The 143,775-nt window shown below is 37.1% G+C and overlaps 10 protein-coding genes, 4 long non-coding RNA genes and 1 other non-coding gene across 21 annotated transcripts in view; 5 read left to right on the top strand and 10 right to left on the bottom strand.

Annotated features, from left to right (window-relative positions):
• LOC139196900 (uncharacterized) overlaps positions 1-509 on the bottom strand; it is a 1,202-nt gene extending 693 nt beyond the window's left edge. The window contains exons 1-2 of the mRNA XM_070823253.1: positions 375-509; positions 1-237 (exon numbers count right to left, since the gene is read on the bottom strand). The exon at positions 1-237 is cut by the window's left edge and continues 10 nt beyond it. Coding sequence (XP_070679354.1) covers positions 1-237; positions 375-509 — 372 coding nt within the window. The remainder of the gene's footprint in view (positions 238-374) is intronic.
• Positions 510-2,243: 1,734 nt separating this feature from the next.
• Positions 2,244-10,564, bottom strand: LOC103428268 (uncharacterized). Of its 3 annotated transcripts, none has more exons than XM_070823633.1 (5): positions 10,123-10,564; positions 9,938-10,036; positions 8,877-9,075; positions 8,527-8,737; positions 2,244-7,156 (listed from the first exon to the last, which is right to left on the bottom strand). In XM_070823633.1, the coding sequence occupies exons 3-5, from the start codon at positions 9,036-9,038 to the stop codon at positions 2,403-2,405; spliced, it is 5,127 nt and encodes a 1,708-aa protein (XP_070679734.1). In that variant the 5' UTR covers positions 9,039-9,075; positions 9,938-10,036; positions 10,123-10,564; the 3' UTR covers positions 2,244-2,402. The 3 variants fall into 3 exon arrangements, with proteins under 3 accessions (XP_070679734.1, XP_028959635.2, XP_070679733.1); XM_029103802.2 differs by having other exon boundaries at positions 9,938-10,043; positions 10,123-10,491; XM_070823632.1 differs by lacking the exons at positions 9,938-10,036; positions 10,123-10,564 and having other exon boundaries at positions 8,877-9,383.
• A 37,442-nt stretch (positions 10,565-48,006) lies between these two features.
• Positions 48,007-48,876, top strand: LOC114825351 (uncharacterized). Its single transcript, XR_003774002.2, has 2 exons — positions 48,007-48,451; positions 48,557-48,876. It is a non-coding gene; the product is annotated as an uncharacterized lncRNA (long non-coding RNA).
• A 359-nt stretch (positions 48,877-49,235) lies between these two features.
• LOC103428263 (probable serine/threonine-protein kinase At1g54610) lies at positions 49,236-54,162 on the bottom strand. Of its 2 annotated transcripts, XM_029103803.2 has the most exons (7): positions 53,340-54,162; positions 52,945-53,229; positions 51,718-52,035; positions 51,189-51,416; positions 50,758-50,858; positions 50,550-50,673; positions 49,236-49,844 (listed from the first exon to the last, which is right to left on the bottom strand). In XM_029103803.2, the coding sequence occupies exons 1-7, from the start codon at positions 53,658-53,660 to the stop codon at positions 49,518-49,520; spliced, it is 1,704 nt and encodes a 567-aa protein (XP_028959636.2). In that variant the 5' UTR covers positions 53,661-54,162; the 3' UTR covers positions 49,236-49,517. The 2 variants fall into 2 exon arrangements, with proteins under 2 accessions (XP_028959636.2, XP_028959637.2); XM_029103804.2 differs by lacking the exon at positions 52,945-53,229 and having other exon boundaries at positions 53,340-54,093.
• A 13,916-nt stretch (positions 54,163-68,078) lies between these two features.
• On the bottom strand, positions 68,079-71,076 carry LOC103428259 (ubiquitin-conjugating enzyme E2 27-like). Its single transcript, XM_008366355.4, has 5 exons — positions 70,601-71,076; positions 70,062-70,110; positions 68,937-69,096; positions 68,632-68,721; positions 68,079-68,454 (listed from the first exon to the last, which is right to left on the bottom strand). Exons 1-5 carry the CDS (start codon positions 70,779-70,781, stop codon positions 68,347-68,349), a joined length of 588 nt encoding a protein of 195 aa, XP_008364577.1. The 5' UTR covers positions 70,782-71,076; the 3' UTR covers positions 68,079-68,346.
• A 1,757-nt stretch (positions 71,077-72,833) lies between these two features.
• Positions 72,834-74,121, bottom strand: LOC103428261 (early light-induced protein 1, chloroplastic-like). The gene is made up of 3 exons (XM_008366356.4): positions 73,848-74,121; positions 73,668-73,757; positions 72,834-73,360 (listed from the first exon to the last, which is right to left on the bottom strand). The coding sequence occupies exons 1-3, from the start codon at positions 73,995-73,997 to the stop codon at positions 73,013-73,015; spliced, it is 588 nt and encodes a 195-aa protein (XP_008364578.1). The 5' UTR covers positions 73,998-74,121; the 3' UTR covers positions 72,834-73,012.
• Positions 74,122-82,884: 8,763 nt separating this feature from the next.
• LOC103428262 (uncharacterized) lies at positions 82,885-88,747 on the top strand. Of its 2 annotated transcripts, none has more exons than XM_008366357.4 (6): positions 82,885-83,368; positions 84,081-85,758; positions 85,869-86,120; positions 86,688-86,768; positions 87,718-88,251; positions 88,506-88,747. In XM_008366357.4, exons 2-6 carry the CDS (start codon positions 84,553-84,555, stop codon positions 88,560-88,562), a joined length of 2,130 nt encoding a protein of 709 aa, XP_008364579.2. In that variant the 5' UTR covers positions 82,885-83,368; positions 84,081-84,552; the 3' UTR covers positions 88,563-88,747. The 2 variants fall into 2 exon arrangements, with proteins under 2 accessions (XP_008364579.2, XP_017185849.2); XM_017330360.3 differs by having other exon boundaries at positions 82,894-83,368; positions 84,081-85,767.
• Positions 88,748-94,047: 5,300 nt separating this feature from the next.
• Positions 94,048-95,381, top strand: LOC103437495 (CASP-like protein 1F2). The gene is made up of 3 exons (XM_008375970.4): positions 94,048-94,465; positions 94,572-94,695; positions 94,978-95,381. Exons 1-3 carry the CDS (start codon positions 94,266-94,268, stop codon positions 95,197-95,199), a joined length of 546 nt encoding a protein of 181 aa, XP_008374192.1. The 5' UTR covers positions 94,048-94,265; the 3' UTR covers positions 95,200-95,381.
• Positions 95,382-95,868: 487 nt separating this feature from the next.
• On the top strand, positions 95,869-95,971 carry LOC114825688 (U6 spliceosomal RNA). Its single transcript, XR_003774520.1, has one exon. It is a non-coding gene; the product is annotated as a U6 spliceosomal RNA (small nuclear RNA).
• An 863-nt stretch (positions 95,972-96,834) lies between these two features.
• LOC114825350 (uncharacterized) lies at positions 96,835-98,729 on the bottom strand. Its single transcript, XR_003774001.2, has 4 exons — positions 98,596-98,729; positions 98,340-98,460; positions 97,849-97,915; positions 96,835-97,046 (listed from the first exon to the last, which is right to left on the bottom strand). It is a non-coding gene; the product is annotated as an uncharacterized lncRNA (long non-coding RNA).
• Positions 98,730-101,235: 2,506 nt separating this feature from the next.
• On the bottom strand, positions 101,236-103,539 carry LOC103437494 (U-box domain-containing protein 11). Its single transcript, XM_008375969.4, has one exon. The coding sequence runs from the start codon at positions 103,169-103,171 to the stop codon at positions 101,507-101,509; it is 1,665 nt and encodes a 554-aa protein (XP_008374191.2). The 5' UTR covers positions 103,172-103,539; the 3' UTR covers positions 101,236-101,506.
• A 15,595-nt stretch (positions 103,540-119,134) lies between these two features.
• Positions 119,135-124,647, bottom strand: LOC114825349 (uncharacterized). Of its 3 annotated transcripts, none has more exons than XM_070823630.1 (3): positions 123,316-124,641; positions 121,803-121,838; positions 119,135-119,582 (listed from the first exon to the last, which is right to left on the bottom strand). In XM_070823630.1, exon 1 carries the CDS (start codon positions 124,317-124,319, stop codon positions 123,387-123,389), a length of 933 nt encoding a protein of 310 aa, XP_070679731.1. In that variant the 5' UTR covers positions 124,320-124,641; the 3' UTR covers positions 119,135-119,582; positions 121,803-121,838; positions 123,316-123,386. The 3 variants fall into 3 exon arrangements, with proteins under 3 accessions (XP_070679731.1, XP_070679732.1, XP_028959634.2); XM_070823631.1 differs by lacking the exon at positions 119,135-119,582 and adding an exon at positions 119,713-120,380; XM_029103801.2 differs by lacking the exon at positions 119,135-119,582 and having other exon boundaries at positions 121,605-121,838; positions 123,316-124,647.
• A 1,230-nt stretch (positions 124,648-125,877) lies between these two features.
• LOC114825541 (uncharacterized) lies at positions 125,878-126,351 on the top strand. The gene is made up of 2 exons (XR_003774296.2): positions 125,878-126,000; positions 126,118-126,351. It is a non-coding gene; the product is annotated as an uncharacterized lncRNA (long non-coding RNA).
• Positions 126,352-135,985: 9,634 nt separating this feature from the next.
• LOC103428258 (sialyltransferase-like protein 2) lies at positions 135,986-140,248 on the bottom strand. Its single transcript, XM_008366354.4, has 12 exons — positions 139,707-140,248; positions 139,528-139,601; positions 139,203-139,292; positions 138,857-138,934; positions 138,579-138,679; positions 138,302-138,494; positions 138,127-138,217; positions 137,987-138,051; positions 137,699-137,853; positions 137,513-137,594; positions 137,135-137,244; positions 135,986-136,655 (listed from the first exon to the last, which is right to left on the bottom strand). Exons 1-12 carry the CDS (start codon positions 139,792-139,794, stop codon positions 136,469-136,471), a joined length of 1,314 nt encoding a protein of 437 aa, XP_008364576.1. The 5' UTR covers positions 139,795-140,248; the 3' UTR covers positions 135,986-136,468.
• Positions 140,249-143,209: 2,961 nt separating this feature from the next.
• LOC103417100 (uncharacterized) lies at positions 143,210-143,747 on the bottom strand. The gene is made up of 3 exons (XR_526495.4): positions 143,696-143,747; positions 143,531-143,604; positions 143,210-143,437 (listed from the first exon to the last, which is right to left on the bottom strand). It is a non-coding gene; the product is annotated as an uncharacterized lncRNA (long non-coding RNA).
• Between the last annotated feature and the right edge of the window lie 28 nt (positions 143,748-143,775).

The following is a 143,775-nucleotide window of genomic DNA, read 5'->3' as shown; positions in this document are numbered from 1 at the left end:
GGCCTTCTTCAGAAGCCTTTCCAAGTCCATGTGAGTAGGTTTCCGGAGGTACTCTGCGGTGTAGATAGATTCGATTGCTCCACAAAACCTCATCAGGGACTCAAGAATGGTTGATTTCTCCATCCTCGCTATCTCATCCACTTGGTCTGCAGATGCTCCATACGCAAGCATCTGCAGCGCAGCAGTAATTTTTTGCTCAGGAATGAGACCCATAGCACCACAAGCATCTTTCTTTTGCTGAAAGTAAGAATCATGGTTGCAAACAACAATCATGATTTTGTTGAACAAATGTCATTCCATTCTAAAACGACGTCTGAAGTACGTATCAGGAAATACACTATTATGGACAAAATAATCGTCCAACAGCTCATCACCTCGTAGTTGCCTGCTTCTATCAAGGTTTCTGGAACGGGTGGGCTTGCATATCTGACCCACAGCTTGGATGACTCGACGGGAATGTGAGTCTCTGGCCATTCTTGCTTCATCATCTCTCCTTCTCCGCTCTTCATCCTCTTCCTTCTCATTTTGGGCTATATGGAGATTGAACATTCCTTCAGATTGGTTAAACAATTCTTCCTCTTCTTGATCGATTTCCCACATCATGCTTGAAGAAGAAGACATTATAAGTAGAAACTATGAATAATGATACAGATTTTGATTTGGTGAAGAAGGAAGCAGAAACTATGAATAATGATAGAGATATTGAGAAAATTGGTGTGAGATTTAACATGATGGATGATGGATTATATGGAGGATTCTGAAATGATTAGGTTGTAGATAGTGCCACGTGGTATGCCGTTATTCGTTAAAAATCTCATCGAAATCTATCCTAAAAGATTATGAAAAGATAACGACACGTGGCACGACGGCATTGGATAAAAATCTTATCGAAATCCATCACCAATAATTATCTTTTCGGATAATGACACGTGCCGCAACGAGAACGATTTAAAATCTGATCGAAATCTATCCTCAAATATTCTGAAAAGATAATGACACGTGGCACGATGATACTGGATAAAAATCTTATCGAAATCTATGACCAATAATAGTCGTTTTGGGTAAATGACACGTGGCGCAACGAGAACGATTTAAAATATCTTATCCGAAATTACAAATAAATTTATTTAGTATTATTTTGTAAAAAAAAAAATTAATAATATTTTATTGCCTATTGCCAGGGCTATTCAAGTGCAAGGGTGGAGATGCAAAAGACAGGTACTGTTCATTAAGGCAGTTACTGGTCACAGGGTGGATTGAATAGTGAATTGCCTGGAGGGAGGGCTCCAAGGGTGGAGTTGCTCTAATACATATTTCAATTGTTGTAGTACCTTCATTAATATTTAAAAAATGACATTATTTGCCTTCCACACACATTTTATTCCTTAGAAAATAAAGTGACTGTTACAACCTACTACTACAAACACTAACCTTTCACTATCAACGTCGTTTGCCACCACCACAACCATAATCGCAACCGCATCATTGCTTTTCTTACTCACAACACTTTTAAAATACAATTAACTAAACGATCATCTGCTTTATTTTATAGATAATTATTCTTAGAGTACATCATAAACAGTATTTTAAAAAAAAGCACAACAATTTGGTAATTACATAGATTCTTAAGTAGACCCATTCATTTTTTAGTGCACAGCAATGTGGGGTTGAAGAAAATAAAAGTGGGTTCAATTTGTATGTGATCTAAGTTCTTCTTTTAGTGCACAAATGGTAATTGCAGAGATTCTCAAGTAGAACCATTTTTTTTTAACTAGTAATTTATTTGGCGTTTCTATAACATTAAGTTGATAATAAACAGCGTAGGGTAGCATATACCATAGCGGTTTGAGAATAAGACCGCAATCTACCTTAAGGGTATTGTAACTCAGTTGATTATGAATATTCACTCGAGTTCGACTCCGCCTCAGTTCCACGAGGAAGTGAACCTTCTTATAGCACAGAGTTCAGCAGACAGATTCTTAAACAACTTGGTGAAGTAACTCAAGCAAAGGGCTGGCTGGTTACATGAGTTGATTATATTTGATTAATTTCAATTTATGCATGGATTAACTTAATTAATTTAGTCTTTCTTCTTCCTTGAGAATCTGTTTAACTTATTTTCCTCCCTTTTCATCAGTTTCCAAAGGACTAAGTGGAAAACCAGCTGCTGACCAATCAGTTAACCGTCGAAGGTTACAAAAAAATTATAAAAATAAAATAAAATAAAAAATAAAAAAAACAGATGAGAAAATATGGTTCATAAATTCATATGATAAAAGAAGCAAATCCAGTTGTTCAGAATAACATGAGAATCCAACGATAAAAAAGCACACAACCAAAACAGCATACAATAGAGTTCAATTCATCCGCTTAGAGAGACTATTAATTATTGTTGAAAGAAACTAGTTAGAAGGGCAGGCAGAATTCAGAAACTCGACATCCTCAACGAAGATCTGCAAATTCTTCGACTTCATCAAGAAATCAACATCTTCCTCATTGAATTCTAGCACGAATGCCAACCTGATCAGCTCCGAAAGTGCAGGTATAAGTTCAGTGAACTCCCACAGAACACACTCAGATATTGCTTCGGCGAAATATGTAGCAAACTCAACGGTCTTCTTCTGCCGGCCAGATTTGTCCATCTGGATGAAGCATTTGGAATTCTTCCTGTCCCACCGTATCTTTCGTGTGCCTCTCACATTCAAAACTTCACCAGAAGATAGTGGCAGATCATAGCGTACAGCGATTGGTTCTGGTGTCTCCAATACAGCAACGTCTACAAGACCTCGGACAGCTTTCCGCCTCTTCTCCACTTCCATTTCAATGGGAGGACCAGCAAGAAATCCAAGAATCAGCCTCAGCAGTTCTTTTCCGAACAATCTTTCCCTTGGGATTATTTGTAATTCAGCATCATTTGCAAGAGATACTTCTTCCTTCTGCACAGATTCTGAAATAGTGCGAACACCAATTTTGTTGTACATTTCAAGCAGCTTAGTTCGAGGCAAGGAGGCCAAGCCTGGCTGAGGGTACCAAACAAATATTGACTGTGATGACTGTTCAAAAAGACACTGCAGCTGAAGGTCATCAGCAATGAAAACGTACTCCTTGTTGCACAACAAGATTTTACCTGAGCGAGAATAAACCGGTACCTTCACCACGGCATCAGCAAGACTTTTCTCCGTTTCTAAATTCCAGTGCTTCGAAACATAAAGCCAGAACATGCAGCATTGATCATGCAACAATTCGCTTTCAGAACTTTCCCAAACTTTCCAGAGATTCAAGTAATCATCAACAGAAGGATGGGATCTTATTCCAAAAGCAGAAGAGAAGAAACCAAACAACTTTTGATCATAGTGTTTCTCCAAAACAGTTAACTGCGAACCAAACAAACCATCCTTGTCATGCATAACACATTCATCTGCACTAACCCACTCACCATTTTTATTTTCTTTCGGAACCCAGATCCTTTGGGGAGCCTCTCCATCCGTCAGTGGAACCCACTTAGACTCACTCAAGTAACTATATACTCGAACAAATGTCGAAAACTCATCCTGTAGATCAAGGTGCCTAGCAATCAAGGCACATCCCTTTTTCACTTCGACAATCACTCCAATTGCAGCGAGCTCCTTTCTGTAGGTTGTAATTTTAGAGCCATAAAATTCTTCATCGATGAAAGGCCCATCATTATGCTTTAAATGTGTTTCCGAATCAAACAACAAGCACTGGTTAGGAGACCGGTAACCAGCATGAGTCTTCAACCATGCTTGAGAAAGTTTTCCCCTGAAAGCCTCCGGAAGGGAGTAGGCTTTCTCCTGCAATAAGATCTGTATACATTCAAGCAATGCTAATGCATTTTCTCGAGAAATGCAGGTCGGATCCTGGGGAAGATACAGACAAGATTCCACAAACTTGACTCCGTCCTTGAATTCCACAACCACCCCCAAGCTCTTCAGTTCGTTCTTAAATGCATGAATGTTCTTTCCATAATGATTTTCAGAATCATCAATGAATGGGAGAAGACATATGGAAGAGATGGAATCCCACTCGGGACCAGAGAGAATGCACTGTTTGGGAGATCTATAATCACCAAGGCGAGTACGCAGCCACTTCACCTCGCGAATGCAGCTCTTAAGATCTGCAGGAAATTTAAATGGAGTTACATTCAGTGTTCTGTAACACAAGAGAATTGATGCAACGTTTTCTTTTGAAATGGAAGTCGAAGATGCATGCTGCTTGAAATAACGGGCAAATACTTTTGCTGCATCCTCAAAATCAACCACCACCCCAGTTTTCTTCAACTCATTTCTGAAGGAAAATATTCTGTCTCCATAGAAATCGTGATCAATCAATGGGAGATCACTGAAGACCTGAAGAATGCAGCCCCAATCCTTGTCAAACAGGAGGCATTCCTCTGGACGTTTGTAACCAGCTTTTGTCTTTAGGCAATTCGATCCTTTCAAAGCACTGACAAGTTTTTCAGATGAGCTCGAAAGACACATGCATTTAAGCATCAATAGAAGAACCTCAGGTGTCCAGGAAGTCAAGCAAGAATGTGACTTCAGGTTGTCAATTATCAGTTGGTAGCATTTGCTGAATGAGACCGCCACCCCAAGCAACTCAAGTTCTGTTTTGAACTGACAGATTTCTTCTTTACCATAGAATGCCTCATCTATGAAGGGAATGTCACTAATTTGCGAAGCAACTGTCCACTCATCATCCGACAGGACAGATCCAACCGGAGACCTGAAGCCAAGGGAAGTTTTAAGCCACTGACCATCTTTAATACTGCTGATAAAATCGTCTGGTGGAAGAAGTTTCTCTCTCAAAAATCTGATGAAACGTAGTACAGAAAATACATTGCCACGGGTTAAAGAGGAAGCAGCAGCAAGAGACATGAGATGCTTCCCCATATATTCACACGCTTCTCCAAACTCAAACCTGACTCCAATTTTTTTCAGCTCCTCCTTGTAATCGTTAATCTTTCCATCATAATGACTTTGATCAATCAACGGTATATCAACAAAAACAGAGCTATTCTGCAAAAGGTTTCCCGATGATGACTTGAGAAGAAATGACTGCGATGGTGGCCTGAAACCAGGAGAACCATTCAAAGTAACTTTCAGCCAGCTACCTTCTTTCACACACATCAAGAACTTCTGAGGGATGCTAGCTTCACGCATGAGCTGGCGAATCCAGTCCAAAAGCAAGAATACATTTTGCTTATTGAGTGGTGCAGATAAAGATGATATACCATCGCTGGGAGCACAAACATTTGGGATATCTGAGGCTTTAGCATGATCTTTTAGAAACCCAAGGAGCTCCTTCTGTTGTGTAAAGCTACCAGCAAAATGACCGGAATCCAAATAGTCTTCGTTCAACTCAACATAGCCTTCTCTTCTCCACAGATTAGAGTCGGTCAGTCCTGCCCATTTGCTTCCTTTAGCTGGAACAAGAACTCCCTTCCTAGTGCTGGTGATGTTGCCATACTTATCCACCAATGGCATTAGTGCACACAAATTAACAGCTTCCCAAGATAAGATATATCCCTTGCGCAAAGACTGGTGTAAAAAGTGGGCGAATGCAATAGCAACCTTCCGCTCACAAAGTGACTTATCAAAGAGATTGACTGCATAGTCATATATACTTACAGAACCAACCTTGACTTGGTCCAAAAGCCACTTCTTCAACGTCTCCTTCCTAGAACACAATCTGAGAGCTTCCTGTGTGGTCCCTGGCATAAAGAGAACATTGGAAACAGATGCAAACTCCATGTTCCAGTCAATCAGCCATGAAATATGAGAAGAATCACTTGATACGCAAACTTTGCTTTCGCCTTTCTGGATTGCACTTATGCTGCACAGAGATTTGTTTCGATAACCCCCACATTTTATGAGCGGTATATTCTTGATGCTGGTGCTTGAAAATTTAGAACCCCAAAATTCAGAAATAAAAAGTAGAAGCTCCAAATAGACATCTTCTGGCACCCCAGTTATAAGATTAGATGTACCCCGGATGCATGTTGCATACCATTCATTGTTCACAGCTTCAACTCCCAAGAAATTCAGTATCTCGTTATACTCCACATCGTCAAAGGCATATGCCAGAACATATTTTCCATGAGACGACAGATTAACCAAGCTTACCCCTTGCTTCTTCGCTTTCTTCAAAATATTCCAAAAGGCAGGCATTAACCTACCAACCTCACGGGGTTTATAAAAGAACTTCTGCTCCTTGTGAGGCTCACTAGGTACAATGCTTTCTTCAACAAGTTTTGCCTTTATAGACTCCCTGACAACATTCAATCCTTCATAAGGAGAGCTCTGAACGGGCAGAAACTTGAACATACGAGTCAAGGTAGAAACTGGAGCATCTTCTTCAGATCTGACAAGTGAGATAAATGCATTCACAAATACAGTTGGAACGCAATCGAGAATCCCCTTATTCCATTGGCTGTCCAGAAGAATTGTTTCCCTTGATGAGGCAAGAAGAAAATCAGCTTGAATTATAAAGGGAAAGTTTGTCACCATCTCAGTGGGAAGGAATGCATAGACTCCAGGAGATGTGTTTGTTCCTCTACAAAGGCGCTCTCCAATTGGAAATGCAAGTGTGATCACCCATTCATCTACATCATTTCTCTTATCCACTCTGCACTCCCGGCTGACAGGAAACTTCTGCTTCCACATAGAATAGCCGCATTCTGTATCAAATTTGTAGCCATTTTCTTTTGCAGAAAGGTGGAGTGTGTAGGATTCAGCATCTATGTTCTTCCTGGTGACAAAATCAGTCTCGCTTGATATTGCTATCGCACTTACAGTGTTGTGCCTTGGATTCACATTGTCTTCCCTAACCGAGAGTCGCTTAATCTTTGATAAGAACAAGAGAATTTCCGGATGCATGCTAGAGAGTTGTTGCTTAACGGCTTCAACCTTGTCCGCCTTCAAAGGTAAGATCAGTGTTGTGGTTGGAAGGGCAGAACCAGAACCAGAACCATATATCTGTTTTATTTCTGAAAGAGTAGGGTTTGCATCAACCCATTCTGGGACTATGTAGCCAACATTGCAGTGCACACAGGGCTCTTCACTGAACCTTATTTGATATCCGTTACTGAAAATGTAAGGTCGTGCAGTAATGAGAAACACGCTTTTGAACCCAATACCTGTGGATTAACCAGGAATGTAGTTGAATTAGCAAAACGGAAAACTAACAAGACATTCAAACAGAGAACAAAAACTTACTTCAGAACGCATAATAAACATGAGATAGGCATGATACCATTATCAAAGCAGTATTACTATTACATGACTCCAATAACATTGATACTTAGTAGTCATAAAAGGACTGGCATGTAGAATATTGATACTTAGTGGTCATAAAAGGACTGGCATAAAAGGAAATAGGCTTTTTATTCAAAATAGTCCATGAGATTTGCATCATCTATAAGTTTGGTCCCTGAGATTTAAAATCAATAAAAGTAGTCTTGAGATTGTCCACCATCCATGATTTTGGTCGTTCCGTTGAAACTTTTGGCTGGAAGTTTGAGCAATTTTCAAAGTTTCGTAACGCAATCGTTTCTTAACCAAATTCGACCCGTAATATATCAAAATGAAGATAGGAAAGTATAGAATAAGATTATATCATTTGGAAGCCCAATGGTTGCCGGAGATGGTCAGAAAATAGCCTCAAAATTGACTGGTCCGAGGGAAAACTGGAAAACTCGCCGAAAACTGGGTAAACTTTAAACGTTCATAACTTCTTCAATACTCAACGAAATTAAGTGATTCAAAAACAAAAATCATACTACTCGACGAGAAGAAGAGAATGGTACTTTTTTCAACACTAAATCTCCATGGTTTGGCCGAAAAACGGTTCGAACGTTGCTGACTCGTTTTTCAACAGCTACTTTCGAGCCGTTTTTCGGCCAAACCACGGAGCGTTAGCCATTGAAAAAGGTATCATTCTATTCTTCTCGTTGAGAAGTATGATTTTTATTTTTGAATCACTTGATTTCATTGAGTATTGAAGAAGTTATGAATGTTTAAAGTTTACCCAGTTTTCGGCGAGTTTTCGGCAACTTTTCCAGTTTTCCCTCGGACCAGTCAACTTTGAGGCTATTTTCTGACCATCGCCGGCAATCATTGGGCTTCCTAATGGATATAATCTTTTTCTACACTTTCCTATCTTCATTTTGATATATTATGGGTCGAATTTGGTTGAAAATCAATTGAGTTACGAAGCTTTGAAAATTGCCCAAACTTCCGGTCAAAAGCTTCAGCAGAAATGACCAAAATCATGGATGGTGGACAATCTCAGGGACTACTCCTATTGATTTTAAATGTCAAGGACCAAACTTATGGATGATGCAAATCTCAGGAACCATTTTGAATAAAAAGCCAAGGAAATATTGATACTTAGTACATAATTCTTTGAAACAAATGACATTTCAAGATGGAAATATTGATACTTAGTAGTCATAAAAGGACTGGCATGCAGAATATATAGAAGCATCTCGTGTATATATACACATACCTTTCTCCCCAATGTAGCCGCGCTTCCTGTTGCCTTTCTTGGTGGAACGCCCAACACTGCAAATGGACTCGATGTTCTTTGGTGAAAACCCCTTCTCATTGTTGAAAACAATTAAAGTAGCAGGAGCCCCCGCGGCTGTTATATCCCGGGAAGTTATGACAAACTCAAGTGATGGATCAACCCCCTCTGGGTAATCATTATCTTCTGCATTCTGCAAAATAAGTAGTACATTGTGAACCATTGATTCATATATTCAAATAGCTACCGTCTAAGGTAAATACATAAACACGCATTAAAACACACAAGCACGCACATACCTATATATATTAAAAAAAAAAAAAAAAAAAAACCTGGATGAGTTCCATGAGGAAGTGAACATCCTTAGCGTAGAGTTCAGCAGAGAGATTCTTAACAGCCTGGTGAAGATCCTCGGTCAAAGGGTTTGCCTCTTCCCTTCCAATGGAGAACTTTGTCTTCCTTATCTCTTCCACGTGCGCTTTCGGAGTAGCCATTGACGTATCAATTGCCTCTTTTAGTTAAGCTTCAGTACTTCACAGACAATCAGAAGTTGTGACTTGAGAGAAATTGAGAATGATCAATGAGTTGTTTATATATGAGAACGAGAGAGAAAGTAGAAGTTAATGATATTGATAAACTTCATTGAATGCATGGATTAGCTTAATTAATTTTGTCTTTTCAACTTCCCATTAGAATCTGGGACGTTTTGTCTCCTTTTTTCAGTTTCCAAGGGGCACACAAATCAAAAATAGTTGTCACAAAACAGAAAACATTCTTTCAAAATTTCAATGACCACTTTTGAGGAGAGAAATTCGAACTTTGTCATAGGACAAGAGGGCGCCTAACCTTATTCTGAACTACTCTAATTTATACGTCCACAAAACATACTCTAATTTACAAAATGGAGTTTAAACTCGGGTGCGAAGGGGCATGCAAGCTACCCAGTCCAACTAGCCTAACCCGCATCTGCACCTTCCTTATTCCTTGAATCAAAGAAAGAAACTGAAATCATCACGAGGATCCGGACGCATTTGGATAGATTTCGTAGAGATTTTCGTATCCAAGAGAAAGAAAGATTTGGGTGCAACGCTATAGTTTGTCCACACCATGGAAGAAAATATCGATAATACCGGCGAAATATCGCCGATATTATCGGTTTTTCAGGTAATGGATATTTAAATAGGTATCCAAATGGTTTTCGGAAAAATATCGCGATATTATCGATATTTCCAAAAATATCGCGATATTTTAGAAATATCGCGATATTTTTTTAACTGTGCTACTCGGAGAAGAACGCCGGAGCTTCTACAGCTCCGGCCGACCACAAACAAGGGTTCTAGACACCGATCTAGGTATCAAACAAAAGCACGAGACGAGAGGAGTGCGTTTATACCTTCCATTTGCCGTGAAACGACCCGTGGTGGTCGGAAAACCTCTCGACACCCACGGTCTCGCCGGAGATGGGTGCGCCTATTCCCGGGCTGATTCCGTGCTAAATCCTTGGTAAAAAGGACAGAATAACCTCAATAATCACATCCAAGCAACAAACCAACACGGAAAGAGAGGTTCGAGGCTTACCTAACCATAACCCATGAAGAACTCGCCGGAGGTTCTTGGGGTTTCGTCGAGTTGCGCAGCGACGGGAGAGAGAGAAAGAGAGAGAGAGACGACGGCGTGTAGAAGGTGATGACGATGCCGTCGACGGAGTACCACGAAGGGTGTGCGTGGGTGCTCTCGGGTGTGGGTCAAAGGGTGAAAGAGAGAGGGTCTTCGAGAGAGGGAGAGTGAGTGCAGAGAAGAAAGAAGGAGAAAGAGGTCACGGGGTGGGGAGAGAGAGAGATACGTGAGGGTGCTAGGGTGCTGCCATGTGGTAGCTTGAGAGAATTTGGAAATCAAGATGAATGGTCCAGATTTGGTTAAGATAGGGGACTAAAACGATAATTTCATAATTATTTGGGGAACCACGAAAATATATAAAAATTTGGGGTTGGGTTGTTACAGTGTGTCTGTGCGTGTGTGTGTGTAGAAGTGGGGTGCACTTTGAAGTGTGTGTGTGTAGAAGTGGGGTGTGTGTGTGTGTTATCCGAGAGAAGAAAAAAAAATCCAAACCTGCTTTCAAAATATCCAGGCTATGTGTCAGTCTGTGTGTGTTATCTGAGAGAAAAAAAAATGCAATATATAAAGTGTAAAATATTGTACTAATTCATTATATATAATGATTGTGATGTCTTTAAACTTTTTTCATTAATTACTACATATTTTTTACACTCACAATGTTTGCCAGCTCGCTATATAATCAATTTAAATCAGTTAAATCCATCATGCAATGCATTTCCTTCCAATTTTTTTGTGATAAACTAATAGATAATTGACTAAATAAACATATTGCAAAGTTTCAATTAAAATTTCCAAGTTTTTCTTACAATTTCCGTGGTTTCCATGTAATTTTTATCGATATCGATATTTTACCGATATTTCCGTGTTTTCGGACTACCGATATTTCCGATATTATCGATATTTTCTTCCATGGTCCACACTAAAGAAGCTATCAAGTTAACAAAAGAATATTTTTGAATACCTTGAACAGATCGGGTGGCAAGTTAACAAAAGAAGCTATCAACGATCAACTGTCCACAAGCATAAGAGAATCACATTAACTAATACAGATTAAAGTTCACAGCATTTTTTGTTCTAGAGGGGTTAGGTTTCATGTCCCCCCCTCTTTTCTTTGTATCATTGTCATTTTTTGTTTCTAGAAGGGTAAGGTTTATGTCCCCCCTTCTTTCTAGTGTATTCCTTTTTGTTATCTCTGTTTTTTGGAGGGGTAAGGTTTATGTCCCCCCCTGACTAGGTGTACCTTGTTTTTTTGTTATCAATAAAATTACCCTCGTACCGTCGAGGTTTTCCAAAAAAAAAAAAAAAAAAAAAAAAAAAAAAAAAAAAAAGTTCACAGCATTTATATACTGACGGATTATCGGAAAATTACACTAATTATTTACATTGAAACCACACATTATATTAGTAAGACAGTACTTAAATTAAGGACACAAACTAGACCTTAAACAACAGCAAAACTACATATTAATAAAATATTGTTTGTCAATAAAAAACAAATATAATTACTACTCTACCTTTTGAATGCAATACTAAATGAAGATATTAGAAAAGAAAATAGGTGTGAGCATTAAAGTAATTTTGTACAAACAAATTTTTACTACTATTTTTCTAAAGCTCACAGCTATGTCACCTTATTACTACCCTCTCAACTCATTCACTTTCTTTCTCTTTCTCTCTCCTTCCTAACGGCCAACTCCTATTTTATTGGAATGTCTATCAATCTGTTAAAAACAAATAACTTCTCTCATTAAAATATTAAAATACAAATATTTAAAATATGCATTTCTCAACACACAGTGTGTGTGACCCTTGCTAGTATATATTAAGAAAAAGATGCCTTTAAAGGAAGAAATATCCATTTTTATAAAATAAATAAATGGAAATATGCCACACACACCACATTGAGCTTTAATGATCCAAATTAGCTAATTTTCAAGTTGCATCTCATAGATCATCTTTACAAAATATTAGCCCAATTGAAAATATTTAAGACAACTAATTGAGTTCAAAGAACTTAACGAACATTTTATTCTCTAAGAAACATTAAAATTTCATGATGATAGTTAAATAAGCAAATGGTTTCGGATTGAATTGAGTTGAATTTTTACAAGGATGATCTACGAATCAAGACTTACAAAATAGACAGCTTAAATCGTTGAAGTCTAATGTGAAGTCAATCCCACAATTAATTTCTATTTTTCGAAAAAAATGGATATTTTCTCTTAAAATGCCTGATTAAGAAAAATACTTCTATAAGATGTGAATAATTAGTTTGTCAAGAAAACGCACATTAATTATTTAATATTAATAATAGTTCTCTTATTTTTCTCTATCTCTATTAATTAATGAAACTCATTTTGTCAACCAAAAGAGAGTGAAAAGACAACTTAATCTTCTATCACACAAAAAAATGATGGGCAATAATGTAATTTCACAGGTCTAAATTTTACTGTTTTTTATTGAAGCATCACCTACAGGTGATGTTAAAATATCTCTAATATTTAAAATTTAAAAAAAATCAAAAAACAAAAATCTCTCACTCCCCCCCCCCCACGTTCTCTCTCTCTCTCTCTCTCCTTCCCTCCCTCTCTCCTTCTCATTTTCTAAAAAAAATGTGTTCATACACACAAATTGTGTAGGCAAATGCTAGTTTATTTATATATGAAGATGCAATTTTTTACTTTTTTTTTTTTGTGAAAATGAGAATATCAGAATATCTAATTTACTAAAATAGATAAATGAAACCTTCTTGAGGAAGTTCAATAATTCAATGCAAACAGAGGAAAGGTAAAACCGCTCGGTGAAGGAAAGCAAAGGAAAAGCGAACTTTGGAAAAGAAAAAAAAACATTATTGAAATTGTGAGTTGCTTTCGAATCTAAGCCACATGTCATTATAACGAAGAACGGAAGGACTACAACTTATATACAACGATTCCATAATTATATGATGTTCCAATCTATTAATATTGTTACAAGTAAGTTTTACGTAGTATTGTATTTCTTAGAATGAAACGTGTGATAGTAAACTCGTTCTATATAAATTACTCTTGAATTAAAGAGTTTTTTTGTACAATAACAATTGACGTTGAACGAATAACTCTTTGTATATGAGAGTGGTCCTTCGTGTAAGAGCTCTTCTTCTTGCAAGTGTATAGAGAGCGTCAAATTTTTTTTTTAGTACATTGATATTTTTACACTAAGAGGAGAGGAAGTTCGACTAAGTCACACAATGGGCAGCCTAATTTAGAGCACGTCAATTTAAACTCTTAATAAGGTTTAATGTTTATAGATGTCAAATACAATACAATAATAAATGGGGCGTGCTATCCACACACCCCTTTTTACTTCTCACACACCCCTTATTAATTCATGTTCGTTGATCTTCTTCAATTCATTCGATCCGACAGCCAAAAACAAAAAAGGTATGAGAAAAGTAAAAAGGGGTGTGTAGATATCACATCCCTAATAAATAAGGAAAACTAACGAAAAATCCAAAACAACTTCCCTTTTAATGAAAAGTTCTTTTTAAAAGTATAGTGAATAGTGACAGTTAAAAGTAAAAATGTGGTTTTTCGTTAAAAATGTACCGTACCGGAAATATTTTGTTAAAACTTCCTAATAAATATACATGAGGATCTTTAATTTGTTGGGCTCAAGATAATTAATGATCTTTTGTTAGCTGACACTGGTTCAAACATGAAAGAAAAAGAGGGGGCAAAGAAAAAGAAAAAGCAAAAAAGAGAATCCTTGTCCCCTTTATTCTAATTTGTTGTCGTATCTATAATTTTAATTTATGAGTATGCATGAGCTTTGTACGAAAAGCAAAGACTTTGCATTATTTCAATTGCTTATTAAATTGTGTTTCTTTTTCTTTTGAATTTTTTGTGAAATAAGAAAGTGAAAGGAAACGTGTAGTGGTGGGAATTGTATCCGAAAAGTAAGACTGATCGCATCACCTAGGACGCTGATTCGACCACTCAGTCACCACTCTCCTGAGTCTTAATCTTTTGAGGAATCTAAACACATTTCCACAACTTTTGTTTTGTTAAAGGACAATAATGAAAGACTCACTGTATCTTATGGTCTAGTTGAAGACTTGTAGCTTTCTTCGTTTATTCAGAAAGGTTTCAAGTTGGGTAAAATTCTTGTTAATCGTGTCAAGTTAACTATAAAACAAATTTAGTTTAAATTATAATTTCGTTTTAGGCTATCTAAGCTTGAATCCGAATAAAGTATACATGCATATCAGGTTTGCGTCAAAACACAACCCAACCATGCACAATAACCTTGGTTACCATGGTGGCATACGTATTTTGCGCGGTTGCTCGAATGGTATCAAACATGCAGCAATAATGTTAGAGTCGCTCATACGCATGTAAAATTTAGTAGAATTGTATCAATTTGATGACATATGACATGATGACAATGATAAAAATGAAAATGGAAATTCAATTAGGATCAGAGACGGATCCGGCTAACCCCAAACTCAGAAATTTTCCATCAAAGAACTGGGTGCTACCTATTAAAATTTTGAGATTGCCCTTAAAAATTGTCCTCTAACTGTTCGACGAACTACGAGTACTGGACATGGTAGCGGCTAGCCTCATGCCTATGTATGCTTTTCTATAGGCATCTTTCAATAGGATCACATCAACACGCTCCTATTGGCATGTGTCGACAAACTTGTAATATGACTTAGCAAATCATCTTAGGCCTACTAAGATTTGATAAAATGCCAATTTTCATGCTATACGATCTAAAAAAAATTCATACATTGTATGCTCTATTCTTATTAACTTCACATTTAATATTTTCTAGATCTGTCATTGATTAGCATGGTGTTACTAATTAGTGCGAGAAAACCAAAAGGCAGGAGATTGATGGTAATTACCAATCCTCATCCTCTTGACTTTTATCAGGCAGAAGAGACTTCATCAAGCAGATATTTTATTTACAGTCTAATTTAGACAAATGAACCTTCTTGAGGAAGATCAATGATTCGATGCAAACAGAGGAAAGGTAAAACCCCTCAATGAAGGAAAGAAAAAGTTAACATTAACAACAAAAACCAAAAAGCAAAACAAAACAAAATATTATTGAAACTAAGAACGGAAAGAAGGCAGCTTATTTTATCATCACGTGGAGGCCGGTCCACTGGCTCCACATAATATTGCATTATTAGACACTCATTTTTAACATAAACATATTATAATTTTTGCATTGAGATTGAGACAGAAAACCAAATGATGGTGTTAATCACACACTCATTTTTACCTCTCACACACGCCTCTCAAAGTCCAACCATCAGATCGAACAAATTGAAGAAGATGAGTAAATAAAAATTAACAAGAGCATGTGTAAAAGATTATAAAAAAAAATGGGTGAATAGCACTATCTAAATAAAAAAAACCTCAAACCGGCCACTTGTTTTAATTTAAGTACAAAAATTATCTATTCTAAAATCGAGGAGTCGATTGGCTGTAGCTTAGCTACAGTGAACTGTTTACCCCTTGATTTCACCTTATTTACAAGAAACCCATCAAATTTGGGCTGGTATTCAGACTGAGTTGTTTTGGGCCGCTCATGATGTTGTCCCTGGGATTTCTCATTTGTTGGTGTAAGACCTGCCCTTTGGTAGTCTTTGTCACGACGGTTGGGGATGGGATTCACTAAAAGCATTAAAATTACTCTTTTGCCTATTTTCAATCCAGATCGAACGGACCGAGCTACAGAACTTGGGGTTAATTTTGTAGTTGTGCATTTAAAGGATGTGATTGGTGTGATGAAATCGAAAGGATGGTTCTAAGAGGTTGATGATAAATTTTTCATTGTGACGGGAACATGGGTGGTACACCACGTGTTTTTATGTAAGTTGTGAGAAATTTTATATTTTAAGTTATTAACTTTTTAACACACATATCCCACTATTTGTATAATGATACGTGATGTACCATCAGTGTACCAATCACACTGAAAAATCTCTCAAGGTTGACGGGACGTGTTGCAGAGAGAGAGGGAGTAGGCATAGGTATTCCAGAGAGAGAAAGAGACAGGATTGCCTGAAATGACACATGCACCTCGGAGTTGATCAAACAAATCATCTATACGAGGCAATGGATAACGGTTCTTAATTGAAATCAATGTATAACCTCAAAGTTCCGTCTTTCTTCCTTACAAATAAAACTGGAGCCCCCCAAGGTGAAGTATTAGGTTGAATAAATCCCTTATCAACCAATTTCTGCAACTGAACTTTCACTTCCCTTAACTCAGCATGAGCCATTCTATACGGAGTCAAAGATATAGGATTCGTACCTGGAAGCAAATCAATAGCGAACTCCACATCTCTGTCTGGCAGCAATCCAGGCAAATAATCAGGGAACACATCCGGAAAATGCCTAACCACACGTACCTCTTCCACACTACTAGGAGCATTATCATTTAACACCACTTGAGCCAAATATCCCTGACAACCCTTTGACAACAATCTTTTGGCTTTCATGGCGGAAATAACACCATGCCTCACCCCACTAGGCTCTCCTACAAATGTAACTTCAGGTAATCCAGGATGATGGAAAGTAACTGTTTTTCCATAGCAATCTATCTTGGCACGATTGTAATGTAACCAATCAGTGCCCAAAATCACATCAAAATCAACAATGTCTAACGGAATAAGGTTAGCTAGCATAACAACATCCTCCACCATCACTGGACATCCTGGATATACCCGATCAACATAACATCTCTCCCCTCCAGGCATAGAAAACTCTAAATCATATCCTAGAGGTGTAGGATGAGGTTGTGTCACTTGAGCAAATGTATGAGAAACAACAGAATGCGTAGCACTACAATCAATCAATACTCTAATAAAATGACCAAGAATATTTAACGTACCCATGATTAAATCAGGATTGTTCTGAGCATCTTGCAGTGTCATGTTATGGATACGTCCATGATTCTGCTGTCGTCCACCACGACCTCTATTAGCATGAATACCACGTCCTTGTCTTGGCTTACCAGACTGCCTCGAAAATCCTGCATTACTAGTAGCAATCTCTACCTGCTGGGGCTGACATCCCTGGTACCACTGGGATTCACTTGCTGAATGTGGCTAATATGGCATAGAACCTCCCTGATACTGGGGGTAACCACCCGGATAAGGTGGGTCAAGTGAGTACTGATACTGCCCTGTAGTATAGGGAGCGGTGTCGCCCTAATAATGATAAGCACCACCACAACCACTAGGTCCTGAAGCTTGCTGGATCGGCGCAGGTGGTGGTAAGGAAGGTTGTTGGGGTCTCTACTGATTCTGAGGGTAATGAGCAGCCTTATGCCTCATCTGTCCACACATATAGCATGCACTACTGCCTCTCCTACACTCCCCAATATGCATATTATTACACCTGCAACATAAAGGAGCACCTGAACCACCAAAGTCCCTCTGACTCTGAAATCTCGGGCCTCCAGAAAATCTACCACCTCTCATCTACATATTAGAGCTCAAGCCTCCACTAGAAGAGCTGGAACTGACACCACTTTTCTTAAAACTCTGGGTCTTACGAGGTCCCTGAGATGATTGACCTTTACCTTTATCATCTCGCCTCTGGTTCCCGTTCTTTTCTTCTTCATCTTCACTTTTATTGGGCATGTTCTCTGAGTCCTCAATCCGCAGTAAAACCTTTTAAAACTCCTAGTAAGTGGCACAGGGAGTCGATGTCGCTATAGAACGCCATTTCTTCTTAGTACCCAACCTGAAACGACGGAGCATCTCAACCAGATTAGCAGCAACATTCGAATCATATCGAGACAAATCAGTGAACCTCCTGTAATATTCATTCGCCAACATCTTTCCTTGTTTCAGATGCGTAAATTCTTGTTTCTTGCGATCAACATACTCAGGGGGAATGAACCTTTTTCGAAACAACTATTTAAACACTTCCCAATCGGCTGCTACCTCTGGTGGCATCTGATAGGACTCCTGTCTCCACCAAAATGCAGGCTCCAGACCTAGAAACCAGGTAGTCGTCTCGACCCACCTATTAAGAGGAAGATTCATCTGACTCTGCATCACAAGGAAAGTCTTCTCGACATGATTAAGCCACTTCTCTACTCCCTCATGTCCTTCATTTCCATGAAATGATTCAGCTACAGATTATACACAGCCTCAAGAGATGTCCTTTGAAGAGGACGGAGCGAAGACTGAATGGAGCTATAGCTTCCCCTAATTAAGCAATATCAGGGAAACTAGGCTCAGCTGAGTGACGTGGTTGTCTACGATGCGACATAGTTCTGACAGAAGACATTATAATGATTAGATCATTTACAAGATATACATGACTGCTAAACCTAAGCTCTGATACCAAATTGTCACATCCCGGCCCGGGCCCCACCACATCCCGGGCTCAACTCTGCCGTAGCACGATATTATCCACTGTGGACCCCGACCACGCCCTCACGATTTTGTTTTTTAGAACTCACACGAGAACTTCCCAGTGGGTCACCCATCATGGGATTGCTCTCGTACGAACTCGCTTAACTTCAAAGTTCCTACGGAATCTGAAGCTAGTGAGCTCCCAAAAGGCCTCGTGCTAGGTATGGATGGGAATATACATATAAGGATCACTCCCCTGGGCGATGTAGGATGTTACAATCCACCCCCTTAGGGGCCCAACGTCCTCGTCGGCACACATCCGGCCAGGGATTAGCTCTAATACCAAACTGACACACCCCGACCAAAAACCAAGGTGTGTTGGCCGTCACGTGAGGGTGATGTAGCCATGTGCACAGTGCGGAAGCGATAAAGATAAGAAATATACGAATAAATAAAAACCGAAAGCTACTAATATGCATTAATAAGCAGAAAGTGCTAGGAATGAGATACAAGTGTATATACAACTAATTAGAGCATAGAAAGTCTAGGTGCAGTCCAATAGGACAAGTACTAGTTATACAATACCAGAAGATGTCCTACTAATATTATATTTTGTCAGAACCGTCAAGATCCTCAAATGCCACCAACAGTAAGTCTACCTAAAACCTAGAGGGGCGCAAAACAGAAAGTATGAGTCGGCAAAAACAAAGATTTTCAAAATCATTTCATTAACAATGCTCTAACCCCTCGCTGTAAAACATGTATAATTTTCCCAGAAATATAATATATATATATATATATATATATATATATATTCAAATCATGCTTCACCTATCCATAGTCATAAGTATGCCATGCCAAAATATAAAATAGAATATATAACTCAGGTGAAATTAAATTCATGGAAAATAACATATTAGCCGGAACCCCTGCAGAAGTATGTACGGCTGAATTCATAGCTCATTTGTCAATCTAGCTGGAGTCATTACAAGTGACCTATACAGCGCTACACTGCACACGAGTCAGAACCACTGGAAGGGTCTATACGACAAGACTAGGTGTAATATAGTTATGCTCAATGCTACGCTCTCATGATAGCTATGCGATAAATCGCTAGTCACCTACGAGTCGGAACCACCTATAATGGTCTGTACAACAAGACTGTGCACCTAAATTGGATCCAATGTGAGCATATGGTGCGGGAAGTGACATCATAAACAGGCATGAACCATATCTCTGGCTAAATCATTAACACTGGGGTGCAGGTTTATGAGCTCAATGTTTCTCAATTAATCACAACCGTTATTCACATTTATAATTCATAAACTCACGTGGGCTTGCCTGAGCGTCCACAGCACTACAATTATATATTATGCATCATATACTAATTCATATGCTGAATATAAATTTATATGCATGGCATTTCAAAACATACTTTCATTTAAACGCATTTTCTGGGAAAATATCAAGTATATAACTATATACTGAAAATCAAAAGCCCACTCACTGGTATGTCGAAGGATTGTAGCCCTTGAGTCGCCCTTGACTGCGTTCGTCCTCGGGATAGGTCTCACCTATATGCGAAATAACTGAATAAACGTTAATTTAAAGCACATAACCAATGTTGGCTAATAACTTCTCATACATGGCTCAAAAGAGGTATATAAATATATCATCGTGACCTACATAACTCCATGAACACGCCCAAATTTTTAAAATAATTTTTGGAGCCCTCACGAGTCGTCACGCACCGGCAAGGGCACGGCCCTATGCGCGGCCACGCGCAGGGACCCTAACGGAATCCCCTAACCCCATTAGGAATATTCCGTCAAAGTTGACGGAATATTCCGTCTTCCCCTACCTTCGAACTCCGGCGACTGTCGCCGTCGCCAGAAATCGAAAAGACTTTAAAACCTTGTATCTCAGTCATTTCTTAACCAAATTACCTCAAATTTGCCCCAAAATGAAGCATGCAACTAGAAGAACAAATTCTTACCAATTTCAAGGCTTGAAATCCACGGAATCTCGACGAAGAATACTCTATAATTCTGCAAAAACTTAAAACTCGTCGAACTCGATTTCCCGACGTCCAAATCGCTTGGTTTTTCTTCTCCAAGCTTCGTGAGGATGATTCAAATCTCCCTATGTCCTTAAAAACTCCTAAAAACCTCACATTAATTAGTGCATGAACAATGCATGAAATCTGGGGTTCGAGTTCACGGGGTTTTTGAAGGTTTTAAGTCCAGATAAAGGTATAAATCGACTTCGAGGCTTGTAAAGAGTTTGAATGTTACCTTTAAAGCCTCGATCCATGCCTGGAATGGAAGGTTTGGAGTTCGTCCATACAAGGTTAACGGGAACGAAAGAAAATCGAGAGGGATGAGAGAAAGAGAGAGGTCTATGTGTTTGTGTGGTGTGTACGTTCAGCATGTGTGTGTGTGGTCTAAATTTCAGCTACACACACACACAATCACCAAACATTTCCAAATTTTTCAATTGGTTCCAAAAGCTTAGGAAACCCAAATAGGATAAAAAAAAATCTAAGTACATACCACACACAACACAATTCAACGTCTAAGGGTAAAATAGTCATCTCACATCATCGATAAAATTTTATTCCGGGACGGGGTGTCACAACAGATTTCTTTAAATATTTAGAAAGAACAAGTAGAATTAGTGATATTAATTTATTAGATACTTATATGACAAAAATATTTAAAGAAAATATTTAGGAAGAACATGCAGAATTAGTGATATTAATTTATTAGATACTTATATGACAAAAATAAAATGACCAATAGGAGAAAATATTTGGAATGAATGGCAAAAGCATCCAAAGAAAAAAGATATTGCAATAGGACCTAGAATTCAACATGTATATGATATACTTAGACAAAAGTGTAGTCAAACAAAAGCTATGAGACAAATTAGAAAGAAATTTTACATCAGCTGTAAAAATATAGATTTACCACAACAGTATGGTTACCATAAGAAAAATAAGCATAAGAAAATATACAAAAAGAAATATAAGTCATATAAACCATACAAACATCATAAGAACTTTAGCATAAGACCTTAAAAAACATATAGGAAGAAAAAATACATTCCAAAACAATTTAGGAAAAGAAGTGGCAAACCTTGGATTAGAAAATATAAAGCACCAAAAGATAAAAATAGTTGTAAATGATATTCATGTAGAGAGACTAGACATATTGGACCTAAATGTCCAAAATTAGGAAAACAGCCCAGAGAAAAAGTACATTTAATGGAGTTGTTTAAGTTAGAAGAAGATGAAGATATACAGCCAATAAATAGCTTAGATGATTTAAGTGATAATGAGAGTATTTATAGTATAGAAAGTATAAATATGATGGATTCAGACTCGAAAGATTCAAGTAGCACAAATAGTGATTTAGAAGAATATATGAAGAAGAATATAAATACATTAATTTAGGTTGGCTAGAAAAATGTCATAAGTGTAGTAAATTAGTTGCAAATAAATACTATAATACATATTCAATATTATGTGAAAAGTGTTATAGTAATAGGTTATTAGAAGTTGATTCAGCAGAATCACAAGAAAGTACTGGAATATTAGGAAATATTGTTTATAGTATAGAAAAGCCAAAAAATAGTTCTTTAATTACCATCAATTGCAAAATAGAATTAGCAAAAGAACATAAGATACAAACAACAGCTATGATAGATACAGGGAATACAAAGGGTGTCATTAGAGAAGAGTTAGTACTAGAAAAATATAGAAAAAAATTATCAAAACCAGTGAGAATAACACAATTTGATGAGAGACTAGTTTACTTAACACATTGTATTAATAATGAGTCTATTAAAGTAGAAACAATTTAATTTACCATTAACATTTGTTTCACTAGTAGGATCATATCCATTCATTTTAGGTTTAATTTTTTTGAAAAGTTTGCAAGGTTTTTTATTCATGAATCCTAACATAACATTTTTCAAAAGAGGCATTACAACAACTGTTCAAAGTAATACTGTAGAAGCATACAAAAGCATAAGTATAGAAGAATCTAGTAGTCAAGATGGTTATTATTTAGAAAACTCAAAAGAAAATGATGAGCAAAATAATATAGAAGAGTTTGATGAAAAAATATTTGAACATGAGTATCCGAATTTTGAAGAAGGAACCCGTATAGAAATATTATAGTTAGATAAACCAAAGAGTTTAGAAGAATTATTACAATTAGCAGAACAAACTAGAATCATAGGAGAAAACCCACATTTACATTGGAGTAAAAATAAAATATTAGCAAAATTAGATATAATTAATCCAGATTTAACCATTAAGACAGCTAATATGCCTTGTAGTTTAATAGATAAACAGGAGTTTGAGCAGTAAATAAAAGAGTTGTTAAATTTAAAAGTAATTAGACCTTCTAAGTCTAGACATAGATCAGCATCATTTATAGTAAAAAAACATTCAGAACTAAAAAGGGGTAAGGCTAGAATAGTTTATAATTAAAAGAAATTAAATGATAATACATATGAAGATAGTTATAAGTTACCAAATAAAGATGAGCTTATAAATAAAATTCAAGAGAGTAAATATTTTAGTAAATTTGATTGTAAATCAGGATTTTGACAAATACAATTAGCAGAAGAATCAATTGAGTGGACAGCTTTTACTTGTCCAAAAGGACATTTTGAGTGGCTTGTTATACCATTTGGACTTAAAAATGCTCTATCGATCTTTCAAAGAAAGATGGACCAAATTTTCAAGAAATATGATAAATTTTGTAGTGTTTATGTCGATGATATTTTAGTACATAGTAAAAACATAAATGAACATAGGAAACACTTAGAGATAGTTTTACAAGAATTTATCAATAATGGAATTGTGATTAGCAAAAATAAAATAGCATTAAAAAAAGCAAGATATAGAATTTTTAGGAATGTATATCAAGTCAGGTACAATACAATTACAAGATCATATAGCTAAAAAGGTTTTAGAATTTCCAGATAAGTTAGAAGATAAAAAACAGTTACAAGCATTTTTAGGATTGTTAAATTATGCAAGAAATTTTATCCCTAATTTAGGAAGAAAAATAGCAGTTTTACATAGTAAACTAGCAAAACAGGACAAAAGTATTTTAATAGTGAATATATTAAATTAGTTCAAAATATAAAATAAGAAATTACTAAACTTAAGCCATTAACATTACCATTAGATGATAGTTACAAAATAGTTTGAAACAGATGCTTCATCATTAGGATGGGCATGTATATTATACCAGAAAAAGCATAAGGAATCTCCAAAATCTGACGAACAAGTTTGTAGATATTCATCAGGAAAATTTAGTGATGTACAATCAAGATTACCATCAACAGATTTAGAAATTTTAGGAATAATTAACTCACTTAAAGCATTCTCTTTATTTTTACATATTGAAGTATTTACGATTAGAACAGATTGTCAAAATATAGTTTCTCATTATAATAAGATACATGTTAATAAACAGGCAGCCCAAAGATGGGTTAATTTTGTTGATTCAATTACAGGAAATGGTTTTAAACCAATTTTTGAACATATAAAAGGTAATGACAATACATTAGTCGATATCTTATCAAGATTAATTTGTTGAACATGAATGGAATATCGTGGACCATCATCCTCAAATAGCACAAGATCACAAGACAGAAGAGCACATTTCAATAGTATAATGATGCATCATGGATCTCCACCATTCAATGAATTTCAAAATAGCATAAGCAGACTAGCATCACCACCAGTACCTACTTTCAACTTTATTGACAATATTGTTGAAGGAATCAGAAATCCAACACTGAGATATAGGCTAAGAGTATCAGAACTTTCTTATAGGTAGCAGGTTCTCTTAGATAATTTTTGGAATATCCAAATCAAACAACCAAGCATGAGGTTAGGTCATGAAAAATTACTTAGAGCCTTAGAACAAGAGTTTGATGGCTTTAACTTTAATTTTAATTCATTCTCTTGAGCACAAACTTTAAGTCATTTCTAGAAACCATGAATCATTACTTGGTAAGTTTACCAAAATGAACCAATAACTCCAATCTCTTAGAATGCAGCAAAAGGCAAGTGACACCTTGAAAAAAGAATTGAAAATAGTTTTGGAAACTGATCAGCATAAGAATAAAGGAAAAAATGTTATTGAACTCATAGAACAAGAGGCTAATAACCTCATAGAAGAAGTTAAGATTGAGCTCTTAGAAGAAGACATTGAAATGGAGCAGCATCAACACCTGAGTAACAAAGAAAAAAAAAATGATATGAAAGTTTTCTTAGGAATTTACCTTTAGACTTAATAATAGATGACATCCTATTAGAAGAAATATCAAAAGCAAAATTAAGAATAATGCCACCAGATATGCAAAATGAGATCTTGAGCAGAGCATCACAATCCATGAAAGAATTACAATTACAATGTGCTTTGTATCAGTCCATCTATGATCGAAAACCAGGGATGGATATTATTACAAAGATGTATCCACCATATTTTTTTGATAGTACAAAGAATTATATTTGTAAACCAGAGGTTAGCATAGCTGTGACCAGGATTAACATGAGAGATTTTAGACCATGGCATTTTAGTTATGAGCATCAAAAAAAGCATAATGTGGTAGAAGTTATGTCACAGCCCGTCCCGAGAATTAATTGTCATGGTTGTGAAAAGACGAATTTACCTTTAAGCGTTGGATGTGTGTTGTGTTTTAGACTAAGAAATTGGGTCAATTGGTTCTATTCCTAACTAATTGGACCCAATTAGAATTAAAAGATTAAAGAATTGTGATTGGTGTGCATGTTTGGACCACACACATCCATACTTTTCTCTCCTTCACTCCCCCGTGTTCTCTCTCTTCTCTCTCTCTCAGTTTCACTCTCTCTCTCTCTCGGCATTGTGTACGAACAACACCAAAACCTTTGCAAACGAGACGGATCGAAGTGGAAAATGGCACCATTGTGTTCGTGAAGCTCAGACGAAAACATCCATACCATTTTCAGGTAAGGACAACTTCGTTTTCACGTGAAAACCCTAACCCCGAATGAGGTACTGCTCATGCAAAAACTTATGGCTTGTTTTTATGGAATTTGAAGCTTATAGGAAGCTTTGTGAGGTCCCTAGGAGGCTAGGGATAGTTCGTTTGAGGATTTTGGACGTCGGAAAGTGAAGATCGACACATTTTAAATTTGGCCAGAAAGTCGAGGTAATTTCCGACGTGTTCTCATGAATTTCAAGGACCCAAATTGTTATATCATGTTTCTACTTGTCCTTAGCTTCATTTTGGTACCAATTGTATGAAAAATGGTTAAGAAACGAGTGAGAATAGTGGATTTAAAGTTTTACCAAGTTTTCCGGTGACCGGCGACTCGCCGGAAAAGATGACGGCATATTCTGTTAGTTTGGACGGAATATGCTGATGCCGTCAGTCAAATGTAACGGAATCTGTTAGGTTTAACGGAATATTCCCTAATGGTGGTTAGGGAATCGGTCAGGTTTGGGCTGTGCGTGGGGGCGCATTTTGCCGTGCCCTTGCTGGCGCGTGGGAGGTCCAAAAATAATTCTAAAAATTTGGGGATGATCCTGAGGTTGTGTAGATCACTATGGTATATTCATATACCTATTTTAAGCAATGTATGAGAAGTTATTGGCTAGTTTTGCCTATGTGCTTTAAAATAACGTTTTTATAATTAATTCGCATATAAGTGAGACTTATCCCGAGGACGAGCATATCCACAGGCGATTCGGGAGCGACGACCCTTCGACATATTAGTGAGTGGGCTTTTGTTTTCTGTATATATTTATATACTTGATATATTTCCCAAAAATGCATTTTTAGGAAAGTATGCTTTGAAATAATATGCCAAATGCTTCTATATTCTGAATATACATTGCATGGTGGCATATATATATAAATGTGGTGCTGTGGAGGCACAGGTGAGTTCAGGTAAGTTATGTTTGGTTGTGTGAATCATCGATGATGTGATATGTGATTAAGTAATGTTGAACTCATAAAACTGCACCTAGGGTGATTGTGAATTAGCCAGAGATATGAGATACATGTCTGTTTATTTACGTCACCTATCGCACTATATGCTCATATTGGATCCAACTTAAGTGCACAGTCTTGTCGTACAAACCTTATTCATGGTTCCGACTCGTAGGTGACTAGTGATTCATCGCCCGGCTATTATGAGAGAATAGAATTGAGCATAATTATACTTCACCCAATCTTTTCGTACAGACCCTCTTTAGTGGTTTTGACTTATGTGCAGTATATTACCGTATAGGTCATTGTAGTGACTCCGGCTAGATTGACTTTTGAACTATGAATTCAGCCGTACAGACTACCTCAGGGATTTCGGCTAACATATCACATTTCTATGAAATCATTCTTGCCTGGATTGTTTACTTTATTGTATTTTGGCATGGCATACATATGAACATGATTATGTGAAGCATGAACTGAATTTATATGATTTCAGATATATTCATTTATGTATATGCTTATATTTTGATTCTGAAAAAAATTATACATGTTTTACAGTGAGGGGTTAGTATATTGATAAATGAAATGAATTTGTAAAACATTTGTTTTTGCCCACTCACGTTTTCTGTTTTGCGCCCCTCCAGGTTTTAAGTAAGCTTGTTGTCGGTGGCTCGGGATCGTCGACAGTTCTGACCTATTTGAATAATAGTAGGACATTCCTGGTACTGTATAATTAGTACTTGTCCTACTGGACTGCACCTAGACTTTATGCTCTGATTAGGAGTGTTCACTGTTGTAACTAACTCCTATCACTTTCGTTTACTAGTGCACTCTAGTAATATGGTTTTTAATTATTCGTTTATTTGCTATCTTTATCACTTCCGCACTGTGCACATGGTTACGTCACTCTCACGTGACAGCCAACATGTCTTGACCTCGGTCAAGGTGTGTCAAGTTACCCCAGCCTTACTATTAGAGTTTGGCTATCTTGATAAAATATTCATTAACCATATTTCCCAACTAGAATCATTTCCTAAAAAATTTATAAAAGTAGCAAAAGATTATTTGGAAAGGTGGAAAGAAATTTGCATAAGTTTTATTAGTAGTCCTCCAGATTGGTATGTACATACGCATAAAGAGAAAGCTAGGCATATAGCCATGATTAATGAAAAGTCCTTTAGACTATCCCCTATCTCTTCACATAGGTGAACTCCTTCATACAAAAATATTCTAAAATTCTGAGAAATCCAAATGTTAGCTTTAGATGAGTTTGAAAATTTTAAGTATGATATGGTATTAGTAGCAGAAGAAGAAGAAATGTATATTTACAGTAAGACAAGGATCAGTCATCAGCCCTATTAGAAGCCTCAAAATTTCAAAGAAGAAACAGCATAAATGTATTACAAAGTAAAAGAAGATAGAGAAAGAGATGCAGAGCTAGTAGAAGACGATGAACAGTATTGGAACAATTTGACAGAAGAAGAACTGCATAACATCGGCAACATGGTGGAAGCATGAAGAGCTGGCAGTAAATTAGCATAAGTTGAATAACATCATGCAAACTAATGTATTTTGATCAGACAGAAATGTCAACATCATTGTGGACCCCGCTACAATAATGAAATAATGACATAAGAGTAAATAAAGAAAAGAACTTGATCCATTGTAGATTTTTTATATACAAAATATCATTTTGATTAAGAATGAATAGTGACAGGCCATTTTCGTTAAAATTCCCTATATAAAACTCTTTGCATTGAGATTTGATAAAGAAAACCAAAAACTTCAAACTAGAAAAAAAAAATTAAATATAAAAAATAGGTCTAAAATATATATCTAGCATTGAGAGTGCTTTAAATCACCAAAATTGGATGTTAGATCACCCACGTTAATTATACTCTGTCATTGTCACTGTAATTTTAATTAAAAGTAGAATTATCTTCCCTTCAATTTATCTTCCTTTCTTTTCCCTCCTCTCATACTTTCTACTTTGTCTTTCTTTTTTTATAAATTAAGAAGTCAATACAAAAAATTAACATAATTTAATTGTGACCGTTCAAATAAGAGCGAAAAAAAAAATCGGGAGAATGAGTACGCATGAGCTTTGTACGTAAAGCAAAGCCTGCATTATGTCAATTAACTTATTAAATTGTGTTTCTTTTTCTTTTCAAACTTTTGGAAAATAAGAAAGTGAAAGGAAACATGTAGTGGTGGGATTTGTACGAAGGCAAGACTGATTGCATCAGCGTGGACGCTGATTCGACCACTTAATCTACAGAGTCTTAAGTCTTTGAGGAATCTGAACACCTTCCCACAACTTTCATTTTCCAAAGGACAACAATGGAAGACTCACTGTATCTTATGGTCTTTTACTTTTTGGTCATGTATCTTATGGTCTAGCTGAAGACTCGTTGTTGTCTTCATTTATTGGCAAAGATTTCAATTTAGACGAAATTGTAAATTAAGTTGGGTGCGAATCGTTTCAAGTTAACCATACCTTGGGCCTTTTGCTCTTCTAAAGTAAGCTCCAAGGCTTCACACCAGTATGCATGAGCTTTAATTTGAATAAAGTATGCATTCATATTAGGTTTTGCAAGTTTCGGGGATTAGGTAATAAGATGAAACTCAATATTTTTATGTCATTTAGTTAATGTGTGTATCAAGTCGTTATCGAGTCAACACGTTAACCAATCGGGATCGTTATCTGGCATAAGATGTCAACACGTTAAAACTTTTTGTTGAAATTTTTCCCTTTGGTAAAAACTTTTCGTCGAGCAAATGGTAGTATTTGGAGAGAGATTTGAGGAAATACTTGTAAATTGGGTTTTGGTGGTTGTTGAATGAGAGAGATTTGAGAAAATTCATGTAAATCGCACTTTGGTGGTTGTTATAGTTTTCCCATTTGTGTCGATTTCTGTACGTAAAATTTGGTAAATTTGACTAAATTTTATATTATTTAGTTTACCGTCTATTTGGCAATATATACGTAAATTGACTAAAATGTAGTACAAAAAATAGTGCGGGGTTTTATTGATGTGGTAGATAAAGAATTTATTGACGTAGGGTTTTATTGATGTGGTAGATAAGAATTTATTGCCGTAGGGTTATATTGACTTACAGCTGATCTAAATGAGTACACACTTGGAATGCACCATGGGAGTTAGTCTAGATGGATTTTACATGGGTGGAACCGTGCAATGGGAAGACAAGTGTGACAGAGACGTTATCTCCTTATTTGACTTAAAATGTGAAATTCCGTCCTCAGAATTTCATTATTTAATTATGTACTTCGTATCTGTTAGATTTTATTAACTATGTTTTTGTTAATATTAGAATTTTAATTATTTAGTTACAAAGTTTGGTTTTTCATAATTAGTCAAAAAGAAAAGACTAGAATCTGCCAAATGGCAATGGGAGAGAGGGAGAAAAGGAGAGAAAGGAGGGAAAGAGAGGGACCAATCAGAAGGAGGGAAATGAGAGAAGGGGAGGAACCAGCCAAACCCAGACCTCCCTTCAACCCTCCGACTTGACCTGATCGTATCTCCCTATTCCCATTGACGATGGGACATGTGCCATAATGTTCCTCACTTCAAACCCAGTCTAGCCCTTACCTAAATTCCACCTATGGATTACTATATTTGACAAACGAAACACGAGAAACTCACGGCTCATTGGAAACCCTAGAGAAATTATCGCCTTTTTCGGCATCGATCACTGTGGCGCACCACCTGGGGTTAGTAGCCCTCCCTTGCAGGAGTAAAACTCGACAACAATCACTGTCATCGAACCTTTGACGGAGGAGCGGCGAGGCTCGATAATTTCATGCCACCCGGCCATTTCGAGGTGTTTTCAGGTGTTTCTCGGCCGAATTGGACTTCGGCCTAGGTATGAAAGTTATTCCCCTTATTATGTTTTACAATTCTGCAAATTTGGTAATTTTTGGAGTTAGTTAGAAAATTAGGTTTCCGTTCGCCGGAAACCACCGCATGTGGCAGCGCGTGGACAGTGGGCCAAATTTGTCTTTCTAGGCTAAATTCGATATTTTGAATCCAATTTTAACAGTTGTTTGATGTGATTTCGTTGTTTGAGCCTGGTTTCGTAGATTGCCGCCCCTTGATCTTTGTAGTAAACAATGAACCAACTGTTAGATCGTCACCAAATCTTAGTAAGGATTTGTACGTATTATTTGAGGACCTTAGCAACTTACGGATTGGAAATTGGGTGGGCGGATCTTCCTGATTGATTTACTAGGGTTGATTTTGATCAAAATGTTCGTATTCGTTCTTAAATACTAAAATTAGTATTACTAGAGACTATTTAGGGTTTAGTGTGCCTATATTGGTTAGTGAGTTCTCCCATATATTATATACCTTGGTTTACGTGTATGGGACGCTTTATTGTGATATTTATATATAAGTGTATTTATTTTCTTGATAATATGAATGATAGGTATGATAACTGTTATGACAATGTGAGCATAGAATCCTATTAGAAGTATTTTGTAGAACTTTTATGCTTGTGTGACATGTTAGTTAGTGGCCATGAGAAGTTCATAGTGCAGGTACCTACGTTGTAACTCATAGGGGTTGAGGTAGGGGTAGGTTGTGTGTTGAACTTACTACACCATGTAGTAGTGGTACATGGATGGTCCTGCTTGGTATTTTCACGATAGAGGACCATACGTATTACAGGGGTGATCATGCTTGGTATATCTGCGATGGGTGATCACCGCCTGCACAATTAAACTATGCTTATGGTTCTGCTTGGTATATTCGCAATGGGGGACCATACGCATTCTAGGAGTGATCATGCTTGGTATATCTGTGATGGGTGATCACTACCTGGAGCTATAGGATACAGTCTTACTTGGTATATCCGTGATGGGTGATCACTGCCTTCGTTATTAGACTATGCCTATGGTTTTGCTTGGTTTATCTACAATGGGGGACCATACACATTCTAGAGTGATCATGCTTGGTATATACGCAATAGGTGATCACTACATAGTGTAAGGATGTGGTCCTGCTTGGTATATCCGCGATGGGGGACCATACGTATTTCAGGGGTAACTGTCTGCATGCTTAGATTATGCCAGTGTTCTAAAAACGGCCTAGGCGCTGGGCGGAGGGTGGCCGAGGCGTTTTAGTTGAAAACATAGTGATTTATATGATTAATGGAATGGAAATCGTGAATATCAAGTGGGTTCATTATGTAGCCTGAATCAAATCATTCATGCTTGTCAAGTCCCAATAATTGATTGAGGAATGCTATGCATTTCTGTTAGAACGTACTTGGATAAACGTCAGAGTGTAGTGAATGGTGAACTATGAAAGACTTGATCCCTTCTTAGGGTACGTAGGCAATCTAACGCTAAAGTTAGATGCAACCATGAAATAAAAGAAAATGACCGTGTGGTTGAATCATTGATTGAGTTTTGGTTGTTTTGGAGGCAAGACATGATGGATAAATAGGAATGTGGTGACATTACATGTCGATCTTGGACGTATTTCAGGATCGAGGCATGACATAAAAGACTTGACAGAGCAACTTAGCTACAATATAGTCACAACCGAGTTTTGGTACAAGAAGAAACGAAAGGGTTGAGTTTCTATATTACCGAAGATGCTCACTAGTATGATTGTACTGGGATAGTATCTTCGAGAAAAATAGTTGTGCTCTACCTTCCTGAAAAATGTTCTGTTATTATGCATTAAGTTTAAATTATTTTTTGTTCACATGTCATAAGTTTATTGGTGGTTATAGATAACAAGAATTGATGATGAAAAAACTAAGTTGCTCTTGACAGAATCGGCAATGGGCTAGTTAGTTGATTTCAAATTGTTCAGGAAATTAATCTACCAAAAACATACTTCAGGGTGTCAATTTCAACTGAAGTAATACTTCAGAACTCAAACCACAGTTTACCGTATTATATATACATGTACGAGCGAACTGAAAATTAAAAGGGTTGTTACCTGGGAAAACCATGCAGCTCCATACAATTAGGATGGTAGTTAGTGCAAGAAAACCAAAAGGCAGGAGATCGATGTTTCTCCAGTAATCCTCATCCTCTTGACTTTTATCAGGCATGAAGTCTACTAATTATAATTATTATGTACCACCAGTACTCTGAAATTTCTAACCATCATTTTTTTTTTTTTGTGTACTGGGTCTCTCTTACCAGGTAGAAAACTTGGACTAATATCGCGGGTTAAAAATCATACATTAATTCCGATCTCCAAGTTTTCGATCTGGTGATTCATACATACATATTCTAGAGATTAGTTTTGACAATAATTAAGGTCTTTCCGTGGACACAAAGCAAAACCAAAACGGTACTCTCTTTGTTGTCGGTCCTGACTTTGGTTGGGATCGGCGGCAATCCCTTATATTAGGGTGATATACCCATTTACTGAGCTTGTGTCTCAGTTGTTCTAAGCGGGTGCCTCAGATTTGGGCGATATGCTCATTTTGTGGTTCATTCTAGTTTTTGTTTTTCTCCACCCTCTCTCGATCTGTCTCCCTTTCTCCTCCACCTCGTTCTCTCATCCTTACCATACCCACCCCACCTCCTTCTTCGAACCCCCTGTAGAGAAAGATAATATTCCAAACTCCAAAGTACAGTTAGTGTTGTTCATACTCTCATTTTTTGTGTAATTTCACTAGCAAAGAAATAAACTTAGGCCATCTCCAACCGAAGGGTCCAGAGGGCCAGAGGGCCGAAAATAGCCCTAAAACCGTCTCCAACCGAGGGCTAGGCCAGAGGGCTCTGGAATCTGGGAGGGCCCCACGGGATCGGAGAGGGCTGGTTGCTTTCGGCCAGCCAGCCAACCCCAGGGCTGGCTATTTTTTTTTTAATGTTTCCTATTGCTGTCGGTTAAAACTGACAGCATTAAAGAGCATTTTTTTTTTAAATAGTTCTACTATTAGTGTCGGTTATAACCGACACTAATAGTTTGAAATGTTTTTTAATGTAACGGCTAGTAGCCGTTGGATTATTAGGCCTCTTTTTTTTTTTTTTTTTAATGAATTTAAACTTCTTTTTTTTTTTAATGAATTTAAACTTCTTTTTTTCCCTTTTTTTTTCCTTTTCATATGAATCAAATTTTTTTTCATATTTTTTTTTCCTATAACTTCTATTTCACAAAATTTGTTTCATATTTTTTTTCAATTCTATTTTTTTCGTATAACTTCCTAGGCCATTTATACAACATTAAATTGTAGTTTTTAAATAATAAATTATGTTTGGCCCTCGGTTGGAGACGGTTTTTTGTGACAGGGCTAAAACGAGCCCTTTGGCCCTCTAGCCCTCGGTTGGAGACGGAGGCAAATATGGCCCTGTACTGTTTATTAAAATATTAATATCTTGGGAAATCTTGGAGGGCCAGAGGGCTCAAACGAGCCCTCTGGCCAGCCCTCGGTTGGAGATGGCCTTACAACACTCTCACCAAGAGTAGGAACAGTACAACCAAAAGGAAAGATGAAAAACTAACTCAAAAGATGAGCAGCAGCTAATTATCAATGCAATTGAGAACACCATTGTCTGGAAGGAAAACAAAGGGAACTATGGTTTATGTTCATTATATACCTAATTATTTGTCATGTGCCTTTTCAACTAACTTTAATTAACTTTTACATTAAATGTTAGTTTTTCAATCTTGTAAAATAATTAACAAAGGTTAAGTGAAATGACACATGACAAATGATTAGATGTTTGATGAATATACACCGAAGTTTATGGTGAGCAAAAATGCTCCCAAAAACAAGACATTAAGGGTGCCCCTACACCATGAAAAAGTGTGGGTACCCAAGCCAGCCACATGCCCACAATTAAGGAACTAATATACGTTGGGAAGTCATTCTAGAAAAAAACCACTTTAATTTTAACACCCCCAATACTCAGCTCTCCTTTAATCCTTGGCTCGCATGACCTAGATTTTTCGATTTATGCTCCCACTTTGCATGTCGTTGGTGTTCATTCACACCCAGTTCCACCGTGGGAAAGGTCCCCCCAGGCTATTCACTATTTAATCCATCCAGTGAACAGTAACTGCCCTTAATGAACAGTAACTGCCTTTTGCATCTCCACCCCTACACTGAATAGCCATGGCAATAAGCAATAAAGTATTTTTTTTTATTTATAAAATAATACAAAATAATTTAATTTGTAATTTCGGATAAGAGTTTTAATCATTCTCGTTGCGCCACATGTCATTATCCGAAAAGACAATTATTAGTGATGGATTTCAATAAGATTTTTATCCAATGTCGTCGTGCCACGTGTCTTTACCTTTTTAGAATCGTTGAGGATAGATTTCCGAAAAGATTTTTAACCAATCACATCGCGTCACATGTCACAATCTGTTTACAATCTTTGAGGATATATTTCGATCAGATTTTTAACGAATGATGACATGCCACGTGGCATTACCTACAACCTAATCTTTTCTTAATCCTCCATATAATCCACCATCCATCCTCAGAAATCTCACACCAATTTTCTGAAAATCTCTATCATTATTCATAGTTTCTGCTTCCTTCTTCACCAAAATCAAAATCTGTATCATTATTCATAGTTTATGCTTCCTTCTTACAATGTCTTCTTCTTCAAGGATGATGTGGGAAATCGATCAGCCAGAGGAAGAATTGTTTAACCAATCAAAAGGAATGTTCAATATCCAGGTGGCCCAAAATGAGAGGGAAGAGGATGAAGAGCGTAGAATGAGAGATGACGAAGCAAGAATGAGCAGAGCCTCACATTCTCGTCAAGTCATCCAAGTTGTGGTTCAAATCTGCAGGCCCAGCCGTTCCAGAAACCTTAATAGAAGCAGGCAACGGCGAGGTACAAAACTCTTGGATGATTATTTTGTTCGTAATAGTGCATTCCCTGATACGTAATTTAGACGTCGTTTTAGAATGGAAGGACATTTTTTCAACAAAATCATGATTGCTATTTGCAACCATGATTCTTACTTTGTGCAAAAAAATGATGTTTTTGGTGCTATGGGTCTTTTCCCTGAGGAAAAAATTATTACTGCCTTGCAGATACTTGCATATGAAGCATCTGCAGACCAAGTGGATGAGATAGTGAGGATGGGGAAATCAACCATTCTTGAGTCGCTGATGAGGTTTTGCGGAGCAATTAGATCTATCTACACCACATAGTACTTCCAGAGACCTACTAACATAAACTTGCAAAGGCTTCTGAAGAAGGGCGAGATGCGAGGTTTTCCTAGGATGATTGGAAGTATCAACTGTATGCACTGGACCTGGAAAAATTGTCCAAGTGCATGGCAAGGCACTTATGAGGACAGAAAATGAGCAAAAAGTATCATTTTAGAGGCGGTGGCATCTTTTGATACATGGATTTGGCACGCATTTTTTGGGGTTCCAGGAGCTCAAAATGACCTCAATGTTCTTACCCAATCCCCAGTGTTCAACGATGTCCTGCAAGGAAAGGCACCAAAAGTCACGTACTAGGTCAATGGACATAAGTATGACGGGCCATACTACCTAGCAGACGGCATTTACACAAGGTGGTCATCGTTTGTCAAAACAGTGCCACGTCCACGAAGTGCAAAGGAAAAACATTTTGCAAGCTGTCAAAAGGGGTGCAGGAAGGATGTAGAGCGTTGTTTTGGTATCCTCTAAGCTCGCTGAGCGATTGTCAGGGGTGCTGCCATAATGTTTGATGTAGAGTCGCTTCGATCCATCATGATGACGTGCATCATTCTTCACAACATGATTGTAGAAGATGAGTACGATTATGATGATGTTGATGAATATGAGCCAGACACGATGAACAATTCCAGAACACAAATATATTGTGTTCATGACGCCACCGAAGAACCCGTGCAACACGAGCCATTAGAAAGAGATGGACGTTACAATGAAAGGCTCATTCAACGATATACTGCACTTCAAAGGCCATATATGCACAATGCCTGACAAATTGACTTGATAGAGCACCAATGGGAATTGAAACAAGCTGAATATACTTAAGTTCATTTCATGTTTGTTTTTATTTGGTGTGTTTATTTAATTTTATTTGGTTTGTTTTTTTTTTAAGTTCATTTAGTGAGTTTTTTTATTATTTGGTATGTTTATGTAATTTTATTTGGTGTGTTTATGTCCTTTGAATAAAGATTCTCTTAGTATAAATAAATTTACTCTTACTTTAAATAAATAAAGTACTAAATTCAATAAATTGGAAACAACATAAGGTACTCAATTCAATAAATAATAAATTACAACCCAAAGTGATTGGAAAATTATGGGCTCCGATTACAAACAAGGTGATTGGAAAATTGTGGGCTCGTGAATGGCTCATCATCACCTAACCAATTTGTGGTGCTAGGATAATCTTCTCTTGTCGTGCTAGGGTCATCTCCTCTTAATTTCACTTCTCTTGCACGCCTCCTTCGCACCACGTCTGCTTTCTCCAACTTCCAAAAATATTTAGAATTCGGAGACTTCCCTCCTAAAGGTGTGTTCATAATGTCACAATCTTGTTGAGCCATTCTTTCTTCTCTAACATGTTCCTTTTCTTGCCTAAGTAGCTCTCTTTCTCTCTCATTAGCTTGAAATTCTCTCTCAACAGCTGTAGCTTTTGCCTCTTCTCTAGCCTTATCAGCCTCAAATTTAGCCAATTCCTGCGCCAAAGTCAATTCACCTTGGCAAGCAAGTTCTTACATATGCTTTGCATAATCATTCTTGGAAGCACTCTTTTTTCTCTTTGAAGCCTTCTTACCTTGAGGCCTAATTGGATAACGGGCCGACCTCGCCGCTTGTTCAGGGGGGGCGTTTTGGGCACTTCTTCTGTGTCATCTTCATGAACATGCGAGGCATGATCGGGTGTAGAGTGTAGAGGAGTGTTGTTCATGAAAACTTTTGGACCGATAGGCACAACTTTGAATTTATGACAGTCTTTGACAATATTCTAACATTCCCACTGGTTGAATGATTTGTTTTTCTTTTGGTTTTGGCATTATATCAAGCTTGTGCTTGAAGTTCCTACACAATGCGGGAGAAAAAATAATTATAATGAAAGTAGGTAACAAATAAATAATACAAACAAATGATTATAATGAAAGTAAGTGACAAATAAATAATTCAAACAAATAATTATAATGAAAGTAGGTAACAAATAAATAATACAAACAAATAATTATAATGAAAGTAGGTAACAAATAATTATAATCAAAGTAGCTAACAAATAAATAATACAAACAAACAATTATAATCAAAGTAGCTAACAAATAAATAATACAAACAAATAATTATAATGTAAATTTGGGTATGGTACAAACAAATAAATAATATATTGTTACCTAATCAGCTAAATTTTCCCCACTTCGAAGATTACTACTAGCTTGTGCCAAGGCGTCTCTCCACGTACTAAACGATTGGCTAAGTAATTTCCAACGACTAGACATCGATTCTTTGGTTCTTTTCCCACCAATTATCTCAAGAAAATTGGTATGAATAAGACTCCACATTTCTCGCAACTACATCTCATTACCCGTAATCGGATCATGAGTAACTTCATCCCAACTAGTCCATAACGCAACATCTTCTATAAGTGTCCAATTTGTACCTGCATCAGTAGTCATTTTGTTGGAAAAAAAATTGGATTGAAACTTTGAGCGAAAGATAGAAATATGGTTGAAAGTAGTTGAGAAAATATGAAATTGTGTTGTAAAGTAGAAGATAATGAGAAGGTATATATAGAAAAGTAAAATCAATTTTTTTTTTAATTTTTCAAATTTTTTTTCGGATTTTATTTAATTTTTTACATTTTTTTTAATTTTTTTATTCACCTAATTAATCTCTACTGTTGGATTTAAAAAAAAAATTGAATTCCAACACTCCAGATTGTGCCATGTGGCACAACGGTAAGATTTCTGATTTTTAAACTTTTTTTAATTTATAAAGGCGAATAACGTGGACCGTTGATCTCAGATCCAACAGCTGATATTAAATAAGGTTTTTTTTATTTTTTTTACCGTTGGAAATCCAATGGTCCATAAATTGTAGCCGTTGAAATCCAACGGACGTGGGGAAGCCATGTGGCCTCCCCAACGGTAACATTTCCGAGTGCGCCGCGGGCCCTAGGCCTAAAATTCTGTCGGATGACACGCGCCCACGCACGCTTGAAGCCCACGTGCCTGACGCAAAAAAATATAAAAAATGTGGCTGACGTCGTCCTGACGTCAACCCACGTCACATTGCCTTCGGGCGCTCGGGTCAGCGACTCATGTCGGGCCTCTCCCTCAGGCTCGCTCGCCAGCACACGTTAGGCTTCATCACTCGGGCTCTTTGGCCCTGTTCCTACACCTGTCCCTCAGGCTAGAGCACACGATGGAAGTGCTCTTACTGCACATGTGAACTTCGAGTCTACGGTGGTCGGTCGGGTGGATCAAAGGTCAATTTTGACCCTTACTTCTGATCGATTGAGAATGACGCAGGTTGGCTTGTGTACGAAATTTCAACCCCATCCTCTACAAATCTTTTGTCAAGCCTTGCTATTTGCCTCTTCCTAGGTTTTGATGGGGCGGTTCTTGCGGGAAGGAGTAGTTAGACTTAAGAGTTCCAAGTGTTTGTTCTATTTTGAGCCTAAACCTTTGTTTTGGGCTCTTTATTTTGTTGTTTGGTTGGTCACAGGTTCTGGGCTTTTTATTTTGTTGTTTGGTTGATCCATACGAAATGTGCTTCACTTTGTATTTGGTTTATGATAATGAATTATCATTTCCATAAAAAAAAAAATATCCAGCTATTTGATTATTAATTTAAATGAATCTTTAATGAAAATGACTACTCCAAACTTTTTCTTAACCAAAATCACCCTAATAACTTTATTTAACGGAAATGATACAAATTACATACAACAAGCCTAAATATTAAAGACCCATGGGCTGGAAAAAACGTCCAACACGCAGCCCTCCAATTTTTGTTTCCAGTCCTGCCCTAATAGACGTTAGCCCATATCCGTCAAACTATTGCCACTATTTCTAGAACTAGACACTACATTTTTTCTAGAACTGAACACAACCATTATTTCTATAACTGAACATTACCATTATTTCTTGAACTGAACGCTGCGACTAACACTATTTCTAGAACTAAACACTACGACTGCCACTATTTCTAGAATATAACACTGCCACTATTTCTAGAACTTAATATTGCCACTATTTCTAGAATTTAATACTTCCACTATTTCTAGAACTGAACACTGTCACTATTTCTAGAACAAAATAAGTAAGTACCAATTTTGAGAAAGCACTTACATGGAAAGGAAGCCCATGAGGAGAGGATTAAACTTCTCTCTTGGGTCGAGGACTGCTTCTGTCATGTTTGGTCAAAAATAGGCAAAAATGGCCGGAAAAACGTCATTTGGAGAGCTCGATTTCATTGAATATTGAGTTTTGACATGTGGGTCTTGTATTAGAAGAAAGAGCGAATCAGTACGAACTCGTAACCTCTGATCTTGGGTGATTTCGTTACCATCCGGGTGACTTATGAAGAATCTAAGATTGTAAAGAATAAAATGAGAGGGAGGAACACAACCACCATCAGCCGCTGTGTGTCTAGCGTGAACCAAATAAACAGCAAAAGTCTTGCCGTCAAGGGCAAAATAAAAGAACTAATTGTTTGGGCCAGTTTTATTAAGATAGTTTGATGTTGGATTTATCCTAATCATTACAACAACAACAAAGCCTTTTCCCACTAAGTGGGGTCGGCTATATGAATCCTAGAACGCCATTGCGCTCGGTTTTGTGTCATGTCCTCCGTTCGATCCAAGTACTCTAAGTCTTTTCTTAGAGTCTCTTCTAAAGTTTTCCTAGGTCTTCCTCTACCCCTTCGGCCCTGAACCTCTGTCCCGTAGTCACATCTTCGAACCGGAGCGTCAGTCGGCCTTCTTTGCCCATGTCCAAATCACCGGAACCGATTTTCTCTCATCTTTCCTTCAATTTCGGCTACTCCTACTTTACCTCGGATATCCTCATGCCCAATCTTATCCTTTCTCATGTGCCCACACATCCCACGAAGCATCCTCATCTCCGCTACACCCATTTTGTGTACGTGTTGATGCTTCACCGTCCAACATTCTGTGCCATACAACATCGTTGGCCTTATTGTCGTCCTATAAAAGTTTCCCTTGAGCTTCAGTGGCCTACGACGGTCACATAACACGCCGGATGCACTCTTACACTTCATCCGTCCAGGTCGTATTCTATGGTTGAGATCTCCATCTAATTCTCCGTTCTCTTGCAAGATAGATCCTAGGCAGCAAAAACGGTCGCTTTTTGTGATCTTCGCTAGCTTGCTCCGGTCATTAGTGTGGATAAGTATATAAATGAATAGAGATAGGAAAGCAAACACAAGATGTACGTGGTTCACCCAGATTGGCTACGTCCACGGAATAGAAGAGTTCTCATTAATTGTGAAGGGTTTACACAAGTACATAGGTTCAAGCTCTCCTTTAGTGAGTACAAGTGAATGATTTAGTACAAATGACATTAGGAAATATTGTGAGAGAATGATCTCGTAATCACGAAACTTCTAAGTATCGGAGTGTGGTATCGTCTTGACTTGCCTTATCTGTCTCATAGGTAGATGTGGCATCTTCTCTGGAAGTACTCTTCCTCCATCCAGGGGTCGTATCTTTAACTGGTGGAGATGCACAAGGTAATGTATCAATTTCACTTGAAGCTTACTTGTAGTTTCAGGCTTGGTCAAGCGCGATACAAACCATGTAGTAGCAGTCTCCCAAGTCGCCGAGCTAGGGGATCTGCTGAAAGAGGTGACAGACAAGGTAAGCAATCAGAGCTCCGGCTGATTGTTCACCTTCTCCCCATCTTGCAGCAGCATGAAGGATAAAGAGAAGAAAGATGAGAAGAGATGATATGGGATACTTTTGCTTTTGAAGAAGTAACTTTCCACAGGCTTATTCTTGAACTGAGCTGGAGGGTTTTCTGGTTTCCTCCAGAGCCGACTGAAGAATTTGAGGGTCAAAACAAGTCCATCAAATCTAGAGTACGTTCGACCCTGCTGATATGGGATACTTTTGCTTTTGACAGAGTAATGGATGTATCGGCACGTGTGCTGTTACGCTTGTCTCCACATGCTTCCTTGTATCCTTCGCACATGCCCTATCTGTTCCTCAAGCAGATGCGGTATCTTCCCTGGAAACATAAGATGTTGAAGATGAGTACTCGAGAGCAATGCCAGGTAAGTAATCAGGTAAGGGGTTCCAGGCAGTCAGTTCCTGGCTGGAAGCTTGATTCCAAGTGCTGACTGATTGCTCTCTTTCTCCTTGTCTTGCAGGTAACAACAAGGCCAAAGGAAAAGACAGGGAAAAAGCATGATATGGGATACTCTTGCTTTTAACCCTAATGATATGAGATATTCTTGCTCTAGTATAGCTTGTTTGCAAAGGTATTATCGGGGGGAAAGAAAGCTAAATATTTCGAAAGGCTTCGTTGGGAGTGCCCTCTCAAATATGAGGAAGGGTTGAACATTTTTGCAGGTCTGCCTGTCCGTTGGGGATGGAGGTCGACATATATAGGAGTCTCCCTAACAACAAGTAGTAATGCTATTCCTTTACCCTGCTTGGTCATAGCACGGTAGTGGGAGCTGCCAGCTTCACATGTTTTAACTCTGTCAGAGCACTTTGAAAAAGTGGTCTGTGCTCTCGAGAAGTCTTCGACAGAATGCCCATAATTTCCGCAAAGCTGAGTGTGCGTGTGACAGGTGCTGACAAGGCTAGAAAAGTAGGTGCCTCTTCGATTTCTGAGATCGGCCCTCGTGGTCTCTGAGCAGCCCAGCTTTTGAGAAAGCGAGCGTCTCTTCGATTGATTTGGAGAACGATGCATCTTCGATTTTTAAGAAAGCAATCATGATGGGGGTCTGGCTCTCGAGATTCGGGGAGCAGTGTCACTTCGATTTTTGAGAAAGTAATCATGTTGGGAGTCTGGCTCTCGAGATTCGGAGGGCGGTGCCTCTTCGATTTTGGAGCAAGCAATCTTGTTGGGAGTGTTTTCTCGAATGTGAGTAAAGGTTGGGCATGTTTGCTAGTCTACCTTGCCACGAAGCACAGAGGTTGACACACAGGGATTTTCCAATTATCCAGCAATGGTACTGTTCCTTTACCCTCTCTTCGATTTTTGAGAAAGTAGTCATGTTGGGAGTCTGGCTCTCGAGATTCGGAGGACGGTGCCTCTTCGATTTTGGAGCAAGCAATCTTATTGGTAGTGTTTTCTCGAGTGTGAGTAAAGGTTGGGCATGTTTGCTAGTCTACCTTGCCACGAAGCACAGAGGTTGACACACAGGGACTTTCCAATTATCCAGCAGTGGTACTGTTCCTTTACCCCTGTGGGTAATAATATGGTAGCTAGACCTTCAAAATTTATGGGTCTAAACTTTGTTAGTGCTGTTTCTTTGCTATTCTTTTACCTTTCTTGGTCAGAGCGATGTAGTGGGAGCTGCAAGCTTTACGTGCTCAATTTTGGCAGAGAACTTTGGCAAAGTTATCTGTGGTACCTATGAGCTATTGTTGCGTGTGGGAAGTGGGTGATTGAACAGTAAGATTCATGTGTTTTCTACTTCCTCAGAAGTCTTCGACAGAATGCCCATAATTTCCGCAAAGCTGAGTGTGCGTGTGACAGGTGCTGACAAGGCTGGAAAAGTAGGTGCCTCTTCGATTTCTGAGATCGGCCCTCGTGGTCTCTGAGGAGCCCAGCTTTTGAGAAAGCGAGCGCCTCTTCGATTTCTGAGATCGGCCTTCGTGGTCTTTGAGCAGCCTAACTTTTGAGAAAGCAAACGCCTCTTCGATTTCTGAGATCAACCCTCGTGGTCTCTAAGCAGCCCAGCTTTTGAGAAAGCAAACGCCTCTTCGATTTCTGAGCAGGCGCCTCTTCGATTTCTGAAGATCCGTCGAGTGCAGATTTTTATAGGGGCTGGCATTAAGTTCCAAAGCACACTTGAATCTCCACCAGTAGAAGCTCCATTCTTGCACTTCTAAGATCTTGATTTGTCCAACCTCTTCTCTCTTCAACACCTTTGAAAATGTATGGTCCCTCCGACCGTCGTTTTGACTTGAACCTTGTTGAAGAGGCAGCCCCGCCTTCTTCAGACAACATATGGCGCCCATCCTTCGTCTCCCCTACTGGTCCTCTTACCGTTGGGGATTCCGTGATGAAGAATGATATGACTGCTGCGGTGGTGGCCAGGAACCTTCTCACTCCCAAAGATAACAGACTACTTTCCAAACGGTCTGATGAGTTAGCTGTTAAGGATTCGCTGGCTCTCAGTGTTCAGTGTGCAGGTTCTGTGTCTAATATGGCCCAACGCCTATTTGCTCGAACCCGCCAAGTTGAATCATTGGCGGCTGAGGTGATGAGTCTCAAACAGGAGATTAGAGGGCTCAAGCATGAGAATAAACAGTTGCACCGGCTCGCACATGACTATGCTACAAACATGAAGAGGAAGCTTGACCAGATGAAGGAAACTGATGGTCAGGTTTTACTTGATCATCAGAGATTTGTGGGTTTGTTCCAAAGGCATTTATTGCCTTCGTCTTCTGGGGCTGTACCGCGTAATGAAGCTCCAAATAATCAACCTCTGATGCCTCCTCCTTCTAGGGTTCTGTCCAGTACTGAGGTTCCGAATGATCCCCCTCCGGTGCCTTCTCTTTCTGGGGCTCTACCGACTGCTGAGACTTCTCCTAAGCAACCCTTGTGAAGGCTCCCTCTTGTTTGTTTATTTTGACTCATGTATATGTACACATTTGTAGCTTATCGGGGATATCAATAAATAAGTTTTCCTTCATTTCAACGTATTGTGTTAAATACACCAAAACCTTCTTCGCTAAGTTCTTTGAATTTTCTTTTGTTGAAGCTTGTATGTTGAAGCTTTCTGAGTGGAGCATGTAGGTTGGGGTAGTGTTCCCTTAATTTCCCGAGTGAGGAAAACTTCTCGATTGGAGACTTGAAAAATCCAAGTCACTGAGTGGGATCGGCTATATGAATCTTAGAACGCCATTGTGCTCGGTCCTGTGTCATGTCCTTCGTTAGATCCAAGTACTCTAAGTCTTTTCTTAGAGTCTCTTCCAAAGTTTTCCTAGGTCTTCCTCTACCCCTTCGGCCCTGAACCTCTGTCCCATAGTCGCATCTTCTAATCGGAGCGTCAGTAGGCCTTCGTTGCACATGTCCAAACCACCGTAACCGATTTTCTCTCATCTTGCCTTCAATTTCGGCTACTCCTACTTTACCCCGGATATCCTCATTCTTAATCTTATCATTTCTCGTGTGCCCACACATCCAACGAAGCATCCTCATCTCCGCTACACCCATTTTGTGTATGTGTTGATGCTTCACCGCCCAACATTCTGTGCCATACAGCATCGCTGGCCTTATTGCCGTCCTATAAAATTTTCCCTTGAGCTTCAGTGGCATACGGCGGTCACACAACACGCCGGATGCACTCTTCCACTTCATCCATCCAGCTTGTATTCTATGGTTGAGATCTCCATCTAATTCTCCGTTCTTTTGCAAGATAGATCCTAGGTAACGAAAACGGTCGCTCTTTGGTATTTCTTGATCTCCGATCCTCACCCCTAACTCGTTTTGGCCTCCATTTGCACTGAACTTGCACTCCATATATTCTGTCTTTGATCGGCTTAGGCGAAGACCTTTAGATTCCAACACTTCTCTCCAAAGGTTAAGCTTTGCATTTACCCCTTCCTGAGTTTCATCTATCAACACTATATCGTCTGCGAAAAGCATACACCAAGGAATATCATCTTGAATATGTCCTGTTAACTCATCCATTACCAACGCAAAAAGGTAAGGACTTAAGGATGAGCCTTGATGTAATCCTACAGTTATGGGAAAACTTTCGGTTTGTCCTTCATGAGTTCTTACGGCAGTCTTTGCTCCTTCATACATATCCTTTATAGCTTGGATATATGCTACTCGTACTCCTTTCTTCTTTAAAATCCTCCAAAGAATGTCTCTTGGGACCCTATCATACGCTTTTTCCAAATCTATAAAGACCATGTGTAAATCCTTTTTCCCATCTCTATATCTTTCCATCAATCTTCGTAAGAGATAGATTGCCTCCATGGTTGAGCGCCCTGGCATGAACCCGAATTGGTTGTCCGAAACCCGTGTCTCTTGCCTCAATCTATGCTCAATGACTCTCTCCCAGAGCTTCATTGTATGACTCATTAGCTTAATACCCCTATAGTTCATGCAATTTTGTACGTCACCCTTATTCTTGTAGATAGGCACCAAAGTGCTCGTTCGCCACTCATTTGGCATCTTCTTCGTTTTCAAAATCCTATTGAAAAGGTCAGTGAGCCATGTTATACCTGTCTCTCCCAAAACTTTCCACACTTCGATTGGTATATCGTCTGGGCCTACTGCTTTTCTATGCTTCATCTTCTTCAAAGCTACAACCACTTCTTCCTTCCGGATTCTACGATAAAAAGAGTAGTTTCTACACTCTTCTGAGTTACTCAACTCCCCTAAAGAAGCACTCATTTCATGTCCTTCATTGAAAAGATTATGAAAATAACCTTTCCATCTGTCTTTAACCGCGTTCTCTGTAGCAAGAACCTTTCCATCCTCATCCTTGATGCACCTCACTTGGTTTAGGTCCTTTGTCTTCTTTTCCCTTGCTCTAGCTAATTTATAGATATCCAACTCTCCTTCTTTGGTATCTAGTCGCTTATACATATCGTCATAAGCCGCTAACTTAGCTTCTCTCACAGCTTTCTTCGCTTCTTGCTTCGCTTTTCTATACCTTTCACCATTTTCATCGGTCCTATCCTTGTATAAGGCTTTACAACATTCCTTCTTAGCCTTCACCTTTGTTTGTACCTCCTCATTCCACCACCAAGATTCCTTTTGGTGTGGGGCAAAACCTTTGGACTCTCCTAATACCTCTTTTGCTACTTTTCGAATACAACTAGCCATGGAATCCCACATTTGGCTAGCTTCCCTCTCTCTATCCCACACACACTGGGTGATTACTTTCTCTTTGAAAATGACTTGTTTTTCTTCTTTTAGATTCCACCATCTAGTCCTTGGGCACTTCCAAGTCTTGTTCTTTTGTCTTACTCTTTTGATATGTACATCCATCACCAACAAGCGATGTTGATTAGCCACGCTCTCTCCTGGTATAACTTTGCAATCCTTACAAGTTATACGATCCCCTTTCCTCATTAGAAGAAAATCTATTTGTGTTTTTGAAGACCCACTCTTGTAGGTGATCACATGTTCTTCTCTCTTCTTAAAGAAGGTGTTGGCTAAGAAGAGATCATATGCCATTGCAAAATCCAAGATAGCTTCCCCATCCTCGTTTCTCTCCCCAAAACCATGGCCACCATGAAAACCTCCATAGTTGCCTGTCTCCCTGCCCACGTGTCCATTTAAATCTCCTCCTATAAATAACTTCTCCGTCTGAGCAATTCCTTGCACCAAGTCTCCAAGATCTTCCCAAAATTTCTCCTTCGAACTCGTATCCAACCCTACTTGAGGTGCGTACGCACTAATCACATTGATAAGTTCTTGTCCTATTACAATCTTGATTGCCATGATTCTATCTCCGACCCTCTTGACATCTACAACATCTTGTACCAAGGTCTTGTCCACGATGATGCCAACACCGTTTCTCGTTCTATTTGTGCCCGAATACCAAAGTTTAAACCCTGAGTTTTCTAGATCTTTTGCCTTACTACCAACCCACTTAGTTTCTTGTAGGCACATAATATTTATCCTTCTCCTCACCATAACTTCCACTACTTCCATAGATTTTCCCGTTAAGGTTCCTATATTCCACGTTCCTAAACGCATTTTGCTCTCTTGAACTCTACCCTTCTGTCCTAGCTTCTTCACCCTCCCCCGTCTAATAGGATCAAAGTACTTCTTTTGTGTGTCCCGGGTAAAGTTGATAGGAGCATATGCTCCCAAACAACTTTGAGTGGAGTCGTTCGAAAAGAAGTTTCTATGGCCCCCTTGCTCATTTAACACTGCATCCGGGTGCCGATGGAGATACAGCGACCCTTGCTCACTTATCACTGTGCTCGGGCCACACAGCGCGCCACTTACGGGTGACGCCCTAGCTTTAGCGCGATTTTGTTCTGGATTCATTTTCATAAGGATTCGACGTGATCATGGAGTGCCGGCTGTCGACTACCTGACGCCCTCCCCCTCCTCCTTTATCCGGGCTTGGGACCGGCCATGTAAGACATAGGCGGAGTTGGATTTATCCTAATCATTAAATAAAGTTATTAAGATACTTTTGGTTAAGATTCAAAGTTTTAAAATAGATTTGTTCTAACCAAAAAATAAAGTTATTAAGATGTTTTTCGTCAAGATTTAAAGTGTTGAAACCCTTTTTATTAGTTTTTTTCAAATTTAAAAGCACAATGATGTTTATATGATTGCATCACGCGTGTAGTAATTGGTTTTGACAATAATACTAGAAGCTGTTTATGCTGCGATATTCAAGTTAGTTGCTTATTTTTCTCCTCTGCTTGGCGAGTCCTTTCTCTTTGCATGAGAGGTTTTCTCACTTTGTGTGAGTTCTTCCAATTCTGGCAACTCGTTCAACCGCCGGCCTTAGCTTTGGCCATGGTCGGTGGCAGCCCCCTTCCCTTTTCTTTTCTTGTTCCCCCTCTGTCTACTCTCTGTTTCCCAGTCCCTCGTGCCTCTTATTTAACCGTTCTTTGCCCCGATCAGAAAGTTTCCATTTCCGAACTTTTTCTTCTTCTCTCGCTGTCTTTCCACCTTCATGCTTTCAATCACTTTCTTTTCTTTCTCTCCCACTTGGCTTCGCCCTCTCTCGATTCCACAATTGATCTGATCTGCAACCTTTTCGTTCCACCGTGTTTCGCGACTTTATCACAAGGTGTGTAGAGCTCCGACCCGAGTGTTCACACCCCCGCTTTTCATATATGTTTTGGTTACGGTACTGTTGCATGTGGAGGTAATTTCCCACTGGTTTCCTTCTCAGTTTCCTTTCCTTGGTGGCTGCGAATTCGTTCTTATGCAGGGAGGCTGGTTCGTGATCGGCGGCAAGTGCTCCGGCGGCGGTAGAGGAACCGGGACGGGGTTTCTTTCTGCGTTTTTCTGTTTTGGGATAAACTCTTAGGTAAAACAGTGCATGTAAAACGGTGTCGTTATACTTGATCAAAATTGGATATGACGCTGGCTAAAACGATGTTGTTATTTATGTTCTTGGATTCTCCCTTACTTTATTCAATTCAAATGTGAGAAATAAACAGAGGCAAGCATAAAAAGAAACAAAGCGTGTCGAAATCATTCCCTTCTCAATGTTGACTTTGGCAAGAGCATAACTGCTGGTGTATAATATGTTTGTTTTAAAAAATGATGTTTGTTCTTACTGGTAGGGGGTTATTAGTTTTGAAAAGGTCGGTCGTACTCACAAGGCTCCCGCTTTACGCAGGGTCGACCCTGGAAGAGGTGCAGACTTTAATTTGATAATTAAGCTGCAGAGTGTTCGGGCTTGTTTGAAATGCTTATCTAAACGGCACTTCATATAAAAGCGCTTATCCAAACAGCACTTTTGCTCATAAACGCTTTAATACCAAGCAATTATATTCCCCCAAAAACCCTTGGATCAAAATGTTGTTCCAAAATTCTCATTTGCTTCAGGAACAGCTTCTCCAATGTATCAATGTCAAAAAGAAAAGCACTTGATATTAAATACTGTACAGAAGAAGTGGAACTCTCCTTTCCGGTGTTTCGGTTGTGTGGAATATACAACGAAACGCTTATAAGGGTTTATATTACAACAAATGGGAACAATTAATGGAGAAAACAAAAAAGATTGCAATCCGAAAAACCAAGTTAAGCTCGACAGAGAAACCTAATTTCATTGGGGCAAAAAAAAAAGATTGACAGAAATGATACTTTCTCTACCTTAAGCTTTCAAAAAAAACCCCTGGAATCGATTATTTACTCTTGAACAATAAATTCATCGATAGCCCTATCGAGGAAGGGTTGAACGCTTGGATGAACTTCCGAGGTGGAGCTGCCAACGGGTCCTCTCTATTTGTTTTCTTTCTCCTTGAAGGCCCTCCAACTGCTCCCATGCTTTTAACAGATGATGAAGATTTTGTGTTGAAAATTGTTGATCCAAATGAAGCATCCGTCGTGAGAAATGAGAGCGGGCCTTTATGTGACGCATCTTGTGGGTATCCGACGGCACCATCCTGATGTGGGGGTGGGAATTTCTCACTCTTGCTCTTGGCATTTGCTTGTGTCTTCACTCTCCACCTCTGGAAATCAGCAAAGATTTGAGTATAAGTTTGCTGAGAGACAAGTACTATCCAAACTTAATTAAGGCATGACACTGCAACTGTTCGCAAACTGAATGTCCTTGTGGTGACTACTCTCTTTCCCAACCAATGCCAAAGCATAGCAATATCAAACTGGGAGGAAAATTTGTGGCTGATATGTTCATATAGCGGTGATGGTGCCCAATATAAACTGATGTAATGATCTAATACCATCGGATCAACCCCATTACTTAATATTAAAGAAAATTGACATGGTCAAAAAGATCATCACCATATTCTATTAATCAAGTTCAGTTCATGCTACATAAAGAAACGTCAAAGGTCAGGCTCAACCTAAAATTCATAAAACCTAACCTAAAACTAGAGAGGATTTCAATTCCGGGTTCATGTCTCTATAATGCAGCGAATAGGGAAAAAAGAAGTCGTTGACACGCAGAGAGATAAAATCTGGATGCAACTAAGAAAGGTACTCTTACAATTCAACCGTTCGTACTGGCATATGGTGAGAAGGCTATACAGTTTGACTCAGAATTTTGAAGAGCCCAAATGACATTCCAGAAATAATAAGGCTATTTCTAATTTGAAGGAGTGGGGTAAAGTGTGTGTGCAGGGGTGGGTGGGTATGGGTGTGTGTGTGTGTGTGTGTGTGTGCGCGCGTGTGAGAGAGAGAGAAGCTTCACGTACATCTACGTTTCCTTGAGCCTCTGCATTAGCTTCTGGAGCTGGAATTGCCCGACCTACTCGATCACGAGCTTTAACTCTCCTGGGACCTTCAGCAGCATTTTGTTTCCCACTTAGACCTCTTTGTCTGAGGACAACAAATATCATCTGTTATCATATGGCTCAAATGAGTCTAGAAAGCAGCAAACCTGAAGAAAAGTAAAAGAGTAACCTTCTAGCTTCTTCATCTCGTAACTTTACATCCATTTCTTTGGCGGGGGGATATTTTGGTAGACTTGATGGCTCACAAGCAAAAGGTTCAGTAGTAAAGAACTGTACCCAGATCACCAAATATGCAATTAGACACAATAAAAATCTGGCACAGCCAGCAGGTCAATTTATTGTAAAGAACTCGGTCAGCATTAAGCACTTGCTAACTTCAAGACGGTGATATATCTTTATTTTGGCAAGAAACATAATTTTCAAGAAGATTATCAGTAGACACTGAATGCCACAGAGTCATTGAACTAATTAACCACTGTGATGATTCTTTTCTTTTCTTTTTCTTCTGATGGGAGGTCATGTTTTACTTTTCAAAATACAAACTTAGCTTCACAGTTATTGTTTCCTCAGAAAAATTGGAATTATATAGAGGGCACTTACTTCACTATTTAGAGCAGCGGTGGCAGTGCCTCGTCCATCAGGATCTAGTGACAGAAGAGATTCAACTAAAGGTAGAGAAGAAGGTGGGAAATCCTTGAATGTTTCCCCTACACAACGCTTGTATGGCTGCTGTGGCTTAAAAAGTGTTGCATTTGGCAATTTATATTTTTTCCAGTATTCCTCAGAGGGGGAGCCACATAACTTAAATATCTTATGCAGTTGTTCAACCTATACAAGAAAAGAACTTAACAGTGTTTGTCAAACTGAAATCACACGATTGAACAGAAAATGACAACAACAAGAACATCAATGAAGAAGATTCAAAAGTTCAAACCATATACACGAGACAAGAATAATCAATCATTGTATTTTACTGGTGGACTTACAAGTAGAAGTGGACCAAATGTGAAAATGCAAAACATTTTCCAAATGAGTGGAGCACTACATCATTACTCAAGAACCGGGAATAACCGATCAACAGGAACAGAACTGATAACCTAAAGAGAACACCAACTTATAAACAAAGTACCTCTGTCCGTCCTGGCATAACAGGCTTCCCGGAAAGTAACTCTGCCAAGATGCAACCAGCGCTCCAAAGGTCAACTCCAACTCCGTAGAAAGTGGCCCCAAGAAGAAGTTCAGGCGGGCGGTACCAGAGAGTGACAACTCGACTAGTCATGGATTGCCTCTTCTCAGGATCAAAAAATGTAGCCAATCCAAAATCAGCTATTTTTAAAATTCCTTCGTCGTCAATTAACAGATTGGAACCCTTGATATCCCGGTGTAAGACACCATGGTTGTGACAATGCTCAAGCCCAGACAGCAGTTGTTTCATATAGCACTTGACCTGCCACAACGAATATCTTGAGAAACGAACCAGCCTCTCAATGTCATAGTTCTATGCATGTGAAATGAAGAGCCACACAACTCAGATTCAAATGGCACATAAAGCCACCTACAAGCCTCCCAACAAAGATGTTACCTTACTTTCTGTAAGATACAGTTTTAAGCCATTTATCAATTTTTTTCAAGTAAGCCCCCATTTTAACCCCAAATATCATCCTAAAGCTACGAAATATTTTGTAATATAACTGAAACAGTTGATCTTTTGTGAACAAAAGTTTGGCATAACTACCTCACAGAAAGAAAGAAAGAAAAGGAAAAGGGAGCTTGAACCAATCTAATATCTATACCAAATACTTGTATAATTTTGATCTCAGTGGAGTTTCAGGTATACTTCAGCTGTAGGTAATGGAATTTTAAATTCAACTTCTTTCTTCACGTGTAATCAAAACAATAAAAAGAACTAAAGACATTCCTTTCTTCCATGAGCTTCTAACCAATTCCAACTTTTTAATAAAGTGATGCGAGCAACCAAAAATTTGCCCGAAATCACCTACCCCAAATGATACCATAACATCATATGACTTGCCCGACGCATATAAATCATAAATCTGGAATCCCAAACTAGCAACTATGGGACCCAATCCAGCCTAGAAAGCTCTCAGGTTAACATCAAAAGCTAACAAAAAGGACACCCACGGGCACGAGTTCAAGAACAAAAGTAGACAACAAAACCAAAACACATAAAAAAACCCAGAAAAGCAGACACCAAAAGTCCAACTCAAAAGCTCCAAACCAACCAACAATTCAAAGATTTATACACACTAAACCCAACAACAATCCAATCCAAATCAAAATCAACAACACGAAGCATCGACTTCAAGTACTAATTGAATCGAAATCCAAAATGTACCTGAGGCTCGGTGAATTTCACCCCGGAGGTGGCGGCAAGGCCCGAGAGATCGTGCTCCATATACTCGAAAACCAAGTAGAGGCTGCAGGACATTCTTGAAGTGACTAACCCTTCAAGCTTAATCACATTGGGATGGTCAAGTTTTCTGAGCACATTGATCTCTCTGGCCATGAATTTCACACTCTCTGGCTCCAAATTATCAAACCTAACCTTCTTTAATGCCACTATCTTACCACTAATCAAGTCCCTTGCTTTATACACATTGCTATAAGTCCCTTGCCCAATCTGAACGAAAATTATATTAAAATAAATAGAATTCAGATAAATTAAAATAAATATATATATGAATTCAGAGAAATTAAATTCAAACACGATAAAGTTACAATTTTGAGCACCTTGGCGAGCTTCTCGAACGTGTTGGCGCGCCGAGGGGTCCATCCCTGGATCGCGTCGCCGGCGACGGCCAAGAGCCACGACGGCCAACCTTCCTGGTTCGCCGGGGAAGGCTTCCGCCGCTCGATCGCCGGGAAATCGCCAGTGTGATTCGCTCTATTCGCCCTCTGCCTCGCCACCACCTCCTTTTTATCGGCCCTAACCGCCGCGACTCGCTCGGTGGCGCCGGATGGCTCCTCGATGCTCCGGCGACGACGCCGAGCTTCACCGGAACCCCGAGTACTCCCGGCAGACGCGGCCTCCGTGCCCAAAACGCACCCCATCGTCTCAGCTGCAGGAGCTCCGGCGACTCATTTAGGGTTAAAGATATCAGTCGATCGCAGTCGGGCGTCGTTTTAACAGCTGGCAGTTTCTTCAAGCTCTCGCGTACTACCGTACAGTAACGGACTGTCACATGGATGACGTCCGATACGGCGTCGTGTCCGCGAACTGAAATGGAAACCGCGGCGGGAGGTGGCGGTTTTAACGACGGCGTTAAGGACAAACGGAGAGAGAGAGAGGGCGTTTGTGATTCAGTTGGGGAATCAAATAGCGGTCTGATGGAGTTCAGTGTCTGTCATAGGGGGAGAGCATCCTTGTCCGGTGGTGGGAAAAATTGAGCCATGGGTTTGCGTTTAATAACGGAAATACCAGTGGTGCTGCTGGCGGATCTAATCGGCAGATTTTTACGATTTACCGCGGGCGGGAGATGGAGAGAGAGAGAGAGAGAGAGTTAGAGGGAAAGGGAGAAACAGAAGAGCTGGTGTGACATGAAATGTAAAATTTGGTGGCTTGAGAAATGTTAAGAAGATATTCTGAGATTTTTTTTTTTTTTTGAAGTTTTATTGAAAAACCTATGATTTATTTTAACGAAAAATCATATTTTTATACTAAAAAGTCAAACCTGTTACTATTTATTTTACCATTTATTTTAACCTTATCATTAAAACTCAAAGTTTTCAAATCTTTTTCATTAGTTTTCATATTTTTTTATGAATTGTTTCATAATTTTTTATATAATTTTCGTGTTGACATTATAAGTTATTGTACTAAAAACATGAGATGGTTACGAGTTTTACTTTGAGAATTTCACCTTAGCATTTCTCAAGCTACTTTTCAAGAAAGCTACAAGGGCAAAAGGAGTCATGCCATTTCGTGCTAATAATATAAAAATTTGTATGTTACTTTTCAAATGATATTGTATTAGTGACACCAAACGTTATTGTAGTTGTGTGTGTACCCCTCCAATATAAATTGTGTATCCGTACAATACAAATTACTCTCCTAAGCAAAAGCGTAGCCATGAAGGGATCAGGATGGTTCCAGACCCATCTTGACATTTTTTCCATGCAAAAAAAATTAGTGTTATGCTTGTAATTCTAAAGGCTTTTTATAGGCTTAGGGTCCCAAACTCCCAATCCAACGCTTTTTCTTTAACTTCTTTCATCGGATTTGATTTGAGGTGCGTGGCTTCTATAGATATTCGTTGCGTGTGAAATTTGAGGAGGACTCTGGTGTGGGATCAGTGGAGGGAGAGAGGAAGAAAGTCAAAGAGGCTTAGGGTTTAGGTTTAAAGAAGAGAATGATAGGGATACCAGACTCAAACGACGGTGGTCGATTGCTCACCACACGACAATTATTTTTCTAAGATCCAAGGAGCATTTCAGAATCAGACTTTTAGGTCCCACCTAAGTTAAAATCCTAACTTCGCCACTATTTCTAAAATTAGTGATAAAGAGAAAATTTTACATAAAATAAGTTTATCATCACATACATTTAGATCTAATAATACCTTATAAATTGTCATATGTGTTATAAATAGGTAAAAGTTAGAGAGATAACATTTCTAAGGACATGAGCGAAGCAGGTGCAAAATATCACACTATAACTTTAGTAGCTATAACATAAAAAGGATGGCAGATAAAGAGAGGGATACTGATATTATTTATCTTGCTTTCTTTCGCAGTGTGTTTGAGTGCTCTATTTATAGAGCGACTCCCGTAACTACAACCATCAAAATATAATGATGATACTTTTGAAAGTATCAAACACTATTACTCACTATTACTAAGTCTTTACAACTTTGAGTGGGCATTCATTATTCATCACACTAATTCTATAACATTCCCCTTGGATGCCTACATATCAACATCAGTTGCCTCGTCAAAACCTTGCTCGAAAAAAACCCAGTGGGAAAAAACTATAGCGAAGGAAAAAAAGTAAACTGTACCTGGATTGTTGATATATTGTTAAGTATGCTTATGTTGCCTCGTTAAAACCTTGATAGGAAAAACTCATTGGGAAAAATCCTAGTCGAAGAAAAAAGAGTACAAGAAGCATGTATCATGGATGCTCCGCCTGATATTTATCTTCCCCTGATTCTTCATTCTTCAAATTTAACTGATTGGTGAGTCGACATAATCCGATACTCTACACTAACTTCTAAAACAGGCACTTTGGTAGAGACTTGGTGAACAAGTCTGCCAAATTTTCATTGGAACAGATTTGTCTGACTTCAATAACTTTAGCCTTCTGAAGCTTATGTGCACTGAAAAACTTTGGAGATATATGTTTAGTCTTATCGCCCTTAATGAATCCTTCATTCATTTGGGCGACACATGCTGCATTATCTTCATGGATGATAGTTGGATTGTTTATCTTCGAAGGTAGACCACATGAATTCTGGATATGATGGATCATTGATCTTAACCAAGAACATTCACAATTTGCTTCATGTAAAGCAAGTATTTCTGAGTGATTTGAAGATGTAGCAACTAATGTTTGCTTTGTTGAGCGTCATGAGATTGTTGTATCTCCATTCTTGAACACATATCCAGTTTGTGAGCAGGTTTTATGCGGATCAGAGAGGAAACAGCATATGCATATCTATCAAGGATCTGGTCATTTATGGATTTCTCTGAATATAAGAGACCCATGTCTATTGTCCCACGAAGACATATTATCACAAAACATCTTTGACTACTTTTCAATGACGAATTGTTGGAGTAGAGCTATATCTTGCTAACAAGTTAACTGAAAAAGCTATATATGGTTTAATACATTGTGTTAAATACAATAAAGCACCTATTGCACTTTGATATGGTACTTCTGGACCAAAGACCATTTCATCATCTTCTTTTGGACGGAATGGATCTTTCTTAATGTCCAAATAACGAATGACCATTGGCGTGCTAAGTCGATAAGCCTTATCCATGCCCAAATCACTTCAAGATTTTTTTAATGTAAGCTGATTGGTGGACCAAAATTCCATTAGCACAATGCTTGATCTGCAGGCCGAGACAATATTTTGTTTTCCCAAGGTCTTTCATTTCAAATTCACTTTTCAAATATTCAAAAGTTTTATTAAGCTCTTCAGGAGTTCCAACTAGGTTCATATCATTAACATATACTGCCACTATAGCAAATCCAGAATTGGATTTCTTAATGAACACACAAGGACAAATGACATTGTTGATATATCCTTCTTTGATCAAATATTCACTGAGACGATTATACCACATTCGTCCAGATTGTTTCAGCCCATACAATGATCGCCTTAATTTGATCGAGAGCATACCTCGTGGTTTGTTAGTTGTTTCAAGCAACTTAAGTCCTTATGGGACCTTCATGTATATGTCAGTATCTAATTCTCCATATAGATACGTAGTGATAACATCTATAAGTCTCATGTCAAGCTTTTCTAAAACCACTAAACTTATTAAGTAACGAAACGTAATTGCGTCCATTACAGGAGAATATGTCTCCCCATAATCAATTTCAGGTCTTTGTGAAAAGTATTGTGTAACAAGTCGTGCTTTGTATCTTGCAATCTCGTTTTTCTCATTGTGCTTTCTTGTGAATACCCATTTGTAAACCACAGGATTTACATCAGGCGGAGTTTGGACTACCAGTCCAAAAACATTTGGCCTTTCCAAGGAATTTAATTCTGCCTGGATTGCATCTTTTCACTTAGGCCAATCTTGTCTCTGTTTACATTCATCAACAAAGCGGGGCTCAATATCATCACTAAATATGATTCCAGTGACTACTGCGAATGGGAACATATCATCGATGATTATTTCATTATGATCCCACAATTCATTTGTACATGCATAATTTATAGATATTTCTATGCTCTCATGTACTATTGTCGCTTCAGGGACATGTGTCTCATCAAAAACATTTTCTTTTTCTGGAAGTCTAGAATCATGAATTGTGGATTTGTCATTCATTCTCTCTTCTTGAATGATTTCATTTGGATTCAGCTGTGCCCTTGTCTTTCTGTTTCGAGTGGCTGAATCTTTTGAACCTGGGGGTCTACCACGCTTCAGGCGTGCACCAAATGAATTATTCGCTGCCACTTCATCAATTCTTGTAGGTGCATTTGCAGCTGGTATATGTGATTTTGTCACTTTCATAGCATCATTAAATGCATTTGGCATTTGATTGGCAATACTTTGAAGATGAAAGATCATTTTCACTTCATTTTCACAATGAATGCTACGTGGATCAAAATGAGACAAGGTGGGTACAACCCATGTCAGCTCTTGTTGTTCTTCTGGAATGGTCTTTTCTCCCCCTAATGACGGGAAGACTGTCTCATCAACGTGACAATTAGCAAAACAAGCTGTAAACATATCATTTGTCAAGGGTTCCAAATATCTAATGATAGATTGTGAATCAAAACCCATATAAATTCCCAGTCTACGATGAGGTCCCATTTTAGTGCGTTGCCGCGGTGTAATAGGCACATAAACAGCACAACCAAAAATTCGTAAATTGAAATGTTTGGCTGATGCCCAAACACAAGTTGTAATAAGGAGTATTGGTGGTTGACTATAGTTCTCAATTGAACCAATGATGCAGCATGTAAGATGACATGTCCCCATGCAAAAACTGACAATTTTGTTTTCATGAGCAGAGTGCGAGCTATTAACTGAAGCCGCTTGATCAATGCTTCTGCTAAACCATTTTGAGTATGGACATGAGGAACAGGGTGCTCAACATCAACGTCCAATGTCATGCAATAATCATCAAAGGTTTGAGATGTAAATTCACCAGAGTTATCCAGTCGGATTGACTTAATGGGGTAATCTGGAAACTGTGCTCGTAACTTAATTATCTGAGTAAGAAGTCTCGCAAAAGCTACATTTCGAGTATATAAGAGATAAACATGTGACCATCTGGTAGATGCATCAATCAAAACCATAAAATATCGAAATGGTCCATAAAATGGTTGAAGAGGTCCACAAATATCCCCTTGAATTTTTTGAAAAAATGATGAGGATTCATCATCAACCATTAGTTATGATGGTCTAATTACCAATTTCCCTTGAGAACAAGCCTTGCAAGGGTTATCATTTGAGATAGCAATGTCTCTACTAAATAATGGATGTCCATTAGAGTTGGTAATGATCCTCCGCATCATGGCGAATCCTGGATGACCCAAACGGTCATGCCAAAACATGTAAACTTTTGAATCAATGAACTTTTGGTTCATGACAGTATGTGATTCAATTGTCCTTATGTATGTACAATACAATCCACTCGACAAACCGCGCAACTTCTCCAATATACGTTTCTGGGTATCATTAGAGGTAATGCATAGATACTCCACATTTTCCTTCACTTTTCGTTTCAATGTGGTATTCATTTAAACGTATGTCTTTGAAACTCAACAAATTTCGAGTAGATTGAGTAACACACAATGCATTTTGTATGGACAATATTGTTCAATTTGGTAACATAATATAGGTTTTCCATGAGCTTTCAATTACATCTAATTAGCCTGATATTATTGTTACCCTTACTCTTGTAAGAATCAAGCTTAAGAAATACTTTCGATCATGAAGTATTATATGTGTGGTTGCGCTGTCTGCAAGACAAATATCTCCGCCATTTCTCATGTTTTGAGAATAACCATAGTTTTTATCCATGTTTTCTGAGTAAAAGGGATCACGGTTAAAAACAACTTATAACACAAAATTTAAATGCCACTTTTATTTAATTGAAATGCTGGTTTTATATTACAAGTTCATAATAATAAAAGTACATCACACATAAATGATTTCTTCGGACCGATACACTTCATTCCCCCTTTCCACAATGAAGTCCGAGGCATCTAGGTGGGTTGTGTTCAACTGTCCTGATAAGTCACACACTGGATCAGATATATCCATTAGTCTAGCTTGGTCGAGGAAATTAGTCTAGACACCTTTCTCCTTGAGGGAGGCTTGAATAGATCCACCAGATGCTTTGGAATACGACAGGTACGCGCTCAGTGCCCATCGCCACCACACCTATGGCAGGCTTCATCAGAGTTTCTAGGAGCATTGTTTATACGAGCTTTGTCTTTGTGGCGATTTTCATTTTTAAAGCTCGGGCCTGAATTTTACCTTGGAACCTGGTTGTGAGACTGACCACCATGGTTCTTGCCTTTCCTGTTCCACCAACCTCACTTGTGGCCACGTCCTCGTTTATGATTATCGCCACCAGAGAATGTGGCGTTCACTTCGAGGGAAACAGCCTTCACTTTTAGGAATGGTGCAAATCCAGTAGGTTGGGACTGATGGTTTTTCATCAGGAGCTCATTGTTTTGTTCAGCTACCAAGAGCACATATATCAGCTGGTTGTATTCAGTGAAGCCTCGCGCTCTATATTGTTGCTGCATAAGCACGTTAGAGGCATGAAATGTGCTGAAAGTCTTTTCCAGCATATCTTCCTCAGTAATGGTATCCCCACAGAGCTTCATCTGAGAGGTAATTCTGAACAATGCAGAATTATACTCAGTCACTTACTTGAAATCCTAGATCCTTAGGTGAGTCCACTCATAGCAAACTCTTGGAAGAATCACCGTTGTCTGGTGATTGTATCTGTTTCTCAAGGCCTTATAGAGAGCTAACGGATCTTCAACCGTTAAGTATTTGCTCTTTAGTCCCTCATCAAGATGACAACGAATAAAGATCATGGCCTTCACTCGATCTTGAGAGGATGAGTTAGTCTCTTCCCTAATGGTATCTCCAAGATTCCCTGCTTCCAAATGGATCTTTCCCAGGTAAGGTAATTCTTCCCAGTAATGTCTAGGGTAGCAAAATTAAGCTTTGCCAAGTTCGCCATTTTCTTTTCTGAAAGAAAAATGAGATGTGTAAGAACTTGCAATAATATGTATTCCTAAAGGAATATAGTGTTAGAACTTCTGGTTCTTACAAATTTTTCATTTTGATCTTCAGGCCAAAAATGATAAGCATTCGAAACTTCAGGCTCGAGATTTTCATGATTAATGAGAAGGGCGATTGTGCCGCACCATTCTCATCGAAACAAGTATAGGATAGGCGATTATTCCGCACCATTTAAATAGCAGGAAAATTTAAATACGCAGAGCAGGGTGGGTGATTATACCACACCACCTAAATTTTGCAATGAAATTAAACAGCATGCAAATTTAAATATGCAAGGTAGGGTGGGCGATTATACCGCTCCACCTAAAATTTGCAGTAAAATTAAATATGCAACTCAAGATAGGCGATTGTACAGCACCATCTTTGATCGCAATGAAAATTAAATTTGCAATTCAAGATGGGCGATTGTACCGCACCATCTTTGATTACAATAAAATTAACATAAATAAACACTTGGTTAAAAACCAGGAATTGCACCAAACAAGAAATCAAAAATATAAGTAACTATTAAATATAGAACAAGAAGCAAGCATTGTGCTAGTAGTTCATCGCAAGGATGCATCACGCAGATGAAGCAGAAGAAGAAGAAAAACTGGAAAAACCTTAAAGGAAGCTTTTTTCCGTCGATGAAAGGAGATGTGAACTATTTAAGGTTAGAGAGTCGTGTGGATAACGTGTTATAAATAAGCAAAAGTTAGAGAGATAACCTTTCTAAGGACAGGAGCAAAGCAGGTGCAAAATATCACACTATAACTTTAGTAGCTATAACACAAAAAGAATGGCAGATAAAGAGAGGGATACTGATATTATTTCTCTTGCTTTCTTTTGCAGTGTGTTTGATAACAAACAAAGTGCTCTATTTATAGAGCAACTCTCGTAACTACAACGAACAAAATATAATGATGATACTTTTGAAAGTATCAAACACTATTACTAAGTCTTTACAACTTTAAGTGGGCATTCATTATTCATCCACTAATTCTATAACAATATGTAAGTTTTGTTGTACATAACAGTATTTATTGACTGACACAATACGGTAGCAATAAGATCATTAAATGAAAGTTGCTCTTCGGTCTCGAGGGACCAAGGTCAAGTTCACAACTATTTTTCTAGAGAGTTTTGACAAAACACTCATGATATTATTCACTTTTAACGAAAATAATATTTTTACTTTAAAAAATCACTTTTGGTATTATTCACTTACAACATTTTTTATCTTTTTGATTAAAACTCAAAATTTTCAAATCATTTTCATTAGTTTTTATATTTTTCTATCCCAAGTTATAACAAATTAACATTGACTCAATGTGTGCAACAAGAATCACTTTTTTTTTAATTTTTTTTATAACAAATTAACATCGAGTCGATGCGTGCAACAAGAATCACTTTTCTTAGTCCTCTAGGATTCCCATTAAAATAATGAGTAGATGTCTAGGTAAAAGAAAAGTAGGCGCACGATTTGATTAGAGTAATCATGATAAATTGGATATAATTGAAAACTTAGAACCCACTAGTGATTACATAGCCGAATTGACAAGTGGTAATGTTTATGTGGTTATGAACTTATATGATGTATAACTTATTTTTTCGTTTTTAATAAAATTTCTCTTGTACTGTCAAAATTTTCTAAAAACAAGGAAAAAAAAAGAAAAAAAACTGTATTGATATAATCAAGTTGGTAATAGTAAAGGGAGGCTGAATTTATAGCAAAATGCTAGTAAAGTAGCATGAGGTTGAACTTTTGGTTTGATTTATTTTGTGCAGAGTTTATCCTTATAAGGTAATCCAGAAAGTAGATAGTTTTAATAAGAGTAATGTTATTCATATCATGTTTTATATCATATTTCTATACCATCTTAGGTGGCATCTGATGTGAACAGTCACATTATTTGAAAAATTTGCAAAACGCAAGAAAAGAAGGAGAAAGACTCCCACAATCACCATTTAATTAACTGGTTTTTCTTAATTATTAGTTTATTAAATAATGAACTAAATTTAAAAATCTGATTAATTCAAATGATGTAACTGTCCATGTCAAATGTCACATAAGATGGTATGAAAATATGATACAAAAACATGGTATGAATAATATTACTCTTTTAATAATGAAATAACATTGCAAGATGAGAAAAAGAACCGAGAAAATAGATGGTTCTTATAACATTGACATTCTCTTCGTTGTTTATCGATCTACACCTCTCATCGATATCTCCAATGCTTAAGTAACATTCACCAATTCAGCCTCATGCTACTTCAAATACAACCTGTAAATTAACACCAATCCAAAAAATGATCCACTCTAACTACAAAAAGTAGTTCTTTCGGTTTTGGACGGCTGAATAATTCGACCTAGAGTGAAAAGGAAGCCAATTTTGTGCAAAAGTAAAGTGATAAAGAATGAATAATAATTAATAGTTTGATAAGCAGTAAATAGAGAGATTTTTCAGTGTATCGAAAATAGTTCGACACACAAATTGTAACAATATAATTAAGGGAACTTTAACAAAAAAACTTCCGGTACTGTTCACTTTAACGAAAATCCACATTTTTACACTACAAAGTCAATCATGATACTATTCACTTTACCCTTTATTTTGTTCTTATCGTTAAAGCTCAAAGTTTTCAAGCCATTTTATTAATTTTCCTTATAATTAATTAGTAACTTGATGTAATAAAAAAATTTTAACAAATTATATTATAACACTTGATATATTTAATCGTGTTCCCAACAATAAAAGTGAAATGAAAATGAATTCTACCAACCCCACCGAACCTATTAAAAAGGGTAAGATAGGTTGGATACTCACATTTATTACAAGAAACAAAGAAACAAAACTTGCAGTTGAATTTAAGTAGAATTGCAATGGAGGCAGATTCTCTGCCCTCCTGTTTGTGTAGTCACGATTAAATCACGTCAATATTTTATATTACTATTCATTTTTATCTTATTATCTTTATAAAAAAAATATATAAAATGTTGACTTGGCTTAACCGTGACCACACAAAACAGAAGGGCATGGGAGGGCAGAGAGTCTGCTTCCAATTGCAATTGCAGGCATCAAGTTTTTGTTAATTTGTGGTGGTTTGATTGCATGGCTACCACTAGTAAAGAATTGTATTTTCAACTGACAAAATTTACATCCTACGTAGCTACACCAGAAAATTCTAACTGATTAACTGATAGAAAAAAGATGACGCTAGACGAGATTTCACAACGTTCTACGGTTCTAGTGATGTTATCCTCGAACATGAAGAGGGAAGGGCAGGAAATTTCTAGGTGTCTCATATGTGACTATTATCAAAGAGTTTATTTTCCCTTTTTTTTTTTGTAGTTTCATTATAATAAAAAAATAAGCGATAGGAGAAGGATGACACGTGATCTCCTATCAATGTAAATGTAGCAGGATACAGTTGAGCAAATAACATAAATCTTTATTTTGCCTCAAAATTTTTAGATTCGCCACTACTCTTAACAATCAAAGTATCATATTTAATTATATAGGGGTAATGATTCGCATTCAAGCGAGAATAAATAACGTGGAATTTAAATGGGAAAGAAGAAGAAATGGTAGTTCTATTCATGCATTTTTTTTTTACCTCTGACACATTTTTCTTAATTTTTGTCTATCTGTCTGTTGATAATTAAGAGAAATATGTAAAAAATTAAAAATAAGTATGTGAATAGTATCATCTAAAAGAAAAGGTATTGAGTCAAACAAATTGAAGGTCAAGTTTAAAGTGCCGGTGATTAAATAGAAAATTGACCTGTCATTGACTAGATGATTCAAGCTTTCATAAAATAATAAAAGGGCAAGGAAAGGACAGAGCATGCCAAGTTTTTTTCTAGAAACATAAACTTTCATTCATTGCTCCGCTCAATTTAATTTATTTTTCCTTGCTGCATGAGTCACATTTGAGTTAGGTAGAATGGCAAATTAAAAATATAGGTTGGATGTCATCAATCTTCACTCATCGGTTTGTAGTGATGAGTATATTCACCAAACCTTTATTTTCATCTTAATTCTAAAGAAGCATAAAGTCTTACCTCGAAGATGTAATAAAGCTAAATATAGTCAATGGCAGATCAGGAAATATAATTAGAGAGTTAATAAGAATAGCGCGGAAAGTGCAAAAAAGTTTTTGGGCAAAATAACATGTAAATTGGCATCTCATCGAGCTTTGAAAGGTTTGAGGTCATTTTCTCAGTCATACTGCACGTATGTCAATAGAAGCCAACAGTTTATGAGTAAGCATGTCGACGAAAGTCAGTAGTATTTGAGCAAGCATGCCAACATATGTCGAGTAAGCATACTGAAAGATGGCCATAGCAACGCATACCAAAAAGACTAGCAACCACCCTGCCTAGTGCCATAGAGAATTCGTCGAGCAATTGGAGGCAACTTTCAGGGCAACTCATATCTTCAAAGGGCAATACCTAGCTCTTTCGTGGAAGATTTCTAAGCTTGGTGAGGTTAGCTAACCCTCCTTGCCCCAAGGTGGATCCGCCTCTGAATACAGTTTGTGTGTGAGGTTTATAGTTAACATCATCGATATTTTTTGTGATCAAACATCACACCTAATAATCAGTCGTTAAATTAAGTTGGTGATCTTGATGGTAAATTATGCTGAAACTAAATGGGTATCAAATTTAACTAACATATCACTTTTTTTTTTAAATTATATTGATTAGCATATATGTAACGTGGATCAATTTAACTAATATGTTAGTGATATTGAACTTATTTGTGATTGTGAATTCAAGGATGAGATTACATATGATGATCTTGTGTTTAAAATATTATCAACCATTGACCGGTATTGTATATTTATTGGACATATTTTTTTAAACAATTCTTGTTGAACTATAAATTGACCACTCACTATTTAATCACAAGCAATTGTATTTTCTATGATCATTTCATTTTCAATGACCACAACATCAAAGTGTTCCTATTTCAAAGTTTGACACCTTAAACCAAAGTCAAAATTATAACATTATTATTTTGTTTAATAAAAAGAAGAAATGTAAGAAACGGTGACGTTGTCGGGTCGTACAAGCGATCATAGCAGAAAAGGGAGGACTTTGAACGTATGTTTAAATATTCTTTATCAACTGAACTACAAGGACGAGAATGTTTTTCATTGAGTCAGTGTGTACATGATGTTTTCGAAGCTTCTTACAAGCAGTCCAATCAAGAAGCCCAAATCTTTGGACTTCACCTTCTGGTTTTGTGAACTGGGCCTGTCGAGATTTTTTCTCTTTTTTGCTGCGGTCCTTTCAGCATCGGAAGGTTGTGTTTGGTCGACGTGAGACGAACAAGGTTGCACATGAGCTCGCGAGATTGGGTTTAACTGTAGCTTTTTTTGTTTTATGGTTTGAAGAACCACATGATGTAATTTTTGATTTACTTTTTGAGGATAGTATTACTAGTTAGAGGTGCAGGATGCTCTTTTTCCCTTGAACCGAGCTAAAAGTCTTGGCAAAGTTTTTATCGATACCCATTATTAGCACCCTATCCTCGTGTCTGTACAATGCCTTCTCATTTATGAAATATCGTACTTCTTTCAAAAAAAAAAAAAAAAAAACTTTCTGCTGTCAAAATGGCAAAATAAAAAAAAAATTGTTATTTTCTATACGACTTAAGCATCATATATTTGTACAATGGCAAATATTTAGACTCATTTGAAAGTATTTAAAAAATGACTGAAAACGTTTTTGGCGAAAATGTTTTTAGAACCAATTCTTAGTAAAAACGTAAGTGAATCCTAGAAAATCACATAATTGGTGGAAGAAGCACTTCAAGTGCTTTTGGAATCCAAAAATATTTCTTTAAAAGTGATTTTAGTCATTTTCAAAGCACTTTAAAACAAGTCATTAATATGTGCTAAAATTTAGTGATAATTTTGTTTACTTGCATGAGGTTTCAAGTTTAACTCCATAAATCGGAAGCTTGATATTGCACCACACAGAGGAGGGGATATTCTACTCTCTAAGGAGACGGGGAAGCATTACAACACAATACATCATCTGTAACTAGAGATCAAACTCAAATGAGATATTATATTTGTTCGTTATCTATATGAGTCGAATTTAAAACATCTCACTTACTAATTAAGAGAAATTTATATTCTTTAAACCGTGGTGTTAGAGAAAAGAGTTGACTATAAGCACATGTAGTGTTGCAGAATCCACGGAACGACTGAGAGCCACAAAGCAGGGACAAACTAAAACCACTAGAAGTAAAAGAATCAAAACATCATTGAACAAAACGTGTCCACTCCCCATTGGCTGCATTGTATGATATGTGGTGGATAAAAAGGGCATAAAAACTCACCACTTAAACCCTTCAACAGATTTAATTTAATTTCTTCAAGTTCTGGAAAAAAAAAGCACACAGAAGTGTGGGAAGGAAGGAGGGAGAGGAAGATGGGAAGCTTCATCTGCTGCTCGGATTCCGACGACATGTTGCTGGGGCTGGTGCTGGCGTTGGTGCTTGCGATGGCCTTCTTCATCATGTGTCAACCTCCTCCTTCAAGGAGAGTGGCTGTTTACCATTGCTATTAATCACTTTTATACCAAAATGTGCTTCGTTTCTTCGCGTCGTGTATTTTTCATAACGTGTTTTTTTCGAAACGCTTTTTCTTTAGCTTCGTGCACTCTGTGATGCAAAACAAAAATTGTACAATATTCAATTTAGAGAGCAAATGACTAAAAATAGAGTGCGAAATCGTTACGTTTTTACACATGCAGATGTATTGTGTGCTTTTTTAATTGCATTTGACATTTCTCTTCCCATGCACATCAAATAATGAGAAGTGCAATATTAGTTTTTTATTCATTTTATTTATACATTTATTAATATCACCCAAATAATGTAGGTACCAGAAATTGAGGTTTCTCTTTTCTTTGCTTGAACGTTTGTGTTAGGTATGAAAATTGGGAGCAGACAGAGTGGAGACGTATCAAAGGAAGCAATGCCAGGAAATAGAGAATCGAACACAGAACCTCGACTCCGAAGGAGAGGAGAGTCACTGGGACAGAAGATGAGAGAACAAGTAGACACCGGTTTAGAAACAAGTAAACCCGAGAAATTAAAAATGATCCAAAGCCACCAAGAAGCGGGAACTAAATAGCTACCCACAATGAACCTCAAGGAGCTTGTACTCAAGTGATTAAGAACAATTACCCCTGCATCGGAAGTCCTAGACACGAATCCCCTTCCGCTACTATCACTTGTATTGCAGAAACAAGCCACAATGAACCACCAAAAAAGCACTAACATAAGACACCATACTCATGTCTAAAGATCTGATCGAACCCCCAATTTGTCAATCATCCGACACCCCATTTCATCACAAACATTCCGAAACTTTGGAATTTTCGGGTGAGTACTGGAACAATATTTCAAGAACACAACATCGATGATAAACATAACACCAAAGAGAAGCACATTCCGTCCCTGGAAACAAACACGCATTTCCAATTCCAACCGATGCCCCCAGAATTTTCTGCCAGGCTGATTTTGGTGAAAGAACAAAGATGCTGAAATAAAAATTTTACCCAAGTTCCACATTTTAACATACATGGTTAATAAGGATAGAGACAAAGTCTGCAAAGCATTAGAAAAGTTGAAAAAATACTAAACTAAACATAGAAAAACTTTATATCGAATTAATCCTTGATGTCAGTATACTTTCCAGCATCTTAGAGTGGGTAGCTTATATACTTAAAGATCAAATCTCTGCTGGCAGCTATCATTTGTGTGCTGAACAAAGCTTTTCTTTTTGGCTAACCGGAGCAAAGCTTTTCGAGGGCTAAGTTCTCATCCCCACCAACGGCTTCCAAAGTACTCCTTGCCTGAGCTTCGGGGAAGCCCATCTCAACAAGCTTTTGTACCTGTAATGGATCCACCAGCTTAATAGATCTCCAGATTTGAGGATAATTTCTTCATTGTAAGTTATTAATAAGATAGTAAAATTGTTGAGTTTTCTTTCAAAGGAGTACTTTGGGTGAATTATGTTTCGAACATTTTCTGTTTTCTTTCCATCAAAGAGAAGGCGGGATCACACTGACCTTTTCATCAATCCCAAGAGATGATTTCTTAGCAAATGTTTCTGTCCAGTACCGAGCTGTGCCAACAAAGGTCTGATAATCTTTCAGATACTGCAATATCACCATAGAGGTAGTGATTTAGAAAGAGAAGAATTTTATGAATAAAAACATAAGAGGCATCATCAGGGCCAGATTAGCAGCAATCCATTGCGAGTCTGATACTCTCTGAGGACTACACATTCACTAAACATAATCTAACATCAGGTCATAGACGCAGATGTTGCTAAACCAGAATCAATGGATAAAGGACAAAAGCGGGTTTAGACCTGTTGTGCCACCACAGCATCTTGAGGATCATCCGGCTGAGGAGCAGAAAGCAAAGCTTGTACAGATAGAAGTGCTGTCTTCAATGTGAGAGCTGGGCTCCATTGGTCCTTCAATATATCAAGACAAATTGCTCCACTCTGACTGCTAATATTAGGGTGCCTTCAACAGATGACATACATACACAAAAGAAAATTATGAAGACTCTCTATGAATATTGTTTCTTTGAGTATTCAAATTCATCTACTTTAGAAATTGTATTTACAAACACAGTGGCACCTGGTTGTTTTGGTTCGGAAATGCAAACTGTTTTTACATAACATTATAAAGTGCAGTCAACATGATATAGTAGGGAACAAATATTGATCTCCAAGCCAAATCAAGAAAATTCGATCAAATCCCCGACTTGCAGTTCATGTTATCAAGAATTACAAAATACTTGTCTTCAACCCATGGTACATACATGCAATGGATTGTCAATGTACTTCAATCTCGGTTGACTACATAAAGACGTAAAACTTAACAATCTGTTTGGATGAGGAAATTTAAGATTACTAAAGAATTTTAAAATGATGGAAATTGAAATGACGGAATTTTGTTATCCATAATGGTGAATTTTCTTATTTGGGTAACCTAAAAGAACAATGGATTTTGAATACAGAAATTGTTATTTTTAAACTCTCACTCATGGAAATTGGGAAATGACACCTATCTACATAGAATTTAAACTTGGGAATTGGGGGTCCCAATTCCAAGTTCTTTTTTCACGTGGAAATTCTAAATTTCTATGTTTATGAATCCAAACAAGGGAATTAGTGCATGTCAATTTATAAAATTTGACTTTTGTCAAAATCCCAAGTTTACTTCCATCATCCAAACATAATGCAAAGGAATTCTAATTCCCAATCAAAAGTCAATATGACTTCTCCATTCATGCTTTATTGTTAATGGGTTCTTTTTTCAGTGTTATCAAACACAGAAATTTAAAGTCTGTTTTCCGATTGTATACTATATAATCTAAACAGAAATGTAAGACATTTCAATGATACTCAGTGTGTGGTCAATGAACAAGCAAAATAAAAAGACAAAGAAGTAGAGGCTGAGATACGAACATAAATTCGCCCTACCAAACTTTGGTCGTAAACTGCATTTTGGGAGGCTCAAAAGGGTATGCATCTGCACGAAGAAATTCGACAGTTGACAGCCGTGTTAGTACTAATTTTAGTATATTCCTTTCTCATTCTTTACGACTGGAAGCCCATGTTTACAAGCAACCAGCTAAACTATATTTGCATATTAATGCAATCAAAAGCTACCCAAACCAAATTATCAAACACCACACAGCCAGAACACACAAGAACAAGGAAAAGAAGTGTAATTTCAACAAATTAATACTCACAAACTTACTTACCTCCAAATTAATCAACCCAAAAATTACAAATTAACTTTTTTTTTTCTTTACCTGCAAATATTATTCAAACCCACCTAAAACCCACTAACATATTTACTAAAACGACCTTCTTTCATCAAAAAGTTTCAATTTTTCAACAATCCAATTGACCTTCTCACCTTTTCTCGAGAAACAAACAGAAAAACAAATATCAAAATTACGAGTAAAAATGACAAAACAGAAGCAAACAGTGAAAAGGGCAATTGAGAATTGAACCTGGCAAGGCGATGTCGATCTGAAAGGTGCCGCCCTCATAAGGGGTACCCATTGGGCCGGGAATTGTTCCGATTAAACGGGCAAGAGTGGCTTCGTTCTTGGGTATGACTTTGATGCCCGAGCGCTCCATGTCTCTGCTGCATTCCTGAAGCTCCTTCTGAACCCTAGCAAAGTCTACCATCTTCAATTGCTCGGAGAGAATTAGCTGAAGAACTCGAGGGGAATGGGAGATGGCGGTACGGCAAATAAAGCTCTCGCCTTTAACTGTCTCTCTGTCGCTCTCTGTTGATGCTATGCTTGCACTTCTAGAGAGAGAGAGAGGGTAAATCTAATTTCAGTATCAACTTTTGGAAGGGAAAAAAAAACATCAAAATCAACTAACCAGTTAAAGGTTTTTTTTTTTTTTTTCTCTTAATATTTTTATTATAAAAAAAAAAGAAGTTATTGCTGCTGGCACTACAAAAAACTTATTCCACACTCCTTTGATGTGTAAAAAAATTTCTTTATATTTCTACATGATTGGAGTGCACAATTTTTGGAGTGCAATGACAACTATTTAAATGATATTTTTAGAATTATTTTCTTCTCACTGGAGTTTAATCTCCTTCATAAATTACGGAAGTACTTTAAATCTTTAAATTTTGAAAGAAATTGAAAGCGATTAGAAATTTAGGAGTACTTAATTAGCATTTTAAACGAATATATGAAAGTCCAAGGATATTTAACCAAGATTTTAAATAAATTAATACAAATCTGTATTGTATTTTAAATGAGTTATTCAATTATGATTTTATTTTTAAAAATATATAAAGTGAAGGATTTTGATGATTTTGAGGGAATTTCACGATGTTTTAGGCTTTTAACAAATTATGTGTCTTCCTCTAAAATTTTAAAGCGATTGAAAATTCCGACAATTGAATGTGCGCCCTTTTTGTTTTGATTAAAGTATAATATCATGGTTTCAAAAAAGAACTTTTATTTACACAATAACAATTTTAGATATTTAATCTCATTTACAAAATATGTTAACACTAATTTCTTCATGGGCATGTGACGTAGTTTAAATATGCATTGTTCGGATCCCATATAAGTCATGTACGATCATCAATGGTTGACATTACATCATACTCACACGAGTCTCACACATACCAATGATCAATATATTATTGGACCCGGGTTCTCTGCCATTCCAGTTCCCATACACTCTCATTCCTTTCTATTTTATGCGGTCACGGTTAAGTCACGTCAACATTTTATATTGATTTTTTTTATAGAAATAATAAGACAAAAAACAATAATGAAAATATTGACGTGGCTTAATCGTGACCGTACAAATAGGAAGGGATGAGAGTGTATGGAAACTGGGAGGGTAGAGAAGCCATGTCCTATATTATTATGTGCTCATTTGCGATTGACGCTACTTGATTTATTTTATCTAAGAATTTGACTAGTTAATATATTTAGGCTCTTGGAGTTGGATAAAAGTAATTGTAGACCTTAACACTTTTTTTAAGAAATGCTAAGAAAATTCTGTCGAAGTAGTACTCTTTATAGATTATTTGTCATCTCATATTTTAATGTTAATTCTTGTGTCAATAAATATTATGCAAAAATATAAAGTGATAGAGAATCTGTGTAAAGTTCCACTTTTGAAAATCTCCTAAACAATTTTTTTTTTGTCAAACGTAGACCTTAACAATTTGATAGTGGCAAAATAAATAAAGAAGCATTGATAGTTAATATTTACTGTGGTGGGCGGCTTAAAAGTTTAAATTAATTATTCAATTAATTAAGGTTAAAAGTTAAATATTTTAATGGAAGTATCGCAATTATTAAGTCAACTAAAGTCAAATTCCATGGATCTAAAAGTTGCCTTGCATTCAAAACCACATTTCACCTTAGAAAAATTCTATGAAGGAAAAAGCAAAAAAGTGTGTGTATATATTGGGATGGTGGAATATGTAAATGTGACATTCTATATAGAAAAATGGAAAGGGATCCTTTCTGGATACTTTTATTCTAATTCATCAAGTTCGGAAATCCGAGTCATTGAAATTTGATACAACCGTTAAACTTTTAAAGTGAACCCCTGTTTGTAGCTGTTGAATTAAATTTCAACTGTCTAGATTTCCGGACTTGGTGGATTAAGAGGAAGAGATCCAGAAAGGATCCTTTTCCTAGAAAAATGTCAAAGTTATTCTCTCACAATGAGACTTTTTATGAACCCTCTACATTTCAAAATAAACGTCAATTATCATAAAAACATTATAAAATATAATGTCGAAGACATGAGGTGAGAGTCTATGCAAACTCTCACTTTCGAGATAATTTCCTTAGCACTTTTCTTCTATATATTTATATTAATTTGTAAATTGTAAGTACAATATGTTACATCCTTTTAAGATATTTACTCTACACTAGGGTCCCACCCTTCACATACTCAGTGAAGGCCAAAGCTACAAGTCCCAACATTGCCAGCCTTCCATTCCACAACTCAGCATCTGAAGTCATGAGCCCCTTTGATTTGGACTCCGCACTCACCCCTTTCAGTAAAGGAACCAGGGATGCCACTGTCAATAAAATGCTGGTGCCAAGAAACAATGGGATCCCTGCACCGTTCGATATCTGAGCAAACACATCCTGACCCTTGGATAGCTCCACTGCTAGAGCTGCAACAAATCCCACCATTGCTAGCCTGCCGTTGATTCTCTCCGGTGCTGGCCCGCTAAATGCAAGCACGTCTGAAATCTTTGGGGTAACCTGCACACAAAGGGAAGTATACATGTCACATATATGTTTGTCATGTATATATCCTTGAGAATCTATACATATATAATATCTCTTCATGAGCTTATAATTTTTATTTATGATTCAATCCTAATTCCACCCACAATGTTCTCTCATCAAATTGCTTCGTAGCATATAATAAAAATGCTTATCTTGCAGAATTTGAACTCTGATTTCAAAATTAGTAGCCGCTAAATGTGTGGTTTAATAGAGTCGGACAAAGTAATTAAATTTGACAAATTAAAGAAAGCTACCTTACATAGGTTGAGGGAGTAGTTACCTTAGGAGAAGGACGAGGAGGTAAAGGTGATGAAGGAGCTGGTTCTGAATTTTCTGATGCATACGTGGTTGGTTGCTCCTTCTGATCATCCTGCAATTAACCCAAATGTGATGAAAACCCTGACCCTAATACATGCATAATGCTAGATTAACCAAAGACATATATAGAGTAAAAATTTACCTTGGCCATGGAGATTACTCTCATGTGAGCATGCTTACGTAGACTAACTGGATAATTAGCAGAAACAATCAGCTGGTTCACTCTGCTCTTACCAACTCCATAAGCTACAGAGCTTGTAAAGATTGATTGCATGGAAACTATTGCATACATTGTGTTTCTTAATGAAACAGGATTAAGTAGGAAAATTAATCAACTAATGCACTTTTAAGAAGGGCTGTAAAGTGTGTGTTTTTGGACTGTGGAAGTTGCATGCTTTGGAGACTTGGAGTGGGATTATATAGAGGAGTGACCTTGAGGCCCTCGGTGCCAAGTGGAGGAATGAATGGTGCAAAATTTGGCAGCACGTACGTCCTCATTAGGGTTTCCCAGTCAAAACTGGGGTTCTCTTGTTCCACACATATTGTGGTAAGTAGTACGAGAAATGGACGTGGCTTCCTCGATCGCCACAATGCTGCAATGAAACAACAGTGCGTCTGATTTTGCGGTGGCATTTGGTTTCTAGGGTTTTTTTCACAGTTTTTTGTCACGACTGCTATGTAGAACATTCTACAATCTACGTGAGAGTACCAGATTACCAATGTCTCCTCGACTTTTCGTGGACTTTCTAGATAATTGAAGAATGTTATGCCGGTGATGGGTAAGACCATCTCTAAATGAGATAGTCAAATTTTAAGTGGAAAGTTATATAATTAAATTTGAAGGCAGGAACAAGTTTCAATCGAAATGTCAATCCTATTTGAATTGACATATGAGAAAATGTAATGTTAGTTGAAAAAAAAAAAGTGATGTCAAATAATATTGTATTATTTTATTATGTGGGTCTCATTAATGCACCGATTATAGATCTTGAAAATTTATTTTAATTGATTTCTTTTTAAAATGGGTCCAACAAATATCCTTTATAACAATAAAAAATATCAGTTGGAAAAAGAGAAATCCGACATTACCACATCAGTCATCAAATTAATATTTGACATTTATCTTTTGATGCTCTTAGAAAGTAGTCAAGAAAGGTTGGAGGGTTTAATCACCTTTACGTAATTTACGTTTGACATAGCTTTGTGGGGATTTGGTCTTCTTGCTTTTGGCGGATTTAAATGCTAAACTTTGGTGACAAATTCAAGCATTGACAAAGAATTTAGGGAATCATGCAAGTGGCAAACTGGGAGGAAATAACTTTGGCAGAATAAAATTTACATCAATAAACATAGCAATATGACTTGTGAGAATGGGGAGAGTAATTTTTTTCAGTAATTTTTTACTGAAAATATTACTATAAAAAAAAATTGGCGACTAGGATTTTACATAAGCCAATTCATTGATTATATTCTACTTTACACATTTGACATTTTTCGGGTGCCGAAAATACCATTATTGCATGTTTGATATATACAATTAATTCTTATAAGGGGAGCTAATGATTTTGAAAAATAAAAAATAAAAATAAAAGACTAATGCACAAAATCTTGGAGATGAATGCACAAAGGAGGCGAAATTAATGTGTACAAATATAGAAGAAGCAATGGAAGGCATTACAAATTATTACATATTAACATGAAATATGAGAACTAATGTCCTGGAAAAACTATGCGAATTACAATTGTGTATACACTGAATAATTATATTAATTTAAACGATTACAATAAATCAAGAATATTATGCTTATTTCTCAATTTAATTAATAAAAAGTTAAAGAATCAGATACATAATACACGTTATTGGATGCATTGTCATGTCTTCAAATTTGCATAAAATTAGGTATTTTAATTTAGTTTTTTATCTTCTTACCAAATTTGAAATATGAAAAAAGGCACTAATTTAGGGTTTCTTGCTTTTACTGCATGTGTTTCTACCAAATTAGTGTATTTCTAGTTCTTTATAAGTTTGGAAAAAGTTTATCAGCAGTATGTCACATTCTGTTCTTTTCATATTTTTATCATTCATACTTGAATCCATTGCGTTTTTTTTTTTTTTTGAGATACAGTAATACCAATAATTTCTTTGGAAAACATGTTGCACCACCACCGCAAACATATCTATCTTACCCGTGAAAAACTATATTAATCGGGTTGGTCAAAGAGGTTCTTTGGCTTTAGAGAGAAACTCCGTACGTATTTCATTGAAAAAAGGTTTAGTATTGTATTTATAAAAAATGAAAAGGAGAGGGTGACAATCGAGTGTTCCAAAAAGTTTTTTGAAGGTTGTCCGTGACCGGTGCATGCCACTTTGTGTCCTGCTAATGGTTTATTTTTATTTTTTTTATATCCGTACTTTGAATAATGGACATACTTGTAGTGGTCTAATTCGTGAGCGGAAGGGTGGCATGATGACATCGAAAGTGATGTCATCCGTTCTAATGAGTAAGCTTCAAACTAATGTTGAAGCCAACTGAGATTGTATTTATCCTTTACAATCTCAGTAGGCTTCAACGTTAGTTTGAAGCTTGCTCCATTAGAACGGATAGCACCACTTTCGATGACATCATGCCACCCTTCTGCTCACGAATTAAACCACTACTAAATATGTTCATTATTCAAAGTACGAATATAAAAAAAAAACCATTAGCAGGACAAAAAGGCATGCACCCGCCACGGACAACCTTTAGACAATTTTTTGAAACACTCGGCTGTCACCCTCTCCCCTTCATTTTTAGAAATTACAATGCTAAACCCTTTTTCACTGAAATACTTGGAGTTTATCTCTAAAACCAAAGAACCCCCTCCGACTAAACCTTTGACCAACCCGATTAATATCGATTTTCCGCGAATGAGATCGATATGTTTGGCGGTAGTGCAACATATTTTCCACAAAAATCATTGGTATTACTAAGTGTATTACCATCCCAATTCCGACCAGAAGACCCTTCCCCATCAACACCAACGTCACCTTCACTCGGTAACACAACCACTGGAAAAATGCAATGGACTCAGGTATGAACGATAAAAATATAGAAAAAAAAAAACACCCAACGTGAGATACTGCTCATAAACTTGTCCAAATATATATAGAACTAGAGATACACTAGTTTTGGGAGAAGCAAGAAACCCAAAATTAGTGTCTTTTCATATTTCAAATTTGCTAAGAAAATAAAATTAAAATGCCTAATTTTATGCAAATTTGAAAATATGACAATGCAATCAATAACGTGTATCATATATCTGATTCTTTATTTATTTTTAATTAATTAAATTGAGAGAATAAGCATAATATTCTAGATTTATTGTAATCGTTTAGAGTAATAAAATCATTCAATATATAAAAGGTTGTAATTCGTAAAGTTTTTTAGGACATTAATTCTCATATTTCATATTAATATGTAATTAATTTATACTTCATTCATTGATTCGGCTATATTTGTACACATTAATTTCGCCTCTTTTGTGCATTCAAATTTGGCTTAAATGTCAAAATGATCCATGTGTGTCATAGTTATATAGTCAATTTAGTTTCTGTGTTTTCGATTTGACTAATTTAGTCCTCGTGTTTGTTTATTTTAGTCAATTAAGGACATTTCGTTCAATCTCTTTTAAAGCCAAGTGGCCCTTTACCACAGTGGTGGAAAAATGTTGAGCCCTTACATGACGACGTAAGTTTAAACCACATCGGTGGCTAATCTAACAAAATTTATCGTTTGACAAAAAATAAAATCTCTTTTAAAAAAATCATAAGAAAAACTATATGAGATATAATTATTCTTTCTTTTTACATAAAAATGCAAATCAATGAGAAATAACACATATAAGAGATAAAACATCCAATCTGAAAAATGATTAAAGTTTTGACATAGAAAAGAGAGGGGGTAATGTTAGGGAGGCGGTCAAGGAGTTGGGAGGAGAATAATTGACACACCCTGACCTACATCAAGGCATGCTAGCCATCACATGAGGGTGACGTAGTCATGTGCTATATATATAAAGAAACTCACACAGACATTGTATAATTAGTTGATATCGTTAAAATAATGATAATGTGCTCGTACTATGAAAGTCTTTCTCGATACTGAGAGTATCTTCAGCCTCGATACTGAGAGTATCTTCAGCCACAACTATTGAGTACAAATAACTAACTTGCTACCTATTTTTCTAGTAATTCCAAGCATGTGAACACACAATCCCTTACGACGAGGGAAAAAGTTTGTTGCATTCCCATGTATATCTTTTTGTATTTATATTTGTCACGCAATCTTGTGTATATTTTTTAGTTACTTCACATTTACATGTACATTAGATAAAAACCAAAAAATATATAATAAAAATTAACTAAGATAATACCCTTATAATAGGAAAAATTACACATAGAGGATACTTTTAATACTTAATTTTAAGTTGAGACAACATTTTTAATCATTTCAAGGAGAGACAAAAGGGGTGTGATATCCACACATCCCATTTTACTTCTCACACACATTTTTAATTTTTGGCCGTCGGATTGGATGAATTGAAGAATATCAACAGATATAAATTATCAAGGGGTGTGTGAAAGGTAAAATAAGGTGTGTGGATAGCACACTCCGAGACAAAATTATAACACCTATGTCATGATTATTTTTTTTTAATTTACTTTTGCACTTACGGTTTTGGACGATGATTATTGGGTTTAGTTGGTAAACTTTTGATGATGTTGTATTGCCATTTGGGAGAGAGAAACATAGAAGCAAATTAATTATGGGTTTGATTCAAATTTTGTGCTTTTCTTTCTAGCTACAGATTTAAATCTTTTGACTTTGTTTGTACTATATTTAGGGCCTCCGTATTTAGACATTGTATAAATAATCGGGGGACTCATATGTAATTATGTAATAAATGAAGGGGCAAACATGTAATAAGTGAGGAGCTCTTATTCTATAAAAGGACTCTTCACTCTCCTTATTATTAGAGGAGGTCAAGGTTTAGGCCATGAGAAGCGGGAAAACATCTTAGAGAGGGCAAACACAGAAAATAGACTAGAGAGCACACTGCCTCTAGCCTTCTTGTATATTCACCATTCAAAGTGAAATAATATCAACATCAGTGTGGACGTAGCCCAAACATTGGGGTGAACCATGATACATCTTGTGTTCTTTACTTTCTTGCAGATTCACGGTCGGATTTATGTTGTTCCAAGACCTCTCCGGTTTTGTGCATCAACATTTGGTGCCGTCCGTGGGAGAAACCATGCATGCTGACCAAACCTGCCTCCACGTGAAGGTTTCCTCCAACAGCTGGACCGCTAAGGTTGATGTGAAGGGAGAAATCTCGCTGTTGCCAAGTCCATCAACTTTTTTTTTTAATGATGTGATTTACTTTTTTTATCTTTTGGAGACATCTGTATAACCCCACTAGAGGGTAATCATAAATAAAGAAAGAAGGTAGCTTGCCCAAAAAAAAAAAAGGGGAAAATGTTGGCAAGCCCAAAATAGTGGGCTGGAATGTTATGTGGAGGGCGAAGGCCCATATGCCCAAAAGAGCCAGGCCTTATGGCTTTAATCTCCAACCTTCATCCCTCCACTTAAGGTTCACCCTTTATTATCACCAACCAGGTGATCAAAAGTACGTCCAGTACTCCAAAATTATTCAGCAGCATGCCGCTACTATCACCAACTAGGTGATCAAAAGTACGTTTAGTACTCCAAGATTATTCAGCAGCCTACCATTATTATCACCAACCAGGTGATCAAAAGTACAACTCGTCCTCCAAAAAATCATACATGAGCATCACTCATGACAATCACCATCATACATGAGCATCACTCATGTCAATCATACGTAAACATTCATGAACATCACTCATGTCAACATCTATGAGCATCACTAATGTCAATCAACATAAACATTCATGAGCATCACTCATGTCAATCAGCTTCGAAAGCTTCATTTACAGAGCTCTAACTTCAAAAACTTCATTTCGAAAGCTCCAGGTTCGAAAGCTTCATTTACAGAGCTCCAGCTTCGAAAACTTCATTTACAAAAGCTCCAGCTTTGAAAGCTTCATTTACAAAGCTCCGACTTCAAAGCTTCATTTATAAAAGCTTCAGCTTCAAAGCTTCACTTTCAAAGCCTCACCTATAAAACTTTACTTTCAAAGCTTCACCTACAAAGTTTCAGTGCATGGTATACAAATACAGCCTCCGAAAAACCGCCATTTGGCCTATACATGGATTGAATTTGAAATCTCCAGCCAACAATCTCTATTGACTGAAGACTTTGGGGATACACTATGTACCATATATTGGGCTTCCGCAACTGGGCCTCATGAAAAGTATTTGGGGGACTTAGCCCATTATTTATGTACTGAGGATGGAACCCTTATTCTATAAAAGGGACTCATTCACTTTCATTAGAGAGCACCCATTACTCATATATTAAGGAGCGAACCTTTATTTTATAAAAGGGACTCCCTCACCTTCATTAGAGAGACTCTTAGCCCATTACTTATGTATTAAAGAGCGAACCCTTATTCTATAAAAGGGACTCCCTCACCTTCATTAGAGAGCATCGCCGCCAGCTAAGCAATCGCTTCGCAGCGAGCATCACTCCTAACCCATCACTTATGTATTGAGGAGCGAGCCCTTATTCTATAAAAGGGACTCCCTCACCATCATTAGAGAGCATCGCCGCCTGCTAAGCAACTGCCTCGCCGCGAGCATCAACTCTAGCCCATCATTTATGTATTGAAGAGCGAGCCCTTATTCTATAAAAATGACTCTTTCATCTTCAACGCCACAAGCCGAGCCAACCAAGGCAACATAAGCCATAAGCAGAGCAACCTCGCAACATGTGCTACTTCTAGTTGAGCATCATTTCACAGTGAGTATCGCCTCATATCGAGTATCAGTTCTAGACGACATCTAGTTACTTCGGCCCATACATGGACTGAATTTCAAGTCTCCAGCTAAAAGACTCTTTTGACTGAAGACTTGGGGGACTATTGTTTGTACCATATTTAGACCTCGTATAAATACTCGGGGGACTCAAATGTAATTATGTAATAAATGAAGGGGTAAACATGTAAAAAGTGAGGAGCCCTTATTCTATAAAAGGACTCATCACTCTCCTCATTATAGGAGGTCAAGGTTTAGGCCATGGGAAGAGAGAAAACATCTCAGAGAGGGCAAACACAGAAAATAGGCTAGAGAGCACACTGCCTCTAGCCTTATTGTATATTCACCATTCAGAGTGAAACAATATCAACATCAGTGTGGACGTAGCCCAAACATTGGGGTGAACCATGATACATCTTGTGTTCTTTACTTTCTTGCAGATTCACTGTCGGATTTACGTTGTTCTAAGACCCCTCTGGTTTTGTGCATTAACAGACTTAATGGAGATAATTTCTATTAAGTTTCTTAAACATGGTAGCCATGGTTCCGGGTCAGCTAGAAAATCGACTAGAATTTTGGGAAGAAGTTTGAAAGGCCAAGCTTTTGGATTCATCGGGTAGGGTGTGAATGAGGAAGATAGAGAAAAAAATAAATATTTGAAATTTTCAGTTATGTTAATTTTGTTCAACTAGTTGATGCTGAAAAAAAACTGCAATGAAACTCAAAAAACAACGCGGACGTCATCTAAGTTCTAACTCATGGTAGCCTTCACAATACCATGCCTAGATTGCACACAATTTCACAACCATAGTCCCTCTAAGGGTTTTATTTCAACCTTTGTTAACGAAATTTATCAAAAATTTATACAAACTGATTCTACAAAAATGGTCAAAGATGGGTTGAATTGATTATGCAAAAAATGGTAAAAAAATAGGATGAATTGATTATGCAAAAATGGTTGAAGACGGGGTTGAACTAATTATGCAAATCTAATTGAGGACGGGTTGAACTCGTTATGCAAAAATGGTCAAAGACATGTTGAATTAATTCTGCACAAATGTTTAAGGACGGGTTGAAATGGATTTTGCAAAATGGTCGAAGACAGGTTGAACTGATTTTGCAAAAATAGTCGAAAACGGGTTGAACCGATTCTGCAAAAAAAGTTGAGGATGGGTTGAACTGATTTTGCATAAATGATTGAGGACGGGTAGAACTGATTGTGCAAAAATGATCGAGGACAGGTTGAACGGATTTTGGAAAAATAGTCGAAGAGGGTTTGAACTATGCAAAAATGGTATAAGACAGGTTGAACTATGCAAAAATTGTCAAAGACGAGTTGAACTGATTATGCAAAAATTGTTGAAGAAATGTTGAACTGATTTTGCGAAAATGGTCAAAGAAAGGTTGAACTGATTATGCAAAAAATGATCGAGGACTGGTTGAACGGATTCTACAAAAATGGTCCAAGACAGGTTGAATTGATTCTGCAAAAATGGTCAAAGAGGGGTTGAACTATGCAAAAAGGTTCAAAGAAAGGTTGAATTGAATCTGCAAAAATGGTTGAAGATGAGTTGAACCGATTATGCAAAAATGATCGAGGACGGGTTGAACAGATTCTGGAAAAATCATTGAAGATGGGTTGAATTGATTCTACAAAAAATGGTCGAAGACGGGTTAAGCTGATTCTGCAAAAATGATCGAGAACGGGTTGAACTAATTATAGTAATAAACAATACAAATTGATTCTACATATAATTTCAAAACTGATTATGCAGAAATAATCGATGATGAGTTGAGCTTATGACATATATTAATTTTGTTGGAGTTGTAAGGGTTGGATTCTATTAACAGCCCTAAAGCCATAGGGGTATCGTCGGTATTTTGAACATATTATTTTCATATTTTTAGGCTAGGGTTTAATTGTTTTTACGTTTATAAATTAGTGAAATTTCTTGAAATATAATAAAAGTTTTTGTCTTTATATATAAAGTTCTCAAAAATAGAAAGTTAAAAAGTTAAAAATTGGGGTGTGATATCCACACACCTCATTTTACTTATCACACACCCTTTGATAATTTTTGTCTGTTGATCTTCATCAATTCATCTGATCCGACGGTCGAAAATTAAAAAGATGTGTGTGAAATAAAATAGGGTGTGTGGATAGCACACACCTAAAAATTTGGGCAGCCGAGAGAGACCAAGCTGTACAGAGACAAAGTTGGCATGGTCCATGGAGGTAGACAGGACATGTGATGTAATAACGGGGGAACGATAGCCGCAGCATGAATTCATAGAGAGCCCCTGGTTTCTGCTTTCGGCTTTGGCGTTTGAGGTTTGGATTTGCCCACAAACAATTCCATGCCAACAACATTACACAGGAAATTAAAGAAAACAAACCAACATGTGATTTGGTTTTCAACCGCAGCCACCCAGTCAGAAAATTCGGGATTAAGCGATATTCATGACCCACAATAATTTTTTTACTTTTTTCTTTCTTTTATTTATTCAACAAAATTGGGAGGCCAACACCAAATCTTCAATCACTACCCAACATCCATTTTCTCACACCAAAAAGGAAAACAGATGCAAACCAGAGGAATTGCAACCAAAACAAAAGATTTTCGGACAAGAAGAAAGAAGGATAAGCCTGCTGATTTTTGATACAACCCCAATAAGTGCTTTTGGCGTCTGGCTTTTCAGTTTCTAGTTTTCTGAGGGAAAGGTATGAAATTTAATTCTCGGTTCATGTGTTTTTCCTGTATTTCTTTTGGGTTGTTGAGATTTTAGTAGTTGGATTGAAATTTGAAAAGAAATAGTTGTTTTGGATTGATCAGCTTAAGAAAGGTTTTAGCTTTTTCTTTGTTTGTTTATAACAGTTAAAGAATCAAACTTTTGAGAAAGTTCTAGGTACTAAAAATACAAATAATCAGTTATGTATGGAGATATATCTTGTTTGATGTTCTATAATTCTTGAGCAACCAATTGGACCCATATGAAAATTGTAGCTGGAATTTGTTGGGTTGTTGACTTCTTGTATTGTAGCACTTATTTGTTGAGATTTCTATAAGAATGGCCTTTTGACATTTGTGTTGTTGAAAATTGCTTATTTTCGAGTACGTGTTTTCGGAGATTCTTCATTGGCTCACTGGATGTGGAATCCTGTATGAATCAAAGCTGGCCACATTAAAATTATTCAGTGCTTCTATTTTGTTGAGGATTTCAAAGGATATACTTCTTGGAGTCTCAGTCATTTGATTGGTTTCTGGTTTTATGTTTCTGTATTTTGTTAAGTTGGGGGATCACTATATTTTATTTGTCTGTTTTTTGGAAATGATAAGCCGGAAGGACAAAAGATAAAAGAATCTGAAGTATGAATGTGTAGTTTTGCCTTTTGGTTGTCAATTGCCACTTTCTAACCGAGCTGATAATTCCAGGACGCTGCATTGGTTTTATGGAAAGCCATGAACTACTTATTTCCCATCGTTAGCTGGAGTGAAGAAAACATGGCTTTCTACTTGCCCCGTCTGAGATCCTCATTTCTGCTTGATTTCCCATATGTCTGATGGAGAAATAGTTGAGATGCAGATGCACGTGGTAGGGATAGTATCGTAGCTTCTGGTATTAGAAATTTATAACTACGTCTTTAGTTGGGGGGGACTGAGGCAGGTAATGTCTGTGGTAGCACGGTAATGGTTGGGCAACTTGGAACGATTTGGTAACTCAGAACACAGAAATGCAGTTTGATTTTTATGCATGACTGCAACTGAGAAAGCAGGAAAAGAGAACACAACATAAAAGAAGTCGAGTTAAATAAAGCACTTCACCTTGAAATTTTTGAAGATGGGATTGCCTTAAGTGTCTTCTAGCAGCGTTGCCGAGGAAGTGGCAGCATCACTGTGCACATTTATGCAACCTCAACCTAGAGTTGCTGGCATGAGCACTTGTGATTTCAGTGGGATGCACGGAGCAAACCTGGGAAACCATATGCAGGTGGATTTCACATGCTCTTCTTTTGGAGAATTCCATAGGAAATCCATCACGGAGATTCCAAATAAACCAGAGTTTTCTAATTCTCGTAAAGATAGTAGTAGATCAAGCATGCATGGATTGAAGATTAACTCTTCAGAACAAAAAAACTGGTTAAGTCAGAGATGTGGGCAGAATATTCAGACACCTGTTCCTAGGGTTGTTGGTTTTGAACCAAGAATATTAGATTCCCCTATTAATTTCTTTAATGGAGACCAATACTCTTCAAGTGCGTTGACCGTCACAGGGGACACAACTGAGGCTGCTGGGTCAGTACTCAGGAGGCGGTTATTGTCTCCTTTGAATGGAATGCTTCTCCAGGATCAGTGTAATGGTGATTCTCTAGAGATTGTGGACAGGGTTCATAAGAGTGGCTCCTGGGGTTGTAATGCTAGTTCTAATGATCCCATGTTGCAAGAGCATAAGAAAGCTCATCTTGGCAACTCCAGTTGTTGCAATTCTACAATCTTGTCTGCATCTTGTTCCCTGGAGTGGAAGAGATCACCGGATCACAACTGCAATACAAACTCCTCTTTTGTATTTGATGGTCCTTTGCTTGAAAACAAGGAGTCACGATCTCCGAATCAATTGATATCGTCATCCGGACTTGATTACTCTAGAGAAACAATTAAGGTGAGGTCACAATCAAGCGCTGTAGACATATCTTCAAGTAAAGTTGTGTTGCCTACACTTTCTTTATCTCCTCTTGGTCCAAAGTTTCCTGAAAGAGTTAAACCTGGAGAATCATGCAGGGTTCGTACACCAAAGTTAGATAACAATATAACCCTGAAGGACATGGAACAGTCACTTAATGGAACGATTGCAGGCATTTCCTCATCCTGGAAAGAGGACGCTTTTAGGTGGCTAAGGAAATCATCAGAAGATGTTGATGTTCTGCAGGAAAAGTTTGACCTCTTTAGTTCTGAGAGTACTACTCCTGGGATGGGGCAGCACTGGAGTCAGGACTTGAAACTTAATCCTAAATGTGTTAAATTAGTACGATCACCGACTGGATTGCCTGTTAGAAGGTCATTGGTTGGTTCATTTGAGGAATCCCTGTTGTCTGGTCGATTATTATCTACAAAGGTTAGTCAGGTTCGCTTTCATCTGAACAGTAATGTTATATATATTGAGTTCCATAGTGTATCAATTTTTGTTATTGATTTTACTTCATGTTTGAAATTTCCCATTTGCAGAGAATTGATGGTTTTCTTGCTGTTCTGAATGTCACTGGGGGGAATTTCTCGCCAAAACCTCAGAAACTTCCATTTTCAGTGACCAGTGTGGATGGAGATAACTATCTACTATATTATTCATCAATCGGTCTTGCTGAAAGTACAACACCAAACAAGTATGGAAGCCCCAGGATGAAGAGGAGCCTTAGCATGGATGATTCACGGGCAAACAAGAACCGTCTGAGAATACCTACGAAAGGCCGTATACAACTGGTAATTAGAATATTAACCCAAATATAATTAAGTATCGGAAACTTCAGATGGTCTCAGACTCTCAGTTCTATCCACGGAAATGCATTGAATTTAGGAACTTTTTAGAATAACAGGAGATCTTAATATTCTTGATTGGAGCTGCTATTTGCACTTCAGAAAAGTCATCATGCACTCCTCCATAGTGGAAAAGATACAGAGGGGTGGATGCATGACGACATTTTTGGAGTGTTACTAACAATTCCCTTCTTGATATACTAATTACAATTTATGTTATCATCAATAGTTGTTTGTAAGGCTGTGGATGTGTCACTCTCATGGGCTTAAGCTATGGAATTTGATTTTGAGGAAAAAATGACGTTGGATGGTGAATTATTTCTAACAAAATGAATGATAAGAATAAGAATATAGATGCATGGATTGTCTGCCTTGAAATCTTGGATGATCATATTCATATTGATTATGTCTATCAAATAATTCCTTATAGTTGTACATATCAAATGACATCTGGTCGTAGTCAGACCAGAGATGGTTGGTCATACACTCATGAATGTGAATTGTTTATGGCAGGTTCTCAGCAATCCAGAGAAGACACCTATTCACACCTTCTTCTGTAATTATGATTTGAATGACATGCCAGCTGGAACCAAGGTATTCGGAAGTAGAGGGGAATCGTTATATATCGTTTTTACAATTATTGTGCATGATAAATGTGTTAGTTATGATTTGAAGTTAAACCTGTCTCGAGTGAATATGATTTGAAGTTAAACCTGTCTCGAGTGAATCTGCACTTTGATATGGAATTGGATATGGCAAGGTTTTTCCAACAGGTATTACCTGTTATAGGATATCAATAATGTTCCTTAATAGGGCCTTGCGTGACTTGTAAAAGCATTTGGAGTCGTATAATTAGGAACTGGTCTCTTGACACTACTTGACTTCGTTGAAGTAGTCAGATATGAGTGCTGCCACTTGACTGTGTATGAGGAAATATACAGAGGTAGGGAAAGCACAAAAATGCAAGAGCGTGAATCAAATTAGAATTTAGTTAGCAAAAGGGTTTGAAGGGGTTCAGGTGACTTCTAGGCCAATTTTGGTCAGTCCCAAGCTCAGACGGGCAATACGACTATAAGATCCCAACATGAGTCCATCCTGAATGCAATTTTTCATGGAATATCCAAACCCAGTATGCCTTAACTAACCCAACCATTATATGTTTATATTGGTGGTAAGATCTCGCTAAGCTGATAACATAAATCTGTCATCATTTGTTGTAAGCTACCATCTATATATACCGTTGTATATGAGCTGGTTTGAAATGGCTCAAGCTGCATATTTTGTGAACAGGCTAGCCAAGGCATGTTAGTCCGTAGCTCAAACGGAGGATTTTGTGGCTGAACATGTCGGTGTATAATTAAAAGAAATTAATGCTGTTGCTTATGCGTATTACATACGAAGCATAAATAAAGACTTTCTTCTAGCTCAGTCTTTGGCTTCTGTAGAATTTTACATGTAATATGCTTGCTTCAGTTGTTAGGTTTTTCTTTGACTGAGATCTTATACATAAGTCTCTTTTTTTTTTTTTTCATATCAAATACAGACGTTTTTGCGCCAAAAGATCACTCTAGCCTCATCTGAAACAACCTCTAAGGCCGGGAATGGAAGACATGCAGATCCTGCTAAAGAAAATGATGCCAAACCATCTTCGATCCTAGATGCTGCGAATTCTTTGCAGCTTAGTGACAATGATGCGGACTCAAACGAGTTTAAGGATGTAGTTAATCAGTACCAAAGAGAGGGAGAACGCACAAAGGCCTGTTATCACAGTGAACCCAGTGATTGTAGCCTTTGTACGTCTGAAAAGACCAGTGAGATTAGTGAAAGTAGGGTGCGTAGCCCTTTAAAGACGAGCAAGAAAACTGCTGGTGCTGGCGTTCTGCGTTATGCTCTTCACCTTCGTTTCTCATGCCTATTTCCTAAGAAATGTTCGAGGTCAGTCCAGAGATGCAAGTTAGATCCATCATCTGGACAAGCGACAAACAGTATCGATGTCGAAGGGGGGAGGCGCTTCTACTTGTATAATGATTTGAGGGTCGTGTTCCCTCAACGCCAGACGGATGCTGATGAGGGCAAGGTACATAGACCACACCTTATATATTTTGATTTGCATTATAGATGTTTTCCATGTTGGTGTGCAAGTAATCTTGCATGATTCGTATTTATCCGCGGAAGTAAATAGAACAATGTAGCATTCAACTACGCGTAACCTGTCTGTGTTTTGGTCTCGATAAGTTTATAAATCTTAGTTCTTCACTTTGTTTCCAGGCATGAAACAGTCTTGAGACCCTTATCGTAATCCAACTACGCATTTTGTTTTTCGTTTTGCAGTTACATGTGGAATATCACTTTCCTTCCGATCCGAAATACTTTGATATCAGCAACTAAAGGCATAGGAATTCTCTGCTAAAATAGATAGCTGTAAATTCAGTTCAAATCTCCCAGTCATCTTTGGGGCAATTCCCCATTCAATCTGTAAATAATTGTAATTATCAATAATTAGTCGACTAAATATGTTCTAAATGCTTGTAGATTTATGATCACTTTGATAGACACTTCCATCTAGTACTTAACTCCTTTTTTCATATATAATTTATTTTTATATGCAATGTAAGCAAAAAGGGGAGTCGTTGAATGGATAGCCAGCGCACAGGTGAAGGGTCTTAACCAACTGGAATACAAACCAACCTCATGAGTCCTTAACTCGTCGATGAGACTAAAGCTTGGAGTTTTCGTTTAGGACTTGAACTAGGCACCCTGAGAGCAATTTGTTTCAAGTTTGTGGAATTATGTCAGCTAATTCAGCCATTGCTAGTACTTATGAAGAGCGCCCCGGGGGGGGGGGGGGGGGGCACTGCACAGGCTTCCCTAAAATGTAGTAATTTTCAAAAGAACGGTAAAAAAAAGATTCCAAACCAAATGAATTTCACTTTTCAATCATTCTTCCCCTCCAACCACCCACCAAACTGTAATTTTATTTTTTGTCCATGTAAAAAGGGGTTATTTTAAGAAATGAAAAATGGTCCTTAAGATTTGCATAACTCATCACTTTGGTCCTTGAGATTCCAAATCGATAAAAGTGGTCCCTGAGATTGTCCACCATCCATTATTTTGGTCATTCCGTTAAGTGTCCCGGAGCTCGTGGCAGGAAGTTTGGGCAATTTTCAAAGCTTCGTAACTCAATCGTTTCTTAACCAAATTCGACCCATAATATATCAAAATGAAGATATGAAAGTGTAGAATAAGATTATATCTATTTTGAAGCCCAATGGTTGCCAGAGATTGCCGGAAAATAGCCTCAAAGTTGACTGGTCCAAGTGAAAACTTGAAAACTCGCCGGAAACTAGGTAAACTTTAAACGTTCATAACTTCTTCAATACTCAACGAAATCAAGTGATTCAAAAACGAAAATCATACTTCTCAATGAGAAAAAGAGAATGGTACCTTTTTTGACGACTAAATCGCCGTGGTTTGGCCGGAAAATGGCTCGAAAGTGGCTGTCTTGGTTTCGAGTTAGCCACTTTTGAGCATTTTTCTAGCCAAACCAAGGCGATTTAGCATCGAAAAAGGTACCATTCTCTTCGTCTCGTCGAGAAGTATGATTTTATTTTTTGAATCACTTGATTTAGTTGAGTATTGAAGAAGTTTACCCAGTTTCCGGCGAGTTTTCAAGTTTTCACTCGGACCAGTCAACTTTGAGGCTATTTTCCGGCAATCTCTGGCAACCATTGGGCTTCAAAATAGATATAATCTTATTCTACACTTTCATATCTTCATTTTGATATATTATGGGTCGAATTTGGTTAAGAAACGATTGAGTTACGAAGCTTTAAAAATTGCCCAAACTTCCAGCCAAGAGCTCCGGGACATTTAACGGAATGACCAAAATGATGGATGGTAGACAATCTCAGGGACCACTTTTATCGATTTGGAATCTCAGAGACCAAAGTGATGAGTTATGCAAATCTCAGGGACCATTTTGGCGATTTACCCTTTAAGAAAAGAATCAAGATTAGTGTCATCTGACAGGGTCAGTTAATCCTAGTTCGTATACGAAGCAATAAAGAAGCAGAGAATGAGGATCGAACTTAGGACTTTTAGCTAAAAAGATTTTTGTTACCTAGCTTAAGCTGTCAAGGAATGAGTCAAGAATTTATATTAAGTTTACAAGCGCAAAACAATGCGATTCAAGTTGTGCAGTTGTAATGAGATAACTTTAAACTGAAGATGTGCGAGCAAGGCTGTCGTTTTAGAGGGTGGCGTTGAAAGAAAGAGAGGTGGTTGCTGCCACGCACATCGATTCCAAGCAGCTCATATATGAGGATTCTAATTAAGCTGAAAGAAAGTGTGAGCATCCCAACAAATCTGATAGTAATAGTATTTGGTACCAACAATGAGTGAGGAAATACCGCTCGGTATCTGAAAATCACAATCTGACACATGTAGTTGGAACTCAGTGAAATCGCAAATAGAAAATTATAAGCACCCAAGTCGGATTGTGATTCGTCTGCAACGATAAATACCGTAAAATTATGCGGTGTGTGCTAGAACATATATGCGTGTACTTAAGTGAACAGTGAACAGGTGCTGCTATCTCCAACTGAATGAAAGAAAACAGAACCGTCTTCTTCTTTGTCTACAATTATAAGAAGTGGTCCAGCTACGAGAAAATAAGCAAAATAATTGATTACCAAATTGGAGAAAATGCTTTGTTAAAAATAATAAAGCACAAATTTGAATTTAGGAAGTAAAAAAAAGTGCTACAAATTGAGGAGTCTCATAGTTTTTTCATAAAGAGTTAATTACCCCTGGGAATCAAAATGAAGTATTGATTGGACTTTCTTTGCTAATAGACCGATAAAAGAGAAATTATAAAATAATGTCGTGAGGTCGAGAGACCTCAGAAATATCACAAAAATAACAATTGCTTACAAGAAGATGGAGTTTGGTCAAAATAGACCGGACCCAAAGAATGAGTGAGGCTGAGGTTGGCCAACTTATCATGATGGAGCTTGCTATTTCATTTTAATGAAAGTAAATTAAGCTTGGTTATGTTTGGTTCAGTTTAAGCAATTTCAAACAGGAATTTAGTCGGCTCAGCTCAAGATTATACTTTTTTAATTGTAAAAACTTATTGAACAGCCAAATTGATTTGATTTGGCCATTTTGAAAAATTCAGACGGTTGTTATGCCCTCCGTTAATTTTGGTATTACTTCAAAACCCACCTAATTTCTTGACGTGGAAAGTGAAAATTGCACCTTGATAGTGAAACCTAGCCAGCAAATCTACCTCCCTAGTGCTTTACACACCCTATATATGTTGGATTCTACAACACTGATTGCAGATTTATGGTCTAATATGATTGGATCTTTTACCTCCATCCTGAAGTTGGATACTATATTGGTACGTTAGATGTTAATTTATACCAGATTTTGAAATAAATGTGTCTCAAGTGCTTGCAGAAGGATATACACAACATAACCAATATATAGTGGCAAAGAGGGGAAAAAAGAAAGAGAGAAATGCTAAGAAGACAGAAGGTAGAAAGAGGTGAACATAGATCACTCCCCTATAATGGATGTGGTAGCCAAAAAGGAATAAGTTTATTTATGAATTATACATCATCTATTTTTAAGTTGGACAAATATCTTCATTTATTCCTTAAATATTTTAAATAACAGTGAGTTATTCAATCCAATCTAATCATAGCCTAATCCCACAGAAAGACGAGCCCATAGTATTTCTATTGTCAAATGACTACAGTCTAACAACATAAGCATACATTTGCTTCACAACATAAAGCTGATAGAGAACATTACCCTAAATAAGCATGTGATAGGATTCATCCTATAGTATTATCCAATATTTTAAGCAATCTAGTCTAAATCTAAACCTAGACACTAAATGAGCTCATACAAAGACAAACCAATTGTTTTTATACTACAACCGTCTCACAACATAAAGCTGATAGAGAACATTACCCTAAACGAGCATGTGATAGGATTCATCATATAATATTATCCAATATTTTAAGCAATCTAGTCTAAATCTAAACCTAGGCAATAAATGAGCTCATACAAAGACAAACCAATTGTTTTTATACTACAACAATCTCGCAACATAAGCATGCATTTGCCCCACAACATAAAAATAGAGAACACTACCCTAATGGAGCAGGTGATAGAATTCATCATATAGTATTATTCAATCTTTTAAGCAATCCAATCAAATTTTAAACACCAAACACTTGTTAAAAAATGAGCCCATAGTATTTATATTATCATACCACAACAGTTTAACAACATAATTAAGCATAAATTTGCCTAACAATGTAAACTCTGATGAGAAAACGTTATCCTAATAAATTACGTGGTAGGATTCATATAGCATTATCCAACCCCTTAAGCAATTTATTATTCGACATGAATACATATATTTTGGTTCCGTCTAGTCTCTATAATGTAACATGCCAAACATGGCCTCGTACATAGATAAATATGATAGGAGTGGCCACCACAACCTAGTAACTTAAAAAACCATGCATGGCATTGAATATGGTTAGGGGGTCGTATCCTGAGTCGCAAAACGTGTCGTGTCGACCTCTTTTTATTTATATTGGTTGCAGCTTTTGAGAAAACTCCCATCCTGGAAGCATCCTTATTTCTGAAAGGTTGGAAAGTTGATCAAACTTACATGATTTCAACCGATTTAAAGACAAAAATGTTGCACAGTTTGGCTATCCAAATCTAGGCCGCAGTAAATTTTGCAAGAGAAATCGTGGTTTTCCAGTAAAGGGTTTGTAACTTTTTACTGAACGAGTGGAAAAAATCGATAGACAAGTTATGGGTTCAAAGCTTAAAGTTGTACATATATGAAGTAAATGCCATGTTTGAACAAAAGGTAAACTTTTGAATTGGTGTGTAAATACGGGATTGAGATTTCACAGTGAGATTGCTTTTGTCAAACTAATGTTATCCGACAAATAGTTATGTTGTTAGACTTTGAATACAGGTCACAACATAGCTAATAGTTTAGTAACGTGTCTAGCAGTATAAAAATCTTATGTTGTCAAATATAAGTATACACAAATACTTATGTTGCTAGACTTTGAATATAACTCAAACATACGGATAAAAACAACATGTATGAATAACTTAGATTCACAGTCTAACAACATAATAAACATCTTACTAGTAAAAAAAAATTTCTTGATCCACCTTCTTGGTTGGTAGTAACTGTGAAACCATACATGGAAGAAGGGGAATAAATAACTACTCCAATTCAACATATGAGATCCTGAATTACAGATCACTGATAATTTGTTTTTTTAGCTCAGCACTAAGTTAAAAGCAGTAACCATTCACATGACATGAACATGGTTGGCAGATGGCTGTAATTCTCTTTTCCAAAAGATGGCTGTAATTCTCTCTTCCAAAACTGACAAACTTTTCTGAACTTCTCAATGCTCTAGGAGCATCATCACTCACTCCAAGGGTAATTGAGTTAAATTAACTCGGTAATAATAAAAACTAAGTCGTAAATTTAGGTATAGTCAAGTTGGTTAGAGTAATATATTTTACCATTTGATTTTAAGTTTGAATCTCTCTTCCTCTGTACCTTAAATGAAATTAATATAATTATCTTGTCGTTTGTAAAAAAAAAAATCAAACTAAATAACCTTAAGCAAATATTAAACCAAATTTCAAAAGAATCGTTGGGTTTAAGTTTATCAATGTAATTGTCAAAGAATAGTTTAAATGGTTAAGAACGTTTATTCTTTCGCCAGAAGTCCTGTGCTCGAATCTTATTTTTTTCTTAATATCCTTGCATTTAAAATAAGAAAAACCATGTAATTGTCCATGCCAAAATTCTGCAAATGAGATAAAATGGAAACCCAAAAATTTAATTTGCGGTTGAGTCGACAAGTCACACCAACACCTTAACTCTCCACTCTCGAAAGATTCCTATCACCATTATCTTGTATAAATGCTCCTCTTATCTCCACACACTACTCAATATCTGCCCCTTATCGTTTCCCTTCAGCTCTTATTTTCTGTTCCTTGTTTTCTGCAACCCAAGAACTTTTCACCATGGCCAGCACAGACTCCAAGTTCCAGCAAAACCCACCTCTGAAAACCCAAAAGATTTTTCTTGGAGTCCAAATCTTCATGAGAACTGTCACAATGACTGCTACATTGGCTGCAACTTGGGTGATGGTCACCAACAAGCAAAGCAGTCAGATTATTGGCATAGAATTTGATGCTCGATATTATTATTCACCTACCTTCAAGTAAGATGAAAGATAAAACCAATTTTATTTTGCCCCCGAAAAGTAAAAATAATTTTTTTCTCATTTTGTTTAATTAATTTTTCATACATATTATGTATTTTTGCAGGTTCTTTGCTTATGCAAATGCTGTTGTGAGTGCCTTCTGCTTGCTCTCCTTGTTCCTCCTTTTCCTTATCCATCGCCATGGTTCGAATCCTACCAACTACTTCATCTTGTTCCTACACGATTTGGTATGCCAACTCGGTTTTTATTTTCCACCCATAATTTTCCTTATTACCAATATTTATTGGTCTAGCCGAGTTCTCTGAGTTTTTTTTTCTTTCAAAAAGAGGTCTCAAGTTTGAATCTTTTGGTACAGACCGCAATATCTTGTCCCTACACAATTTGGTATGCCAGCTCGGCTTTACAAGCATAAAATTACTGTATATCAACGAACTATTAGTCTAGCAGGGTTTTCTCCTTTTTTTTTTTTTAAAGATGTCTCAAGTTCGAATCTTTCTTTCGTCTGACAGGTAATGCTGTGTTTGCTGATGGCTGGATGCTCAGCTGCAACTGCAATAGGGTACGTGGGGCAATATGGGAATAGCCACTCGGGCTGGGCGCCAATTTGTGATCACTTTGGGAAGTTCTGCAAAAGAGGGACTGATTCTGTGGTTCTCTCTTACTTGTCTCTCGTTTTCTTGCTCATGCTCACCATCAGCTCTGCAACCAAGTCGAGAAAGATTCAGGTTTAGATCTTCTAATTAAGTTGTTGTTGTTGTAAAAGAAGTTGAGCGTGATGGACGTAGTTGCAATGTGATATATAAGAAAATGTTGAGCTAGAGCCGTCCCACTGCAAACTGAGGCCTACGAAGAGAGTTTAATGAGGCACTCCTAATTTAATATCTTAACTTAATTAATACATTTTTTTAATAAATTAGTGAGACTATATATCAAACCTACTAATTCATTTTACCATCTAGGTTATGAAAAAAATATGAGGTTTGTTTCTAACTGAGGACTATGGTACATGTCTTTGGTCGCCTTGCCTTTGGGACAACTCTGGTTGAGCTTGAGTCCTCTTTTTATCTAACCCTCTCCGCTAACACGGGTTTATCAAAAACACTTCCTTCGTGACTTCGTGAGTTGAATCAGTTGGTAAATACAATATTCATCAGTTTAACCAAAATTTGAATTCTCTATTTCATAAATTAGAGTAATTTAAAATATCATATTAATATAAATAAAAACAAAGATGGGTTAGTTTTAAAAGTATGTATGGAATCAATCAAATTTGTAAATTGCACATAAACGATAATATCATGAGTGCTGTTTGGAGGACGCGGAGGTGAGCTAACAGTCCCACATCGGCCAGAAGACTTCTTTCATTAGGCTTTATATAGCACTCACTTGCAAGTAAGTTTTTCCCTTCGGGGCTATCCGATAAAATTGGAACGATACAGAGAAGATTAGCATAGTCCTTGTGCATGGATGACACGCATAAATCGAGAAATGGTCTAAATGTTTTTTTCCTTTCTGAGTTTCGATCTTCTTTTCCTTCAACTATTATTGCATCTAGTGTTTATACGTGCGGCGTTTTTCTTCTTGGGAAATGATAAACACACACCTTTTATAGCTTCCTATACACCTCTGACTAATCATATCCGTTGTTTTCGTTTGATTTATTCAATCTGATGGCTTGGAACAAAGAGGGGTGTGGGAAAAGCTATAAAAGGTGTGTGAAAATCAGCTCCCTTCTTCTTTTCTATAGTTTAATTCATGTGTCTCATATTTTCAAGTTTTGTTCTTTTTCTTTTGACTATTATTGCATATGATACTTAACAGTTCATATTTCTTCTTTCTATAGTTTAATTCAAAAGTGTTTCTGTTAATGTTAACAAAGGGAATACACTAGTTAAGTACTAAAGAAATATATTTGGATTTAACTGTAGAATTCATTTTTTGAATTTACTTCGTATTAACATTACCAAATCTTATAATTCTCATTTGGAACTAGCTACAATAAGAGCTCGTTTTGAAAATACTTTTTTAAAAATCACTTATGGTCAGAAGCATTTCTAGTATTTGGAGTACACCAATTTTTTAAGAGAAATTCAAGTGCCCACTAAAAAAAAGACTTGATGTGCTCCATGAAAGAAGCATGCAACATATGCTACTTATAAGAAACACTTTTTACAGAAAAATGCAAATGGCACCTAAAAAAGCAATTGAAGTGCTCTATTCATGAAGCCACAACAAGTGATACTTTCATAATGCACTTGATTTTCAACGGAGAAACTGACACACCCTGATCCGGAGGATCCAGGTGTGCTGGCCGTCACGTGGGCGTGACGTAACCATAAGCACGACACGGAAGCGTAACAACAACATAAATCAACAGAAATTCAAACCAAACTCAACATAACCACATACGGACATAACCGGACGAGTTACAAGTAAACACATAAGTTCAGAGCATAGGTTAACTGCAGTCAAGTAGGACTAAAATAAGAATACATCACCCTCAGGTGAGTCCTACATGTCCCAAATCTGTCAGAAAGCCGGAAAGGACCTCGTGAGCCAACCACCGCTAAACTAGAACCTGGAGGGGCGCAAAACAAAATGAGTGGGTCAGTAAAACAAATTAGTTTTGCAAAACATTTCATTAAAACAGTTATATCCCCTCGCCGTAAAAACCTGTATACTTTCCCAGAAATATATAACCATATAAAATCTCAACATTTAAATCTCAAATCTTTAACATTTTCAAGAAAACATGCCATGCCATAAATCAAAATATAAATCAGGTGAAATCAGGAATCAATCGGAGACCCTGCAGTTGGTCCTATACGATTAATTCAATAGCTCAAAATCCCACTAAGCCGGAGTCACCACAGTGACCTGTACGGCCCTACTCTGCACATCACTCGGAACTACGTAAGGTAGTCTATACGATGATAGGTGTAAAAATACGCTCTAGTGCTTCTCTCATCATATCATCAGCGCGCATATCTAAGGTCACCCACCAGTCGGAACCCCTCTAATGGTCTGTACGACTGGCATGTCGGGACCCTCACATGGTCTGTACGACATCCACCTACTTGGATCCAAGGCGAGCGTGCGGTGTGGTGAATAAAATAAGCACTAACACCTAGGGTGCAGGTTATGAGCTCAAAACATCTCAACAACAATTCAATGAATAAATGAACTCACCTGACTTACCTGTGCCTCCACAGCACCATGCAACATGTATGCATCATATATCAATCATATAACTCATATGAAATTCACATTTTCCAAATAATTCTATGCATGGCATTTTCAAAACATAATTTCTCATAAAAGCATTTTTCTGGGAAAAACAATAGTATATAGGTAATACGAAAACAAAATTGCCCACTCACTGATAAGTCGACGGGTCGTAACCCCCGTGGCGTCCCTGGATGCGGTCGTCCTCGTGATACGTCTCACCTATATGCGAAACAACTATAAAAACGTTAATTTTAAACACATCACCAATAATTCGAAATAACTTCTCATACGGTGCTCAATTTTGGTATATGAATATACCACATCGACCTACTCGACGTCACGAGCGTCGGGATATTTTTAGAAAAATTTTTGGAAGCCCCACGCGCCCCCACGCGCCACACGTGGCACGGGTCTACGCGCTGGCCACGCGCAGCACGTGCAGTGCACGTGTCATCTTCCTCGCAGGGCCTCGCCGGACTGGTTCTCCGGTGGCCGGACTCCGGCCGAACTCCGGCCGATTTTCAAACTCACTGTTCTCCTTCGTTTTTCACCCATTTTCTTCGTATTTTATACCAAATTGAAGCCCTAAGAGTGCACTATCACGTTGGACTAGTTTTAGGGCCTAAAAACTACGAAATCTCACCTTGCAAAAACCAAGGGTTCGGCCAAACTTGAAACCTACGATCCCGGCGTCCAAAATTCTCCAACGAACGTCCCCGAGCTTCCTTAGGACCTCCTAAAGCTCACCACAAGCTTGAAATCTCCTGAAACACAACATTTTACGTTCGCATGAACAGTACCTCAAAAATGGAGGTTCGGGATCTACGTGAAATCGAAGGTTTCACTTCCTAAAACTAGTACCAATGAACTCAGGACGTCAAAACGATGAAGATACATACCTTATTTGCCCCGATCCGTCAAGTTTTGAAGGGTTTTGGTGGTGGTCCGTACGATATGGGTGTGTGAGGGTGTGAGTTCGTGAGGGAGAGACAGAGACAGGGAAAGCACGGGGAAAGGAGAGGGAGAGAGGAAGGTCATGTGTGGTCCAAATTAATCCACACCCTCCATTTCATCCTAACCAATTATACCAAAAATCAATTTCCAATAAAATCCCATCCAACCAATGCTATTTTCAAAATAACGTTACGTACCTACGTACCTTAATGTCCAATAAGGGCAATTCTGTCATTTCACATTCCCGTCAAAAGTACCTCCGGGACGGGCTGTGACAGAAACACATTGACCTTTTTCTACCAAAACACTACTAGAAATGTTTTTGGTGATTTGAAAGCACAAAACAACAACGATTAAGCCTTATTTCATTAAGTGAGTCAATTACATGGATACTAGAACGTAACTATGCTTGATTTTAGCACCATGTCTTTTGTTAGTTTCTAGTACTTCATTTAATTATTTTAAAAGTACTTCCAGACGGATGTTAAGTGATTGGCATTTGGTAGGGTGTCCTCTAGATTTTTCAGGGGACTATTAAAGGGATTGCTCTTAATCATTAACAAAGTATATTTATCCATTTGGAACACAGAGCCGAATACACGTATTGATACATATGGGCCGCAACATCTATTTATAGGCTCCGAAATACCGCAACCCAAACTCCACTAATATCGGCAATGTCTATCAACTCCCTTCCCTTATCTTTCAACTCAGCAAACAGTACCCTGCTTTTTTCTTTTTCTTGATAAATAAAATACATTGAAGAGAAAAGATAATACAAACAAGCATAAAAAAGCTGCAGCAACCAAGCCAACAACGTTGCACCAGAGCAGTAATAACAAACACTAATTATTCTTGGAGATATTCCATTTTCGTTAAATAAACTCATTAGCAGCAGAATGGATAATTTTCAAAGAACTCAACCTAAGTCTAATAATGGACTCAATTGAGTTGAGAACCACCATAGCGAGTTGACACGAGTTCTTGAATTTACGATTGTTCCGCTCTTCCATGCATAATTCATAGTAGCTACAAGATAAAACTTCAACCCCATCAACGATAAAGATTTTCCCTTCCAACGGTTAGCAGCCCACATGATAAAAAAAGGCCAAGCGAACCTTAGCCAAGGAACACCACACTTGAACAACACCGAAAACCAAATACCACCAGTAAAAAGACAATAAGAAAAGGGGTGGCAATGGGACATTGTAGTACCAAAGTAGATGATGCAAATCAAAGCATATCTATTACAATTTACGTAAGTTAAGTCAATTAGTTAAGTTAGTATTCATGTTCACGCTATTAGAATACTGTTTGTAAAAAATAATTAAGAAAAAGCCACATAGAAGTTTCTTGTTTTGGATTAAGTGAGAATATTACATCTTTTCATCACTAAAAATCACACTTTGACCGTATTTTCTCCAAAGATCCATTAGAGAGTATAATAATAATAAGGTGAAGAATTTAAAGATGGGCCACCAAAACCCACTAGCTGTCTTATTTCATTTCCAATTAGGAACAATCCAACAAAGCAAACAGAATCATAGTCATTTTCTTTCCAAATTAGTTCATTCCGACTTTGTATTACACTTAACGGGTTTTAATAGTTATCCATTGGGTTGATTTGCCATCTGGAATTGCGTGTGTGTGTGTGTGTGTATATATATATATATATATATATGGCAAATAATGGTTAGGAGATTTGCCAACACAGGAGTGCAAAATTGGGCAACCGATAGAACAAAAGCACATGCTCCATCAACAAAGCCACATGATTCTTAACCACAAAACTTTAAACCATCAAATTAGCTGAAAGAATTGAGATTATAACTTGTACGGCAATCTGATGAACGCTACTCAATTACAAAATCAGTCCCAAGAGATAATCTTAGCTATCTACGGTTGTATATCTTCTCGTATCTATCTACTTGTCACGCCAGAAAGATAGACACGACGGAATATACAACCCATTAAATAGATAGACTGTCTCCAACGTGCAGCCAAGAGCCAAACAGATTTGACACTTGCAAAAGACGAGAGATGAGTGCAGAAGATGATTAGGGTGATAATGGGTAATGGGGCATACCAGATTACAAGAAACTGGCATTACAGGGGAGGAACATAATAGAGACAGTAATGCAAATAATCCAGTAATAGGGTCCTAGCACATGGTTCTGGCCCCCCTCTTGTTTTATTATATAATTATCAATTGTCCTCCAGGTCCAAAACTTTCATCAAATTAATCAAGGATTAGGTAAACAGGGACCTAACTGCAAATTTGTTCATTTTCATGAATTGACCAATACTCAGAAATTTGACAAAGAGAAAACTTTACTCTCCGTCGCTTCACGTTTTTGTATAATGTTTTAACATATTGATACAAAAATTAACATTAAACTATGAGATGACACAGAAAATTCAACCTTACAAATCGTTGGTAGGTAATGATTTTCGCACTTCGGTTTTCCCTTCTGGCTTCTCCCTTTTTCTTTTATCCCTCGATCTATACAAGGCTCAATCTTTACGAACTATGGTTGGCTAGATTGTTAAGTCAATGAAGTCGCAAAAAGTTTACTACACATGTATGAACTCGCAATCAGGCAGCAACATCAATCATTGGCTTTTTGTTGAGAAAGCAAAGAACGCTTATCCAGTTAGGTCACCAAAACTAGATACAGTGAAGCTAATTTAAGTTTTCTAGCATGAATGAACACCAATGATAAACATGGTTGGAAAAAAGACAGGAAAAACAAAGCCAAAACTATAAGTAATCACAAGTTTTGTACATACAGATGAATGAATCATCTTCGTGTACCTCTATACTCCGAAATTCGGCATTCGTCAAGTCTTCCATCGTCAAGATCTGGCAAAAACACCCCAAATCTTACCCCGACCGAGGTTTTCCAAGAGCTTCTTAGACCCCTCTACTTCCATGTCGACGAGTTTCTGTAAATGTAGACGCGCACCGGCAGCAATCATTTGCTTCCTACACTTGTTTGAATGTGCAAGCGCTGCCAATAAGGCAACAGGGTATTTCTTATCCAGATTCTGAATTGATGGGTCCAAAAGCTGAACTGAACTCACAATTCCACCCTCATGTTTCTTAAAAATCTTTCGATTACCAGCGTATAAAATCAATGCTGACAAGGCCTTCGCAGCCGATTCTTTCTCCTCAACGGCTTTACCATCCAACATTTTGATTAATGGGTCAATGCAGCCACACTCACCCATCTCCTTTCGAGTTTTTGAGCAAAACCCGAGTTCATAAGCAGCCTTAGCTGCTGCAATTCTCACTCCTAACACACCACAACTCAACACCCCAACAAGCCTAGCTACAAACCCGTCAGAAACAAGCACTTCAGCAATCGGAGAACACGAAGCTAAGTGCCTCAAGAACTCGACCGCAACCTCGAGGTTTCGATTGTTATTGTTCCAGCCAGAGTCCCAGAAATTCTTCAAACACTCAATCCCACCTTCCCTAACAACCAAAAGCTTCAAACTTTCACTCCCAGAAACAAAATGACACAAACACCCAATCGCATTCTCTTGAGCCAAAGCCGTCCCGGAACTCGCAAGCCCCAAAAGCACACCAACCCCATTTTCCTCCAAGAAATTCTCTTGATTCTCGGCAAACCCAGCCAACTTTCTCAGCACACCTGCCGCCGAAGCCTGCGAGCCGGGCGTGCCGCCCTGGCAAATGTCCAAGAGCGACGAAACCCCACCTCTAGACCCAATTGCCCTCGCGTTCTCCTTCGAAAAGCTCAGAGCTTGAAGTGCCAAACAAGCCTTTTCCTTCGCGAACCCACTTCCCGAATCTAGCACCCGCATCAGGTGATTCAACAGCGACAAACCCTCCGCAATCAAGACGTGCTTGCTGCTCTCCACCATCGACACTATCGATATCGCGAAAACGGCGTTTTCCTTGGTTTCGATTGAGCTCGAATCGAGTAACCGCAAGAGCAACGGAATGATCCCCTGCGCCACGGCGATCATCACGTGCTTGTCGTCCCCCTGCAGAAGCCCTAAAAGCGCCTCCATCGCCGAGTTCCTCGACTCCGCGCTTCCTATTTGGAGCCGAGTCACCAGGTTCCGGCATTCGGCCCGGACCGTCTCCCTCTTGGAGGAGCTGCTGACGGACGAGACAGCGGAGTCCAGGAGGACGCCGCTCTTGATCAAAATCTCGGCGTCGGCGACGTGGCGGTCGAGGCGGGCCAGGATCGAGTCGACGTCGCTCTGGGTGCGGAGCTTGCCGGCGGAGAGATTGGCTGTCTGGCATTTGAGGGAGAGCGAAACGGCGTCGCTGAGGGTTTGAGAGACGGAGAGGAGGAGGTGGAGGGAGAGGGGGTGGGAGGTGGAGGTTGGGAGGTCGGCAAAGTCGACGAGCTGGGCCCGGAGCTCCGAGAGCTTGTCCCGGATTAAGGCCCATTTGCCTTTGAAAGTTTGGATGAGTGGGATTTGGTCGTAGAGTGAAGAGATGAGCTGGGTCGACGATGCGATTGGATCGTTTTCTGGTTCTTTCATGGCTTCTGCTGGCTCTCTGTAGAGAGAGAAAGTGAGGAGAGAGAGAGAGAGTCAGGGGGTTTGCTTTTTAGGGTTTACAGAGGAGAGAGACGAGTGAGAGAGAGAGGGAAATGTTGGAGTAAATGACGACGAGCAGGGGAGGTGGTCGCGAAGGAGAAGAAATAGTGGGGGGTGACGTGGAATTTGACTGGCGGCTTCGGCACACACGCAACTGCCGCGAGTGGTCTCGCGCGCCTTTAACGGACTCGGATTAGGCTACCGTATTTTAAGTTACAAGATGTAAACATTTTATCTAACATTTTATTAAAAGAAAACTTTTATTTTATTTTATTTTATCAAAAACATCGAATAAATTACAACAATATATTCACTTACTTGCGTGTTCGCTAAAAGAAAACTTTTGAATATCTAACATTAGCTTGTTCATACATGTTAATGACGTCATAAACATTCTACTGAATTTTTCATTTTATAAACTTAATATATCGACGGCAGTTATTATTATCCACGACTACATAAATCACTATATGGAGTTAAGTAAAAAGAATTAGATGTAATTCGTATTGACATCAATCTTCACTCAAAACCTTTGTAATGTAAAACTAAAGTTGTCTATATAATTTCACTGAACTAAAAATTATTTTGCTTAACTTTTCAATGACATTTTGGCATAATTATAATTAGAGAGACTTTGGATACGGTCCTTAATTATGAATATTCTTTGATTGAAACCTTGTTGGTTTTTTATTTTTTATCGAGGTCCCTGATATTAATGTGATAATTTATTTCTTTGTACGTTACTATATTTTTTAAATTATAAAAATGAGATTTTAAATATAAAAAACATAATTTGTGGGATTAAAAATATAAATATACTATTGAGTGTGTGTGTATACATGGGTACATTCATCAAAATTAACCAAAAAATGGGTACATTCTTCAAAAATCACAAAAAAAAATTAGGCTTAATAACATTAGTAAATTTCTTCGATTAAACTTGACATGAATATATTTTAAAATCAAAGAAAAAAGAATGTACCCATATAAGTTTAAAAATGGATTAGAAAAAAATTGAATAGATTTTATATGAAAAAAAAAGATACATTTTACATATAACAAATTAGTATATTTAAGAATGAGTACATTTTAAGATTAAAAAGTTTTACATGAATGGGTACATATAATTAGCAAGGGTACATATAATTAGCAAGGGTACATTTAGCAAAATAAAAAGTACAAATAAAAAAAATATATGGGTGCAAATACAAATAAACTTTAAAAAATATGGGCACAAAAAGAAATTAATATATGGGTAAAAATTAAAACTGAAAAGAAAATTGGTACAAGTTAAAAAAGAATTACAAATTAAAAATGGGTACAAACTAAAACTAAAAATATATGATAAAAAATTTAGTCATAAATATAAATATACTAATTGTAATATTTTTAACATTAAATGAATATATTTAGAAATAAAAAAATATTTTATTATTAAAATAATTAATGATGTTATTAATACCAAGAACCTTAATAAAAAATTGAAAATGAATAGGATTTTAATCAATGGAGTAGCAAAATGAATGATGAAAACCTAATTTTTCCTTATAATTATTTTGCTCAACCCTTCGTAGTGATGTTAATTGAAAAAATTAGATCAAATTATACTTTAATACTTAACTATGAATCTACATACATACAGTTGTAATTTTATAAACTTGTGAAAATAAAGCCAAACCCTAAATAAAGAAGTTGATTAAATTTTGCCCAATATATATGGTATTTACTAAAGTGGAGCCAACCAAGGTAACGTGGAGGGAAACGCTGACGCGGTCCGCGCCGTTTGGTTTACTACCACGTGCAACACACGTAGATACAAGGCACGTGAAGAAGCAACTAGCCCTCGTAGCAGGTTCGACTGAAAAATAAGATTATAATACTCGGGACTTGAGCCAAATTACGGTCCCACCTTCTTGTCAGTTATACCCCTATTTTATTAGATCATATTATTTAGGTGGTGTAATCCACGCATACCTCTTTTTTATTTTGATTATTCGTATAACGAATGAATTGAAAAAAATTAAAATAAAACATTAATAAGTGACGTATAAAAATAAAAAATAAATATGTGAATAATATAATCTCATATGTAATATATTCAAATAAGTATAGGCATTCACATGACAAAATTTAGTTTTTAATATATATTTGGTCTAGGCTGAAATAGCTCAGGCCTTCAAAGTTTAAAGCTCTTAAAAAATCTAACTCAAGAAAAAAAAGTAGTCAATAATAACTAGCCACCGAGCACTTTTATGCCCTAATCTCTTCCAACTCATGTTTAGAATATCAGTACTCGTAGAAATACCAATATGTAAATTTATAGAAATATCGATAGATATGTTAATATAGAGATCAGTTGTCTTCGATGAAAATTTACTATAAAAACATGAGCATTTAAAATGAAACTTTAAAGAATATCATATGCCAGTTTATAGATATTTAATCGATGTCCTTATTACCTCTGAAGGAATATCATATGCCTGTTTATAGATATTTAATGAATTTTATTTGCTAGCAAAAAAAAATAATAATAATAAATAAAACTTCTACCCCTAACCCTTGCCCTCGTCAATTGACTTGCTTTTTAAAGTTTTAGTGACAGGTAGGAAAGCGAAAGGTCCCAAGTCTCCTGGTCTTTCCGGGAACTCGGAATCTCCAGTTGTCTCTCACCGTTATCGTCACAGCCGCTTCTGGACCGTTGGATTGGATTACGAGTCAGAGTCAATGCTGGGCTTGGCTAATGGGATTGCGCTGTGACGGGAGAGGTTGACGAGTTGCTTGGACATTAAGCATGTGACTTTTTGCCGGGATAGTCTGACCATATATATATATATGTACGTGTTTATGACTCTGGAAAGTAAAAGCACCGCGTCTACCTCACTGGATATTTAAGGAAAAAAAAGCGACTGAAAGATACTTTTACCATTTGTTTATTGGTTATATTTTGGTAATTAACCATTTATTTATTATTACCCTTTTATTTATGAACTTTATTTAAATTGAGGGGGAAATTGCAATGAAATTATTGGAATTGTTTAGTTAAGGAGACGTTTTCATTTTTACTTTATTGAAAATTAAAAGTAGCTATCGCACAAGATTGCAAGTGTTCAAAATAAATAAATAAATAAATAAAGCTGAAAACAAAATAATTATTAAACAAATATTAAGTTTTTGTTTTGTTTTGATAAGACGATAGCATTAGTGGTTAGATGTTAGATTAGGAAGCCGAAGGGTTTGAATCCACGCCGGAATGTAAAAGCACAACTTATTTCCATCACAATGGTAAATGGTCACTTGCAACAAATGTTAAGTTTATTAGTGTGTGCTCTATCTGTTTTACTCAAATTTTATTCTTTTTGTTTTCATTTTTTTTCTTCTTTTTTAAAAAGAGGGACAACTTGTGGCAAACCAGGGTTATCCACCCCTTTATGGCCTTCAAAGGTAATGAGAATTTTCACCCTCCCCATGGTCACAATCAATCAGACTCACCAAACTCGGAGTATCGAACCCATGACCTTCTACATTTTTTATTTATTGGGGAGTCGCAGTCCGTGTCCCACTTGTTTTCATAAAAAAAATTCATAAAAATATTACACTAAAATATATCTTCAACAATCTTGATTTTAAAATTCAATTATGATTTATAGCTAAGCAAGAATATTTGTTTTTTAATATAGAAAAGATATAAAGAAAATCTTTCACGAATCCTTAAACTGTAGATCAAATTTTTATAAAATTACATTGAAAAAAATCATTAAATCAAACTCTTAGGTTCGATTCTGACCAAATGCGAATTTGAACCATATTATTGCGAGTTAATTGTAAGGTTTAACTCACTCTCTTATCCTTTATAAATAAGAGTAAATTGTAGCAATGATCCATCAACTAAAAAAAATCTATTACTGTTGGTCCCTCAACTTATCAAAATGTGTAGTTATAATCATTTTCATCAATTTCATCAAAATTTTGTCAAAATAAGTTATGTTGGAATGACCATTTATACAATTAGGGTCTCTCAACTCATCAAAGTGTGTAATTATGGTCATTTTCGTCAACTACGTCAAATTTTTTGTCAAAACGAGCTATGTTGGAATGACCATTGTTACAATTGGGTTAAAGTTAATGGATCATTTCTCCAGTTGAATTAAAGTTGAGGGACCAATGGTAATGGATTTTTAATTGAGGGACCATAACTACACGTTTTGATGAGTTAAAAGATCAATGGTAATGAATTTTTAGTTGAGGGACCATTGCTCTAATTGAGTTAAAGTTAAGGGACCATAGCTATAATTTACTCATAAATAATATCATTTGTTCAAAAAAAAAAAAAAAACACACACACACACGCACAAAAGTGATCATATAATTATAATTAAAAATCAAGCTCGTCCCGTTTACTGCCACAATCCATATTCACTTCACAGTAAACATAATTAAAAGTATAACCACGAATACTAATTTGCAAATGAATAGCCCATAAAGTCCCAACAAAATATAAATACGAACAAATTAACTTCATTTCCACCATTCCATGTCAACTGGAAATTAAGGACCACCATTTCACTAAGGAGTAGGATTATCTTCTCTCCAAATTTCGTTTCTCTATAATTTTCTTCTATTTGAACGATCACGATTAAGTTACGTCAATGTTTTGTATCGTCTTCTTTATAGAGTGAGAAAGAAAAATATGAAAGTAAGAGGAAGGGGGAGGGGAGGAGAAGAAATTCAGAAAATTCTACTCCTTCGTGAAACTTTGGGGATTATTGGTCAATTATTTTTTTATTTATTATTATTGGTCAATTATCTACCCCAATATTAATACTCGAAAATGTGATTGTTTGAGATTTTGTTTTCCCTTTTTATACGTAAAATTTGTAATTAATTTTTTCATGCAAACCAATATGCATTAGAAATAAGAATCGTGGTCCAATCACCTTCATTTACACGGCAAGAATTCTAGATGCTTATTGTTTTTAACTAATATATTTTTTGTTTCCTCGCATTTTTATTTAAATATATTACCATCTTAAAGCACTGGCAAGACAAGATTAGTAGTGCATGGAAGTTTAAAGAGGAGTTGTTTTATGGAAACTTAATTAGTAGTCAAGTACACGTACGTAACCATTAATATTAATTGGTGCTAGCTGCAATAACATAACCTTATTTATCATGAATGTTGAATGAAATCTCGATCATGTTGATGTTGGCATCATGCACTAAAATAGCAACTACAAATAAAAAATTATGATGCCTTCCATTTGATGATATTTAATATAAAATATGTAATATGGAAAAATGCTAAGAAGACTTTTAAAGTGGGGCTTCACGCCATCTCATTTTTTTGCACAATGTTTTATAATGAGAATTGTGCTAAAAACATGAGGTGGCGAAAAGTTCCTAGAGAGTCCCACTTTGCGAGAGTCTCCTTTGTATTTTTCTATATTATTTTCTTTTTCTTTTCTTTTCTTTTTGAGAAATGCTAGAAGACTCGATCAAAAGCGAGACTTTTCTTGGTCTCTTTGTCATCTCAAATTTTTTGCATAATATTTTATAAATATTGACATAAAAATCGACGTTAAAATGTGAGGTTGCGGAGAATCCACAAAAAATCCAAATTTGAGAGTCTCCTTAGAATTTCTCCATGTTTTATCACAAATTTTATTATTTTCATTATTTTTTTGGGTCAAATGGAGAAAAATGATTAGTATTCATATTCTTGATAAAGTCAATGATTAGCATCAATAATTACGTTTTACCATGTATGCCAATAAAGTCAAACCCATGCAACCTTCCTTTCCACCCAAAATAAATGAAAAACTCATGCAATCGATTATATTCTCCTATATCTCTTCATTTTATGTCCACTCTCCCAATTTGCACCGTCAACTAATTTTAAAATATTTTTTTGTCTTAGTAGAAGCGACAATTTTACTCTAAAGTTTAATTAAGGGAGAAATTTTTTAATACAAACGATAATACAAGTGTAATTTACATTACTTAAAGAAATGAGAGTTTAAACTCAAACCGCAATAAGTTGAAGGAAAATACCTTAATTAACCACCAAAATAACTCATTACTTACACTGGAGAAATGAAAACAATCTCTTAGCTAGTCATTTATAACAAGTTGCTATGATATGATATCTTTGCTAGCAATCAAGAGCTCAAAATTTATAATAAAAGTCAGGGGGTACTATTTGTAGCTTTTCAATGTGAGAAACAGCAATCTTGGCAGCTCTGCAAGCCCTCCACTCAATGTTGATATGGCTTGATTTGGTTCAATATGCATGGGAGAGGTTGATTTTTTTGCTTAGTTGCTTGTTTGTGTAGGGATTTTTTCGCACTCGTTTGTTAGTCTTCTGCGCTCTTTTAACGGGCATACATAGATGATTAAAATAGAGAAGTGAGAAAATCGCTACCTTGTATAAATTTTATGTTTTTCTTTGTTTTGACGTTTCATTGCGAATTTTGCTTGAATATATTGGGTCAACTTCACCCCAGTTTTACTGAGGGAAAAAACCTCATTTTTCATGTCGAATCGGTAAATATTAAGATGCATTGTGAAAAAGAATAACCAATTTATTGCCTATATAATTTTCCACCATGTTATAAAACTTAATCCACATAGATCAATTACTAGGTGGTAGAGGAAATTAGATGAACAAAAATGTCATTTTAACCATCTATTTGTACCATATGTCTAACAGAAATGGACATGATGAGACAAATAAATGCTCAATGTAGCACTACTCATATCTCAACAGGAAAAAAAAAATTCTTGTTTTGGGAAGAGGATATATATTAGTTGTGCGCAAGATTCTCCTCTACGACCGACGTAATGCAAGTTGAACTTAGATGAATTCTATCTATCTGGCCCCCGCCGTAAAGGCTGTAAATCCCGAAGATATCCAAGTGTGATCTTCATGCTATCACGTGATGCTACTATTTTAAGTATGAAAGAATATATTTTTATCTATAAATGAATGGTTTCATTACTAATAACATCGAGATTTTGTGTGATAAAATGCAACACATGTCGGGTTGTGCAAGTGGTTGCGACAATATCGATATAATTAGTAACGGCCGATGGCCCAACTTTGAAATCTTGACATTGTATTAGAGCAACTTCCTTTCGAATACCAACTAGACTTGACCCCAACTGGACTGTTCCAATCGTGAAAAGACCGTAACCTAACCATGACTTAACATGACTTGATGATGAGTCTTTTGTTACTTGAAAAACAAGAGGTTACTAATGTGGAATTCATTGCATGTATCGCCCATTAAAAACGTGGTTAAATATAACTCCAAATCTTTTATGATAAAACACAATGAAGGTAAACTCTAATTATCCAAGCAATCCGTACGAGAATGCATTTTCCCTAACATTTAATTTGCTTCCGAAAAATTGTTTGTATATCATCTCAAGCCATGAAGCCGGCCGGTCTAACAAGAAGAATCAAATCAATCCAAAACACATCCACCATTCCACGGGCACAAGTATTCTTTGTAATTGCCCTCGAGAAGAACCCAAAACCAAATAAAGTTGAAGCAAGTGAAGCGATGGGACTTGTTGCTTTTTTGAGTAACAAGCTTGGAATATTATTGTAAACAGAATTTGGTGATTAAGTTGGATGGTTTTACCATTATTTTCCTCTTTTGTTGGGTGGGAATTTGACATGGCGGTTGAGATCTTACTATCATACAGCAGGTGAGGAACTTTGGAATAAGCGAGCTCACGAAGGGATCATAAAAGAAGGTCAAGGAGAGTCGTGTCACCTCATACCATAAATCCTATCAGATCTTATCTTTAAGGATGCCGGATGTGATTTATCAATCAAGGTCAAAACAATTTTGTTTGCAGTCCTTTTTGTAGTTAGGAGAATGTCAATGAGGAAATTGGAAATAGATTGGGTTGGATGGCTCACTGCCAACCAAGAAATATATGATCCTCCATTTATATTAGGAGAAGGTTGAGAAGAGTTGAAGATGAAGACGAAGACTGTAACCACCTCACCACTTATAATGTTATATACTTGTGACTTCAAATTGCAGCTTCACTAAAAAACTTATAGCTCTGGTTAAGAGTATTTATCGATGCACCTTCGATTTAGTATTCAATAGGTAGAAGAGCTTTATGAGTGCAATTGTCCACAACGACATGAGTGTTTGTCAATCTTTGATTGATTTGTGCATCTCGCATATATCAACTACCTACAATAACTACCATCTGCTACTTATGTAATAATGCATTTCGATATGTTATCTATGAGAGACTAATTAGTAGCCTCAGATGCGGACTATCTATGGCCTAAGCAACAAAGGCCACAGTTGTTAGACTTGTGGCTAAGAAACCGGTGGCCTTCGCCCCATTTTATAGTAAGTCTAGCTAACTGGAGTTTGTAAAGGAGTCAAATTTGTGAGTAGAAGTAATCTAAATGGTATAAAGATTAAAAAGATACGAAGAATTAGACTGCATGCACAAATGTTGTATGAATAAAACTTGAATTTTTATAAATTAATGTCATTTTACTTAATTGCAAATCGTATTTAGTCACATACGAAAATATCTCATCGAAAATCATAAAAAGAAAAATTCATATACATATGTAACATTAGATTAATCGTAGCGACTTCTTAATTGTAGCAAGCTAAATATTTTTCATGAAATAGCACAGATAATACTGAAAGGTCAAATGAAGATTGAGAACAAATTCAGTGCAAGTTGCTTGACCACCGACGACCAACATATTCTATTTGCTATTGTGGCGTGGTATGCAAAAGTGAAACCTTTAATTTGTACCTTTTGACTTATAAATTTTGAGACTCATCAGTACTTATCCATGCAGGATGAGCTTGCTAGCACATCGAACATCAACACGCATAAGTTGCAGCACATGCATGAAGATCAAATGGATACAATTTGCTAGCCTCTAATTGGAGGAACGAATATATTCGATCCATATCTTCTGCACTGATATAGTTAGTTGCAGCATGACTAGGCAACCTCCGATCTGTTACCTATAAATAGAAGCTTAGTTTAACAATGGAGAACATAGGCAACAAATTAAAATTCAGAGGAAGAGAAGTCTTGTATGAAGGTGAAGAGCCATGTTTGGTAGCCAGGGATGACTTGCCTAATTAGATCTCATATGTGCAAAAGTTACTGACAAGTTAACGCTTGAGCCTATATATATTAGGATTTCTAGGTAAGCAAGTTGTCCTTCGGCTTGTCTGACTGGCTCTTATCTTTCATGCTAGACTTTCCTCTCTTCCATGCATATGGAGTTAAGTCTCTACTGATGTCGTTTTACTATATATTGGATATACATTTTGATGTGACTACGGCAGTATGTATATATAAAATGTCTAGAGGTACATTTTATGAGTATGCATAGCATCACAATTTGCAGCTGGTGATTGAAAACGGTACTTCCCACGCATTCGATCGCCACTCAAACCCTAGCAAGAAATGCGGATTCGGACGGTAGTGGATCAAAGTTTGCGACGAGCTAAAATCACATGCGTTCATCTCACACTTATTTGATTTTTGGGAAAATTAGGTTCACATCCTTCTTTTTGTTACTTCATTGATTAAAATCCTATTCATTTTCAATTTTTGATCAAGATCCTTGGGTATTAATAACATCATTAATTATTTGAATAATAAAATATTTTTATTTTTAAATATATTCATTTAGTGTTAAAAATGTTACAATTAGTATATTTATATTTATGGTTAAATGTTTTATCATATATTTTTATTTTTAGTTTGTACCTATTTTTAATTTGCAAATATTTTTTAATTTGTACCAATTTCTTTTCATTTATAATTTGTACCCATATATTAGTTTCTTCTTGCACCCAATTTTTTAAAGTTATATTTGTGTTTGTACCCATGTTTATACCGTCACATGCCATTGTATATTTAATCAATGATAGAAAAATTACATGGTATATTTATGTTTTATGCCTAAACTTTGTAACATATATTTATATTTTTAGTTTGTACCCACTTTTAATTTGCAACATTTTTAAAATTTGTAGTATTTTCTTTTTAGTTATACTTTTTAAAAATTCATTTGTACTCATAATTTTTTTTTAATCTTTTATATGTACCCTAAAAATTCATTTGTAATATTTTCTTTTTAGTTTTATAATGTACTCATTCTTCTTTATTAATGTACCACTTTGTTATATGTGAAATGTACCAATTTTTTTAACACTATGGATACATTCTTTTGCCATTTATTATTTCTCATTTTTACATAGTTTTCATCAATTTATTAAATCAAAATGTTTGAATTTTTTTTATTGTAACCGTTTCTAATAGTATTAGAATGATGGATTTTAAATTTATAAGATTATAAATCTCATAAAATATCAAACAATTAATGTCAAAACTATAAAAATATAAATATTAATAGTAATAAAATGAGGTGTACAAAGTCAAGGGACTTTGATCAAACTTTGAATATTATTAAGGTTTTAATTAAAGAATGTAAAGGATTAGGGACCACATCCAAAGTATTCCTTGATTTTTTATACTATATGCAGATTTCCCAATATATATGATCGCTCACAGATTTCATGATAGTCTGATGGGGGAACCCTGTCTATATATGTGGTAAACATTTTTTTTTTACCGTGAAACAATGTATGTATTACTAGAAAAGGTGCAACAATCAAGCTGCGGCTTGACTGTTTTGGATGCTTAAACTGCAACTCTCATGCTTGTGTTGTGGTTATAATACCGAACAATATATCTTGTCAATTTATTCGAAAATATACGAAGTTGATCAACAGCATTAACTTTAACCAAAAATAAAATTTCAATTGTCTTAGTTGTCTGGATATTACAAGGGAACTTGTTACATGGGGTCATGCTTTAAGTATAAAGCATCAGAGTGAGAAATGCAGTAGTGGTAGATTTGTTGGAATCTGGGACTGGAAGAGACAATCAGGGCATGATTAACGAAGGTGGTAACAGACACTTTAACATAGGTAACCATGGCAACCATGTTGAAAAATATTAGTTTTTTTATTTATTTGAATGTTTGGATTTGTGGGCTTAACTCGGTATTATTAGGGTTTTGATTTCTTACATTTTAGGATTAATGTTAGTTTATTATAAATAGTATGCTTGTTATTAGATTATGTTAGTCACGATGTAACCTCTTGTGATTTTGTAATCGTTTCGACATTCTTGTTTATTTAATAATATTCTTATCATTTTGTAGTCTTGATTACGACGCACTCTGATATTCGAAGTGGTGCAAGAGGATCTGGTACAGCTTGACAGAGATGGGTCGGGAGCGGATTGTTCAGGCGGGTCTGGCAACGGGTGGTGATGGACGGTGGCGGCGAGAACTAATTGCAGTGATGCGGGACAGAAGCGGTGCAGCAAGGATGGCGACGGATCAGGTTCGACACGGTCTGGCGCAGCATCGGAATGCGAGTCGGGATATAGACTTCGATTAGATTTTTGAAACAGAGGGACGACAGGTTTGCGGAGGCCGCTTGCAGTAGGTCGTGTTCTGGGTTTCTAGTTGCTGCGGCAGTATGATGGTGATGGTCTGGTACGATGGCCAAGCGACGACGGGGCAGAGGGTTGGTTCAGCAACTGATTTAGTTTCCTTTTTTATTCCTTTTTTTTTTCAAACTATAAAACCCTAATTCAGGGCACAACGACTGAACAATCCGTACCTGACCCATCTCTGTCAAGCCGTACCAGATCCTCTTGCACCATTTTGATCTGCACCTATTGAACCTGCATCTCGCTTGCCTCGAACCAGTCTCACCACCTGCTTGAATTCAGTCCTAAATCTCTCCGTCCTTGCTGCACTTGCTCGCACCCACCAAGCACCAGCACAGACAGAACCATACATGCACCATACCTACTCAACCCGCACTAGTTTGGTGCTCTAACCCAGACACACATCTGATCAACCCGACTCGCACAGGCTCGCTGCAACCCGACCCAGTCCCAGCCGTTCGTCTGAACCATTCACCAGTACCCACTGTACCCACTGTTGCTTTTGCTGTGTTAATTTTCTATTAGAAAGAAAAGAAAAGAAAAAAAAAGAAGAAAACAAAAAGAAAAGGAAAAAGTAAAAAAAAAAATGTTTGAGGTTTTGGCCCACATGGGCAAAGGGCAAAAAATGGTCAAGCTAGTTTTGGCCCGTGCAAGTTGTTAGCCTATTAGGAATTGTTTTGTGACCGTCACTCGAGTGCTTAGACCTATGATCATTCGAGTGATAGTAGTTGTTTTATTTTTGTTGTTTGTTGTTACAACTGAGATATGAAAATCTCATTTGTTTAGTAACGGATTTTTTCCATACTCTCAACACTAGCCAATCTAAACCTGAATTAGTTTGCCAGCCATAATCAGTTTGCCAATCCAATCAAGTCCAGTTCGCCAGTCAAGTTATGTCAAGTTCGCCAATTAAGTCAAGTCAAGTTCGCAAGTTAAGTCAAGTCAAGTTTGCCAATCAAGTCAAGTCAAGTTCACCAGTCACGACAAGTCTAGTCAAGTCCAGTTTGCACGTGTGCCAGTTCTCATCTGCTTGTTTGCAAACCCATGTCGTATATCGCCATGGTTTTCTGGGCTTAACCAGTTAGTATTAGGGTTTTGATTTCTTACCTTTTAGGATTAGAGTTAGTTTATTATAAATAGCATGCTTGTTATTCAGTCGAGAAAATATTAGTCACGATGTAGCCTCTTGAAATTTTGTAGCCGTTTCGACATTCTTGTTTGTTTAATAATATTCCTATCATTTTGTAGTCTTGGTTATGTCGCACTCTGATATTCAACTTGTTTATATGGTTTGTTCATACAAAAATATGATCTAATCTCTCATATGTGAATTCGGCCAGTTAGTAAAGAAAATGTTCCCGTCTCCTTTGCACTCAAGCTCAAACTTTGCTCTCCGTAAGTTAGAGTATTTGTACAAATTAGATTGTTTTAATTATAATCTTGCTAAAAGAATAAAAAATTGGAATCAAACGCCAACAGGTTGGGCTCACTACACCAAAAATTGCTTTTAATAGCAAGTTGTATAGCGTTTTTTTTTTTTTTTTAATTTTTATGAAAATGATATTAAATGTCATGTTACAACATTTAATAGCATTTTAAAAACTGAATATAGCGTTCCTACACTATCAAAAGTTTAAATATGTATATATTTTTTTAAATAAAGTTTAATGCTAACAAAGAAACATGGTAGCTTATAAGCAAAAAGAAGCTCGATTATAAAAATAGTTTCGTGTAAGCTCAGAGAGCACACTCTCTCTGTCGTCCTGGTCGCCGTCGCCATCACAAATCTCCGTCGTCGTCATTGTCGCCACATACGTCTCCGTCGTAGACTCTGAAAATCGCTATCGCAGTCTCTCTTTCACATATCTTCACAATCGCATAGCCCCGTAACCACAATCGCACTGCTGCGCACATCCAAAATCTCAGTAAGTTCCCAATTGCAATCGCCATTGCAAGCTGCAAGGTCATATTAGATCAAATCGTATGCTTATTCCAGTATTTTCATCTGCCTTTGGTTGTAGAAATTTTATTTGCATCTGAAACATTTTCCAAATTAGGGTTTTTAGATTACAAAAGTTACGTATATGCTGTTTATTCTTCTATCCTTCCCTTTGTGATTTTCGTCTAGTATAGTATATTTTTGTTTTTTTGTTTTGTTTTTAGTAAATATTCTACCCCAGAATTGAAACTCCAGCCAGATTATAAAAAAGTTGAATCTATATCGCAATCTCGTTGTGGCACAATGAGCTCAACCAACATTGATAAGCTAGAAAGCTCCCTCTATTGGGTAAGAACTAACTGTACTTGATCAAGCTTCGAGTTAGACACCAAGAAATTACATAATTACAAATCTTACCAAATAAAGGGTAATTTGTAGCTTATCAATGCTGATCGAGCTCATTATTTGTGCGACAATGAGATTGCGATTTAGCTTCAACTTTTTTATAATCTGCCTATAGTTTCAATCCTAGGGTAGAATATTTACAAAAAAAACAAATCTATATTAGATGAAAATCACAAAGAGAGTGATAGAAGACATGAACGAGCATATATATGTGATTCATAAAATCCAAGCCCTAATTACCAATCCTAGAGCATATAGGTAACTTTTGTAAAATTGGGAACTCCATGCGATTGTGGATGTCCGCAGCAATGATTTGGTCTAATCTGACCTTGCAAGCTTGCAATGGCGATTGCAATAGGGAACTGACTGCGATTGTGGATGCGTGCAGCTGTGTGATTGTGGTTGCGCGGCTATGCGATTGTGAAGATATGCGAGAAAGATAGATTGCAATGGTGATATTCTGAGTCGACAACGTAGATTTGTGATGGAGACGACAAGCAGGACGATGGAGAAAGTGTGCTTCTGCGTAATATGAGTTTACCCAAAACTATTTTTTATTTATAAATCGAGTTTCTTTTTTCTTTTAAGCTGCTGCGTTTCTTTGTTAGCGTTAAACTTTATTTAAAAAATATATATATTTAAACTTTTGATAGCGTATGGCCAAGAAACCCTATTTAAGTTTTTAAAAGGCTATTAAATGTTGTAACATGACATTTCTTTCAAAAAAAGAAAGAAAAGCATTTTCATAAAAATATGCTATAAAAACATGCTATTAAAGGCAGTTTATGGTGTAATGCATGTAGCTTAAATTAGTTTAAATTAGAATATCGCTTGTATAAAAATACCAAAATGCTTTCCTGCATATATACCTATATATACACACATATTTGAGATTAGGATGCCAAAGTTCCGTGGTTGATAATCTGTGTAGGATTACTTTGGAAGACCAATAGCAAGTGCTCTTGATGTAGTTGAACGTGTTTCCGAGGATATACTCAAGTGAGTAATTTTAAACCAACTTTCTTTGTTTCCTTCCAATTTTCGCAGATTAATCATTCGAAATGTGCTCGATGCAGATGAACAGCAAAGACACGTATGTCTCTCTATTTGGGATCGTATAATTATTTAGGCTTTGCTGCGTCGGATGAGCACTGCACGCCTCGTGGGATCCAGTCATCGGAAAAGTTTTCCGTGAGTACTTGTAGCAGTCGTGTCAATGGGGGTAATGCCCGAGGCTCAGGAGCGGAAGTTGAACATTTCGAGCGTAATTGTAAGTTTTATACCGCTCTCATCGCGAGCGCGATTGAATCTGAAGCTCTCTTTACTTATTTGGCTCTCTATATCTTGATTGTTTTAGCGCCTTGGCGCTTGGAGAAGATTTTGAGAGAGCAAATAGTTGAGGGGCAACCTATAACACATAGGCGTGGAAGAACATAATCGTTGTTGTAGAGGTTGTTGCAACCTGTAAGAAATACAAGGTGATGTACTTGTTAGATTGCCAAGTGATCTTTTCAGAATAATTTCACTTTAGTGTTTTTTCAACAGATGAACTAAGCATTACCATTGCTGTCTCCTTGGTGTTTGTTGCAGGCATATGTGTACTGGGATGAGGCTCTCAGCATCGGAGCAGTTGGAAAAATGGGAAGAGATGTCTGTGAATTATTAGGCGTCGACACTGCAGATGTGCTATAATAATGGCAACTTTTACAAAACCATTTGGTTCATGTGTAGGGATGGGCAATGTTATAGTGGGCGGGTAACCGCGGTTATTTACTCATAACCGTTTATGTTCATACCGGCATAATCGTTTACCCGTTGGGTAATTGCATAAACGGTTATACCCGTACCCATAACCGTTTATAAATGGTTAATCATACTCATAACCGTGTACCCATTTAACCATAACCGTTTACCCATTTAACCATAACCATTTATCCGTTTTTGAACCCATTTATCCTTTTTTTTACCCATTTACCCTTTTTTTCATCCCTCTACATGTTTTTTTTAACAACTTGAAAATTACAAAATTTGGGGATTTCGAAGGCTTGATAGACAACTAAACATCACAGTCACGCACTGCATTTTGTTTCACAGCATATACAACATTAACGAAGACCCATTTTTTCGACATTTTAGCTCATCAACCATAGAAAACATAATACTTAATCCTATAAAATACAAAGTTAGAAGGCTGCCCAGCATGAATCATGTGATGGTTATATAGCTGCATCCGAGGTTGGTACTCTTGTTCATTTTTGTTAACCTAGTTTTCGCTTCTCATTTCCTCGCCCTCGCATCATTTTCGCCTTCACCTCCAGCTGCTCAACAGATCATATCTTCTATGAAGGTCATTTTTGGAGAGGACGGTACTAGTAGAGGGGCTCAAAACTCAGACGGATTCGCGAAAACAACGAACTTCTTGTGGTCGGAGTTGTAGACGATGGGCTTTCAGGTTCTCGGAGACAACGATTTCCCCTGTAATTCGCATAATGTTTTTAGAGCAGGTACACTCCTAAAAAAATGCGCCAGCATCCATCCTATTTAATCCACTAAATGAACAATGATAGACCCAATAAACAGTAATAGACCAAATGCATCTTCACCCTTAACAAAAAATAGCCAACTCAATTTTATTAAATTCTTATTATTTTTATTATAAAATAATAAATAAATAAAATTTTATTTTTAATTTCTGACTTTATAAAAAAAATATTACTAATTGTTTACTTTCTTAATTTCTTTGGATTTGCCCTTTTCTTTTGACTTTCTAAATGGGTTCCATCACTTGGTACCACTAGTTGGATGGGGACTGGGTTGCTCTTTCTTTCTCATTTCTATATGGGTTCCGTCCTTGCCAGTAAGATCCATTCAAACCTCATCACACTTTCCACCATTGGGTTGCTCGTCGGCGCCTTCAAGCCCTAACTCCACCACAGCACTATTGCTGCTTTCATCCCTGCCAACACTTATCTTCATTCTGCATGTGGCGCCACTTACTGTTGCTCTTAAATCGGACCGTTCTCAGGTAGCCTCTGTCTCCGCAGGTCAGACTTGTGTGCCCATGATGGCAACTTTGCCCAACGATGCACACCCGAACGATTCAGATGCCCCAGTTGTTGGGTTTGTCGATTCTGGGTCCGGTCTAGGCTTGGGTTGGGTGCCAGCCTATTAGGCTGGACTGAAGTGATTTGGCAAGGGGCCGGCCTGTTTTGGGTGATGGGTGCCTGACAATCCACTCCCGATGGACTTGCTCTTACAATCCAGCAAAAATTCCTGCCGAAAAATGTGAGGCATTTAGCCTTAAAAATGTGCTAGGTGCCTGGCAATCCACTCCCGATGGACTTGCTATTAGTCATGTATAATACCATTAAATCTTTATATCGGTTTCTTTGTAAAATTGTATCGATGAAATTTGTACAAATGCATCTCCCACTCGTTTGAATATCGGTTGTGTGTTTCTACCTCAGCACTGTTGTATTGATTAGGAATGAATTTAGTTTATGTCCTGTAAGTCCAAATTGCTCAGCCTGCGTAATCCGGAATGGGAGATTCGGAGAGAAGTAGAGCAGAGGGAGTGGGACCCCATGCTCACAGGCACAACCACCTTTAGCTATATACACAACATATATTTGCACAACGCCCTTCTTAGCCGTTAGATCAATCTCAACGGCTGCTGTGAAATTCTCATCATTCAGATGTCTATAATTTGGGGAAATCCCACTTTGATACATGAAAGTTTAAATTGTTGCGATTCATCTCTAACCATGTTGCAGCAATCCAAAGGTAACAACTTTGTCACTTATTTTTTCAAGAGAGCATGCATTTGCACGCGACAGAATTAGACGACAAGGATGACATTGAAGTGCAAAGTAAGACGAGGATGAAGAAATTGATGGGTTTCGCAAAACTTAGATGAGACCTCACTAATCTTGTATGATAAAGACAGTGATTTCTAATCCGAACCTCGGACCATCAACAGGTTCCGTTCAGAGGGGGCGTTGGGGGAGAGCGATCAGGAACCCCAAATTTGAGGAGCTCCAAAAAGATTTTCATCTAAAATTTATATGTAATTATGCTAGATATTAAAAAAATAATTGATTTTATTAGAACATTAAAATCTCATTGTGCACTCCTCATAATCCATAAGTGGAAATTTTTTTTTTCCCTTTCTAAATATAAAAATTTGGAATGTACAATGAGATATTTGAAATGCTAACAACAACACCTAAAAACAGTTTTTTTTTTTTTTCAATTCGATTATATAATAATGCTATATATTCAAGTGAAACTTTGAAGTTAGAGTTTTTGAATTTTTTTTATTGGTTGTGTAAAATTGAGTGATTTTGATTATTTAGTAAAAGTTATGTTTGTAGCTCTTTTTATTTATTGTTTAATGACATTTATAAATTTACAATCAGTGAGTCTTTAAGTTTGTTTTGATTTAAGTTATTGTTTTCTACCATCAATATATTGTCTTACTTTTTTTGAAAAGCTATCTTAAGAAGGAGCCTTTTTATAAATTTCGCACAGGCCCCAAAATCTCAGAGACGGCCTGGTTCCGTTGTAAATTCTAATGAAATGCCTCTATCGGCAGCTGTTGGCTAATCATATACAGCAGTAATGAAAACTCACTAACCATACTATAAAAACAAGGTGATAAAACTACACAAGCAAAGCCTTTACATAAATACGTACCGCGTACAAATAGGTGTCTTGCAGGCTCAACTTTCCCTGGAAAAAGAAAAGAAGACAAACTTAAAACTCTTAAATCCACATTCGTCATGAAACTTTGTAGATTTGTACACACATATATTGGGAAACACCAGAATAACGATGACATAAGTACACATTGATCATAAAACTCGAATTTGTTTACTGTTGACAGACCAAAGTCATGCTTCCTGAAAATTATTGAGAAACTAAAACCAGCTAGTGAAAGTTACCTACGCTACCAATCCTAAACTTTGTCAATATATATATATATATATATATATATAGGGAAGACAAAATCAAGATGCAATGCAGTATTGAATTTTACATGTACAACAAGAAGGCAATTCATCGAGCCTTGGATGACTCGGTGCTCAAACTGCGATTCCTAACACTAGACATCCATGTCTCACAATTTCATTTTATACCGTCTTTTGGAAGAGATGCACGACTAATACCCTGCGATACTCAACCTTGTTAACCCTGCCCTAGATCTGCAGAAGCTCATCTTACCGGGGTTAAGATTGGTGAAGGAAGCAATGCCTTCTGGAACTAGAAAGCAAGCTTTCCCTCTGACCAACTCAGCATTAAACTTCAACCCTCCTCGATCAAGGATATTGTAACAGCAATGCCTGACCTCTTAGACTCTAAATCCCCGTCCTGGTTCTGCGGGAAAGATAACATCGGGAGAACATCACCTCCACTGCCATCCAATCTACCTTTTAATCACCCTAAGAGAACCATACAACTCTGTACATCTAATCTCAACTTTCAGGAGTCCCCCTCTCCTAACCACAAGAATCCAAATTGGACTTCCAAAATTCAACTCCTTGCCTATATCTACTCTTTCATAAACCAACCAGATATGTATATACTTGGTCTAACTTGATCAGTTGATCCACTAACCAAATCTGGCTCCAAATAAACGCCACATTTACGGCAAAAAACCTGTAGTAAATGTGCGGAATGCTTTGCAGCATCACCCAAAATCGAATGCAACAGTAAGATAACATAGTTTTCTATATACAACTCTGTACATCATAGAAACAGGAGGCCTAATAGATAAAGTAAGCTTAAATTCAACAGAAGACAATCTAGGAAATCATTATATAGATTAGACGGGCCATCAGCTCAAAACTATTCCACATGCTTGGTGGAAATAATGAACGGAAACGAGATATTACAATTGATCCTTCCTGTAACCAATTCTAGGCGTTTCTCTTACCCATTCTGTTCTAAAGGCTATAGCCAAATAAGAAAACAACATATCTCATCTCGGTCTCACTATGATCAATGGATGACTACAACTAGTTCAGCATTACTATCAAAATGAAGTATAAGGATCTGAAATTGTACCCCATCGATAGAATGAAAAAGAGAGTAAATAGTGCAATGAAAAACAAAATCTACGCATCCAAAATACTACTGAGTTGAGATTTGAGAGTGAAAATATAACCAAAAAGCCCAAACCAGTTTTACTTGCAGGCATGTCTCTTACATTGACATGGCTGGGGATTTTTTTCTTTTCGATTTCGGTGTTTCATTTGCCAACAGTCACAAAAGCAAAAGTCAAGAAAATCCCTTCCCAAGCTTCTGAATTGCACAATAGATTTTCCTCCTGGACCCAACTGCATTTATCCCCATATCCTTGAGGTCCTCCAATGTTAACATGGGCAATACCTCATCATCCACCTCATGAATTTCAAACACCGGCGCATACCGCCCTAACCCTAACCCATTGAGCCAAACCCTAACCCCATCTTCCCCACACCTCTCTCTTCCTTCATTCCCATTTCTATCCCCACTTGTTCCTCTGCAATTCCAATCCCTGGCATCGGTATCCGACGGCCCGGATAGCTCAATACCATCATGGTTGTCCCTACCCTCCGAAATCCTAGTCCTAATGGGTATTCTACTTCCATGGTAAAGCAGCTCCCTTCCATTGGCACGCCCATCCACGCCCAAATTCTCTGAACTATGAATTGGGCTCTGCTCTTTCAACGGACTTTCCGAGTTTTCGACTTCGAAATCCCGATGATACCCTTCATCAACGTCCTCTGCTCCACTGAATTTCTCGTCCCCTTCACCGCCGCCGCCACCTTCGTCAATCTTGGAAGATACCCAATTGGATCTGACCCGTTTGGTGACGTTCGAAGCCCGTTTCGTGGCGTCCTTGACCTTCCAGCTCCCAATGGCAACACTATCAAGATTGCCCTCTCTGTCTTCGCCGTCTAGGGTTTCATGGAACTCCCCAACTGAGCTCAAATTCGTTAAAGGTCGAATCTTTGAGGACTTGTTGGCGTCTTTGCGGTGGTCCGGCGGGAACTTCCACTGCTTGGTGGCGCGGCGCACCTGCGAATCGTACGGCTGGTCTCCTCCGATGTCGCCCAATCGGACGCTGGGCCTCCGCTGTCGCTTCGATCCTACCGTCTCGGATGAACCCGTCAAGAACTGCCCTCCGCCGTTGATCTGACTCACCGGCTGCGGTTGAATCTCCGCCATCGAATCCCAATTTTTATTTTCCTTTTTTTACCCTAAAATCCAATTTTATTTGCTGGGATTTGAGTTTCTCTCAGAAGAAGACTCGAACTTTCCGGATTTCTCTGTGTTTTTTTTTTTTTTTGGTTAATTGAAAAAATGGGGGGGGGGAGAAGCAAAGGGGGCTCTTTGGCCTTTGCGATGTAGTGCTTTCTTTCTTGTGTTCAATGTGCCTACAAGATTGTCCTTTTGGTCGTTTTCTAGAGAGAGAGAGAGTGAGTTTTGTGAAGTAAATGAAGTGATTGATGAGGGAGAGATAAAGAGAAGGAGAAGGTTTCAGTGAGTGATGAGTGAGAAACTTTGGGACTTTGGGGGTGAGAGAGAAGGTGTGTTGGAGTCTACAGGAGGGTGACACTTGTCACTCTCTCCATGTTATCATCAGATGGGAATGTCCCATTGACCACAAGATATCTTTATTCTCAATCCCAAATTTTCATAAATGAAACATTTTTACTTACCATCATAATATATTTAATTATGTGTCATGTGGTTTTTCACATTACTCTTTAACTTTCATATTAAATATTATTTTTGTAATTTTTTAAAAAGTTAATCAGAGTTAAGTAAAATTAAACATGACATGTAATTAGATGTAGTAATGAACCCACACCAAAGTTTAGTGTGATGACCAAAAATGCTCATTTTCATAAATGGCACATGAAAATATTATGATGTGATTCCTTCTTTGAAAATTGTCATTGACAGTTCAAAAAATTATTCTGTTCTGAATCTTTTTATAGTTTTTGTTTTTCATAAATTTTTTTAAAAGGTAGTAGTATTCACACATTGATTTTTATTTTTTATATGCTTTTGTTAAATTTTTTACCATTGCTTTATTTCAATTTATTCGATCCAATATTTACAAATTGATAAAAACGTATAAAAAGTAAAAAATGAATTTTTAAAAAAGTCAATAAAAGCTGCCTGAAGTTTATCTTGCTTATTATTTTCGCCAATATTAAGTTGCCCCCCCCCCCCCTCTCTTTTTGGTGAATCCATCCATTATCCACTCCAGGTCCAAGATGGATTCCAAATTTGAATGGCAAGTTTTGCTGGTCCCAATCCATTCCAATGAAAAGAGCAGTGGACCTGTTCCATATAAGATTTTTTTTTTCTAATTTTCGTTTGAATGTCAAGTCTCTTGGTTGAAGAGAGAGAGAGAGAGAGAGAGAGAGAGAGAGAGAGAGCTATGATGTTTCAACACAAATTTTGTATAAAAATTGCATTTACTATCACATGTACCCTTGTGATGCAAGAAATTATAATTTCCATGGAAATAATTGTGGATTCAAGACATTAAGTACTAGTTTGGTACTGAGGTTCTTTTAAAAAAATTGGGTATAAAAAAAAAACTAAGCTAAAAAAAATGTCTGGTAAACACTTAAAACAGTTTATTTTCACAATTTTGGATGAAAATAAGCTAAAAACGTGAAGCAACAAAAATAAGCTTTGAAAAACAAGCTTCTTTTCTCCAAAACACGGATGAATAGTGTTCATTAAATGAAACTTCCAAATTCCCAAACCTACCCTCACCCATCTCTTCGTTGTTCTCTCTCACCCACTCCCTTTGTCCAGCTCTCTCTCTTTCCGTTCGAGCTCGATCTCTCCCTCTCATCTGGTTTGAGCACTCTTCATCAATAAAAAGGTAAATTTCCTTTTTTCAACCTCTATTTCTGGGTAATTGGAATATTGAATTGAATAATTGGAAGGTAGAATTGGAAGATTTGGATTTCTCGGTAATATGAGTGATCTGCGATTCTAGGTAATCTAGGTTTCAGAGTGACGAGGCCGACGATGATGGACTTCTTCAACGACATGGAAGACTAGGGCTCCACCATGGACATGGACATTGACGACGTCAACCCACTCGAGGCGTCCCGCAAGGGCGTCATAAGTGAAAGGAAGCTCGTCGATCAATACAGTACAACACGAAGCTTTTTAACACGTAGTTGTTTCTTAATATCATATTGCAATAGCATAAACAATTGGTCTAGCACACTTGCTTTTTTGAAATTATGGAACAGAACATGAACATTAAAAGAACAGACGATAACAAGAAGAGCCTGAAATATATTCTTATCTCCTGCATTCCTAGTTCAAGCATCTTCATCTTCTTTCCATATCTACTACTCTTCTCAACTAAGTACCTTTCAAGATACTGATATATGGATACCCACTTGTCTAATAAGGTGGGCACATAAGCCTTTGAATAATTTCCACCATACTGCTATGGCCCCAATTTAAAACTTGTGAAAAATGCAGTAGACAATTAAGTGGGAACTCTCCCACAACTTCTCCCAAATCTTTGTCGAGAGAGCAGGGATTGTGTTCGAGGGATTGCGGTTGGTATTGATGCGGTGGTGGTCTTCGATAAGGGAGTGGAATTTGTTGGTGACCTAGCCTAGTCTGGTTCAGTAGTGGGGTATTGGGAGAGACTTCTCGATGCAGATGGAGAAAATAAATGGGGAAGACTTAAGAAAATTAAATTAATGGCACATCTAGTATTATACATTTTTTGGTCATTTCACACAGTTACAGCTGTTTTACATAAAAATTTAACAAACACTATAATACTGCTTTTTTTTTCTTTTCCAAAAGCACTTTTACAAAAAGGTTTACTAAACACTCTGTTACTTTATTTCATAGTTGTTTATTCTCACAGCACAGCAGAAGCAGTTTTTTTTTTCAAAGCATAGTAATACCAAACCAGCCCTAAGATGTTCCTTAACATTCTTCCAAAATCGATGATCCATAATTATAGGTACTAGTACACAATTATTAGACTCTAATTGATGTCATTTGTTTCTTTATCCTTTTTTTTTTTTTTTTGTGGTAAGGTCATCTCCAACCAAAAGATCCAAAGGGCAAAAAATAGCCTGAAAATCGTCTCCAACCGAGGGCTAGGCCATAGGGCTCGTAGGCCTCACAGAATCCGAAAGGACTAAAGGGTTGGCTTCTATTTTTGCTTAAAACTGTTAGATTTCCTATCGGATATAACCGACAGGATTAAGAGCAATAATGTCGGTTATAACCGACACGAATAGTAGGGAAAATTTTGAATATAATGGCTAGCTGATGTCAACTAGCCGTTATTTTTTAATTTTTTTTTTACAGTTTTATTTATTTATTTTTATTTACAAAAAATTTCCTATAACTTCTATTTTAAAATTCTATTTTTTTTCTATAACTTCCTATAACTTCTATTTTACAAAATTTGTTTCATATTTTTTTAAATTCCATTTTTCCTATAACTTCTATTTCACAAAATTTGTTTCATATATATTTTTTTTAAATTCTATTTTTTTTCCTATAACTTCTATTTTACAAAATTTGTTTCATATTTTTTTTAAATTCCATATTTTCCTATAACTTCTATTTCACAAAATTTGTTTCATATTTTTTTTTAATTCTATTTTTTTTCCTATAACTTCTATTTTACAAAATTTGTTTCATATTTTTGTTAAATTCTATTTTTTCCTATAACTTCTAATTTACAAAATTTGTTTCATATTTTTTTTTAAATTCTATTTTTTTCCTATAATTTCCTAAGCCATTATACAACATTAAATTAAATTAAGTAACATGAAACAACATTAAACAATATGAAACAACATTAAATAACATTAACCAACATAAAAATTATACAACATAAAAAAAATATTTAACAACATGAAACTTAAACAACATTTTTAAAAACATTTAACAACGTAAAACTTAAACGATTACTCCATGCTTCTTTTGGCCCAAAGATGTGCAACAAGATCCTGTTGTAGGTACTTGTTTGTGGCACGAGAACGTCTCATTCTATAGCGCCTCATGTACTCATTTATAGAGATACTACCAGTTCTTGGATTAAAAGGCAAATTAGGCCTATCATATATTTTTGCACCAGCCCTTCTTGATCTATTTGGATCTTCTTGGTCGTCATCGAACTCTCTATCAATATACCCATCTCGCTCATCCTCCACTATCATATTGTGTAATATGATGCAAGACATCATGATGGAGTCCAAATTTTCTCGACTCCACCCTCTTGCCGGTTCACTGATGATCTTCCACCGTGCTTGTAGAATACCGAAAGCTCTCTCAACATCTTTCCGGTATGCCTCTTGGTGTAAGGTAAACAACTTTTCCACATCATTCCTAGGGTTTGGAATTTCTTGGACAAGTTGTAATACCCTGAAATTTTAAATATATGAATATGTGGAGGAAAATCGAAAATAAATCGATTTATGGTTATGGAAATAGAATTGGGAAATTTTAAAGTTTTGTTCCGGAAATTATTATAATTTACGTATTTAGATTATTGAGATATTATGTTATTTTTTGAGAAATTATATTAATTTACTTGAGTTTAGTTTTAAATTAAACTAGTTACGAAGTTTGAAGTTTGGAAATTAATTATTTAAAAACCGTAGACCTTTTAAGATCACAATTTATATTTTTTAATAGAGCTCGATCTCACGAACACACAGGCGCAAACCGTTCATGAAACGGAGTTATAATGAAGAAGTTATTAACGTTTAAAGTCAGTGATATTTTGGTAATTTTATTTCCATTTAGAAGGCTCCAGAAATCTTGAGCAAAGTGTTGTGCCACGTGTGTGGTCGAGATGAAAGATGAAAAGAAAAGGGACGGCTATGATGAAAAGAAAAGGTTAGAAAGGAGAAAAAGGAAGAAGGAAAGGGGGAGGGGGACAAATGGGAGAAGGTAGTCGGGATGGGAAATGAGAGAAGGTGGAGACACCGGATCACCTTGGACCCAATGACCCGACTCGGATTATGGGCTCCCGCGACGGTTTTCGATGGTTTTCTGTCTTACTTCCGTTGAATTTCTTCAATTTATGCCTTGGGAGAGTGTTTTCGACCTCCCCTATCTAAATTATAGTAAGAAATTTGAGATATTTCAGCTTAAGTCCCGTGGAAAATGCACTGATGGGTGCACGGGGTGGACAGTGTTGATTTCGCCAATTGTGAAAGTAACACGGTCAATTTCCACCGTGGTTCGAGTCCTGGGGAGTCCAGGAACAAAGCCCAAACCACCTTGGGGGCGGCGGAACACCAGAAATGATGGATTGAAACAACCTATTTCTTGGGTTTCCGACGGTTCGAGGCCGATTTGTGGTGTTTTCAGGCCAAATTGTATTTCGCCACAGGTATAAAGTTTGCTTTACTCATTGAGATCTTCATTTCTGTAAATTTTCAGAATTTTTAGAATTAGTTGTATTTTTCCAGCAAGTCGAGGCAGCCCACTGCCACCGGCAGCGGAGCATGACCAGGGGGCCGACACCGCCATTTGATGCATATTTCATTATTCTAAGTACGTATTTGATATTAAATTGAAGGGTTTTGATAAAGTAACACTAATGTGAAACATTTCCGTTCGTTGAATATTTTTGGGAAAGATTTGAAATTGAAATGTGAATTATGAAAGGCTTGATCCCGCTCAAGGGTACGTAGGCAGGCTAACAGCGTTAGATGCAGCCTTAAATAATCGAGAATTAATATTTAGTTGGAATCTTAATCTAAGAGAAGAAAATGGAAATAAATTGGTAAAATAATTGAATAATGGTGTGTGTTGATAAGAGAATTATGGTTTAGACCATTTGTGAAATTAAGGAATTTAAAGTAAAGAACCTTAACTTTTGATAGTAAGTTAATCAAGAGAATTAAATTGGGCCTATCATCAAAATCATTTCCCGAAATAACTATTTCGGGGGCGGGGCGTTACACAAGTGTCGCCCACTTTGGGTAGATGCCATCTGCCAAGTAATACCCTATATTGTATTGACGACATTTAATGTAGTAGTCAAGTTGAGGTGCTTTACCTTCCGTCAGGCAATTGAAGAGATGTGAACGCCCAAGAACTGTAATGTCATTTTGGGATCCAAGGACTCCAAAGAAAGCATGACAGATCCATGTATCATATGAGGCAACCACCTTTAACATAATAGTTGGCTTTCTTGACCTTCCGCTAAAGCCTTATTGCCATCCGGTGGGACAGTTCTTCCAATCCCAATGCATGCAGTCTAATGACCCTATTATGCCTGGAAACCCACAATTTTCAGCTTTGCAAAGAAGCCGATTCATATCTTCTTGATTTGGCTCGCGGAGGTACTCGTCTTTGTAAACATGAACAATTGTGTCACATAATTGTTCAAGAGTATCAAGGCATGTAGACTCAGACATATCATAGGTTTTGTTTGTACCATACTTAGGGCCTTTGTATTTAGATCTCGTATAAATACTCGGGGGACTCAAATGTAATTATGTAATAAATGAAGGGGCAAATATGTAAAAATAGGAGGAGCCCTTAGTCTATAAAAGGGCATTCTCACCCTCACAATCCTCAAGCTCTGAGATTCAGAGCAAAGCCTCACTCTCATATTCAAGCTCTCTCTTCCTCACAATCCTCTCATAAATAGAGAAATACAATATTAGTGTGGACGTAGCCCAAATATTGGGGTGAACCACAATACATCTTGTGTTATTTACTATCTTGCAGATTCACAGTCGGATTTACGTTGTTCCAAGACCTCTCCGGTTTTGTGCATCAACATTTGGCGTCGTTTGTGGGAAACGACATGAAAAGCTATGTCGGTTCTTTTTCATTTTTTCATCTCACCACCGTGAAACAACCACCACTATCCACCGTGATATCTGTAAAACCCAAGAAACTAAATCTCTCTCTTTCCTTTATATACGATTAACCGAAGCTAAGACTCTTCCCCAACAGTTTTGGAGCCCAATAATTTCAAGTTTCAACCTTTTATTTCTGCTTCTCTCTTACCTTATTCCTGCAACTGGGTTTTGATTTCCATGGAGACTTCACTCCCCTTCGCTCTGAGCCAAACCTGCGACAGCGAGAATGGCGGGTATTGTCAAACCGCCGGGGGCTTTCGCGGTGACGCAGCACAAAGTCTCTGTCTGCATACTGCTCCAGATCTACGACTGGGGGAAGATGGGACAAGATTCCCAAGTGGCCAGGCTATCTACTTTCAACTCTGGTTCTGGGATTAACCCAAAAAACTAATATGCTGAATTTTGGATGGGAACCCATGAGTCCGGACCTTCCTTTTTGATTCAGAATTCGGATGAGAATAATGGGTTTTTCCCAATTGGATCTCAGATTATATCTCTCAAAGATTGGATTTCCAAAAACCCAAATGTGCGTGGTGAGAAAGTGATCCAAAAATGGGGCTCTGACCTCCCTTTTTTGTTCAAGGTGCTTTCTGTGGGGAAGGCATTATCGATACAGGCACACCCAGATAAGGATTTGGCCAAGATTTTTCATGCCAAATGTTTACAAGGAGGCTAATCACAAGCCTGACATGGCCTTAGCCACAACCCACTTTGAGGCTCTGTGTGGTTTCATCACTCTTCAGGACTCCATTGCTGACCTCATCACTCATGTCAAGGGACTCCACTTGCTGAATCTTCTCGTCGCAGACCGTCGGCTCGGCTTCTAGATCGGTTCACGAGAATGAGCTTCTCTACCACTACTTCTACAAGGACTGCCCCTATCTCAAATTCGCGCACTTCACCTCCAATCAGGCCATCCTGGAAGCATTCGACGGTCACGATTATGTCCACATCATCGACTTCAACTTAATGCACGACCTCCAATGGCCCGTGCTTATTCAGGTCATCGCCTTCTTTCCTGTAAGTCCTACTACAATAAAGGGAATTATGCAGCCTACTGTAGGTCCTGATGGAAAGAGGAAAGAGCTGGAGAGTAACATGCAATCCGCTGTTAAGTGGGTTGTCTATTGCGCCTACGCAGAAAAAGAAAAAGTGACAGGAAAATGAGCAATTAATGCATAGTAACCCAAGCTCTTTGTTGATTAAGGGAGCTAACTTGGCACGATGACAGAGCAGAATATGCCATCAACTTTTGAAAAAGAAAACTTTCATCATGCATGTTCCCACTTTTCTGAAGAAGCCACTAGAATATGCACATGGAAAAAGATCTGCAACAACCCAGTACGCACCAACGATCTGCAACTATCGAAACCTTTATTTTTGAATGATGTGATTTATTTTTCTTATCTTTCGAAGATATCTGTATAACCCCATCAAAAGGTGATCATAAAAAAATAAAAAAATAAAAAAATAAAAAATAAAAAAATAAAAACAGTAAGCCCAAAATAATAGGCTGGAATGTTGTGTGGAGGGCGAAGACCCATATATCCAAAAGAGCCACGCCCTCTATTATCACCAATCAGGTGATTAAAAGTACATCCAATACTACAAAAAATTATTCGGTAGCCTGCTGCTATTATCACCAACCAGGTGATTGGTGATCAAAAGTACGTCCAGTACTACAAAAAATTATTCGGTAGCCTACCGTTATTATCACTAACTAGGTGATCAAAAATACATCCAGTACTCCAAAATTATTTGGCAGCCTACCGCTATTATCACCAACCAGGTGATCAAAAGTACGTCAAGTACTCCAAAATTATACATAAGCATCACTCATGTCAAATCATATATAAACATTCATGAGCATCACTCATATCAATCATACATAAACATTCATGACCATCATTCATGTCAACATTCATCAGCATCACTCATGTCAACATTCATGAGTATCACTCATGTCAATCAGCTTCGAAAGCTTCATTTACAGAGCTCCAGCTTCAAGAACACTAGCTTCAAAAGCTTCATTTACAAAAGTTTCATATTTAAAGCTTTACTTACAAAGCTTCACCTACAAAGCTTTAGTGCAAGGTATACAAATACCGCCTCTGAACAACCGCCACTTCGGCCTATACATGGATTCAATTTAAAGTCTCCAGCCAACATACTCTATTGACTGAAAACTTGAGGGACTACATTATGTACCATATATTGGGCCTCAACTGGGCATCATGAAAAATACTTGGGGGACTTAGCCCATTATTTATGTACTGAGGAGCGAGCCCTTATTCTATAAAAGGGACTCTCTCACCATCATTAGAGAGCACCAACTCTAGCCCATCTTTTTTGTATTGAGAAGCGAGCCCTTATTCTATAAAAGTGACTCCCTCACCTTTAACGCCACAAGCCGAACCAACCAAGGCAACATAAGCCACAAACCGAGCAGCCTTGTAACATGTGCTACTTCTAGTTGAGCATCGTTTCAAATTGAGCACCGCCTCATATCGAGTATTCAGTTCTAGACGACATCTAGTTACTTCGGCTCACATATGGACTGAATTGCAAGTCTCCAGCCAAAAGACTCTCTTGACTGAAAACTTGGGGGACTACTGTTTGTACCATACTTAGGACCTCCATATTTAGATCTCGTATAAATACTCAGATGACTCATATGTAATTATGTAATAAATGAAGGGACAAATATGTAAAAAGGGGAGGAGCCCTTAGTCTATAAAAGGGCATCCTCACCCTCACAATCCTCAAGCTCTGAGATTCAGAGTAAAGCTTCACTCTCATATTCAAGCTCTCTCTCCCTCACAATCCTCTCACAAACAGAGAAATACAATATCAGTGTTGACATAGCCCAAACATTGGGGTGAACCACGATACATCTTGTGTTATTTACTTTCTTGCAGATTCACAGTCGGATTTACGTTGTTCCAAGACCCATCCGGTTTTGTGCATTACAGGTTTCATCCATTGAATCAGCTGGGGAGCCATAGGTCATCATTCAGAGTGCAACAGTAACCTTCTAATGAGGTGAGAAACCAAGGCGGCCTGCTCTGTCCCACTTCTGTCGAAAGTATGGATTGACGTGTTGGACATCACGAAGTAAACGCTCGAAGGCATAACACCTCATCTGGAAGCGATGTTTGAAATCCTCTTCTGTGTACACCGAGTTGGGGTTGAAGTAGTTGTTCATCAAATTGGCATGCATCATCGCTCTGTTTCATGGTTTGTAAGAGCGACTAGCAACAGAGCCATCCCATTAATGTTGTTCCTCAGTTGGTTGACACACCATAGCTGCTGCTCTATTTTGTTTGTTGCGCCTTATTTGAACTTTCCAAAGTTGGAATTCATTGCAAACTTGAATTGAAATAGATTAAATTCAAAGTTGTGTGAATTATAGCCCAATATCCACCTTATTTATAGCCAAAAAAAAATTCAAATCCAACGACTAGCTGACGTCACTTCGCTGTTGGATTTGAATTTAAGTTTTAGTTTTTAAATAATAAATTATGTTTGGCCCTCGGTTGGAGACGGTTTTTTGTGACAGGGCTAAAACGAGCCCTATGACCCTTTGGCCCTTGGTTGGAGATTGAGACAAATATGACCCTGTACTGTTCATTAAAATATTAATATCCTGGAGGGCTAGATGACTAAAATGAGCCTACTAGCCAGCCATTGGTTGGAGATGGCCTAAGAGATACCATTTTTTTGTTTTCCTTAATTAAAAGAAAGGTGTATTATTAGACAATATAAGGTAGAATTCCAGTTTAAATTCTCTCTTTTGTCCCCCTTTATGAATCCGGCGACCCTTTATGAATTCAGATTCTTACCGGATTCTTTTTGTAAGGATTCCGGGAATCTGTGAATCATGCCCATTCATCGTACATCGTGCGGTCATAAATTATTTTAAATATTTTTATTTAAAATTAAACACAAATAGTATCTGACAAAAACTAATCTCACGATGTACGATAAACGGACACGATTCACAAATCCCCAAGATCCTCACCAAAAGGATTCGAAAAGGATTCTATTGGCCCCTTTATAATGGGTCTGTTATAAAAATCAAATTTAAAATCTTTCATTTGCCACTTTGTACTACGGTTTAATGATATTCCTTTTCACATGCAAGTGAAAAGGTTTTAGGTTCAATTCTTATCTAAGCCCCCCCCCCATCCCCATCCCCATCCCCATCCCCATCCCCATCTTATTGCAGGTAATATTGTTTCTTCTACTTCAAAAAAAAAAAAAAAAAAAATCTGATATCAAATAAATACTACTATATAAAAGGCAACTCCAAGCCAACAAAGCTCGAGAGGAAGGACGTCTACAGTACGCTTGTTTTGCAAATAGACTATTTCCACGACTCGAACTCGTGATCTTTTAGTCACAAAAGAGTAACATTTCTGTTGCGCCAAAAATCGCCATCTGAAGTATCACTAAATAATAATACTAATTCTAATTTTTACAAACAGAAGAACAGAAACTAGTAAAAGGGGTATGGAATCTAAAGGATAGACCAAAAGTAAAGAGAATGAGGTAGTTTTCCATCTACCCTCTTTCATTCAATTACATTTAACTCAAGAAAGAACACTGCTACAATCCTTGCGTTTAAAATGAAGTGGGAGAAAGAAGCATAAAACGGGTTCAGCATCACCATGGTATCCGAGTCCAATAATGTCAAATGTCATGTGTAAGATTTTCTCCACATGCCAGAATATTATTGGATCAAGAAGTCACAGGACGATGAACCTGTTTCATACAAGTTGCTATCACGATGTGGACACATGTACTTAGGTGACTTGTCAAAATTACAAAAAGAAGATTTCACGTGGAAGTGTCAAAATGTAATTTGCCCCTAATTAAAAATAATCCAAACATAAAAACCAAGTATTTTCGATTCCCTCAAGAAAATTTTTGTAACCAGTCAACTGCAAGTACATCTAAAAGCAAAATAACAGCAGGTACTCAACTATGTCGTCAGAAAAAAAGTGTCATGCATTGCACACACCAGAAGTTCATGCTATTTGAATTGCATTTTTCCCGTTCATACAAGCTATTGGATCAGAATTTTCAGATACAAGAGAATTTATATAAATCACGGCCTGTCTTGTGTCCAAAGAATCATTTGTAAAACCTCATATACGACAATGCTAATTCCGAAAAAACAAACTGTGAACCGATGCTAAGGACTGAATCTTCATATCTCAGCCTAATATTTTCCTTTTGGATGGAAAAATCAATATTATGTTGAATGCAGGGTGCCAAGAAACTTACAGCTCTTTCCAAACTCTACACTGAGTAGGCTCCTGTTGATCTCCTTCCTGAACAATTTAGAGCTGCTACTCATTTCTACGTACATTAGCTTAAGTATGGCGCTTGGACCAAGAAATTGGGTTGACAGATTTGTTTAGTTGCTTCGGTGCAAGGAACGGTCTAGTAACCTCAACTTTAAATGGTTCACACAGTGCAAAGCATACCATGCCGAGGACTACGCTCCAGAGGGTATAAGGTTGCACTTTTCACATATTTCTGATGGTTAATAGCGGCCTTTCTTAGACTTAGAAATGATGTCAGCTTTAGGTTGACTTGCTTCTTTACAATTGAACACATACGCAGTGGATCTACATACCCTGCTCCAATCCTCCTATAGACATAAACAAAAACACAATTACCACTTTGAAGTGGAACAATATAATGAAAAACTTGAGATAGAAAACCCTCAACACAATGCAGAACTAAAAATCAGAAATGTACAAGAAAGATAAAGCATCACGTGACGAATAGAAGTTCCCTATATAAACAACCGAATATTGAGGAGAGCTTGCATCTTTTAAGCTCCATCAATGTAATGGAACTTCTCTTACTCTATTTATGAACTTATTTCATGAGTTTAGAGATAGTCAGTAGCAACGAGCCAGCTGACTACAAACAATAGTACTTATCCTCTTACTGGGACAGTTATGTAGGGTTGCATCAGAAGTTCCTAACTGTAATAGCGATATATGTAATTCATAAAGATGTATGACTCAATCTTGGTTGAACTCAAGCTCATGATAATAGCTGCACATTTTAAAGAATTGAATCTGATTTTTTTTCATTAAATAAATAAATTTTGTAAGTTACCTCAACAATTTCTCGGATGCAATTCTAGCAGCAGTTACTAAACTTCGTTCTGGTACCCATTGCACAACACGGTTTGGATCAGCTCGAATAGGCGAATGAATTTTGATAAGCTTAACAAAGAGAAATAAAAAGTATCAATAACAAATAAGAAAAATTACCCAGTACACATTATCCACTTCTCTCACATAATAAGCAGAAGGTGTAAGTACTTTTCTAAAATAAACAAACAAAAGACGCTACAGTTCTGGACTCTTGAAACTTTATTTGAACAATTTGCAATTTATTGGCTAAAACATTTACCATCTGGGATCCATAAAAGGAGGTTTCTTCCTCCATATAGCACTTTCAAGAATGACAACAGGAAAATTAAACACTTACGCCCAAACACTCCATCATCTGGTAGTATGCCCTACCATGTAGAGGAGTATGGCCTTGTCGGGCTTCTGAGAAATATCTAGTCCTGAAAAAATATTTTCAAAATCCTTTATCAGGTAAACATTTTAAATCTGTGAGAAAGCATTTTGTAGGGGATGTTGGCAGAAAGAGTAGAAAAATTTTCATTACCATTCTTTATATCCCGGATCAACAGTGAAACCATACATATCTACTGAGTCACATATAGAGAGCCCAAATTCAAGAGCCTTGAGCCCAGTTCCTTTTGCGGCAGAACCAAAGGAAGCACCTAGCAGGAGATATACATGATTTTTTATAGGAATTTCCTGCAGATGGCAATCAAAATTTGTACAAACAAAACATCGGTACTCTTTGCAGGTAAAACAAACATATGCAGCAACAAGGACTTGGTTGAGTATTAAGTCAAGACAACAAGTTATTGAATAACAATATACAAACCCGAATCATCTGGTTCATGGCGTCATGAATTGTTGTTTTGATGATCAATGCTTCCTTTCTTGACTCTGCAATAACTTTATACTTAGTGTTTACTCCAGTAAATATGCCATATTTACAACAAAGTGGACCATTTACCATACCGTCTAACATCACGACTTTATCAAGAGCTTTAGCAGATCCCCTATTAAGAAGCCGAAATGTGCATTTCTTCCCCACGTATTCAGTGTAGTTCTGCAGAAGAACAAAAAAGTAAGAAGATTTCTCAAAGTCAAGTAAGCATCACTATTCCAAACTTCTAAAAAGAATCAGCTTGACCTGAATTGGTGCACCATTTTCTCTAATAACAACATCATAGCCATCAATCTCCTTTCCAAACCTTGTTTGCAAAAGATCTCCTGAGTTTCCAATCACAGCACATCGGCGAAACATCCGTGGAACATATGGTGGTGTTGCAGGGAGTACCAGTGAAAGTTTTTCCACGCATAGTGTCTTGTTCTTACAGCGGTTGCTGCAACACAGAATTACAGTAAATCAACTACATGTTCATCAAATTATTTTTCATTCTGAAACTAGTATCTAGAGCAGTACTAACAGGTGATCTCCTTTGTTAATCCTACGCCACGCATAATCCTCCCATCCGTTTGGTAAAGAGTCAATGAACTCCCTGGTCAGTATTGTGGTACTATTCCGCACCTGAGCAATCAACTCACTGAATAACAAATCAATTGTAAAGCATAAAACAAAATCAAACTTAACATTGAAAAGGTCGAGACAAAAAAGAAGAAATTGATTTCAACATGCACAGTTGCATATCTCATTTGTTGACATAGTAATGTCAGATCGCATCTCTACGAATGATAGAACACTAACCTGTTCCCATGTAGCCACAGCCTCACAAAGATCAAACTCATAAGATAAGCCTTCAAGCTCACCGGTTTTAATATCTTTCTGTTTACAAATAAAATTCAGAGAAGAGATTTGCCCACGGGAGCAACTTAAATTAGTCTACAACCAAAATAGCGGGCAAATAGATGCCGAGACACTTCAACATCTAAACAATATTGCTTAAAGAGACTACGAATCAATACAAAAAAACTAGTTTAACACCCTTTCTTTTCATTTTAAAGATTACGGTATCTTATCCCTATTCCCAACTCAAATGCCAAATACACGCATTTTCAAACGCTGAACATTTCAACCGGGAAAAAGAACTCACCCATTTAGGAATGGTGTCAGCAGGAAACTGCATTATGACTTGACAGTAATCTTTACCGAGCGCGGCTTGCAAACCTAATCCATTTGCAGCCTGCATCACAATCATATGAATATGACATCCCCAACATTCCGAAATTTCTCACAACACAAACAAACCCCATTTTTTAGTACCTCAATTCAACATACATTACCATGTTCTACCAACCAAAAGACATATAATTTTTTTCAGAACACATACAAAAAAAAAGAGCAGAAGTTTCAATTGGTACGTACACACACAAACACATATACATATAAAATAGAAAAGAAATTTCCAGACGGCTCACCACACACTTCTGGAAACCGGTCTGCAAAGAATGCAGCGCCTCCACATCTTCTTCCGTAAGCCGATGCGTCTCATCTACATCACAGAATTCCAGCCACACACATAAACATACACAAAATCAAAACTTGTATAGAGAGAAAGAGGGGAGAGAGGGGGGGGGAGAGAGAGAGAGAAGCATACAGAGATCGGCGACGCCGATGATGTAGATGAGAATGGCGACCAATCCGAACAGTACAGAAACCACGAACGCCAACCGCAAAAGCCTCATCGGCTTCGAAAGCTTCAAACTTTTTGGCGACGCGAAGCTCCCTGCGTGTTTCTGATAATTTGAAGATCTGGTTTTGAACTGCTACCTCTGAGCGAGCGAGCTCTGGATCTCTCGAGAAGAACTCGCTTTGCTTTCTTGCTCCTTGTGCTTACAGCGCGCCGAGTAACAGGAAAAGAGGGACGAAGAAGACCCCCCGCGTAATTGCAGTTGTAAGTGGCCCAGTTCATTGCGGCCCAAATTTACGGGCCGGACTTTTAGCTTAATTGATGTATGGGCCTAGGCCCATGACACCTTAGACCAAGCTAAATTGTAAGGAGATTTGAGCACGTCATTCATCGCCTTGTGATCTATTGTTAGAATTATGGTGGTTCACTGTTCAAATTATTCTATTGTAGATAATATCGTATGTATTAATTAAGAAATAAGAAGCAATCAAGTGGGCTCTTCGAGCTTTTAGTCACATTCTTAGTCAGAATAATGAACGAAAAATTAGAAATGCCGCAAAGATTTTAAAACATAAGTAAAAGATGAAAAAAAAATCCATCATGATTTTGTGTATCACCATGAGCATCACTTTTTTTTTTTTTTTGGTACAACACTATATTTACGTTACAGAGATGGGGGAATAAATTGGTATCGAACTTGTCATTCCTATAATTTGAAGTTAGACCTCTTACTTAAAAGTAAAAGGAAAATATTGCTACACGATAACATTAAGTGGCAGCATAACCATCAACTATTAATGCCAACTAATGTGATTTGTTTGTGAATGAATGAGGTTGACACTAAGCTCAAACATAAACAAATAAAAATTTAAAAATCTAGAATATGAGTTGGTACCCTCATCACATAATCAAAAGTACAAAATGCTCTATTATTTTGTAAAGGAAAAGCTTTTTTGTTGTTCAAAACAAATCAAAGGCATGTATTTCTATTCAAGGATCTCGTTATGTCAAGAAATTCTAATTTCTGAAGACCGGATTAGGTCACCTCTCTCTCTGCAAGTCCAGACATAAAAGATCCTCCTCTACTTTATTCTCTAATTTGTCGTGCGAGATTTGGTTTTTTTTTTATTTTTAAGGAAAGCTAATAAAAATGATTTGAAAATTTTGAGTTTTAATCAAAATGACAAAAATATGTTGTAAATGAATAATACCAGAAGTGATTTTTTAGAGTAAAAATATTTTTTTCGTTTAAAGTGAACAATACCTAAAATATTTCATTAAAACTTCATTTTTTTTATCTCACCTTCCTCTCACACTACCTCCAATTGGGCTCCGCATAAAAGAATCTCTCATGTCATTATACCATCAAAAATATTTGATGGGACGTTTTTAAAATGAAAAAAAAAAAAGTTTTAACGAAAAATCCGTAGTACTGTTCACTTTAACGAAAAATCACATTTTATACTAAAAAGTCAAACTTGATACTATTAACTTTACTCTTTATTTTGTCCTTATCGTTAAAATTCAAAGTTTTCAAGCTATTTTCATTAGTTTTCTAAAAAAAAATAAAAAATCCTAGAACAATTGTTGTTGGAATTATAACAATGCATGGAACAAAAAAATATAAAAACCTAGTGGAATTCGAACTCCTTCCTTGTCCAGGGCAAATGCTCAATTGCCCATGCCCTATTAAATCAGTGTCACCTTCTTTCCTCTTCATCCATAGACAAAAGGGACAATGCCATTCAATGGCCAAGGGGTCCTTTGCCATGCAGCTTTGCTTTCACGTAGGGTTATATATAAGGAAAACTAATCAAAATGGTTTGAAAACTTTGAGTTTTAACGATAAGGATAAAATAAAGAGTAAAGTGAATAGTATCAGATTTGACTTTTTAGTGTAAAAATGTGGTTTTTCGTTAAAGTGAACTGTATCATGAGCTTTTCATTAAAACTCCCTTATATATATGGGGGCCATGGCCTCGGTCCCAACCATCGTGCTTAATTTGGTACTCAATGATTATGATAAAACCCAATGTCCTTATCTTTGAAAGGCAGACACAGATTGTAGGGAAGATTGTTGAGTGAATGCATTAGGATTAGGGTTTTAGTCGAGCTAGTTAGAGTAATGTTGCAAATCCTACATATAGGTTTTTTTGGACTTGAGTTTAACCAAAATAGTTAGAGCAATTTGCTTCACCATTTGCACTCAAGTTCAAAATTTATTTTCTGTAATTTAGATAAATTTATTGTAATTATCGTATCGTTTATATATAGTAGAGGTGGGCAAAAAATTCAACCAAACCAAACCATTTGGGTTGGTTTGGTTTGGTTTGGGTTTTTTTTTTTTTAATTTTTTAATTTTATTGTAACATTATATGAAAGGGTTTTAGTCGAGCTAGTTAGAGTAATGTTGCAATCCTACGTATAGGATTTTTTGGACTTGAGTTTAACCAAAATAGTTAGAGCAATTTGCTTCACCATTTGCACTCAAGTTCGAAATTTATTTTCTGTAATTTAGGTAAATTTATTGTAATTATCGTATTGTTTATATATAGTAGAGGTGGGCAAAAAATTCAACCAAACCAAACCATTTGGGCTGGTTTGGTTTGGTTTGGGTTTTTTTTATTTTTTATTTTTTTATTTTATTGTAACATTATATGAAAGGGTTTTAGTCGAGCTAGTTAGAGTAATGTTGCAAAGCCTACATATAGGTTTTTTTTGGACTTGAGTTTAACCAAAATAGTTAGAGCAATTTGCTTCACCATTTGCACTCAAGTTCGAAATTTATTTTCTGTAATTTAGGTAAATTTATTGTAATTATCGTATCGTTTATATATAGTTTCAACCAAACCAAACCATTTGGTTTGGTTTGGTTTGGGTTTTTTTTTTTTAATTTTATTGTAACATTATATGAACGTGTATATACAATGTTATTTTTTTTTATAAATATTTTACTAAACATCTTGAAGTTATGAGATTAGAAGTTTGAGACTTTTAGTCGACTTATGAGAAAGTATTTTGAAGCTATGAGAATATTGTCAATTTAAGTTTCGGGATTGGCAATTTGATAATTATAAATAAAAAGAACAATTTTTTTTCCTAATATTTTACTATGACATAGCTTTGAATTTTTATTTGGTAGTAGATACATGTTAAACCACAAATCGAACCGAACCAAAATGCAATATTGGTAGGGTTGTGATTTTCACACACCCTTAATTACCTTTCACACACCCCTTCTTATTTTTTAATAATTAATTGATATCTTACTATTTACTATTCCATATATACCCTTTTTACTTTTTGACCATTGGAATTTTAGAATACTTTTGTATTTTATTTTAAACTTGTTTTTTTTTTTTTCTAACACTCAACCATATATGCCAATTTGTAACTCAAGCTCTACTGCCTAATCTGAGAGATCCCAAGACAAGTATAAAACACCTATTATATAAATAAAAATAAAACGATTACCTAATGATATAGCATATATGCATAAGTTACATGAATTGTACAAAATACTAGTAAGCAATCCACATACACTTTAATCCCCATAATAGTAGCCTCATGCCCCAAAAAATACATCAGATATCATTACAAGCTTTCACATTCTGCCTACACTATGTTTGGCCTTTAATCTTGTGTTCAAAAGGAGATGTCAATATTACCAAAAAGATATGAAACCCATGCACTCCAACCTACAAGAAAATAAAAACATGTCAACAAAAGGAAAGAAAATTACAAACTTAATTAGTATTTTTATGGGGAAAAATCAACAAAAATATATGTACCTTAATGTGTTCTTTACACATCTAAGCTATTATTAACAAAAAGTTTCTTTGGCAAATCATTATGCTCATCACACCTATAAACAATGAACATTAAGTTATACGTATATATAAATAATCATGACCACAGTAGACAATATTAAAAGATAAATAAAAGAAATGACATACCCGTCGAGCACGTTTCTGAGCCTTCTCCACTATTTCAAACTTTGAAGGACCACGCTGTGTAGAGCTTGATTCTTTTCTAT

Source organism: Malus domestica, chromosome 06, assembly GCF_042453785.1.
Source record: "Malus domestica chromosome 06, GDT2T_hap1".
Classification (NCBI taxonomy): Eukaryota; Viridiplantae; Streptophyta; class Magnoliopsida; order Rosales; family Rosaceae; genus Malus; species Malus domestica.
Note: the sequence above shows the minus strand (reverse complement) of the source record. Positions and strands in the feature narration are given on the sequence as shown.

Coding starts and splice junctions, on each gene's coding strand:
- LOC103428268 (XM_070823633.1), bottom strand. CDS start 9,038: ATGGCTACTCCGAAAGCGCACGTGGAAGAGATAAGGAAGACAAAGTTC. Junction 8,738..8,876: donor TCCTCATGGAACTCATCCAG/GTTTTTTTTTTT, acceptor CTTATTTTGCAG/AATGCAGAAGATAATGATTA. Junction 7,157..8,526: donor CGGCTACATTGGGGAGAAAG/GTATGTGTATAT, acceptor GTTAATCCACAG/GTATTGGGTTCAAAAGCGTG.
- LOC103428263 (XM_029103803.2), bottom strand. CDS start 53,660: ATGGGGTGCGTTTTGGGCACGGAGGCCGCGTCTGCCGGGAGTACTCGG. Junction 51,417..51,717: donor TTATGCCAGGACGGACAGAG/GTACTTTGTTTA, acceptor TTTCTTGTATAG/GTTGAACAACTGCATAAGAT. Junction 50,674..50,757: donor CGAGATGAAGAAGCTAGAAG/GTTACTCTTTTA, acceptor TGTTGTCCTCAG/ACAAAGAGGTCTAAGTGGGA.
- LOC103428259 (XM_008366355.4), bottom strand. CDS start 70,781: ATGGTAGACTTTGCTAGGGTTCAGAAGGAGCTTCAGGAATGCAGCAGA. Junction 70,111..70,600: donor GATCGACATCGCCTTGCCAG/GTTCAATTCTCA, acceptor TTCTTCGTGCAG/ATGCATACCCTTTTGAGCCT. Junction 69,097..70,061: donor CAGTTTACGACCAAAGTTTG/GTAGGGCGAATT, acceptor CATCTGTTGAAG/GCACCCTAATATTAGCAGTC.
- LOC103428261 (XM_008366356.4), bottom strand. CDS start 73,997: ATGTATGCAATAGTTTCCATGCAATCAATCTTTACAAGCTCTGTAGCT. Junction 73,758..73,847: donor GAGTAATCTCCATGGCCAAG/GTAAATTTTTAC, acceptor GGTTAATTGCAG/GATGATCAGAAGGAGCAACC. Junction 73,361..73,667: donor CTCCTCGTCCTTCTCCTAAG/GTAACTACTCCC, acceptor CTTTGTGTGCAG/GTTACCCCAAAGATTTCAGA.
- LOC103428262 (XM_017330360.3), top strand. CDS start 84,553: ATGCAACCTCAACCTAGAGTTGCTGGCATGAGCACTTGTGATTTCAGT. Junction 86,769..87,717: donor ACATGCCAGCTGGAACCAAG/GTATTCGGAAGT, acceptor TATCAAATACAG/ACGTTTTTGCGCCAAAAGAT. Junction 88,252..88,505: donor CGGATGCTGATGAGGGCAAG/GTACATAGACCA, acceptor TTCGTTTTGCAG/TTACATGTGGAATATCACTT.
- LOC103437495 (XM_008375970.4), top strand. CDS start 94,266: ATGGCCAGCACAGACTCCAAGTTCCAGCAAAACCCACCTCTGAAAACC. Junction 94,466..94,571: donor TATTATTCACCTACCTTCAA/GTAAGATGAAAG, acceptor GTATTTTTGCAG/GTTCTTTGCTTATGCAAATG. Junction 94,696..94,977: donor TCTTGTTCCTACACGATTTG/GTATGCCAACTC, acceptor TTCGTCTGACAG/GTAATGCTGTGTTTGCTGAT.
- LOC103437494 (XM_008375969.4), bottom strand. CDS start 103,171: ATGAAAGAACCAGAAAACGATCCAATCGCATCGTCGACCCAGCTCATC.
- LOC114825349 (XM_029103801.2), bottom strand. CDS start 124,319: ATGGCGGAGATTCAACCGCAGCCGGTGAGTCAGATCAACGGCGGAGGG.
- LOC103428258 (XM_008366354.4), bottom strand. CDS start 139,794: ATGAGGCTTTTGCGGTTGGCGTTCGTGGTTTCTGTACTGTTCGGATTG. Junction 138,218..138,301: donor AAAATGGTGCACCAATTCAG/GTCAAGCTGATT, acceptor GTTCTTCTGCAG/AACTACACTGAATACGTGGG. Junction 137,245..137,512: donor AGATGATGGAGTGTTTGGGC/GTAAGTGTTTAA, acceptor CTCTTTGTTAAG/CTTATCAAAATTCATTCGCC.